At 36.9% G+C, this 106,961-nt stretch overlaps 2 long non-coding RNA genes across 2 annotated transcripts; both read right to left on the reverse strand.

The window, feature by feature from the left end:
- Positions 1-35,897: 35,897 nt before the first annotated feature.
- LOC110474666 (uncharacterized) lies at positions 35,898-47,426 on the reverse strand. The gene is made up of 4 exons (XR_002466133.2): positions 47,195-47,426; positions 42,762-42,885; positions 41,821-41,960; positions 35,898-36,323 (listed from the first exon to the last, which is right to left on the reverse strand). It is a non-coding gene; the product is annotated as an uncharacterized LOC110474666 (long non-coding RNA).
- Positions 47,427-48,570: 1,144 nt separating this feature from the next.
- On the reverse strand, positions 48,571-100,943 carry LOC116183296 (uncharacterized). The gene is made up of 10 exons (XR_013339446.1): positions 100,852-100,943; positions 93,814-93,992; positions 78,333-78,420; positions 76,701-76,813; positions 75,543-75,623; positions 74,649-74,740; positions 63,111-63,280; positions 62,336-62,491; positions 51,444-51,602; positions 48,571-48,790 (listed from the first exon to the last, which is right to left on the reverse strand). It is a non-coding gene; the product is annotated as an uncharacterized LOC116183296 (long non-coding RNA).
- Between the last annotated feature and the right edge of the window lie 6,018 nt (positions 100,944-106,961).

The following is a 106,961-nucleotide window of genomic DNA, read 5'->3' on the forward strand; positions in this document are numbered from 1 at the left end:
TAGCCAGTGATTTCCAAACGAGAGGTGCTGGGGAAATAGAGCAGGACATGCACAGGTAAAAATTCAAATATTAAGGACCATCCATACCAAACATATTCAATGGCACAGTTTCTTTTATAGCAGGTGAAGGTGAAAACCCAACACCATATAGAGTTGGTACCTGTTTACTTTTATGCCTTAGTTTATCTGCTCCAAAAAAATCTAAGTATTTGCATCTTTATAATTTTTGCATATATTGCTAATATTTTGCACCCAAATTTTACTTTTTTTTTTGTCTTGTGGCTGCCATGCTTACATAAAGCTATGTACTACAGCTCATAGTTTCTTGAAATTATTGTTTTTTTTATTTTCTCCTCCTTCTCAAAGCAAATATCTTGAACTATTTTTAACAAAAATCTTAGCATTTTAAATCCATTTTGAACACATGGCCACAGTCTAAAGTGCACTGGAAACAACTGAGCAGTTTTGCTGTTCCAAAATTAAAAATAAAAATGTATCCAAATATGAACACCCAAAATTTGTTAGGCTCCTAAATATGTACTAAGGCACTTAAGCATGAAGTCTGCTTTTCAGAGATAACAAATACCTTTGGTTCACCCTGTTGTGAGCTGATTTTGAGGAAAATATACATTTATTCATTTGAAGTTCTCCAAGGCTGAGAATTTCTTCTGCAGGCTTCATTCAGAAACCAAGAGCGGGTGTTGCAGAATATCCAGAGTGCAACATAAGAACCATCTTGAAAAAAAGGAAGGGGAGAGGTACTTCTATGATGTGGTTCAGAGATCAGCAAGTTCTTTAATAAACAGGCTAGTAAATTTGCTTTGCAAGGAGTACAGGTTGATAAATCTCCCTTGCTATGCTTTCTTTCGATTGATATGATAAGATATATTTTACTTAAAATTAGGATTGTCTGAAGCTCAGTGGATTTAATTATTTGTAATTATCCAGTTGTTGTCAGTATGTGGCCATTTTATGACAGTGGTATCTACTGTGTGGGTCAGGTTCAACTGTACATCTTTTCAAACACAGAATTAATGTACTATTGATGAAACCATTACTAGAACCAAATTAAAGTCTGGGCTGATATATTGGTCCATGGGGTGCTGTCAGACATGAAAGGAGTAATTAGTATTCATTACTTCATACTCTGCAACATTCCAATTATTAATGAACTTCAACTGCTGGACTGCACCATATCTATCACAAATACCTTTCTAGTCTTTCTTTATTAGGAAGAAAAAAATTCAAAGTACCTGACAGAACTACTAAAATAAAAAACTAACAGAAATTAATCAAGAATGAGGCAAACTCTGCTTATTTGGAAATAAATGGGGTACATGTGGGTATATATATATATTGTGATGTGTATATACATATGTATATGTATCTATAATTATACACACACAGGCACTTGTGCCCCTCAAAGGTGACTTGTGCATCTTCAGTCGGGCACAGAATGCCAGGTCATGTAAATTTGGACAGAAGAAACTATTTTTGAATAGCTTAATTTATCTGCTTTTGTGTCCACATACACAGCTTCATTGTGCTATGTGGAAGCCTTTGCTAAATCAATGCAAAGCTATATTGCTGTGGCCCTTCTCCTTTTCAATCCAACTTCTCTTTCACATCCCTTCACATCCTCCCATTCCTTAAAAGTCTGTTACCTTGTGAAAATTCTGATCTCTCTTTTAGACTAGTGTAATACTAATTTACAGTAAAGTTTCTTCACTATGGATTCTGAAAAGCAAGCTGTATGCTCTTACTCTGAAGTTCTTCAAATACAGCTATAGAAAAATGCAACAAAGGGGGATCATTTCAAGGTCTCACAGTGTAGGGCAAGAGTGCATCTTCCAGGAGCTTCATGCATGCAAGGAGATCTGAGCTGTTTTTTACTGCTTAGATTTACTGTGCAGGCACCAATGCCTGAAATATAGGATGGGAAGGAGGGAGAAAAATCTTGGGTAATCCATACAAAATAAGATAACTTCTTTATTTATAATTTTTTTTCATATTTTCACTTTCAACAACATGAAGCACTCTAACCACTTGTTGACTAACATGTGAGATCCATCCAGAAATGCCCCAGGAGTATGTCAGGCTTTATATCAGAATACACGCCACATTCTCCAATGTGAAAAATCTAGCTTGTTGATGTGTTGCTTGCAAATAAGAATAGAAGAGAGGAACACTTTCAGACTTAAAATTAAATAAACATTTGAGGAGAAGCATGGCATTTCACTTCATCAGATGAAATATTTAATGAGATTTAATAAGCTTACTCTCAAGCAACCACAAATCAACATTTTTATTTAGGCTGACATTTGCATTGAGGATTTAACAATATCTGAAGTTTTTGTGAAAAGTTATGGAAGACATTACAGACTGAAATTCTCTTGCAACTAGTACAAACTGCTTTATTTTCCCTATTATCACCCTGATAATGTGTATCTAAAAGGTATCTAAATAAGATCTTAAGAAATATTTTTAATGGTATTTTTTAAGTTTGACAATTTTTCAAAACATAGAGGAGAAAGGGAGCGTAGAAATGAAAAATGAGATTCACAGATATCACCCCAAAAAGGTCAGAACATAGGGTTACGTTCCCTTGTACCACCTACCACTCCTGCTGCTGCTGTGTCAGAAGGGAGGAAACTCATTAACTCAGCCTTGGGGCACCCAGTTTGAGTCTCCTACTGGAATGCCAAACTGCAGACCTTTCCTGGGGAGAACAGGCTCTGAATTTGAGTATTGAAAAATGGGGTGTGTGAGTTTTGGTGCCAGCAGACCAGGTTTAGGGGGAAAACTTGGCAGGCATGAACACCTCTGTGACATCTGCCCCGATGCATTCGTGACCAGCATCAGCTGCACTGCTTTGATGCATGGGAGGCTGGCAGCAATAACAACATAAACAGTCCCCACCTCTGGCTTACTTCTTTCTGCCCTGTGTCCTACCATATCTGTTTTTCCTCATTTGTCTTACTTTCCAGGTTTTTGTTTGTTTGTTTTTGCAGTTTTTTTCCTTTTTAAACTGCTTCATTATTTCCTGAGGTAGTTGAAAAACCAATTATGGCATAGTGAAGGCACAGTTTTCTTAAACTGATAGTGCAGCTGGAAAACCAAATCTATTGTTAAATCCAGATCTAGCCTGTCATTTTTAACACCTTCCCCCTTGTTTTCCATGGAAAGGAAATACTTTCTTTTGAGCTGAATTATATGCTACTCCTTGTTTTACTCCCTTTATTTTTTTAAGTAATAAAATAAAGAATTCCACTCAAGTTTGAGAAACACACATCTATATAGTATTTTGAGTCCAGTTTGGAAACTAAGAATGTAATTTTGCTATCTAATCAGATACAGATACTAACATTTTAATATCCACTCATCTACAGATTTTAGCCATTGCATTTTAAAAAGAAATAATTTGTTACATGAAGAATTGAAGCACCAAGCAAAATGCAGTAATCAAAGCAATATAGATCCAGTTGTCATGGAAAAATTCTGATTACTCAAGCATGTGCACCTTCCCTTTTTAACTGTATGTCTTCCAAGCATGGGATCAATAGAGTCACATATGTTTTCAATGATTACAGTCTCATCAAAAGCAATCATATTTTCAATGGTCTTAAGAAAACTTTACCTGCAAAACATAATTCCCCCCCATTATTAGATAAATACTGGTTATAGAAAGATTTCCTTTAAATAATATAAATAGCGAAGTTTTTCTAAAAGCACGAGGTTAAACCAGGGAAAACTGTTCTCAAAGAATTGCCCAGTGTTTAAGACTTTGATAGTTTTGAGTATGACATCTTTCTACCTATGCTCTTGCTATTCCTCATATTAAAAAAATATGTATATTACTGTGGCTTTTCTTATAAGCAAATATGAGGGTACAGCCCCACATGGAAGATACTGGAATTGACATGGAAATGTTGAGGAAGCACATAACTATATCTGTCTATATTTATGTTTGTATCTATAGCTATCTATATATATTCTTGTGTTACAGCTTTTGGTATATCCTCATTTAAATTATAAACATTTCCTTGAAGGACTTCAAGAACAATTGGAATCTGAATGACTTGGGAGAAATCTGTTTCAATGGCCATGGAAAAAGGAGTAAATAATAATGAAAAGAGAAGTAATCAGACAATGTAGCTTCACAGAGTAGGGTGAGTGTGAATGAAAAATCATGATTATTTGTGAGGGCTGGAAAAAGAATGAAAAACAAACCAGGACAGATAAGGGAAAAGAGCTGATTCAAAAGAACAGAAGCTAGATGATTAAGACATTTTAAAAATCAGGCAGTACTATGACCATTTAGTGCTTTGTGTAATTGTGTGCTATATGTGGAATTTAGTAGAGAAAATCTGAACACCCTTTGAAATGGAGCATTCTCTCCCTAAATCTAAGTAAAGATAAGAAAATATATGAAGAGATCAGTTACACGCCAGTGCTATCAGCTAACACATAATTCAGTCTTAAGTATAAGAATGAAAAATATGTTTGTTTACCAGGAAATGACCCAATATTGGCTTTTGCCTTGAATTCTGCACATGCATGTGAGGTGCACATTCTGTAGTCTGCTGACCAAACTGTAGAGTATAAGTGAGGTCTTACCATGAGGCTTTGCACCTTACCTGTTGAAAAAATGGTTTGACCCTCACAAGAAGTGTACCTCCACTTCATTTCATCCTCATCACCTGAAAACAGCAATAGAAGGGTGCCATTTCAAGCACCCTTTTAAAAGGAAAACGATGCTATGAATAAATGAGCAGAACTGTTGTAATATTTCAATTCTTTAGGTAAGTGCATTTCAACAAAACCCCTTATGAAAATTAGGGGAACTTGAAGGCACAAAAGCCAATTCTTCAGTATGCACATATCCTTTCTGTGTCAGACATATGACTTTAAGGTCAGCCCCACATTTATTCTTTACCCATTTAATTCCCTGTTGCTGGGGATCTATCATCAGAGGTCAGCACTCACGGTTTGTTAGAACAGTGTCATTTTCTGTTGACATCCTATCACCCTCGTTGCTCCATGCCACGGCATCATCCCTTAACGTGGCAATTGGATCTGGGCCTTCTGTCACAGGAAAAGGAGCCTTGGATGAAATGTAATCATCCAGCAAGGCTACCAAGTAGCAAGACATGACTCAGTGCAATGCACAAGATAACTGGGGAGATATAAATTAAAGTAAGGCAGAAAAGAAGGATCCCTGTGGAGTTTCAGATAAAGGAAAGTGATGAGAAGCAGTTTATCATATTTATAACAGATTTTTAGAAAGTGTTTTCTCTTAAGACATTTACTTCATAAAAATATTTATAGTTCAATGAAGTTAAAAATTCATCATATATTATAAAAGTCAGTGTATTCTGATAGTGCAAATTCAGTGCTTCTGTATGCTCTGAGCACCTATTTCTGGAACATCAGAAAATCAGTATTTATCCACAAAAATAAAAAAAAAATTAAAGCAGGATTCCCATGGTGTCTAATTAATATAGTTCAGCTTTAAAGCCAGAGGATGGGGCCATCTCCAGAGGCAGAGGCAGCCACGGATCTCCCTGTGGGGCAGCAGCTGCAGCAAAGCTCTCGTGTGAGTGCCCCTTCACTAAGGAGGGGCTGTCACAGAGCAGCCACCTCACAGCCACGCCTGCTGGGTGCCAACTCCTCACAGGCACTTGCAAGCAGATGAGAGAAAATATAAATGGAATGCCTGAAATCACTGCTTACCAAACAGGTATGGGTGGGAAGAGAAATACCTAATGGGCACAACAGAATAAGAGAGAGTGAATAAATAATTTGGAACAAACAAGAGGGGCTGGTGGAAGCATAATAGAAGAGCTATACCAGATGCCTGGAATTATTTTTTTGCCTTATGGAAGCAAAGGGCAACCCCCCACCAATTCCTTCATGGTGTTTTTCCAGGCTTCCGTGTTAGTGATTTTTGGATTGAATTCAAAAGCCATAAATAAAGGAAAGCACTGCATCATTGGTATCAAAGCTGAACTATCTTCTCTCCCCATTCAGGAGTATCTTAAAAAGTCTTCCATCAAAATTTTCCTTCTCCCTGGACATGTCTAGTCCTCACTGCTGGCTTTTAGACTGAAGCTTCTTTTAAAAGTGTACACTGAAACAAAAACAACCCCCATGTATATCTGACAGTTATTTGTAATGAATAAAATTACATATTTAACTTGAGCCAAATTTGCACTATTATTAGTAATAAGAGTGGCACTATATCTCTAGTGCAGCTTCCGTGGCACAGTGTCATATTTACCATAGTATTACAGAATACATACCACCTTAAATTGTCTAATGCTTGCTTCCAATCTCTGAGCCCAAAATAAACCTAACTTGTGATGGATGTGCTGAAAACCCAAGAGGCCCCAGCAGGCATACACTCCCCTCTGCAAGCATGCAATATATCTGTCTCCCATGTGTAACACATTCATCTAAATATATCAAAAGACTGAATACATGATTTGTTTCATCTCTGGACTGTAAGACAACCAATACAATAATTTCTACAAGCTGAAATACTTCCTTGTGAAAAAGAATAGCACTGGGGTATTATCAGGGTTCCTAATATTAAGATATTAATATTTCACCCAATGCACAAAAAATATCTGAGTATATAGGTACACCTAGTGTCACCATATCTGCACAAAGCTGATACTTAACGACATAGAACTACTTGCTGTTCCTTCTGTAGAGAACTATTAATAACATCTATTTTAACATAACTTTTCAAGTGTATTTGTCTCTTATTTTCCACTCTTCCTCACTTGCAGGAAAACAATCAAAAGTGAAACAAGGTATTTTGTCTCACTGCTGTTCAGTGAAAGCATCTTCAAACATTACAGTATAGTTTATTTTTATTCATAAAAATGTTCAATCCATTTCACTAGAGTCTTAAAAGAGTTAAGAATGACATTTATTTCCAGAGTCCTACTATTGAAAATATATGGGGCAATTTTTTTCTACCTAGGCTGCAAGGTAGAAGGCTTCTGAGAAAGGATTTTATCTGCAACCAAATTTTTGGTGGAGAAGGACAGGGAGAGGTTCAGGTAAAGTAAAGCTCTAGATAAATTAGGAACTATTAAACTCTAGCACAATGCAAACATCTACAAAGAGATGTTCCCATAGTTCTGAGTACTGACCTTGGAAACTTGGATTTGGATTTAACTCTATTTCCAGACGGTCCTCATAATTCAGCTAACCTGCTGTGTCATAGGTTTGTGATTGAAAATGAGGTAAGTGCTGCTCATTTTGCATATTTCTGAGAATAAATGACATTAATTATGATATAATTCATGTAAGAAATAGGAAACAAGTAGGAAGTGGTGAGGAGCATTTGCACTGAGGAAGAAAAGAATGGCCCAAAGCTTCAAAAGTAATGAGGGAGAAAACTTTGCAGAGACAACTGCAAGGATTTGAACTACTATGCATTTACTGAGTACTATCTTGGTTTCCTTCATGTGCAGAAAAATGGGGATTATCATAACTATATGCTCTTCCTGGAACTGAGAAGCTAAGCAGAATAGGTCTCTGTACAGCTCTATCAATTTTACAGCATTTGCTGTTACAAAGGTGTCACAAAGAACAGACTTTGGCATTGAGAATTGAAAAGGGAAGGGACATTCTTCTGCCACAGAACCTATCTCTTTCATTTCCCTCAAAAGATACCTGTAATCTGAGGAAAGTATGCCTGTGTGCACACACACACAATATATCTATATATATCTATATAATCTATATAATATATCTATATCTATATCTATATCTATATCTATATCTATATCATCTATATCATCTATATCTATATCTATATCTATCTATATCTATGTCTATGTCTATATCTATCTATATCTATGTAAGTCCTCATACGTATGCATACATACATATATATATATGTATGAACATATTCTGGGAGAAAAATACCTTCAATGAGGCACTTGTATATACAGATCTGTACTTCAAATTTTACTTTTTGTAACTTTAGAGAAGGGATCCAGAAATGTCCCTTTGGTTCCTGATGATATTGTTTTATGAAGGGTCCAAAGGAAGACACAAGTGCTGCTGTCAGTAAGATGTCACCACACAAAAGTTTTCTTCTGTGCTTTGAGGTTTTCAATGGACTGACTCCAACACGTTTATGGATTGCAAAGCAAGATTAGAAAATGTTATCTCCTGAGCACCTTGGAAGTGACAGAATGTTTAATCTCTGTGTTCTTAACCAAAAGCACACAAAATTACAACAGGAGAAGTACTCCATCAGCAAGAGATACACTTCCAAAGACTGCAAAGGCTGGAAACAATCCAGAATTTCTGGTGGTGACTTGAAAGCTTTGAGGCTGAAAACAATGGGATAGAACTCTTTGTCAAATATTCTCTCCACTGTTTTTTTTCAGTAATTGGTGCTTTTTTCTAGATCAGATAAAGCATGGTGGACATGCTTCAATATTGGCAGCATCTGGCGTCCTGATGCTAGGGCAGCCATTTCCAGCAACATTCAGAAAAGGCAAGGAAACAAGAATATTAGAAGACAAGAAAGAGGAAGAAAAAACTGTCTCAACCTCAAAAAATATGTTGCTTCTACTTTTTTTCTTTTTTTTTCCCAAGGTGAGGAGAAAGACAGCAGAGTAGGTATCCCTGCCCATAGCAGGGGGTTTAGAACTTAGATGGTATTTAAGGTCCTTTTAAACCCAAAATGTTCTATGATTCTGTGAAGACCTGCAGGGTTTTTTGCTCTTATTTATCTTTCTTCATTTACCCACTAACTACAGAAATCTTACTCAGCTAAAGCTGCAATGATGGAATTTTGACAGGAGAAAAGATGAGGGTGGCCAAACACACAGGCTGCCCAGAGATGTTGTGGAATTTCCATGGTACTGGACAATCTGGTCTAACCAACCCTGTTTGATCAATGAGGATGGATTAGAATACCTCAGAAGGTTCCCTCCAGCTGCAATGATTCTTTCAAAGTTTAACTCTAGAATATTTTTTAAAATATATATATATATTTCCTACAAAGAGCCCGTGTTTCCCATGTTCTTTTGCAGAATTCATTTTAACCACACTAACCCTGGGATATTTAGGGTGAATAGTCAGGAGTGGTCCGAGATCTTGATGATTTATTATAAGCAGCTATGTGAAAAGCTGTTATTTTATTACAGTTATGTGATAAAGACAGCTCACCATCTATTTGAAATTTAAGCTGGTTACTAAAGAATTTCAGATGGATACTCTCTTTTTCAGTCAGGATTTGCGACATGACATAAACCCCAAACTAGCAGTTTTGGCACATTATGCTTTGATTGTTCTGTGTGTACAGTTCCCAGCAAAGGAAGGAACCTATGCATGAATGCATGCTTAAACAATTTCAGCATGGAGAGGAAGGTAAAAATTGACCACCCATTAGAGTAATCTTCAAATGGATAAAATTCTTGATGTAAAATAAGAACTGTCATTACTTTTCTTCTTTGTTTGTACTGTTTGAAATACTGCAGATAAAATAAAGTTGTCTCATAGTCTGTTTGCATTAGGGAAACCTCAGGAAATCATTCTCCAGTGACTGAAGCAGAGAAGGGGCCAACATGAAAGAAGGAAAGCACCCCAGAAGTACTTTATAAGGACAGCCATTTGCGTTCTGCCTGTATGGACATTTGTTTTTCAGAGCAAAAGTAGTAATCAAATAATATTTTTCCAGTCCTTTACATGATGTAATCTAAGTCAATTAAAATATCTGAATGGAAAGTATCCCCTATACTTCATGTAATTTGATACTAAATGCTTGTTATTTTCTGGTGTCGTCTGCTTCAGGGCTTAAAAGAAAATTTTACATGTGCTCATTTCTGAAAGCTGTACAGATTATAGAATCAATCTCAAGTAACAGCTAATTCTCATCTAAAACACAATTTTTCTATGTGAACAAAACCAAAGTAATAAAATAATTGTTAAATTTTATATTAATGAAATATTTTCCACTTACATTCTCTACAAAAATCAGAAATGCTGAAGTGGTTAAACATTCAGTCTTGGGAAGGCAGACACAGAATTCAATGATACCATAAGTCTCAAAGCCTTTTGTTATAAAAGAGGAATATAGAAAGTCCACTAAGAATATAGAAATATCTTTAATCAAATATGCTGCTTAAAAGAGCTAGCATGTATGTATTTCACAATATAAACACAGGAATTTGGAGTGTCAAGGCCTCCTAAACCCCAGTTCCATCCATAAGAGATGCACAATGGGTGACAAGTAAAGGACTATCCCTGATAAAGGTTCTAACAGCAATCTCTGCAATATAGCAGTTTTGCTTTGAAGTATTTTAGACATCCATTTTTGCCTACAGAAGTCATTGGATTTTTCTTTAAATCATTAACTGAGGGCAACAAGACAATAAATCCATTAATTTACAAGAGGGCTTTTTGATTTATCCATTCTCTCTTCTTGTTGGCACTGATGGGTAAGTCATAAACAATAAAGAGTACCCAACTCATTCTCCAAAATAGCTTTGAAATTTGAAAATTTGCTAAACATAGAATGATTGTCTATTTAAATCTTCAGTAATTTTACCATGCCAGCCAAGCACCATAAATCACTAGTGACATTGGCTAACAAGGGTTTAAGAGTTGGAACATGCAGTGTAATAAATTTCCAGACAGTTAAAAATCACTATAATTTTATTCTAATGCATTATAGATTGCCTGTAATGTCATCCTGGCCGGGGTGACCCATTTCTAATTTTGAACAGCTGTTCAGCTCGGGAGTTAGTTAATGATTAAATATAAATTGCCTGATTTATTAGTCTGAATGGCTGAGCTTCCAGGTCAATGCTATATAGACAAAATCATCAGTCTTGATGCTTTTCAGAAGTTAACTGTCTCCTGTTCTAGTCAAAAAGAATTTATTCTCAGAGGAAAATGTTTGACATTCTCAATTAATCCTTTCCAATATTTTCCACGTTAACTTACACAATAAGATCACCAATAAAACCTCAACTTTTGGAGATAAACTTCTTTTAACTATGTGTAAATCTTCAAGACCTGGAGCCTAACCATGGGCTAAGGCCATTGACTTGCACAGACCTTCCAAAGGCTTTGGAGGGCTGCAAGGCCAGGCCAATAGGGACCATCTCAGGTGTCTTGGGACAAACAGAAGTTTTCATATGCACTTAATAGCATCAACTTCACTGTTTTTCTACCAAAGGAAAGATTATTTACATATTTCACATTTCTAGCATAGTAACTTCATAATAATATTAAAAAAAAATCTGTTTAATTGCTGTGTTTTTTGATTAGTTTTATGCTCTTACAATATTTTTTTTTCCAAACTGATTTAATAATGATTGTTAGCCTCTGCTGAGATATTTTCAGAAACAAAAGTATCCATTCTGATCTTTTAAAGCAAGATCACAGAGATTTTAGGAAAGCCAACTTAAAATATTTATTCAGATTACCTTGGGAACCCATGTCATAGTGTAAATATTCCTTGTACCTTCTATTTCCTGTCATATACATGTATTTGTCAAAAAAAGGAATTGTTAAAATTCTAGATGATGAATTGAAACAGAACAATTTCTGTAAGACTGAGGAGAGATTGCTCAGCAATGCTGTGGCTGACTCCAGTGGTTCTGTTAAATAGGCATGTGGCAGCTTTAATAATGTTTGTCTGCAAATAAAGCTAATAATCAAAGTGAAATATATATAATTTTACCATAAATACATTTCATTCTTATTTAAAAATTATTAGTTTCTGTAAAAAAAACCAAAAGCAAATAGCAAATATCTGATGGGTGCCTTCCACTTATTTGCAATCTAGAGTGCAACAAGGACAGATGCAGGGCAGCTCCATCCTGACCTAGAGGATTATTCAGTCTTTCTGCTCATTAACCAGAGGCTGCCCAGGCTGTCACAATGTGTTCACAGTTGTGTATAAATGTGGTGACTTCGTTATTGAGATTTCTCTCTAGCAATCATGCCAATATCAGTTTCTCAGCAGTACTTGATTTTTAGGAAATAAAATTCTGGTGCAGCACATTTTACTTCATACAATTTTATTGAGAGTTTAGCTGTTGTTTGGGGTTGTTTGGCTGGGTCTTTTTTTTAATTTAATGGTTTCCTAATAAAGGTCATCTTGTCACCTTTCTACCCTCCTGTACTTCCTTTACCTATTTTCCCACACAATTTTGAAAAATTAAGGCTTAGCCTCCCGTTCAACAAAAAATTTAAACTATTTAAAAACTCTCACTAAGATGAATATTCAGGCAAAATCTTCTTCCCTCAGGTCACTTAACCAACCTGTTGGCTGGCCCAGTAATTTTGTTTATTCTGTTTAATCATCTCTTTCTTCAACTGCTTTCTCAAGTGAAGATGTGAGCTTATGCAGAAAAGAGATGGTTAAATAGTGTAGCTAAGGTTTGTTGTTTGGGGGTTTTATTTGCTTTTTATAAGTATTGTTATTTTTATTTCAAATAATATATTTTAATCACAATAATTTTAGGCAGTAGATTTAACTTTGAGGGACACAAACTTCAGAGGAAATGTTTTGCTAAACTCTGGTCTTTTTCGTGCAGCTTCTGGACTATCATATTAACTAACAACAATTAAAAAAAATTCAAGACAGAATTATTTTCATTTTGCATATGAACCTGGAGACACAAAAATATTCAGTAATCTGCTCATGGGCAGAACTTCACACTGATCTGCACCTTCAACCACACTTCTCTGCATTCTGCTCAGAAGGCAGCAACATCCCTGACTTTGCTTTCAGGGGTTTCATACTGTATGTGCCTCAATTAAGTTACCTCAAACCAATTTGTTTCTCTAGAGTAACATACAGAGCTAACAACAGCGAGTTCCTCTTGAAGGCAAAATTTTCCTTTGTGGGGTTTAATGAAAGAACAGTAGCAGGAGCAAGTTGTGCTTACCTCCACAAAAGCTGTTTTTACCATTTTTGCAGGATCAGAGATTTTGCTCTCTTCTGTCAGGTTTGATGCTTGAATTGGTGGTGTGCAACCAGAAAATTTAGAAATTATTTATACATTTAAAATAAGAAATTTATTGGTAAAGGGGGAAAGATACATCTTATAGATTAATAAAATCTATTAGATTTCTTTAGGGATAATGAGGCAGCCAATACACTTTTTATGGTGATGAATCTTAAATTGAGAGAATAATGAGGACTTATACTCAAAAAGTATGAGGACTTGCCCTCAATAAGTGCATCTAACAGAGATGGGCTCTAAGTAAACTTCATCATTCTAGCATTCAAGGAATAAGAAGGAGCACAGTAACAGTTCTCTATTCTTCTTTATTTCTAGACACCTCAAGTTTGCCTGCATGATAACACAGAGCTGACTATCATTCAAGTACACTCATCCATCAAAGGCTCAGGTAGTAAAGATGAGAGAGTGACACAAACAGTAAGCAATGCCTCAATACCTGTGGGATTTTTTTTAATACCTAATAGTCTCCTTTATCACAGCAGTTCTTATCCTATGATTTCTGAATAGGAAAGTTGTCACTACAAAACACACCATTCCCTTTTGTCATCTTTTCATAGCATGCAACATAAATAAAGCCTAGCAACAGCAGAAATACATATTGAATTTTATACTTCAGCACTCTAAATCCAACATCCTATGGGATAAACCATGCACTTCAAATACATTTGTTTTCAAGGAAGCTCATGCCAGGAAACTCTGTTCCACAAATCACAGCAGAGAGCCATTACTCTCCATAGCAAGCCTGCTGGACTGTGCCCCTGTATAATCCTTGTCAGGCACAGAGTATATTTTAAGTTCTCTCATATATTAATAGCAATGATTGTAATGATAAATAATAAAAATTGCACCACTTGTGCAAAAAAAATCAGCTTGGCCCAAGTTTTTTGCCTTAGCACCACTAAACTTTACTTTTCTTTTTTTGTCTTGCATAGTATAGACATACTGATTGTGAAAAATATATGAATGTAAAAATCATAATTTTCACAAATATTTTTAGCAGATAACTAGTCCCATGAAGGATGGAAATCTGATTTATTTCCACTCAAAATACTTATAATTTTGCTTGTGAAGAGACAATGCTTATTGATATTTCCTAACTACCTTTTCATTCCATTTACTGTAATCAATTTACCATATAGCAATTGTTGGACTTGATGGGATATTAAAAATTTAACATACAAGAAAGGATTCATAGTCATCATCCTCCACAGAGTGTTTTTAATAATCTTCAGAACATTTAAAATGTTTGAATTACACAGTGTATTTCTATTATTTATACCAGCCTGTATATATTTACCATCAATAAAGATTACTGTAACAATATTTATTACAATGTTGCCTATAGACCATAAAATAATTTAAGTCAGCAATTACTTTTAAGATCATTGAGTCCAACTGTTAACCCAGCACTGCCAAGCCCACCACTAAACCATGTCACCAAATGGCACATCTACAAATCTTTGAAATACCTTCAGCGATGGTGACTCTACTGAGCAACCCTTTTGGTGAAGAAATTTTTCCTAATATGAAATCTAATCATTCTGTGACACAACCTGAGTTCATTTTCCCTTGTCCTTGTTGCCCGGGAGGGGAGCCTGTCCAGTTCACTCTGCAGAGCCTCCCTACCCTCCAGCAGATCAACACTCCTGCCCAGCTGGGTGTTGTATGCAAACTGACTGTGTGGGCAGCTGGTCCCTCATCATTTCTCATTTAAAGATGTATTCTGGAGCCCATGAAAAGTGAAAGGAGGTCAGTAACTGTGCTGCCTAAACTGAAGGTGTGTTATTGATTACTAACAGCTGCACTGGTTATCATTGCTGAGAATTGCTGACCACAAAAACTTCCATATGAAAAATATGTACAACTATCCTTGCCTCTCTCTCTTTGCCAACAGAAAGAACGTGAATTATGAGTCAGGGAGCACAGAATATCCATGAGTGCAGAAGCAGAGATCACTAGCATCTGATGCTCTGCCTTCAAGTTTATTCTTCAGAAAATTGATAGAGGAAGATGGAAAAGAGACAGGCTGACAGGGAAAAGGGCAAGAAATAAACTGAAGAATAGGGGGCAATCCTGCTGACTGGATACAGCTGACTGATAGCCCAGAGAGACAGACACAGAAAAATGTCCATATATAGAGAGTGACCTTCCTTTAACATCAGAAGAATTCATGTTTTTATGGACACAGCTCTGAGTTGTTTACTCAAACAACTCAGTTAAGCACTAAGAGCTTCCTACAGACTGATGGGCTACACAGGTTTATCAGCTGTTAAGGTAAATAAAATCTAAGTGCTTGTTGCTAAGAAGTGCCTGCATGGTACATTTTTGTTTTCCCAGAGAAAAATACAAGATTGTCTTCCCTTTATACTAATTTCACAGATTTCCTTACGCAGTGAATCTTACCTTTAAAAAGTCTGACATGAACCAGATGGAACAGGTTGCATAGGTCACAGGTCCACACTACAAAATACTGAATGAAGAATGACATCAAGCAGATCAAGAAGTACCATGGTTGGAAAATGGAACTGTTGAAACTTTGCTAGATGTTAAATTCTCTAGAAAGGACAAAGAAAACTGTCTAATATATCTGCAGCATTTTATTCTAATTATAAAGATGGATGACAATAAAATGTCAGTGTTTCATGCTGAATTTGCATCTTTTCATCAGCTAATTCTAGTTAATGCTACTGCTGTACATAACAGCATGAACTGCATACTGCACACCATGTCCTTTAGCATATGGAATAACGTAAATTTCCAGCTGAGGAAGCCGAGCTGCTTTTAAATGTAACATTTAACAGTGCAGTTCAGGATCATTGAATAGGGATGAAAATCTGCAGAGAAATTTATTCACTGTTGACCATGTTGTACATGTTTACATGGAGAAAAACGATGAGATGAGCCCAGAGAGCAAAGTGCAAAGACAGGAAGGGATCCTGCACTCACCAGTCTGCAGACTTCATTCCATCTGCTGAACTTTTCTAATGAACTCAGTCTCTCATCATCCTCTAACATTTCACAGGTAGGAAGCCATCAGAGAAAATGCATTTCTTAGCCATATAATTTCCTATAGGCAAAACTTTTTGAATTATCATTTTATAAAGTGGGTGTCACGATCCCAACTTGTTATAATTCTGGAAAAAAATTCCTAAGCTTCATAGATTGTTTGAAGTTCTGGTACATGATAACTTGCAATTTTTCTTTTTTCCTTTTAGTTGCCAGTCCTCGGAAAGCTATCAATGTCATTTATATGTGTCTTAATGTTATGCACTACTTACAGACATTGTGATAACTTCCAGTCTGCCACACAGCTATTAGATAAAATTAGACATGTAATTAAAATTAGGTTACTTCAATCACTTTCAAATATTTTCTTTAAATAGCATTTTAACATTTCCTCTCCATCAACAAGAAATTATATGGTTTGAGTACAATAGGTAGAGAAATCATTGCTAGTGCCAAGTGTATGGAAGCTGTTGGGCTATAGCATATATACAGTTAAGCAGTTTGTAGAATTCAGTAACTTCAATCACCTCACAAATGGAAAAAAAGAGGATGCATTAGATGAGAATCCCATTCCTATCTGGAATTTGCAAGACATTAGAACGCACAATATTTTGCACTGGCCTGTGCAAAGGATTGCATTGTAACTGAAGCTTGTGATTGGAGGCTGAATAGTAGAGCACCTAAAAACAGTGACTGGACATTCTTCTCGAGAGATGAATGCAACATGTGGACCACAAAAAGCAAATACAGAAATACCCAAGAAGAATAATTTGCCTTAAGAAAAAAAAAAAAAAGCCAATCATCCACAGTACAGAAATGGTAGGTTAAGACATTAATTATCTAAGGGTACATTTTTTAAGGTTTTTCATAAAACTGAATCTCTTCTTGGTATCTTCAAATTTATGGACTAATCACAAGTCAGTTATGAGAAACAAGTCAAAACCAAGTTTTCCTGAGTGATGTGTGCAGGAGTATTTACTTTATAACATTTACTTAAATGTTAGAAATAGATCTTAGCATGTATACTAGACACACTGCCTAGACAAGTATTTCCTATTCATTCTTCTGCTGAAGTTGTTAATGTTAAAAAATATTACTGGATGAACTAAATTTCAATTTTATTTTTGGAATCGTAAAATGATATTGTTTAGAAGGATCTTTGGGTGTCATCCACTCCTACTCTCAAATCAATACAGGAATAACTTCAAAGTTTGTCTTTGAATTCTTAATGAATTCATTGAATTCTTCTTTTCTAAGCCATGAATCAATGAACAGCAATCAAGAAGTACTCATAAAAAGTTCAAATATGTTATTTTGCATTTGTCAACAATGAATTTGTTCAACTGTAGAGTTATCTATTCAACAACCCCATGAGCTCTGGAGCTTATTATTATTATGAGTAATATCTACTAGAGAATTAAAAATTAAAGCCATAATTCCTTAGAAAAGTTCATTGGGTGCATCAGCAAGGGTATGATTTAGTTAGAAAAATAATAGCTTTAATGGGATCCTCCCACCATGTAAAGGGAATCCTCGTTGAATATGCAGTATGAATCTTAAAAAGTGGTTAGTAAAAATATTCATAGTAAATGTCAGTATCACAGTTGTTGACCTAACACAGGAAATAGAGAAATACAAAGGAATTTCAACTTCACCTGTAATGCAGAATTCTTCCTCTTAGGATCTAAGCACAACTGAGAGAAATACTGCTGCTGACAACCCTCAGAAAATGCATGAGGTAAGAAAAGGGAAAGTAAATAAATGTAAAAAAAGGTAAACAAATTTTTAAAAAATGGGAAGTAAGCAAATGCAAAAAAATTATTTGGATTTGGAGGCTGATTGAGTTTGAGGTCACCTAAACCAGGAAAAGGTTATTTGAGATACTGTCAGAGATGTATTTGTGTTTTTTTCAGAGGAACACATTAAAACAATAAAAGGTTCCATGAGTTTCAGGGTGAGTGATGTGTATTAAAAAGAAGAAAAATATAAAATATCCCCAAAACAACACCAGAAGGCTATTTTTGTCCAAAAGTGTTTGTACTTATAAGACATATATCAATATAGATGTGTGAAATAAAAAACATGGTGCTTCCATAAAGCTGTCTTCTAGTGCAGATACAAGCTTCATAAGAGTAGATTTTGATCTAAATGGGCAACTCCAAGGTCATAAGGCTAAGGCTGTTTCACATGGAAGAAAAATACTTTCTGTAACAGCTGATGGGATTTTTGGGGTGGGGGTCAGAGAGATCAGAAGATAAAATCAGATGGTACAATCTATATTTGTTTAGCCATTAAACAGTATCTCCTTCAGAACAAGATAAAAAAAAGGTTACTAAAATAGCAGGAAGAAAACCAGGAAATTCCCGAAATAAAGAATTAAATTCTAAAATACCATAAGTCACAGGCTTGCCAGAGTTTCCATAAAAGTGAATTTTTGTCATTCTTTTAAAATGCTAATTCAAGAGAAAGCAATGAGAATAAACGCCACATTAGAGATTTACTCAGCCTTTGTTTATTGCTTGATATCTTAAATTGTGAGGTTACAGATCTAAATATTACCAGCAAAAAGGTCTGAGGAAAAGTCAAAGTCTTTTAAAACTAATTAATATCACAGCTTGCAAAGAAAGCATTTGAAGATTTCTTTGCTTAGTAAGGTTGATTAGCTTGCAGCAAAAACTCCTTCCACCCACCATCTCCCAAGATACCATAAGATGTCTTTGTATCAAGAGTGCTTTGTGCCATTAAATGCATACTTACACAGCAAATAAACCCTCTCAAAAGTTCAATAGATACTCGATGACAAGTGTGGTCTTCAATTACATCATTAACTCACACGACACTTGTCAGCAAAAGACTAACCAAAGTTTCCTCTTCTGTGTGCACGTGAGCACACACATGTACCCGTGTTTGTGGATCTTTCAAAGAATCAGAGGAGATTTGATGCTGTTTTTATCATATGTTTAATGAGAAAAGTTAACACAAATGAGCGTGAGCTTCTATAGCCCTTTCTGGGCGTTATTGCTATACTGCAGCAGGTCATTACTGGTATAAAAACTTGGCACATATTCCCTGTAAAACTCACAGTCAGTTACTTCTGTCAACCACCATTCCAATTATTAGTCCAATTAACCATTCAAATTATTAGTCTATTGGTTGTGATGTGCCTAGATGGCTTCGAGGAAATTCAGTCATTTTGTGTTAACAGCTTCATGTGCTGCCACCCAAAATGCAGATTGTTCTTCAGTACATTTGTGGGGAAAATAGTGATAAGCCCTAATGTGAGCATGCCTTTAATAGTTGAACTAGGTAGTAATAAAATCAATAAAAATTAAACACGTGTCTTTTTCAAGGTGTTAGAGAATGAAGTTTAATCAAGACATACTTACAAGAAGATTTTTCCTGATGACTTCTAGTTTTCCTGTAGCTGCTGATAATTCAGTGTTAGCCTGAGCCAGTGCGTAATATTTTGGTTCTCTCTCACAATACACCTTGAAAAAGACATGACACATTGGTACATTAGAGAAGAAATTGGTCTCACTTCATTACAAAAGTACAAACTACTTCTGATGAAAGACTTTAAGATATTCCCAGTAGTCTTTCATTACATACCTTTGCTTTAGACCCATTTTTCTCCATAACAGGGAGTCAGGCAAAGATTTCTTTCCTTACTGACTACAACAGATTTTATGATAATCTATAGAAGGACATTTTAAGCAGAACTGAATGCAACCTCAGTGGGTCTACTCTCCAAGAAGAATTAATTTATAAGTATCACTTTCATGATTTTAGAATACAGGTGGTAATCAGACAGGCATTACATTTGAGTAAATTTCATCTACAATTGATAAGTTTTTTACTGCTCAGTAATTAAATGAGCATGCTATAATGCTAGGATGAATGGAGAAATCCTGCTGCCAGGTGCTCCAGGGAATCACAAATGATAAACTCTGTCTCATATGCCAGCCAGACCCAGGATGGATGTTTCAAGTGAAACATGTACATCTGGAGAATATTTCCCAACTGTTGCATTGTAATGACGGTTGAAAAGTCCTGGACAGCTACATCTTTTTTACCACTTCCTACTAAAAGAAAATACACACACACATACTGCCAAGTACTGAACACTTCCCACTTGATCTCTGGTGGTTGTTACATGCTCCCCAGAACACTAAGCTGAAATAAATTATTAAAATAATAAAAAATTCATTAACCAAAATTCTCCCATCAGGGCTAGTTCAAGAGCTGATATATACATATCTTACTGAATTTTGCTATATTGATGACCCAGGCACAGGGACCAGCTGCTGCAAAGGATTTTGTATGAACATATTTGAGTTGAAATCTGGATCCTTCAAGTAATGTTCCTTGGCAACCTTCAGATAATGCTGAAAAATATGCTCCTTATCATCGTTGATTAAATCTTGCAAAGAGTCATCAACCTGTGAGAAGTTCCAGTGCATATAACATTCAATTATTTTAAAGCAGAAGCTTTAAAATAATCTTTCATCTCAAAGGTAGAATCCTAGAATCCTGCACTAGCTAATTGATTTAGAAATGGTGTTCAGTACAAGGCAAAAATATTTCCCCCAAAACACAAAAGTATTCACTGTCACAAATACAGTCTGTGATTTATGTCTTGCTTGAGAAATTAGGGGGAAATAATATAAATATAATGAAATGTTCTCCCTTTCATTTTCTCCTGGTTTTGCATTCAATAAATCCCAATGGTTCTCAAGATGGCTTGAGTTTGTCACCAAAGGTACACAGAAAAGAGCAATGCAGGGTCATATCTTCTCCCCCTAAATTCAAGCTGCAAGAAAATGAAGGTGTGATTTATTTTCTTTTTCTCTGACTCTCTTTTTGAACTATTATTTACTTTCATATCTGATGTCCATTTGATATTTAACTTTCCTATAAAGAGTTTTGTGTCCTTAGGCCCTTTCCCTTAATGTGACAGGATGCTGGTTTTGGCTGGGGTAGAGTTAATTTTCTTCAGAGTGGCTGGTTTGGAGCTGTGTTTTGGATGTGTGCTGAACACAGGGTTGATAATACAGAGATGTTTTATTGCTGCTGAGCAGAGCTTACACAGAGCCAAGTTTTTTTCTGCTTTCTGTACTGCCATGCTGGTGTGGGGACTGGGGATGCATGAGAGGCTGGGAGGAGACACAGGAGAGTTTCATATCTTAATCAATGACACAGACAGTGGGATCAAGTTCACCTTCAGCAAATTTGCAATGATACCAGAGTGGTGTGACTGCCATGCCTGAGGGATGGGGCGTTACCTAGGAATGCAGGGCAGGAAATCAGGTAAGGTATCTGTACAAAAAAGCTGGGGCATATTAGGGCACAGTAATATTAGGCATATTACTGTGTTCAGTAATCCTGAGGAGTTACTGAACACAGGGGGGAACTCAGTAGCCTGTGCCATTGCAGTAGTAAGTTGCAAACCTTTAATGATCTAGGTTCAAATGCAAAAGCTGGAGCTAAACAAGAGAGTGAAGACTTCTTGCTAAGATTTCGAGACCCATGAACTTTTTCCCCTCACTGCCCCTTCTTCCCCTTCAAAGGGTTTTCTTATAGATAATTAGAGGAAATACCAAGAAGGCAATGACAGGTTCAATGCTTCACTGGAGCTTTCCCTAAATAGCAAAATATTCACTCCAGTCTTGAGGTATAGGAAAACATGTAAAATTTGTCAAAGCAGCCTCCATCTTTAGCCAGATTTGCCTTCTTTTTATTCCTCATGTCTGAAACAATAGGTCACAACAAGGGAGAAACATTGTACTTAATTTCAGGTTTGGAAATGGAATAATCATCAGGTGAAGCAGCATTGTCAAGACACTTATTTTGGCTTAATAGTGGCTTAGATCAGTGACTTTACATCAGTTAGCATCAGTCTTACATGAAATCTGAGTGCTTCCACAACTTTCTGCAACAATTTAATTATCTGTTTAAAAACGGATTATGATTTCATTGGTGCAAATTTATGTGGGAGAGTAAACCTGGGGGCATTCTGTATCATCAGCAATTGTGTATTTGGAAGATTACCATACACGCTTTTAAAGATACATTGCCTGAGGCTGAAGTCAGTTATACTTGGTTCATTCTTATTCTTGTACCTCATGCTCATCTCACATACTCATTTCCTGTCAGGTCTTGCTTAAACCTAGTTTAATTACAGATAAAGAAGATATTACGGTGATCAAGATGTTAATACTTGGCTCAAGCACTCTGCATTGACAGTAACAAGTCTCTGTAAGAATTTAATACCCTTATAAAACCTGTTTCTACAATTGCTGGGGACATTTTCCATGTACACATTTATTAGATAGGACACACACAGCCACTATTTGTGGAAATAACAAATATTAAAAATCAATGTGGATTACATTATAAATGACAAGTTACTAATCAAGTTAATTATGTCCCTCATCTCCTGTGATGCAGCTTTTATGATTTGTTCCTAATCCTCAGCTTCTGTCACTGTCACACATATACCGACACCATGATCTGTACATTTTCTGTCTTTAAAGGGGAAGGTCCTGTTGTAAAAGGCAATGGCATATGCACCTTCACGTGTAAGCTGCTCGGGCTGACAACATCCAGAGCACAATAATGGCCAGCAAAATGACAGCAGTGTTACTGCCTACTATTTATAAACCTTTCCAGTGTCATGTTCATGGTAAAACCCTTGTTTATTACTATACAGGTGTGCAGCCCTGCCACAGTTCCGTAGAATGCAGACTGAACTCACTTTTCCTAATAAGTCAGATCTAAAGTGATTTCCATTCTTCACCTATTCTTTCTTAAGTAATACTTCACTCCAAGTCAATACCTCCAAGGTATTTACTTGCTTGAGGTTGTAAACCTCAAAAAGCTCTTCTAAACTCCAATCTAAAATCTATAGACCAGGAAAGCAAAAATAATTCTTTATAGGGTGACATATTTTAATCAATTAAGAAGAGTCTTCACAAATTACTTAGCTGAAGATGTATTCTCATTTGCTGGGCTTTTTTTGGTGACAAAAAATGAGAGAAGATTAGTGTTTAGAAACTATTGTTAGCCTTATGAAACAGTTTTAGATTAATGTAGCACAAAATGACACTTTCATTTCCAATGAAAACATTTCAGAAGTGCAATAAAGCAATGAACAGTGGAGTACAGTAATCATTAGTGTCAGGCGCTGAACTTCATCCCTGAAACAAAGTGGCCCAAAGATGTGATTATCTCACAATAATCACTCTATGTGTTTCACCTAGCTGCTTAATGAAGTAATTAAAATTGTGTTAAGGGTGTATTTTGAACATCCAAATTTATCAGAAGCATATGGAACCAATAAAGGAAAAGCATCACATGAAAAGTGTTTGGTAGGATGTTGAGCTGTTGAATCCCATTTGTACAAGTTTAATTAATTGCATGATGTGGACTTGAAACTTCATGGCCATTTTAAAGTCCTATGTGAGATAAGGATCAAAAAAAGGCTGAAGTCTGAAGTTAACATAATACAGAGAAATATAAAGGTACTGATCTTCATTTATCTCTATATCAAAAATTATTTTTCTCTCAGTAAAATTAGGATTAGACACAAGGTTTTTGGTATTAAATATCATCTGGTGGTAAGTATTTAAGAAACAAAATAGAAGAAAATGAGAGGACATTTTGAATGTTTAGACAGGACAGTTTCCCTGATGTTCAGTATCTGGAAACTACAAAATCCTTGGAAAATTGAAGTCTCCATATCACAAAATCAGTCATTAACAACTATTACAAGTCAATCAAGAACTCCTTTCTGCACTATTGGTCAATGACACAGCATACATGAGAGTTTGTAGCAAAATGCCAGACTTGAATGAGCCTTCCAGACTCTAAAGGCAGAGCGACTTCACTTTACAGCACTCCATACTGCTGGTGCTTTATTTCAAAAGCCATGCTTGCAACTGTAGATGGAAATTTTAGACTCCTGCTGAAATTACGTGCGCCTGTCTCTCCTTGTCCCCGGGCTGGAGGCTCCCTGGCTGTCCCGCTCGGCCCAGCGCAGACCCCGAGCGGCCGCCCCGAGGCTGAGCCCAGCCCGGAGCGGGGCGCGGATCGCTGCCGTGGGGAGCGCAGCGGGCACAGAGCACGGGAAACTGAGGCACAGCAACGGGGAAGGACACTTGGCTGAGTCTCCCAGGATTTAATCCCCAGGGGGCCACGGCAAGTGACAAATCTGAACCTGAGGAGGATACTTTTAAAGAGTAGAGGGAACACGGGGAGGACACAGCCTGTGACCAACAGGAGGCATCAGGGGAGGGGTGCAGGGTAAGGGCTCCCCAAGAGAAACCAACACGGGGAGGGAGCAAACCTCACAACCCAATTCTGCTCCGAGGAAGGGATGAGAGACAGGAACACTCCAGAACCAAAGCAGTGTGCTACCTTTGACAGACGGGGTGAGACAAGGGAACGAGGGAAGTATACAGGTGGATTGACATGTGGATTGACATTTTGGCAGGGAAAACTGTGGTAAACAGCTCAGGACTGAACCATTAGGGAAGCCAAATAAGGTACATAGACTGAACCATTACAAACTTTTAACAAGGAATATTAAAACCTACTACAGAAGAGCAAATTGTAAAATAACAGACTACCACAATTATGCATTTCTATTCATTCTGTGTTGAACAGTAAAACATGTTTCCATGCTTCCTCTGTGTTTCCAATATGTTCAGCTAACAGGCTGAACTGAGACCAAAAAGCAGAGTCAACACTGAAGACATATATTGTCAGAAATTCTACTGTAATCTTAAGATTCAAGGTTTATACCTTGTAAAATGGTGGAATGAACTGTATCAATTGAGTTGTTCAATTTACCTGGAGCCTCAAAGCCTTTAGAAGTCTGAAGTGTTAAGATACGACCCTCTGACCTTTACTGTATTACAAATAGGTCTGATTCTCGAGATCCACATCCATTAAATGCTTGAATGAGTTCAGTATTTATTGTTCTTTCATCTCATTAGAACAGCTAAAAGGTTAGGAAAAGGCATAATGTAAAGAAAGGTCAAGTGGTAATCATGGTGTGAAATGCTGTTACATGTGTAAGTATAATAATTCTTTAGACTTTATGCTCCCTGGAGAGGAAGTTGTTCAAAACTGTTCACCTAAAAAGGTTTATTTTGTGCTAAATATAGCTCAACATCAGTAAATAGGAGAATTAGACTGACCTTTAGCTCCTCTGCATCTGCAACAGCCTTTTCTTGGCTCAGTTTCCCAGTCTGAAACCCTATCTTAGCAATCAAAGCTTCAGTATCGTGATTTTTCAGTTGCAGTTCTGTCTCTTGAGTAGCAAGTTTGGATTTTAGATCTTCTACCTACAGGGCAAAAGGTAATGCATTATTCAGAGCATTCTGCATGGTTCTGAGATCCAAAAGCTGAACTGAAAACAAAATTCATGTTTTGTGGGTCTCTAACAAGCAGCACTGTCTTCAATTTTTTAATCTTGTTTTTCCTGCTTGTACCTGACAGAGTTTTGTGGACATAAACAATTTAATAATGGCAGCCTAAGGCATCCATCACAGATCCCAGAGCTCACCTGAGATGCTCAGATGTCTGTCCTGCTGCTGAGGCTGGGGCTGCAGTCAGGGGTCTCAGTGGTGCAAAAGAGGTGCAGCTGCAGCACGTGGCAAAGGTGCTCATGTAAAGGCAGAAGGATGCCATGAAAAATGCTTGGTATTCACTCTGAGCAGATAATTCCAGCAGAGCTTTGCTGAAAGGTTGAGGCACACTCAGAGACTGCTGAACAAAAACTATCTGGTTTTGTGCTGAAATAAAAACTCATTGCTTGCCAGTTGAGAAACTCATAAAAAAATATCCAGTAGCAATATATTTTCACATATAAAGAAGTTTTTTTCAAATGACTGTGAGTTTGACATGGTTTGGGTTTTTTTTTTTGTTTTTCTGCTAAGCTACCAATAATTTTGTCTGAGAGCTAGTCAAGATATATTTCAACCAGAGAGTTCTTGGTAATCTGATCTGGATAGGGCTGATAAGACAAAGTGGAAGACAAATATTAAATGTTTTAAACTTTAATCACATGGGAGGTCTTGACAGCTCTCCCGATTTGGTGGGGTCCTGAAATGTTACAAAATGGACCGAACTTACCTTTTCAAAATTTGACCATTTGATTTGACAAAGTTGTAACATTGAGTTTTAACAGATGACTGTAGAGATCCCAAATCTCTCCACTCATTTTATTTTTCAATTTTTTTGAGCTGACTTTATGTCTTTTTCTTTAAGCAAAATACTAAACAGTGCTTTATTTGATATTCTTCTGTAAAGCTCCAGAGTGCAGGGCAAAAATGGCTTAATGTTCAAGTGCCTGGCTAGATAGTGCCTGGAGCTGTGGGTCTGTCAGCCAGCACAGCATGCAGCATATGAAATTGTCCAATCACCATTTGGTCCTCATCAAATTAGAAATCAGAGAAACAAGAGCATTTTAATAATTTACTAGCAGAGGCTACTTTATTAAAAACAGAGTTTAAAAACTCGGCCACGCTTTTCTGTTGACCATTTTTTGGAAGGTCTTCAGCTGACAAAATGGGAATAAGCCAGCCAGCTCCCATTATTAACCTCATGCAGCAGCATCATGATGCAATGTTATGCAAAGCCTGCAGCTGAGCATTTCATTTGCATAAAAGCACACAGAATTTTAGTTTTTAATAAAGGAATCACTGGATTATGATTTGTCTTCAGAATTTGCAAAGGGGATTAGGGAACATGTGTGTGGGTGGGATGGGGTAAAAGTTTCCAAGCAATTTCCCCTTCTTTCTGTCTTTGTGGGCTGGTCAGCCACCAATGAACTGTAAGCAGAAGCACTGAGTGGGGCTAAGTGGCACTAGCCTCACAAGCAGGTGACAACAGCTCATCTAAAGGCTTCACACATGTTCCTCCTGCTCTCATTACCCCTCAGCTGGTCACTGGTCACTCACAAAATCCACAAGTATGGAGCTGCCTCTTCTCTCTCCCTGAGTCCAGCTTTTACTTTGGCACTTGCTTCCCTCCCACCATTTCACAGTAGCCCCACTACATTCCTCCTGCCTCCAGACTTTGTCCTTGCTTAAATGGATTGTCCCCTCTTTCCAGAGGTGGCTATAGAGCTCAAAGAGCTTCTATTAAAAAATAAATATATATATACTACAGTTTAAAAAATCAAGTGGTGCCAATGAAACAAAAATGCCACTCCACAACTAATCAGTCTAATGAAGAGGTGATTATGATTTGCAAGATTTGCAATAAAACAAAGATTATTTATAAAGAATGGAAAAAAAGGTTGCGGCTTTCACAGTTTACCTGGAAAACTGCTGCCTTCCTTCTTTCTGAAAAAAGCTTCTGCGTGCCATTTACCAAGTGTTGTGACAGCCTTTTTTTTTTTTTTTTTTTTTTTTTTTTTTTTTTTTTTGTCTAGGAGGAAATTATAAAGCATTATTTGCTCCAGGAAACTATTTGGAGTGGTGTAATTGTACTGCCTCTTGTTATGATTGTACTTGGCACTCAGGACACTCACACTGGTGTGGGCAGAAGCCATAAAATCCCCATAAACCATGGAGTTCTGGATGAGTGGCTGTACATACTAAAGGAAAAAGAACAAATGGAAACAGGAACAAAGAAATACTTCCAAAATTTAGTATAGCTATATAAGTTAAGTGTGTCCATGTATGTTTCTAAGGATGGTTCATTCACAAAACTCTTCTTCAATCTACACTAAATATAATGCTGTCAGCATGTAAAAAAGCAAAATGAGCCTTCCCCAACTGTTTTGCATATCAATTAATTAATTTTGCACTGGCATTCATCAAGTCTTCATCACCACAGAAGCTCAGTATTTCAACATACTTTATTATTTTTTAATAAACATTCCTAAAAACTAGGAACAGAAATTAAACCAGTTCACCATACTGCTACATGCAGAGTTCATATATTATGGATTTTCTACTTCACCTCTGGAACTCCTGTTGAAGAGAAATCCTCTGTAGGTTAAAGAAATACAGTAGAGTGGTTAATCACAGTGGTGCTCACACACTTCATATATCATCAAATTCCTGTTTGGAGTGAAGTGCATTTTTTCCATCAACTTCAGTTTGAACAGAACTGGACACCAAAATTTATATTTCCAAAGTTGTACCACCCCTGCTTATCTGTGCTTCCGAAAGATAGACTAACAAATTATAATAAGGGCAGGATTCAGACCACTGTGGAGTTCTCTCCCTAAAGCTGAGCCGCTAGATACCATAAGATGTCAGAAAATCAGCAATATTTCTGTGCTAAAATTACCTTTTATCAGCTTGAAGGGGTATTAAGCAGAAAAGTAGCATGACTTTATGGAATTCACATTCACTCCCAGTTGTGACAGTGGAGGCTCTTCCCTATGTACCAGCCAAGCATCCAACCACCAGCTATAACTCCAGCTGCAGGCAAATCTCAGCACACTGCAGAAGGGACCCCAGAGCACTATTGTGGCCCTGTGGTGAGTCCCACACAGCACCACGTGGGGTTTCTCTCTGATCACTGAGACCAAAATCCAGCTGGAGGCCGGAAATTTCTCTTCACATACTACATAAAAATCAAAACAGGCCAGGCACATTTAAAACAGCTCCAGATGGTCATTAAGTCATGTGTTTCTGAGGAAAATGAAGAGATAAAATGCCTGTCTTTATTCATCTCTGACAGCAAGAAGAGGGGCTCAGGGTCAAAGTTCAAAGGTCCATTTTCTAAATTTGTTGAAAACTGAACTAGCAAATGCAAGATATCACTCCAGTTCTTTGAATTAGAGTATACTTTCCCAGAATAAAAAAGAAATAGGAAATCTCCAGAATTAATTTTTGTTTCAAGCTACCCTATCCACATATACTAACAGAATAAATTCATATACATGTCTAAGCAAGAGTACTGTATACAAAATTAAAAGGGAAATACTAAGAAAACCCATTTAACTCCATCACTGTAACTAACTTTCATTTTGTCCTCTATGACTTCTAGCACGCTTAAACTTTATCATTTGTGGAGTCACATCTCCCTCATTTTAATGATTATTTATTGCATTCTCTACCAGATGAACCCAGTTCAATTAATCAAGGGAAGCCTAAAAATCAATTAATATGTATTAAATGAGCTACACCAACTCTTAGGAAAGTCACACATAATTTACCAAAGCATTGTCAATAATGCTTAGGGAACTTAGGGAAAATTGCTCATGAGTGGCTGTTGATGCAGTCAAATTTTTAAGCCTACATCATTAATATTACAATCAGGTTGATGCAGAAAGGCTTGCTATTTTTCTCAGTAAGAAAACTCATTATTTTCTTGTGCTTTTGCAGAGCTAGTTTAGAAGAATACTTATTTAACCTATAAGCAGAAAAACAGAAATTAAAGCAAGAACTAAATAAAGAATGATTTGCATTTAGGGAAAGCAGAGGCAAATTGCTTTACAAAAAGGAAAAATCAGAACATCATTAGCGGAAGCAAAGTAGCACAAATTCATCTTTTAAAAAATCATTTGTAAAAGCAAGGCTAGTCAGCAGGAATAGACATTTTGTGCAGATTTGAGCAGCATTTAGCTTTCAACTGAAAAGTGTTTTCACCCTTTTCTCCTTTTTTCATTGTTTGCGACACATACGCACCGTGCAGTAGAGCTCTTCCCAGTGAAAGACAACCTCCTTACACATGATCCTTATGAGAGGTCTCTACTCAGCAGCCCTGAAAAACCCTCTAACAACAGTTTCATTTGTAAATCAGCGAGGGACGGAGCGGGTTCCGGTAGAGCTGGAAGTGGCCCGAGACAACTTGTCTCAATGGGGCAAAATAACTATTGTTATCGAGCTTAACAAAATGGCACAGCATGGGAGACACGCCGAGCCAGAGAGCAGCTGGTTGTAATTCACACTGGTTTTCAGAAAACACTAATCGTTCCCGAACAGACCTCTTTGAGGATTGGTCTTCCCTGCATTTTCAATTTGTCACTTTCTCTTATGATAAGGTCAGCGGTGACAGCACTTCCTGACATTAACAGCTGTGGCTTTTAAAAGGGTCATTGTGGAACTACTAATTGCAGTAATTTCATTAGCATAAATTATTTATTCTGCCATTCATTTATCTCCAGGATTTTTTTTTTTTTTAATACTACATTGTACTTTTCAATATATGCTCATTCAGGGTTGTAGGCAAAGGAAATTATTACTGCTAATTTAGCCTTCTTTATGGGGGAAAAAAAAGCAAACAAAAAAGAGTTGATACAGTAACAAAATCTGATTTAACATCAGTTCACTAGAAAACTTAAAGTAGCTTGAAGCCAAAAATGAAGACTAGGCTGGTACAAATCAAAATCATTCATCAGTGCTGAAGACCAAGCATTAAACCTATATACATTTTAAAAGAAAATACAAGGGTGAAGTAGATTCATTCTTATAGAATCTCTCTACTCTAGGCCTTGGCTGATTGACTTTAAACATAAAAAAAGGACCCCAAGGCAAGTTACAAGTAGTTTTTACAGGAACTTTGCCTACATCCTCCCTCTACATTTTCTCAGGATATAAAATAGTCATTACTATCAAATATATAAATCTTAACTCTTTGCGGTTACGTTGAGCTAGCTGAAACATGCCAAGTAAAGAACAAAAAAGGCCAATATCACTGAAAATTAACACATGTTGCAGGCAGTTATCAAAACTGAGAAGAAAAAAGCCAAGTCAATGTTTGCTAGAAGGAAAAGGTAACTGGGAAGTGTGATTAGGTGGACAGGGGGAGTTTTACAGGCAAGGAGGGAAAGCAAAATATTAATCCAGGTGGCTTCTTTGCCACACTGAACATTGTAAAGTACTTTAGAAAATGATGAACTAAGAGCATAATGAATTTATCCTTGGCATGCTTAACAATGAGTGCTGTTTGGTGCTAAGCAGCATAAAAGACAGCAACAATAAAATACTCAAAGATCATATAGATGTACACAGTTGTTATTTTCAAAGATGTGAATTAAAGAATCCTGATCCTTTTATTCTGTACTGAGTGATATATGACACCAGATGAAAGCAAGAAAGGCGAGGTGTCTGTCATGCTGAATTTGGGCACAGATTATTATCCTTGAAATACTGTATATTGTGTCTTATATCAATTGAGGTATAAAAGCACCTTTGTAAGTTCATGAAGCTCAGTACATGGATTTCAGAACTGCTACATCCTGTTCTTTTCTTGTGCTCTTTTAAAATGAAACTCAGCAATTTCAGTATTGAAACAGAAGAGGGCTCTTTTCCTCTCCTCTCCTCTCCTCTCCCACAAGAAATCAAAGACATTGCAATTGATTAAATTTCTGGTACTTTCCATTTCCCTTCAATTATCTCTGAACTCACTGTTTCTTGTCCTTAACACACACATTGGCCCATGTCCTTCCAGGTGAGAAGGGTCTTGCAATGCCTGCTTTCAACAGGCACCACGATTAGGAGGGATCACTGTTCTCTCTGTTCAGACACTTCCACACAGGGTAAAAAGCATGTTCACAGCAGCATGCTCAAGCATGTTCTTCATAGATCATACTGACCGTGCAACTCACCATCTCCCCGCTGAGCTCAATCTAAACCACTTCTTTCCCTGTATCTTCCAGAAGAGTAATTGTTTTTTGAAAACAAAGAGATAAAGGTTAAAAAAATGCCAAACTAAATCTCCTGAAACTTCCTTCTAAGTCTCCATAATCACTGGGAGCTTTTTATGGTTTTCCTTCACCATTTAAACTCAGAAATTGTCAATTTTTTATTAAAGCAATATAAATATGATGCCATATTTGTATTGAACTTTTAAGAGAAAAAAAATCCATCAGCTTAACTTCAAGATACCATAACTAAAATTACTCTGCAATATTGTTATACAGCATTAAACAAAAAAATTGTTTATCAACTACTATTGCACATTTTTTTTGAAAGTGTGAAAAAGACAAGTAGGAGCTAAGTGTCAATTATGCCAAAATAATCACTCAGTAGCAGACCTCACATTCCTGACCAATGATAAAGAACAACACGAGCCAGACACAGGTGAGCACTAGCTAGCAAGATTTCTGTGCTAAGAACAAAGGACTTTCCTGAAGTATCTAAAATGGAGCAAGCAAAATGACACATTAGCACACCAGCACTAGAGAGAAGGAAGGGACATCACCCCCTATAAATTTTCAATGCAGATGGAATGGCAGACTCTGAGATTCCCTCTTCTTCAGGGTGGTCTTTTTCCACTCAGCCCCTCTCATTCTTTTGATATCCTAATACATCTTTACAATTGTTCTATTGCCCCTCCCTTTACTAACTTGGTTGTTCTCCCTTGACTTTCCTTTTGCTCCTCCTCAGACCCTTTGTTTTGCACCTCTCCTACCGTACTGACTCAGTTTTGCTTTTTCTTCCTGTCTCCCCTTCTTTCCCCACCCATAACACTGACATAGCTCCTCTGTTATCTCAATGCCTCTGTTCTCAGTACCCTTTCCTCATCACTTAAAAACCTTTGTTTTAAATAGCCTCATCCTATTTTTTTTTTTTTTATTTTTTTTTTTTTTGCATTCTGCTCTTTGTTTTCTGGTCTTTCTATCGGCTGCACATGACTCATGCACCCAGTACTGCTTTATGTACATTGATGACACAAACCCCTTAATTCCCTGTCAATAAAGTGTCATGTTATTCTGTTAGTTCACATTTATTTCTCTTGCTGGGAAGCAAACAGGAGAGATACTTACCAGGAGCAGTTAACACCAATGTGAAATAAGAAACTCATTAACAGTTGCTAACAACAGAGAAATTTTTATTAATTATCTAACAAGAAAAGAATCATTGAGGAACATAAGGCTTAAATTTAAAAATAATCTCTTTTCTGTATGCAATCAAATCTGTTTCTTTCAAAGAAGGAGTTAGCATCACATTAAAATTAATGCAATTGGATATCCCTCCCCAGCTCACCAGACAACAAATAACTATCCTGATGATACTAGAAGTCCGTTAAGATAAAGCAGGAGCAGCTGACGGCACATACAAATGCCAGGTTTATTTGCAAGCATCTCTGCTCCCCCGCAGTCCTACAGGAGGCATCCGTGCGCCGCCGGAGCGCCGCCGGCGCGGCAGCCGGGAGCCCGGAGCGGGGGTCCCGCAGCCCCGCTCCCCGCACGGGCCCGGGCACGGCGAGCGCCCGCCGGCTCCCTGGGAGCAGCACCACACATCCCTTGCCCTCCCCTTCACCTTCATGTCACGACTACTGCTGTGTTTTGTACGCGTCTGAATGGAGGGCAAACACCGCAAATGCAGAGTTGCCTGGAGCAGCGCTCAACTAAAACCTGACGGCACTTCCTTGGGAATTCCTGAACTCCTCAGTCTTACCTGATTAAAACCCCCCAATGCAAATAAATGGTCTCAAATATAACAGCACTCCCAGAATGAAAGTTCTACAATGGCAATCTCTGAAGGAGAGTAAGCATTTTCCAGGTCTACGTGAATAACTCCAGCAGTCTCATTGCCAGCATGGAAGTTGCTGTATGTTGCCCCGTGCTGGGAAGGATATCAGAGGCAGCTTGCTAAAACTCTTAGAAGAATCTGAATATTTTCCTTTCCCCTGAAGAGAAACTCACCAATGCATGTGGTTTGTTTCGCCTTTTTTTTTTTTTTTAAATAAACATGTCACAATCTGCATCAATAGAACAGAATAATTGCCCAGATATTAAAATGCTAAATTCATTTGCCATGTGATGCCGTGGATTGTCTTTCCAGAGGAAACTTCTACCTGTCTAATTTCTGAATAGATGAAGAAGTCTTTAGTCCACTGGACTGGGCACAGCAATATTTCAGCCTTACTTGCTACAGCTGTAGTGGATATATTTAACTGCGTTGGAAATGGTTAAACAAACTCTGTATCCATAAGATCCTAAAAAGTCTTGAATGGAAGGATTCTGCAAAGGCAGTGTTATGAATTATGTGCTTCTCTTCCCCTCACTTCTCTGCCTGTGCTAGACAGCTCCTTGAAGTCCCCTGAAGGAATCAGGCAGTGACATACCATTAAAATTCAACTTTTACCAGGGGTGAACTTGAACAACACCAAAAGCACTAAGTATGCAGCAAGAAGTAAAAAGAGCATTGTTTTTTCCCAGCTTATTCAGTTATTGATCTTTTAGTGATCTCCATTGCTTTCTCAGGAAACTGATGAGCTTGAAACAGTACCTCAACCCCCTCAGCTTCCTCAATGAACCTCCTGCTGCTGAAGGGAAGGGCTTCCCATGGCCACTCAGGAAGGCAGTCAATAGCAGGGCAGTTAACTATGGCTGGGAAGTTCCCAGCTCATGCTCACAGCATGGCACTGACGGCACAGGAACACAGGACAATCTGCAGAGAGGAGGGAGGGAACGAGGAGAGAAAAGAATCACAGGGCAAGTTGGGGCCATCAAAGAGAGGTGTGCAATGAACCATGGTCCAGCACCAGCCAGTACACAGCTGAGACTCCAAGCCAAAATTGGCAGCCAATAAACTCTGTCAGCAACCTTGGACAAATAGGTTTTGCTTCTTTTCTCTTGTACAAACATGACATTTTTGCAGCTTCTTTCTGCTCTCTCCATATTGATATTAGTTTCTCAGTTTGACAGCTATAAAGATAAGGCAGGCACAGGGGCTGGCTGGCATGCAGAGAGCCAGAAGGTGCACCTTCAGCTGGTCATGGTGACAGAAACCCTGTAATTGAGTAATTGAGTTTCTAAATCTATTCAAGCCTCTTTATGTGCAAGGCGAGCCCTATAAAAGAGCAGGAAGAAAAGGAGATTTGGATCTTAGCTTGCATGGGAGTTTTAAGGGATCATTCTTAATAAAAGTAGAAAGAGATGTACAAAAGGGTAGGCCAAAATATTCAAGGGAAAATAAAAGTGTGACTGGATCTTAATATCACCAGGTCTACACAAAGCAGCTCACATTTGAGAAGGAAGGGTTTTTCTAGTCCTCAGATGATTCTGTGAACCTACTTACTGCAGTTAGCACATGCTTTGGCCACTGTATATGCTTTAAAGAGCACTTTTTATTGTACAGGGCCTCTCAAACCATATGTCACTGATGTTGTTAATTCCAACAGAAAACATCCAAAAGGTTTCAGAAGGGTTTATAACTTGCCCAACAGCCACAAGGGCCAGGAGAGCCCAGTCAGGCATTCCAGGGAAGTGACACGTTTATTCTTCCTTTAAGCTAATTGGGAATTGACATTCCTAGAAGAGAAAACCGGATAAGGAAGAAGAGCAGAAAATTGAAAGAAAATAAGTAAAAAAAAGAAGCAATGAAAGGAAGAGGCTGACCTAGCTCAGTACTTCACTGAGTTTTAAAGCAGTCAGAAGAGATAAAATGATGAGGAGATAGTAACAATAAGAAATGGTTCAATGGTATCTGGAAAGAAGATAAAATGGAAGATGGAAAAGAATAGCCACTATCTCATAGTTTCTAAAAATACAAATACATATCTGCACTAGAAAACACAAGACAGGAATTTATGCAAATAACCTAGATAGTAGAACCAAGTCAAACAAAGAATACCCAGGCTGCCCAGGAATGTTGGGCTTAAGGTACAGAAGAAATCATCTACTTTGACTGTTTGAAGAGGCAAATGGCAGAAATGCTCATGTAGAATTCCAGCCAAGTGGTGAAAATTTTACTGAAACTGTACAAAGACACAGAAAGATCTTGGAATTTACTGCTGATGATAAAGATCAGCACACACAGAAGAAACAATCAAAAAGATACAAGAATAAATGGTCTCTACCACAAAACTCTGAATCAGAGAAGAAGAGAAAATGTAGGGGAAGAATCCGCTAGGTCGTTTCACGACTCTTGAACATTGAGTTTTCTGACATTGGTTCTTGGTTACATTATGTATCCTTCGGTTAGATGTTTCTCTCCCATGTCACCTCATTTTCTGAAAAAATTCTACACTCAGTTGTAATACCAAGACTCACGGTGAGCAGCGTTGAAACTCAGGGAATCGAATTTTCTCTTCTTTATTCCTCTGGTGGCCACCTTCTCAGACCTGCACACCATCCCTGCTATGGCGGCAGCAGCAATGGAGAGGCTGGAGAGATCTGTCCCTGCTTTGATGTGCTGCTCCAAGTGCTCTTGCTGTAGCAGTAGTGCCAAACTGGATCTATCACACCTCCAAAGCTGCAAATCATACACAGACTTGCTTGAAGTTTCATCTGCTACACCCTCCTATGCTCCTCACACTGCTCATATTTGGACTTAACTCTCTAAGTACTGGACTGCAAGAAGAGTTCAGATCAAAGTCTTGGGCTGTCTGCAAAAAAAAAAAAAAAAAAAAAAAAAAAAATCAGAATTTAGTGTTTTCTTTAGTCTTATATCCTAAGTAATATTTTAATCTCCTTAAATATTGAAAAATTGTTTGTACTGAATGATTACTGTTTCTATCAATATTACACTGAACTTTAGGGGAAAGGATGCTTTCCCTCTCCCATGTAATTTGTTAGGAGTGATTTAGAATTACTTATATATATAAGGAGCTGCATTAGTTTATATGAACTGCAGACCCCTGAGAAGACAATAGTGGGCTTTTAAGATTGTTTACTTTAAACCTTACTCTAGCATCTAAATTCTAGATTTACTAAGTGATACCCAGAACTCCTCTGTTCTCTCCTGACCCTTGGCAGATTCAAATGGGTAAATACAATTTTACAAGTAAAGGTTTACAAAGTAGTAGGTAACAATTGAATTAAACTCTTACAAAGGCTAAGGAGAGAGAAAGTAGATGAATTCTGCAAAACTGGATTCTAGAAACCTTACAGAGAATAAAGAGAAATTATCAAATCCAATAAAAATGAATTAACAGGTAAAATTAATTACTTACACAAAAACTTAATAGTTTATTGTGACAGGATGAAGTGTAGAAGAACAATTTCTTAATCATTTACTAAATTACGTCTTGGAATATCTGGCCCTAGAGCTCAAACTGTGACATACTATTCAAAATTTCCATTATTTTTTCTTAAAACACATAGCTAAGAGATTTTTACTGTGCTGTATTGTTAGGCAGGAAATTCCAGCACAGCCCTGGATATAATATAATACCCTGATTAGATAACTATCTATTTGTTAATGACATTTTGTGAACAAAAATATAGGATACAGCATATACTTGAAAAGGTAATCACAAAAAGAAAGTAACCAGATCCTGACCACAGCATGAACCTTTCTCCTTTAGCTTTAGTGAAGTTTGGTGAATTAACACCAGGCACAGATTTGATATGGCATGTTTTCAGTGTTCATTTGCATTCTCCCCAGTGAATTCCCTATACTACAAAGGACCTTGTGCACTGCTTGCTTTGCACACAGAATAATGAAGATGCCATGTGATCTGCCAGCAAGAGAGCTGTGAAGAAAATTGAGTAATTATTGCTGACTACATTTTGCACAATCTTTGCATAAGCAAGAAGTTCTTATTTTGAAAACATTTATCTTTTGTCTAAGCCATACATCACAGTTTAATTTGACAGAAGGAAAAAACCCAAAGAATAAGAAACTCTCCATGTAAAAAATTGAGAATGTCTTGCAAGACAACCAGGATATCAATATCTCAATGAAGGCATTTCATCTAGAAAAATGTAGTAAGTTCTTGAAGATAGACACATCCCTTTCTTTGAGGATTTTTGAGATTTAAACACATAATGGAGTAATGAAGACTATCATTGTGGAAAAAAGCACCATTATCTTGTGAAATCAGTGTCAACTTCTGTGTAGCATTCACCACTCCCAAGAACACAACCCCGCTGTTTTCTCAGGTGCCCATCTGAGCCTCACACATGTCACTCACTACAGATGTGCATCTTGCACTGTATTTTTTGGCTCAGCCTCCTCCTGCTCATCTCAAATATGCAGGCCCTCTAGGTTCACTAAGTGCTTTGAACAGAGCAAGACAGAAAAGTAAACAGCACCTTGGCACATACTTGGCCACTGGTCTGATGGGGCCCATCCTATCTAACTGTTAGTGCACTCTCATGGTTTTCCCATATGAAACTAAGCAGTGCTGTGGCAGCAATCAAGAGCTGCACAGACCAGGAATTAGTTCTGACCAGCTCTATGCCACCACCACCATTTTGTGAGCAGAGCATGGGAAAAGCTAAGCCATATGGATACTAGCCTTTTCATACTACTAGTCCTCAGGACCACAAAATGCCCTTCATAATTTTATTAATACAGATGTATCCTTAAAAGTCAGCTCTCTGAGTGCTCAAGAAGAGATGGCTGACATCCAAATCAGAAAAGCCTGGAGCTATTCATACAGAAACAGGAACTATGTAAGAGCCTGCCAACAGAAGAAACAGATGTTTTCTGTGCTACAGAACTTAGAAATCCTCAAGAGCTACTCCCCACTGAATCAAACAAAACAAACAACAAAAAAATAAACCCAAAACAAAATCCAAAGCAAATCTGGGGTCAGTATTAGTTTAACATAGAACCATAAACCCTAAAAACATAGTTCTTGTTGGCTGGGATTTAAGCACTCAAGCGGATAGATGTGTATTTATGCCCTCAAAGGAGAAACTATGTCAGCTGGCCAAAACTGAGCTCTGATGGGGCTTCACAAGTTCCTCTCAGATTCACAGATAAAAATAGATGTTCTGTCAGTAGCAAGACAAACCACAAGGAAAAGGCTAATGTTTCTTAATGAAATAGGATTTGGAAATGAAAGACAATAATTTAAAATTAATCATAAAAATATATACAAGATTGCCTGTGGCAATGCAGGACACCTACTCTGCCTATGTTTGACTTCAATTCTGGTTGAAGCATGAACTTACTGTACTCCTAAATTCCATAGAAAATGGGAGCCAGCTAAGTCCTGATAGGACTATAGAAGAGGAGACCATTCTAAGGATGTGATGACCGAAGTAGTCATGCCAAGTTTGAAGAAAATTGAAGAAATGGCATTCCTCTAAAACTAGAAAATTTAGTTCTTAATGCTGGGACTTCATAAAAACCACTGAGGGACAGTAAACTTTACATGAGGAAAACACACTGTGAAGAAACTTGCTCAAGGATGGAAGAGCAAGTATTTGAAATACCCATCAGCAGCTCATGAAGAAAACTGGCTGCACATGGACTGAATAACAGAGATTCAGTTCAAAAGAAAAATCATTTAACATGTCTGACTTTATATAGCAATGTTTACCAGCACTGAGGAGACCTGGAAAACATTCAAAGATGAAATGCTGCAGAGTATACTTACTGCAAATAGTCCATTTGAAGGTATGCTTGTGCAGGGCATGAGGGCTGCAAGGCATTTAGGCATGGTGTTCACATCTTTGGGGAAAAGCTGAAGGGTTACCATGACCAATAAAATAAAGTAGAGTAAAGTAAGGTAGAGCAAATGGAGCTCCAGAGACAGCAAGACTGACTGATGTCATCATATTTATGCTTTTGAAAAATAATAGCTTCTTTTGGCCTTTACTTTTCCAAGAAATTTTGGTGATGTGCAGAGTATTTAAGAGTGATTACTGCACAGAGATTTGGGATATTGAAAAAATTCTGGAACTCAAGTAAATCACTGAGCTTCAGAAATGCCTCATCTTTTGTGTGACTTAGACCCATCAGCACATTAACATCTACAGTGTTCATCAGCTTTGTTTGCTTGAGCATCATTCTTCCCCTATAATTTATTTCATAATTTGCTATTAAAGTTTTTGAAATTCTCAGGTGCCTGTCACAACCCTTCAGTTGTGGATCCATATTTTATAATGGTGCAACCCATTGTCTTCACCTGGCATACTTTCAACTCAAATTTGCACCTACATGGTGTGTTCTCAGTACATTGACAGCAGAATTGATTACAATGTCCAGATTGAAAACAAGCAAAACAAAACCAACACAAAACCAAAGAGATTCAAAGAATAGCACTGTGTAGTTTTGGTTCCTGAGCTACTGATTCCTCAGCATAAACAGAACTGAAGGATGTAAGATTATAAGGGAGCTCAAGGGAAAATGTGGCTTAATGTAGGATGTTGATTTTTTTGAAATGAAATGGAAAAATGAGACTGTATCACTTCATTGAACTTTAACATTATTAAACTGTCTGAATTTACCCTTTTGTTCTCTTTCACATTATATTAGTCTTTTATTCTTCAAATCTAGGGAAATGAAGAGGTGATAGGTCACCCTGCACTAACTAAAATTTTATATAGATATCTAGCAGTGTGTTAACTCATGAAATTTATGTCTCCTTCAGTATTATAATGTCACTACTTTGCTTCCCTGCAACATGAATAGGTATCTCCCGTTCTTGCCTCCAGAAGTGCTAATTTGCACAGTAGGGGACTGATAAATTGTTGCAAAGTAAAAGGAGTTTCAAAGCTGGCTTTCAGAAAGCCCTTAAAAAAAAAAAAAAAGAAGAAGAAAAAAAAGGAAAAGTAAGAAAAGAAAAGAAGAAATTACTTTGCGAATAAGGAAAACATAAAGAGTAAAAATGTGAAAAGAGAAAATGAAGAGAGATATTAGAAATAATTTTTCTCCATTCTTTCTTAAAAAATATACAAATGCAATAATAATGAAACAGAGACAAATAGCACAGTCGGAAAGAAAAATGCAGAAGGTAAGCACCACTATTGACCATGGCACTGAAGTCTGTAAACCACAAAATTATACAGAATATGTCACACTAGATTGTATAAAAGTCTCAATTGGCTTTTAAACTGCAAAATTAATTTTTGGAATGAAGAAGTAATGGCAAAAAACTTAGGAGGGAACTTCAGCAAAACTAAAACAGGGTTGGAAAAAGAGAGAAGAGAGGGGGGAAAAAGAGAAAGTGGTATGTTATAAAATATAAGAACTTGCTAAAAACTCATAGTCAAATCTGAATGCTCTTTAGAACAGTGGTGGTTAAAAGCCTCAGAAAATTGAGAAACAAAGCCTGCAGAGGAGATCACCATAGAATAATCTGCTATAGGAAGGCTCTTCCAATCCCCAATCAAGCAGATTATTTTAATACAGTAAATATGAGGCATATATCCTTTTCAAAGCATTCTCATTCTTAAGGGTTAATGGTTTTCAGGCTTCTCATTTTCTTATCAGCTACTTAGATGTTTCAGATGATGAGTGAATCAAAGCCTACCTAACTTGAAAGTTCCTAAAGATGCCACTGCAAAACCAGTTTTCCCAGCTACTGATTTCCAGTTCTCAGGAGAGAACTACAGTTTCCCTCCAAAGCAGTGTCTCTAAAACAGAGTTTTGGACAGATACTTGTTGCAATTATGGTATCGTGTTCTGTGTATTGCTAAACAGTTTTAAATCTGAAAACACCTACATGTATACTTTATTTTTCTAATTTTATATGGCATAGGAAAAGTAGAAAGAATTAACATTTTCTGTGAAATCATTTGTGCAAAATTTAAGAGTTGGGTACACATATGGAATTACTACGTGTATAAGCAGGAAGAGTATTTACAATTGCATTAACAGCAGCCCAGGCTCCTCATGAGCACCTTCTCTCTGAAGTGCCTCATTATGTCCAGGACATGAAGCTAAGGCACAGAGCAGCTGTGTGACTTTCCCGTGGAGAGACAGGAAGTCAACAGCCAGATCTAGGAGCAGAACTTGGTGTACACCAACCTCCACACAGGCAGGTTATTACAGGGGCAACGCAGGAGAGGCAAATGCGGTGCCACACGTCAGCAAGTAAGCTTTCAAGAAAAGTATGCCAACATATGCTGGGTTATGAGATAACTGAAATATGTTGCTATTTTGATCAGCTCATCACTGTTTCTTGCCCCTGAAATATGCCTTACATTCTACTGCAGCCACAGCCTCAGGAATCACCTCCAGGAGCGTTCACTGATGTCCATCAAGCCCAGGGCTCAGACTTCTTTTCTAAACCCTGAAGTTATGACCTTCATGTCTTCATCACTGAACAGATCTGGAACCTCTCCTGTGAAAAGACAAAGGGGGAGGTAGCACTTGACAAATAATCTTCTACATGGTATTTAGGCCAATGAGGTTTAAGCACATAACCAGAGCTACAGTATGATGCTACATATATCTAGTAACAAAACAGTCTCATCCTTCTCCCTGTGTCTTTTAGCTTAGAAGGATTATTCTTTTTTTCTTTTTTATTTTTTATGGGTAGGAAACAACTTTATTTTGAATTTTCCCTGATAGGATGTTCACTTCTAAATTATGTTCTCCTCAGAATGGTAGCTCTTTTTTTCACAGGCTGTTCAAACTTTTTACTAGTCTGGTTGCAAAAGTAAATATAACTTTACAAAAAATCATTCAAGATGTACTCCAACTGTCCAGAGGTGCATTTTTTTCTTCCATCTTATCCTCCTTCTTATCTTATCCACCCCCACATTCAGAGTTCAGATTTTCTAATCTTCAAAACATGGGTGAATCTTCATTGCTACATGCTACACTTGTGCAGTCATGGTGACATTGCTTGAAATTAGTGAAATCACACCAAAGCAAAAAGAACATTTATTCAGAGGGACATTCTTATTTCCCCCAAATCAATGCACTTTTGCATTATAAGCCTTAGCAATTTGTCTCCTAAACAGACCATGCTTTCTTAACCAAGTTTGACTCAATGCTCAGGTTGAATGGCTTGACACGGCCTCTCTAAAATCTCTTCCTACAAATACCCAAAAGAGAAATAATCACTTTAAAGTTCAATGAAAACACAGATCATTTGTCATTGGAAAAGATCTTTCAAGAAATTTGTTGGTTTAATCACCTGATGCCAACAAGTCATTAATCAGCACAAGAAAGCATTCATCTGGAACTTGGGCATCTGTCAGCAAAAACACTGTGGGCATGTTCTTGGCACCCGTCTTGATGTAGAAACTGGCAAGATCTACCTGTAAGGAAAGGAGGCAATCACTCATATTCTGTTAAAATGTTGATACAGAAAAAGTGTGGCAACACATTGCTGTTTTTGTGGTGGCAACACATTGCTGACTTCTCCGTACTTTTTTTCAGTTTATTTACATATCATTAATTTGCTGTATAACATCCAAAGTGAAATGCAGTTTGCCATTTTTTCCCTTCTATGAGACACTGAAGTTTTGACATCATCTAGTGGTAAAGATTGAAGAAATCTCCCCATGAATGTACTAAAAAGGGATATTGCAGCCATGAAAGCTCCCATCAAGAACAGCCATTGCCATACCAAAAAATGTGTGGGAAGAATCAGATTGAAGAATCAGATCCATTTTAAATTCTAGTTTTTTTGAAAGACCTTTTTTTTTTGCTAGTGAATTTATTTAGAAAAGCTTTCTTATCTGCAAAAAACCCCAACAAAAGTGAGGTGTGCAGTTTCCCTGAGGGAGACATTGTGTGGGACCATGTGGTATAAACATGGAATGTTTTTTGGCTTGGGTTTCCAGAAAGAAAGCAACTCACATCAGTTGCATTTGAGTGTGACCAAATTTGAAATACAGAATAAGGTCAATGCTGGCTGTTATGACCAAGCTGTCACAAAACCTAACAAAGCAAATCTTCAGGCTTGTTAACAGAGGCTTAGAAAATTTCCTGCTTGGAAAACAGCTGGGAGGAAATGACAACTTAAGTCCACATCTTACACTGCACCGCATTTGACCAGGGAAGGAGGGCACAAGAAGTTAGACACCATGAACACACTAAAGAGCACACTGCCATTTTCAAAGCAGAACAGCATCTACCTTCCCCTGAAAACCAGAGACTGAGAAAGTCTTGAGCTACACACGCCATGGTAGCTTGGCTCTGGACCAAGGTAACAGAAGGGCTTTTTGGGGACTGGCATCCACCAAATTTGGCCACAATCAGATCCTTATTCAGCCACATTTGAGATTCAGAAATATTGGTTGTACACACAGAGTGAAACTGTAAATGTTCCCTCCTTTGCTGTTTACTCACACAGGGCTCAGTCTTGCAAGGTCTGTACACCTGAAAAGAGCATTTCACTCAATTACATTCCTAATCTTTGTATATGGACAGTTTAGGCGACTAAAGGACTCACATACAACAAGAACAAAATTTTTTCCAATGACACATGTCACACACGTTCAATGACACACAAAAATTTATACTAAATCACTAACTATAAGCACCAGAACTCCAACCACATCCCTGTAACATGTGAAACAGCTGCCTTGGAAAAAGTGGAGAAACGACTAAAATTCTGTGAAGTATATAAGGGGACAGACATTAAAATATATTTTTACCACCCAGTTTTAAAAAAATACAGAAAAGAGGTACAGCCAGAAACCACAGGAACCATAGGAGTTTTTAGTGTAAATTCCACTGTTTTGCCTGTGATTTTATCAAGCTTGTGCAACAACAAAACACATTCTTGAAGCTGTGAACTCAACAGACTAAAATAATATCTATTAGTTTACCCTGAGGCCCTGGTTTCTTCTGTGTAATTTGGAAAACCTCCAGGGAGCAGATGTATCCTGCCAGCCGAGACAAGCTCTTTACTACCTACTCCAATCAGAAGTTCATAACCCCTAGAAGCTTATAGGAAAGGACTGATTCAGCACCTGATGACAAAACATCAATAAAGTAACAGTAACGTAATTTCAACAACCTTCTCAGTGAAGTTCCTCAATTCCTTTTAATTGCACCAAACCTTCTACCCCTCCCCTCTTTTCTTTTTTCTTTTTTGTCTGTTTTTGAGATAATGTTCTCCTGACACCTAAAGGTACATTATCTTCACCTCAGCATTTGCTACTGCTTGCAATATTCCAGCAAGTGGAAAGAAACGTTCTTTTCCTTTATCAAATATTGAAGGTCTGCAAAAGTTGTCTGGTTACACATTCTTTACACTGAGTTGCTCCAAAGCATCTCACCAGGAATCTGATGGGCTCTGAGTGAACTCAGAACAGAGACCCAGTGAACTTGAAGGGAGGTTCACTGGGCCGTAGGAGCACATGAGAATTTCGTATCTGGCAGTTTGCATCAGAAAGGCCAAAGGACAATGAATCACTGAATGACAAATCTGCATCAAACTTTAACTAACTCTTGGAATATCTGTCCCAGACTAATTAAAGCATGCTGTTATTTGCTGATCATAGAGCACCATAGGAGGAATGAGGACAGATGAGGACTTGCCCCAAAATTAGATGACAGCTAATTGCTAAAATTTTGAAATGTGTGTATTGAGGTAATTCCTCCCACAGAAAACTGTTTCAGCCATTGAAAGAAATCACTTGTAGTTTATATTCTAATAATTTATATAAGCATTTAAAATTATTTTCAAAATTTCATTTTTTTAAAATTAGATGCAGATTCTAAGGGCTGAAAGAACAGAGATTGGAGACAACAGGTTGGACCTTTTGCTTAATTTTTCCTACATGTATTAATGAGATGTCCCTTCATTCTCTTTATGTCTCATACCACTGAAAAAATTATTGAAAAGAGCCTTGAAAAAAAATTATGAGAACCTTCTTAAATAAAGGTATAATGTGTCTAATCTGGCTGCATCTAATAAAGAGCTAAAAACCTGTACAACCAAAACATTACCGGAAGCTAATACTCTTTGACTTCACTGTAGAACTTTGTCAGCCTTATTCATGATTTCACAATGGATCCATAAAAAAAAAAAAAAAACCAACATAAGAGATGCAGAAAAAACTTACAGGATTTAATTTCACAACCACTTTTCCAGGACTGCCAAACTGTAAGCCTAAGACACCCTACCACTTTGTTTGCCAAACTGAGATACCATTCAGTCACTAGACTTTGGAGAGAAAATAATAGCTTACCAACATTTTCAAGCAAAACTAGTGATACCTGAGAAGGCATCTGTCTGCAGGTCTGATGATTATCACATCAACCTTTAAATCAGCCTAAAAAAAGAAAAAAAATCTATGGTCCCTATGAAAGGTGCCCATGATTATCTTTGAAATTTAAGCATATCTTTAATCCTCTTGGAGTGAAACTCCTACAATAGATTGCTTTGTCAAGGGTGCCTTCGCTTATATAGCACTTGTCTGATTATGGGCAAAGTGAAAACCATTGACACTGAAATCCTAGTAGAACTCGCTGAGAATAGAAGTTTGTGTGTTAAACCATTTGACACTGCAAATAATACAAACTGCTTCAACAAAGCTAATCTCTGCCAGCAGGGGCCTCTGTCTCTTTCTGGAAATCACTGATATTACACATGACCAGAGTGATGGCACCTGTTGAAGAAAGATTACAAATAATGACAAGGAACAACAATGAAGTCTGTGCCTCCCTTAGTCAGCAAAATCTTCATCTTCAAAAAACTGGCTGGTTTTCTTCTGGGCAGGAAAGAATAGCAAATGTAGTAAATCAGGTTTTAGAAACAGAAGCTGAGATTTGGAACCATGATTGCCTTACACAAAAAAAACAAATTACATTAAACTGATGTAAGGTAAGCATACATATGAAAAAAAAAGGTATGGGTAAATAAAATAAATCTATGATGATGCTTAGAAGTGTTGGCTTGTTTAGATTTAAAATGTACAAGGCTGGGCAGCAAAGCAATTCTAGGTCTGCCCTGCAGTGACATTATTTACTGTATGCTTAAGGTATTGTCTTTGCTTCAAACTAAACTAATTTTAAAAGCACTTTCCTTTCTTGGGAATGAAAGACAAATATTGTTTTTCTTATAAAGGCCTGCTACATCATTAACTAATTAAAAGATAAGGCAAAATATCTACAGCATTATAGATTATCTCTCCAGCCTCAGAAAATAAGTGGTGTTAATTCCTGTGGAGTAGAAAAAAACCCTGGTGAATCTCTGTTCAAAGAAACAAAGTGGAGGTTACTTTTAACACTGAGCCACAATCTGCTCTTCCATAAGGGCACCAGTGAAATCCATTTATCAGCTCTGGTGGTCCATGGTGCCCTGTATAAACCTTTCATTAAGAGTGTTACAAGTTTGCACTGCAACAAGCCCTGAACAGCAAAAAGCAATGACTTCATGCAAGAAAAGCATCATGATGGATTATATGTTCCCTTCAGAGATATTCCAGTTACACCCACTGCAAGGCACCCTCAGACAAGGCTGGGATCACAGAAGGCCTGCCATTGTAGCTCCCTAGAAACTCCTCAAGTAGCTCCCCACTGCTACATAAGAGTTCCAATAAATAAGACCTGTCACCACTCAGTTTTTAACTTGCTGGCACAAGGTAGAACACTTTCCAGTTACCAACGTACCTCAAAATACTTGTCTGTAGTGTCCATCATCATTTTATAACAGACATTAGAGTCTGCTTTCCACTAGTTTATCCCCGTAGGCATGTGCTGACTCATGACCAAAGATAATAAATATAATTTGGTTGCTGTAAGCACTTGGGTGTAGCAAACAAAATGCCCTAAAGAAAAAAAAAATTGTAATGATGTCATCTGGCATCAAAATAGGATGTCTTAAGGAGGACTAACTGATATATTCTGCAAAGACATTAGTTATCCTTAGTAGATATCCAGCAGACATTGTGCTTGAATCTATATATTCTTGAACATGAACCAGGATGTCTCTAGAATTAGCAAGTTCTCCAGCCAGTTGAATATGCAAAATATAGTTAAAACAAATGTCTGCTCTCCACTCACTGGCACATTTAGGTGGGCCATTATGGCTTGAGGCTCCAGGGCAGTACAGGACACACAGAAACATCAGCACTGCCAGGACCTTCTGTGGTCACTAGCCCTGTTTTCAATATTGCTCAAGAAAACAGGACAGAAGTCATCACGACAAAATTTCCTCAAACCTCCTTCTTTCATAACTTCCATGCCAGGAGAGATGCAAACATGCATGATGGGTCTGTACAATCCCACCAAAACAAGTTGTGTGGTGTACAAGAGGACCTGACAAGTCCTTGCCTCCTTCCCTTCACAGTGGTCTATGGGGTAAGCAGACAAAAAAATATTTTGTGAAAGAACAGATCTGCACTCTAAGGAACAGGAAAACAGATAAAAACAAACCAGGATCAGACTCACATGTTTTTACAAGTGAGGGAAGGATTTGCTGACCCTGTTAAATCCTTCCCTCTGTCTTGAATCTTGGCTCTGGTGTTCAGCTACCCTTTGAAAACTACCCCATGGAAAGGGTTGTCCAGCCCTGTAGCAGGATACCCAGGGATGTGGTTGAGTCAACATCCCTGGAGGTATTTAAAAGATGTGTGGACGTGGCACTTAGTTACGTGGTTTAAGGGTGGACATGGCAGTGCTAGACTAATAGCTGGTGTCATTCATCTTAGAGGTCTTTTGCAACCTAAATGACTTTGTGATTTTATTATTATTTTTTCAGAGCTCCTTCAACCTCTGAAACCAACCAAAAAATTAAGCACAGCAAACTTTGCAAACCATTGCTCTATCTCCACTAAATATATTTTCTGTCTCAGGTTTCTACCCATCTGATCTACCTGACCATGGTCACTTTAGGGCAGGGACTATCTTCTACTTTGTACAAAAAACTCCTGTTCTGCACCACTCCACCATCCAATGTCCATCGTTAGATTGTAAAGATCAGCAATAACAAGAGTGTTGTCAGGTACGTGAGCCCATGATACAGACCTGAAAGCCATTGGAGAGGTCTCTCATATTATGGATGCAGTGGAACCTCATATCAGTTGCTGCAAAGTTTTGAATCCTTGCCTGGTAAAGATATATTTCTGCTTGTACTATGGCTCAAATATTTTTGATTATTGGTGGAACAAAAGCTTGTTGCTGGAACTGGAAACAAACTATCTTTCTGTAGATGGTAATCAGGGAATCTGAAGAAAGGAACTTGGAGGCAAATACTGCAGAATGTCCCTGAAAATAAGAAGGGAAAAGGAGATGAAGATTCTCTAGCATCAGACAGCAGATAAAAGTCAACCAAGTGTTAAATGACTAGACAGCCTGGTGACCATACAGCTACTTGTGTGTCACAGAAAATACTTCATTTCTAGCCTCATCCTTGATGCATTCCACAGCAGTTGCATGTCTGGTTATGAGCCCCAAGGGCACAGCTGACAGGTGGATGACCACATGAGTCTTCAATTCAGGGAATTCTCAATGTCATAATAAATTTAGTGTGTCTCTTCCCATTTAGCTATAAGAACAGCAAGATTTTCAACCTGTACTAAATATCAAACACTATATTTTCTCCTATTCCCTTTCATCTGCTAGCTATTGTAGTGGAAAGCTAAATAGTAATTATTTAATATATTAAATACAGGATCACTATAACAGGACACTTCAAACCCTAGCTGGCGCTTAGGTTTGATAATGAAGCTGCCAGCTTACTGCCAGCATAAAGGAAACATAGTGAAAATTATGAATTTCTTTAATAGTTAGCTTCTGCCTATTGTAACTGAGAAAGAAAATGTAACTTGATTAATATTAGTGACAAAACTGAAGCACTGTACATTTCTGAGGCTTAACCTCAGTTGAAGATTCAACAGTTCTGTTCTACAGGAAATCTGGAATACAAATATCCATGGAAGTATCGAATTGGGATTGACATTTTAAAATTAAGAATAATCACGCATTTTCTAGCACATAATAATTTTGTTCAAAATTTCTGTTGCAATTAAGGTACCACATTTTTACAAAGCTTCTGATGATAAAGGGTTTCTTTGTAATAAAACTGGCTGCAAACACACTCGGAAAGTAAAGCATGGTCAAAAGAAGTACAAATCAGTTTCAGAATGCACACAATCATCATTCATCACAGATTAGAGCAAAATTAGCTGATCTCAATAAGAAAAAAACCAGCAAAGATCAACATGGAGTATGAGGGGGCATGCTCCTCTCTTTGCTGCATTATCCAATACTTGTTCTGGTTCTTCAGATGACACAGCTCCTGGTGAATTAAAAGGAGGCCACCTAAAAAGTGGATAGAGATTAAAATGAAATAAAATAAAATAAATTCTAACAGGGCTCTGAGTTGCTAAAAATTTGTATTCTTTTTGTCCAAATGGGAAGAAAATCTTATTTCTTTAGATGTTAGTGCACACATCCACTATGACAAGCAGGTCTTTAAAAGAAATTCTGAAGAAGGAAAATTCATGAATTATGTAGTTATTCCCTGCTCAATTCAACAAATCCTTCCTTCTCAGAACTTCATAAAATAATGCATTCTCTTTCTTTGTACATGTTTGCAATGAGTTTTACTCCATTTTAGAATTCTTAAGTAGTTATATTAAATTCCTGAATTTCATGGTCAGCATTTTTCCTGATTTGATCTGTTTTGTAGATCTCTTTTAAATATTTTAAATTTTTGACTAGGTTTTGGTTTAAAAGAATTCAAAACCATTCAAAAGAAAGAAACCCTCTTAAGCGCTAGGGATTTTGAGATCCTAACTCTGAAATCTTTGTGAAAGAATAAAAGGCTACTTGTCTCAAAAAGAATATAGTTTTGGGAAGAAAACAGGAGAGTACTGTGATGTTATCTTTTCATGTCACCAAGTTAGAACTGACTGATTTCTCCAAGCCAGAGATATTTCAGGTTTGAGTATTCACTTCCTTTTTTTCCCTCTTTACATCTTGTTCCTTAACAAGATATTAAGCTGATACTTGGTGTCACTCCTTCATGGGATGAAGTATGACCAAGTGAAAAAATTCATACAATTCACCTGCATTAAAAGATGCAAGAACACTGCAGATCATTGAAAATGGTTTCTTTGTAAGTCATGTATTTTCTTCATGTCATATAAGATGACATGAATACATGACATCTGAACAAGAATCTGATACGTATTTATGATAACAGTGAAGTATTTACACAAAATACTGGTCTTCCTGTAACAAAATGAACTAAAACACTAATCAGTTGATTTTGGACTGGAAACTTTATATTTACACGGGTTCTGGTGAAGGAATACAATATATTTTAATTGCCAAAAAAATTAAATTATCATTTGGAAAGTAAGAAGGTTGTCACCTACTCTAGGTGGCACTGCCTTGATGTCTTGGACTAGATGATCTCCAGAGGTTCCTTCTAGACCCAACAGTTCTGAGATTCTCTGATTCAGATGAATTTCCCAAAGCAACTGAATTACTTTCAGTATTCATCTTCTATGCTTTTATTCTCATGGCAGAAAAAGACTGTTCACCTGTCTTTACAAGTGAAGAAATTGTTGTCCTTACAGGTGAAGAAAACATAGAGGGTTAGAGGCTAAACACCTGCTATTTAGGGAATCAGTTTCCATATCTCAGCCATCCCTGCTCTCTGTAGTCAATCAGTGGGGCCAATATCCAGCAACTCCATCAAAAGCAGCTGAAGGACACTTTCCTTCCAAGACTCCAAAGCCCCTTCACTTTCTGCTTTTCTTTTCTAAAACAGTTTATAACCTCTCAGAAACATATGCTTTTCTCTTTAATCAACTAATTTTGAAGATTTCTGTTTTCTCTGTGGTTTATGGTTGCCATCATGGACCACAGCACAAAAGTTATACCATAACATTAAGAAGCAAATGCTCACCAGTGTCCATAATCAATATGCTGTCAAATCATGAGACTTAACAATTTCATATCTATCCACTTCAGGCATATTCAAATCACTAATAAAATAGAAAAGTTTATCATTCTTTTACTAGAACATATGTATGACCATGTTCTTCAGTTTTTTTTCCAAACATCCCTGAAATATAAACAAAGGCATAAAAATTATTACCATATGAAACAAAACTGAAATTAAACAAAATCAAGAATTCAAAATCATGCTGGCTGAAATTTATGGAACATTTCACCATGTACAAGATTGTTTTTTTTTTTTTAAGTATTGAAGTCCGTAGCAATCATTGAAACTCACAGATAATCTTTGAGAACATATCACCCTGTGATTCTGAATTTCAGAAAAGTCTTGCTGATTTAGTTGATTGACTACTTCACAGCTTTTGAAAGTTTCACAGCATATCCATCTACATCCTTTGAAACTGAAATGCTTTGAATGTGAAATCCCCATGTATCTTGACACTCACAAAATTAATCAGTGAGTTGATTATTTTCTCCTTCTCCTGGGAAGGACTAAATAAGGTCTTTACCAAAATACGTAAAGTGTAAAAATATGAAGGATAGATATCATTTAATCAGGACATTATTCAGGAATTGAATGCAATAACATCTCCCAGACAAAGGAATATTAAGGTAATTGTACTAAATTTCAGCTTATTCCCGAAAATGAGGTGCTTACACGATGGTCAATGCAGACCATCAGGTTACAAATTTACTACAGCTGTGAAAAAACTAACTCAAAGACCCTTGTGTATTCATCAAAACTGCAAAATATTGAGACATAAAATTTGAGTTTATACAATTTTTAGCCAACTGCACTGCTTCCCTTAGATGTGTAAGAGGAAAAAATAGCTACAGAAAATTGCTAAGCCTGTTGAAAGCATATAAAATAAAAACAACTTTTATTAAGCATTATTAGAATGCAGAACTCTGGAATGATGTGATCCCCAATTTTGCCACTTTGTGAAGTATTCCACAGATACATATGACAGGATTCATCATCCACATTAGTTTGATTTCTAATTGCACTCTTTTAATTTTGTGCATGGAAAAAAAAACCTGCAGAAATCACCAGGAATTTATCAAAGCAGGACTGGAAAACTAACAATATTCCTTCCCAGGTCACATATTTTTGTTGTTCAAATCATCACAGAAAGTATTCTGCAAAAAATAAACCACAGTAATAGGTGGACTTCAAGGAAGACTTCAGTATTGTCACAGTGACTGAGGCTCTGATCTTCAACACGCAGCCTAAATTCTCTGTCTCAGAGCTGAGATTTGAACCAAAGAGGGTTATGGAACATTTAGGAAATACAGTGGTTAAAATCCTTACAGCACAGCAGAGCATTAAATGAGAACTCAATACTGTTTGGCAAGAGGAAAAAGATTTCTCAAAAGTTTTGTACATCTAACCCAGATTTTTTTTGTCCAGTCAATAATGTAATGAATTTGGGATACAACTGATATTGGTTTTGAGATGACGAAAGCCAGAATTTAATAATACTTTAATATTTGTCAATAAGAAATGCCTATATGTATTAAAAAATGGAAAAAAAATTATCAGTTCCATGTATAATAAGCAGAAGAGAAAATGTGTCGACTACAGATTTAAATTTTTTTTCTATTGCACAGTGTGTTCAAATACTTTGGGTTGGGCAAAATAAGAGTGAAACGTTAAGTATAAGGTTTTGAACTTGTCTTGCTTATTTAAAAAAGGAAACATGTTCATGAGAGGTTGTAGGAAATGGAAACTGGACTTGTACAGGGACAACTGAAGGCTGGACATCCCAGCACTGCCACTCTCCTGACTGGCAGCAGACGACTTAGTGCCTTGGGCAAAGCAGAATAAGCAAATACATCACTGTAAGCAGTTTCCAGTAGGACTATGGCAGTATTGTCACAGATTTTTCAGTGAAATGAACCATCTGCAAACCTCAACAATTTTTTTGATTGGTGAACTCAATGAAGGTAATAAAAGCATCCAAGGCCATTTCTGTCTAGTCACAGTCAGCTAAAAGTATGGTTATTGACTGGAGAAGTAAAACAAAAATTTAAAGAGTGAAGGTGTGCTGGAAGACAGGACAGAAATGGAGAACCTCAACATATTTGCAATTGGATGATCATAAATTCTGAGAGCAAAAGCTGTGGCTGCACTTATCCTTCTTTCCTACCCTAGAAGGGAAAAAACTTCTTGCAGAAATGATGTGCATATAAAAGGCTTTAAGTATCTTAAATATATAAAAGACAATTTTGTTCTTTTAGCTCAATGTGTACGCATAATTTTAAACCTCAAACTAGGAATCATCTCTCTTGATCTAAATTTTAAATAATGTCCACATTTATAAACACTTGCACATTTTTGTTCTCTCTGGCAGTGTTTCAGACTTGAGTATTATTGAGGACCCCAGAATTAATGTACCAATGTTAGTTTGCATCAGAACATGCCTCCATCAAGCAACATTTTCAAATTTGCTGCTGTTCTAGAGGCAGAGCGGGTGAGTCATATGCCTTGGGGAATGCTAAATAAAACCCTACACTACATGCTAATCTCACCCACTCTAGCAGATACCTCAAAAAATGTTATGTGGCTACAGATAAGATGAGAACTGACAGAAAATGCTGCAGATTAAAAGTGATATGATCTGTAAGAAAAATCTTTTAACCTCTGAACTATGGAAAGAACATAGGAATGAACAGTAGTGAATCACTGTACTTCAACATGTTCATCTCTTAAGCTCCTTTTTATGAACTAACACTTAATTTATAGTGCTCATTTGTACAATTTGCTTTCCATTATGGAAACCATTCACAATTTGACTGTTCCAAATAATTGCTTGGAGTGATGGCTTAAGACACATGAAGGCACTTCAGTGTATCACTTGAATGCATTTACCAGGAAGAAATATTGGTACACACAAACAAAAAAATAATGTAAGAGGCCGTCATTTTGATCTACACGTGACAGTACAAAATCATTCCATCAGAGCTCACTGAGACAATGCTGTAAATGCAATGGAAAGGGAACACAATTTACTTGTTTCTGGATTGTCGTGCAGTTCACCTGCTGTGCTTAGTCAAGGGACTTGGTAGAAGAGCATTTAACAAGAGGAACTTGGCTCAAGAGCAGTGGACAGAAGGAAGAGCTGCAGACAATGAGATGAGTTCACCACCTTGAACACGGCTTAATTTTTCTTAGAAGAAGCAGTGGATGATTTAGAACACGGACTTAAAATATGAAGGAATACTCTAAAATTTCACAGCAAACCCTTCATAAACGCTCAAATTTTATGCCACGAGACTGTTGGTGGGCGTAACACACTTGGAGAACAAGCCCCTGTGATGCTGACTTCACATCTTTGGTTTATTTAAGAAGTTTCCTGCAAGAAGAATACTCAGCCTTTGATGCCCAGGAGTTCCTTTTGTCAACTCCTCTTTGGAATGGAAAGTGTTATGCTTTTGCACTCTAGAGCCATGGCCATGGTTGCTGCTGGAATGGCAGTCATTAGCTGAAAAATCCCTCCCTGATCAGAGCAATTTCTGAAAGCCTTTTAAGGCTGATTCCCCATTAAAGGAACTATGACAGTTTACAACAACTCATGATCTCACTCTGACGCACAGCAAATTTCTTTTCTCCTAATCTTTCCATTCATTTTGATGGGCAAAAAGGTGATTAAGTTCTGTTAATGCAGGATTCTATGTTAACATGAATTTGGAAACACTTCAAAGAATGAACTCATGTATAAAGAAGACAAAATGGTCTTTGCTTATCTGAAGTGAATACAGAAGAAACTAACACAAGACATGAAAGAGAAAACAGGGTAAAAGCTTATTCAATTAAGATTTGTGGATTTATACACACTTTTTTTAAACCTGGTGAAAATGTAATCCATTAGCAGCAATGCAGATTGGCTGGAAAATTATGCAACTGATTGCAAAAGCAGTTAAATTACACACCAAACACATTTAAATGCTTCTAAAGATTTTATCTGAACCCTTCTAAAATCATAGAAAGGTTTTAAAACTGAAAAATCTTTTTTCGTATCTTCTCCCAGACATTTAAAAGGACAAGCCAGTTTATTAACTTACTTCACTAGTGCTTTTCATGGCATAAAAAGTTGTACAGCAAAGAGGGCACATAGTTTTTTCTGTATAGTTTTTTCCTGTTCAAGTTACAGGAAGGATAAAAAAAAAAGGGATGGCAAAGAGGGCATATCCACTAACAGCTGGGCTCTCCCTTGATCGTGCTCTTCACAAAGACCAAAACAGACAGCTTTTATGATCCTATTTTGCTTTGACTGTCAGACTCCTCTTGTTCCAAAATCTACCACCAGTAGAACAGTTTTGGCCAACATACAGCCCTCTCATTTGTGTGTTATATTAACATTTCATTTGATCTGCATCCATCTCATCTACAGATTCTGAACTCCACCAGACAGGGATTGACCCTCCTTGGATGTTTTATAGTACCTGGCAAAGTACACTCAACTTCTGATTGTCCATTTTGGTACACCTACAGGCACTGTGCTGAGATACCCAGGCTAGGCCAAAGCTGGCTCAAGGCTTCTTGTGAACTGAGGTAAAGCCAAATTTCTCATCTGCAATCAGACAGCAACTTGTGGGAGCACAGTGTCAGTTCCAGTTTGCACCAAGCAGTTTCATCCTTCTCCTTTCCCCTTGCCTGCCACAACTTTTAAAGTTTTCCAGTTTGCAAAGCAATGAACTTTGCCAAGGCCCTGACAAGAGCAGTAGCCAATAGTTGTGATAACACTGTAATAACTGAAATATATTTTACCACTGCTGTTGAGGGAAGATAAGTTTCTCACATCTGTATGGAATGTACTCTGGAGCACGGCTGATGTTGCGTGGTATTTCAATGAATTGTTGGTCTGGAGTTGTCTTCAGTGACAGTGCCAAACCCATTACCGATAAACACTGCTTTTCCTACTCCAGCACTTCCAACAAGTAAGAATGCTTTGCCTTTTATTACAAGTAAATCAATGAAGTACTAGAGATGTACAGTGTAAAATGTGTACAACAAAGATTGACTAAAATTGAAAAGGAAAAAAAAGCTCATCAAACACTTGCACATCACTGTTTACTTTTAAAAGCAAACTGTAATTTCTGTCTCTCTCTCTAGGCTAGGACTAAATTCTAAAAAGTGATGAAGTAGGATACATCATTCTTTTATTCTCAAAGAATTGATAAAATAAATTGCTTTACCTTTTACACAGCATTTCTACTTGAAAATTTTTATTAACTTCTTCTAATAGGAAGCTTTTGAAATCTTGTTGTAGCTGAAGTGCATTTGTTCCACCTCAGGTTTTACAGAACACCAGACTCCCTATAATCATTAGAGAAGCAAAGACTGGTGAAAGATGTAGGTGTACATCTTTCTGGTGAAAGATGGAGGATTAATTTCTCAATTATTTCAATTTAATTTTTGGCCTGGCTTTCAACTTACCTAAAACCATTTGGACAAAGAGTTGGCAATAAACAGCTTTACTTACTGTGAGCACCTAAAAGCTTGCTTGTCTGATAAATCTTTTTCAAGCTCTTCAATTGCCTGATAAATATTTCTTTTCCAAGCTCTGTATTTTCCTATCAAATATTAACCCTCAAAGACAACAGCAGAGTTGATAATGGACTAGAACATCAGATCCATGTTTCTACATCCATAGACTTCTAATCTCCCCAGGAAAATTCCTACTCACCTAAGCATTAAAAAGTTGTACAATACAAGTTAATGCAATCAAAACACCATTAATCACTTGAGAATATCCTATGCAGAATATACTGAAAAAAAGTGCAAAAATAACCATACCTTCTAACTGAGGTGATTACAATTAACAGCTCAAGCTTTCTATCCTCCACTGACAAGTATATATCATACTATCACACCTTCTACAATTTGTCTTCCACAAATGCAACTCTAACTTTATAAATTGTTCAATAGCCTCGTAGAAGGGTGATGAAGTGGTTTGCTTCCTCTAGATCTCATTTCACACATTGTGTGAAACTAATTTAGCTGGCAAAAAAATTATCTGTGCATAAGTGTGGCCATAGGAAAATATTAAGTCTTCAATTTATGGTGCATAGCTGCTGTGAGCATTATTTTCAATGATTTAAATTAACTTGGAGCCTGAATTTCTCTTACTATGGATAAAAGGCACCCCACACAGAAGTTAGTAGATGCTCCAGAAAGGTTAGATTCCTATGCTGGAAGCCTGTGCTAGGGCAGGTTTCTGGGAGGGCCTGTGAACCTGAATAGAGAGGAGCCCATGCTGGAGCAGTTTATGAAGAACTACAGTCCGAGGGAAGGACTCAGGCTGGAGAAGTTCATGGAGGCCTGTCTGCCATGGGAGGGACCCTGTGATGGAGCAGGGGAAGAGTGTGAGGAGTACTTCCCCTGAGAGGGAAGGAGGAGCAGAGAAAGCATGAGCTGACTGCAGCCCCATTTCCCATCCCTCTGTGCTAAAGGGGTGAAGAGGGAGAGAAAATTGTGAGTGAAGTTGAATTGGGAAGGAGGGAGGAGTAGAAGGAAGGTATTTTTAAGATTTTTGGGGTTTTTTACACTACCCTAATCTGATTTGATTGGCAATAAATAAAACTAATTTCCCCAAGTTGAGTCTGTTATGCCTATGACAGTGTGCTGAGTATTTGATTCACCTGTCTTTATCTTGACCCAAGAGTCTTTTCATCATATTTTTCTCTCCACTGTCCAGCTGATGAGGGGGAGTAGCAGTGGCTTGGTGGGCACCTGACATTCAACCAGGGTCAGCCCTCCACACTACTGCTCTGATTAAGCAATACACATAAGAGAAGAAAAACTCAACTCATGACAAAATTCTCTGAAATTCTGTTTGAGGATATATGTGGCCACCAAATAAATAATAAATTAACAGAATAAAAATTAAAAGGAAGACTTAGTATAAATAATGAAGTTTGTTCCAATTAATTTTCAAACTGGATGTTAAAAATGCCAACTAATATAATCAGATACTTACAGGTTCTACTCCAGGTCCTGGGGTTTTGGGTGATGAATATTACCTCTGGATATTGTAGCTGGGGCAGCAGCTCTTAAAGGTGTACCTCAAATAGCAGCCACATTTACAAGCAAAGAATATGTGCCTAAGACTCTGTCAGGGTCACAACCTAGGAATCATCAGTAAACTTCTCAGCAAAAGAAAGTCAAGATATGCTGTTTAACAGGAACGTGATCAAGGCAATCTTGTTTATTACAGCCCTACAGAGGATTATCTGCAACACAATGCATACGCTATTCCTTAAACAAAATAAACAAACTCTGTTTGAACATGCTTTAGAGATTTTTTACCAGAATCACTGAGGGAGACAAATTCAAAAGGTTTTACTTGATCTAGTATGAATTTGTTAGAGTTTAACTAATGTAAAAGATAGCTAGCGTGCTTTGCTGATGTGAGTTCTCCTGAAAGCAGACAAAAGCAGAGGAGGGGAAAATCTCTCTCAAGGTCAATGGAAATAATCAGAAGATAATTCAGAGCAGGAGTCTAAATTTAGGTGCTCCAAAATGTTTCTTGAAAAAGCCACTTCCTGTTTCTCAGATAAAGTTAGATTATATGGCTCACCCCACCAGGCACCTTGCTGAGTAACCAGAGGATTACTGCAGTTGAAGTTTCTAAGACAGGAAAGCATAAAACTCCAATCACTTTCTAATGATTACATTCAGATCTTAGATTTGGATTACATTACATTACAGTATGTCAGAGAGCCACAAAATTTGCTTAGCTGTATAATTAATAAGAAGGAAAGAAGTCCTACTCTGCTTAGACTGACTGATTTAGATTTCATACACTAACCTTCCATCAATGCCTTGTGAAGGCTGACCTAGAACAGAGGCTAGACAGAGTCAAAGAATAAAGTAGGTATTTATTAAAAGGCCTCAATGGACACACCTTGGGTAGTTCAAGAGCCCAGACAGGGCTACACCCAAGATGGACCCAAAATGGTCACAAAATGGTGACTAGTTACAAAGTGTCACGCTTCTATAAATTCTGGTCCATTAGCATATTGAAATTCACTGTCCAGTTATAACTTTAGGTTATGAAGTCCCACCCTTCTTGCTTTTATCTCTTCATTCCACTGTTGTTTATGCTCTTGGGCCCAAAATTGATTGTCCTTGGTCCCAAGCTAGGAATTGAATTATTTTGTCTAGCTACTCTATGAAGAGAGCTTACCATCCCTTAATGTGAAACTCAGAACCACAGACAAAAGCAGAGCAGAATCTGAAAAATATAACTAAATATAACTAACTTATAGCTAAAACTTAAGGCATCACTAAAGTACAGTGATGCAAGGACTTCAGTAATGGAATTTTAAGTCTATTTTACTGAGAGACTTTCCAAATACCAGTTCCAATAATCTCATCATTGATACCTCAAGTTACATCAGCTCACATCTAGGAGGCACAATCAGCATTCCAGTATTCATAGGCTAATTTAAGGCTCTTTTCTGTGCCAAATAGGCAAGACAAAGTGTTAATTAGGTTTTAAATATTACTTAGCAATAGTGAAAACCAAAGAAATTATAAGAATAAAAGAAAAAGGAATGCAACTCTGCAAAGCTGTCTCCAGAAAAATAGAGGAAGAAGAAAATGGGAGAACAGCTAAAGGGAAAGCCATTGTAACCGTGTCTCTATGGCTCACCTTGTTAGCATCCATAACAGTGTTAGGGACTCAGTCTACATAGGATCTATATCCCTATTTAAAACAAACCTTTTTGGCCCCTCATGAGTAACATTGGCTTGTCTTCTTAGAGGAGACCACGGGAGATCTGCAAATCATATTTCAATATAATCTTATCACTTAAATGCTTAAACAACAACATTGTACTGCAATTAAAACTTCAGAAGATGACACATCACTGAAACAAGAAGCTTTTGTAACATCAAACCCATGTTTTCCTCCTTTGCATGTTTATTAGGTGGTTATTTAAATAACAAAAAATTCAGTGAACATTCAATACAGCAAAATGACTGCATTTTATGCAACAATTACTTATTTCTGTTTTGATTACAGGAGAGTTGGCCATTAGTCTGCATGATATAGGAGATATAAGGGAGGTACTGTGGGTCTGGGAAGAAAATAACAGGCTCTTCAAGACAACAGGATCAGAATTGTGCAGGCTAATACTTTCTGTCTACCAGCATCCTGCCCTGCCCTCCAGCCTTTCCAGAACCTCCAGTGCTGTGCACCCATGTCTCATTGCATCAAAACCTCAGAAAAAAAGGAATAATTCTATCTCTTACATCTTCTCTGAATTCTGGTATAGTCTATTTTGGATGGAGAATGACATCCTAGCAAAAACACGTGTTTCTTGCCATCTTTCCGCTCTCAGATTTCTGGTGTATAAAACCACACAGTTCATCGCCTGTCAGAACTTCTGCATTAAGTTAATTAATGGGCATTTCTTTTGTGTTCACATACATGTGATGGAGAACTTTCAGAACCTGAAGGGAAGGAGTAGGGTGAATGTTAGTGACACCATTTTCATATAGTAGGAATTTTTGACTTCTTTCTGAACTGGATCTCTGACCGAATCCCTGCACTCAGCCAAGAGTTTACATTAATTTACTCTTCTCTCTGTGCTAGTTTAGTCCCAAATTTTAATTAAGCCTAAGGATAGGAAAGGAGATTCCCAGTCTGAAATAGCCATATTCTGCACTCAGTTATAATAGAAAATGTTAAATGGAGAAGAACATCTATGTGGCTGCCAACATTTAGTAGCATAAATAGGCAAGCATTATGTATCAGAATTATTTGTCTAGTGTGTTGTCAGGAAATTTCATTATGTCTGTCTAGAAGTCTAATTAAAACATCCTGCTTCTCCTTCCAGAACAAAGTTTTACTTAGTCTATCTGTCAAATTGAATGTTCATTACTCCATGTCATGATTAACTGTCCTTTGGGACATGGAAAAAACACATAAAATGTAGAATTTGCTTGCAACATTTGAGCTTTATATTGCTCATCATGTGGCTGACCGAGTGGCCTCAGCAGTGCGTTATTACCCTGCAGCCTCAGGCAAAGGCAGCATGAAGAACTTTTCATGCAAGAGCTGTGGCAGTTTCTTTACAAGGTGAGATGGAAAACATGCTGCATTGCAAGGAAGATACCTTACCCTCTCCATTCCCTGCAATTCCACCAACAAACACAGAGTGACACACTGCTGGCTGGTCCTCCAGCTGAGCATCCTACCACACAGACATGACACACAGTGAGCACCTCTCCTCTCCTGTTGTAGTTCTTATCACAGAGACACAATTATTTACAAGATTTTTTCTCCCTCCTCATTTTTATTCCTTTTAATAAGAAAAAATAAGCTTGGAATTTCTTGGCAGATTTGCCTCAGCAAAGCTAATGTTGCATCAAACAGCACGGTCTCTCAGAAAATGTTAAGAGAGTTAGTGCAAACGAATTAAAGCAGTTACCTCAGCAAGTGAGAACAAATCCTGCTCTGCCAGACGACCACACAGTCCAGCAGGATTGTGAAAATCCAAGGATACAGAACAGTTATCACAATTTTGCCACTGCATTAGTAGAGTGGATTCTACAATCAGTTGTACAGTTGTAATTCAGAAAAATACAGTCAGTCTCCTAAAGTAATACATTTCTTCCAAAGAAATAGTTGTATGAGTCAGAGAATAGAAATAGCTTGGCTGCTTGTAGATTTCTGTGTTAGTGAAGAGTATTCACTTTGATTATCTTAAGCCTAACAGGAAAAAGTTAATGATCCTCAGTGCTTGTCTTCTGATTTACCCAGTTAGCAGGAAAAAAAATACTCTGTAGAAGGCTGATTGTAAAGTTCATAATACCCTGAGACATACCTTAATTTTTGTCACCCTTCTGTCAGAATAATGGAACAAGAGAGAAGAGCACAAAATTCTTTATAAATCTTCTGGTCAGTCACATTCAACCAACTTGGTTATTTCCAATATATCCCAATAAGGATGTGCTGCCACATATAGCAGATGTGTATGTTCCTTGAAGAAAGGTGGGAATAAATGCACTTTTTATTTGGTCTGTATACTAACCAGTTTCTCTATATTTTACATTTTCACCCTGTCTGTAATTAAAATAAATTAGTGTTTAAATTTAGCTTATGGGCAACTAATTCTTGTGAATATACATGCATGCATACATGAACCTGCATGCATTTAATGTGTATAGCACAATGTGCACTATACCACACACAAAAGCCAGAGCACACAAAAGTCACACGTAGCTATACACATTCCAAATCCACACCTTATTATTATTATCTTCTTATTTATTATTTTTGTTACCTTATTCTTCTTTCCTCACTATAAATATCTGACCAACAATGAATTTGCTACCAAATACAAATTCTTCTTACTGTGCACAAACAAACATTTTTGTCACTCTAGATTGTTACTGTACACAGCTTTTCCAAACAGGACACACATTTCTCTATGAACATATTTATCATACTGAAGAACATTACTGCTGAGATGAAATGCCTTTGAAATACTGAGTCATTGAGAGACACTTTATCAATGCTTTAACATACTCAAAAATAATCTTTGTGTCTAATACAACCAACCCATTGATCAAAATACATACACTGATCAAAATAAATACCTTGATCAAAAATCTTAAGTAATTAAAGACAATGAATTCATTTATTTTGAGAATAAAGTTCTCTTCTGGCTGCAAGTACAGCTCCAGGGTAGATTGTTTAACCATCTGCTCAAAGTGTAGGTTCCTCATCCTCAGAACATCCAGAGATGGAAACAGGTCACTGATCACGCCTGTGAAAATTGGGATATCATCTGTCACTATTTTATGCAAATTGAAGTCTCTTAAGACTCAAAAAAACACATGGAAAAGGAGGGTAAACAATGTATCACAAGAACATTAAATAATTTTTTTTAGGAGTCTGTTTTTATTCAAAGGCAAAACACCAGAAATATATTTTACCCAATCCTCAGGTCTGTTCTTGTCTCCTTGTTTCAGGGACACAGCAATTACTAAAACTGACTTCAGTTCCCTGTCATAACAGCCCTACAAAAACAGTTTTACTAGTCATGCTAGCACATGAAATAAAACTAAGAGGCAATGTTTATGAAGAAAATAATAATTTTACACACAGAGTAAAACAAGACATTTTTATTCACTTGTAGACTTTCAGTGGCTTTTGGTCAGTATTAAAGGTTGACTAAAATAAATAAAAGGCTAAATTAGATATCTGTATATCTAATTATTTTTCAGTATTCCAGCATTTAGTTCCCTATTCTTAACTGCCTATCAGCTGGGCAAAGTTTGAAAATATATTCTGCAGCCACACCTAGGAATCCAATATAAATAAAGCCTATTAGTATTATCAATTCCCCCAACACAAAAAAAGGGAAAAAATAAACAACCCTTCCCCCCTACACAACTTAAAAATATACCAGTTTAAGTTGACAGATGCCATGCCTCTCTCCCCTTCCATGACAGTGGTAACTCTGTAAGTGTGAATTAAATGCACTAAATACAGCACAAGGAATAATTAAAAAAAAAAAGTAATTTCCAAATTCAGGACAGTTCATGATCAGTAAGAAAAAAAATTATGAGGTAATAAAGATTCTTAATATCTATACTGCACTGAAAAGGAGTTTGCACATTTTAAAAATGGTACATCTGGGCAAAGAAGTTAAACAGAGTTGATAATGAAACCAGGGAATTTAGGAATATACTGAGCTTAATAAGATTTTGGTTAGATTTAGGCAAGGTTTTTTTTGTGTGTGTGTTTTGTTTTCTGGGTTTTTTCTTTCTTGTGTTTGTTTTTTTTTTCCTTTTTTTTTTTTTTTTTTTGTTGTTAGCTGTCTGAAAGTGTGTGAAAGAGTGAAAGCTGTTGAAAGGGTGTTAAGATATGCATCTTAAAAGCAGCCTGGTGTGTGGCTTGTCCAGTGTACAAGGACTTCCTTTGCCATGGTATGACACATCCAGAAGTCCCTTCATAACATCTGCCCTGACTGATAACCCTGCTCTGCAGCAGGCTGAGGATCCTTTCCATAGGCTAGGATCCTAGTGCCCCAAAGGTACATTTAAAGTTATAAAATTCCCAACACTGGAGCAACACTCTCAGAACTCTTTGAACAGCTATATATTTTATGCAGAAGCCCAAAATTTTTTCTCAGAGGTATTTGATTTATCCCATTTCCATTAAAAGTAAACCAAATGAGAGTTAAGAAGTAAAAAAAGAAGAACATTCTAGATTTTACTTCAAACATTATTGTTAATATTATTATTGCAACTATGATTAATACTGAAGTGGCAAACAATGGCATAAATAACTTCTTTCAATTCAGAACATGCCTCCAGGACAAAGTAATCATTAGACTCAAGGATTCCTAGTTCTAGTGAAGCAAACAATATTAATTATCTTTAGATATGCACACTTTAATTTCATTATCTCTAGAAAACTGCAAGAATGTGTCAGGAAAACTTCAGGATATTTAGACATAATTTCAAAATTATGCAGGCATGGAAATAAAAGTTTTTTATTTCATAAAGGCCCTGCCTGCTATGCGAGTTTATGGCTTAAAACTGAAGGGTTCTTTGAGTTCTAATTCCATTGATAAAAATTAATATTAGGAACATCTTACAAAAATTATACAGCTGGAGATTATTAAAACAGGATACATACAGGGAAGAGATCATACAGTTCCTAGGGTTTGCATTTTTAAGATAATATTTCTGAATATGGGTTCTTTCTAGTATAATAATTAAATTATTTAGAAATGCTTTTCCTCCCCATTTTTTTCAAAAGTTGTCGCTGCTTTTACTGTGGAAAGTTTAAAGACATGTTTATTCAATTACAATATGCTATGTATTTTTCAAAATAATTTATATTTTGTTATTCTTTTCTCCAAAAGATAGTTATTTACATGGGTGCCACACAATAGCACAATGTAATCAGTCATCCCTGGTATGAAGTGGTGATACACAATTATTTAATGCAAATATAACATGTTACAAACATCCAAAGGTAAGAAGAAAAGATACTTTTTTCCAAATTAATGTCTGACAATTTATTGAGGATGGACATGTGATTTAGAGTGTCTTTAAAATACAAGATAAGACAATATGCATAAATCCCTCCTATTATGCAATATTCATCTGTACTGGTATGGAATGCTAATGGATATGTATTAAATCCAGAAACTCAAAGAACCCTTGGCTGTTCAGGGAGCAGCTCCCTGCAGAGAGGCTGGAAGATGATGAACTTCCTGGCAAACAGAGAGGCATCAATAAACCCTTCAGCAGCCAACATTATTACAGAGACCAGTTCAATGTCAGGGACAGCCATGGCACAGGTTCTAGGGAAGGAAAAAACCCCATAATCCAAATGCACAGATTAGTATCTAAACATGGTAAGAATAAGTCAGCTAAATCAAATGTCTGATGTGTGCAAACATTTTTAAAAACAGACCTCAAGAGAGTCACAATTAAGAGTGTCAATCAAAGCTGACAAGGACTCTAGCTCAAAGCAAAATGAGCTAATTAGGCACTGGTGATTGTTAATATTCCATAACACTGCTGCACAAAAGAGGCATCTGAGAAACACAGACAGGTACTGCCCAAACTCAGAGCAGGCACAGGCTGCAGCAGTGTCACTTGCCACTGACCACTGGGGGCACAGCCAGCAGCTGTACAGGGTCTGGAAGCCAAGTGAAACACAACCATTACTAAAAATGTCATCGTTTTTTAAAGCTCTTTGATTTTTTTGGAGAGCTTTAGTGCTTTATATGAAGGCTTGGTTACCTTTAGAGGTTTTCTTTTCTAAATATAACTGCTCAAACTTTCAAAACAAAAAACCAGAAAATTTAATGACATAAATGAAAAAAATGTAATTAAATCTCATTTTTAAAGGAACACAAAGTAATAATGATATTTCTAAACAATTTCACAATTTCCTCATTAAAAATTGTTAGTTAAATTACACACTAGCAAAAACGAGATCTTGAATTTTGGGTTGAAGCCAGCTACAAACCAGCAAATTTGTCCCTCAGAGCTCTTTTTTACTACCAAAAAACCCCAAATATTTCTTCTTCTTCCCCATCCAGAAATATACTGCTGAACTAAATGACCAGTTTTAATTTTGTCATATTTAAGTATTAATGGGGAAGCTGAGGTTCTCGTGTAGTTCTGTCTGACCAGCACATCCAGGGATCATAGTAATAAATATTCCAACTCTGGATTTCAGTGTTATGTTTTCAACAAATACAATACAAATCTGTTAAAAGAAAGATGACACAAAGAAATGTTAAAAGAAAGACATTACTTACAAAAAAACCCAAAACTTACTAGACCTCAGCAAGCAGAGGTATTTCACTGGTAAGCATCAGCTTTTAGTAAGCTGTCTGGCATTGAATTCAGAAGGAAAACACTGGACTACTAGAGCCACAGAGAGTGCATGTGGCTGAAGCATGTCTATAGGAAGAATCATATTTTGAAACACAGAATAAAGGAGACTAGTAGAGATGCAGAGGGTTTGAAAAGGCCAGGAGACAAGTAAAAAAAGCCCAAAACACCAAAATGGAGAAGGGTGAACATAGAACAGTGGAAAAACAAGGCATGTCTCAAAAGCACTGGAAAGTCCTGGAACTACTGAGACTTCTTGCAAAGTTGAATCCCTCCAAACTTCTCACCCATAGGATACCTTGATCCACATGGTAGCACTTGAACTGGTTTCAATAGCAAAACTTCAATTATAATCTGATAGGACCAAGATTTATTCACATCTACTCCTGCAGTTTGAAGAGATATTTATTTTTGTGTAGTACATTACACAGATGATTTTGTGTTACCATTTCGTCTTTAATTTACAAATAGTTTCAGAGGAACTTTGGAGGAAGATATTACTGGTTCAGTATTTATAGCCAGCAAAGCACAAAGAATCACTCCTAGCGCATTCATTTATTTTTCTTCCTAATTTTATCATGGATAGGCTTTATTTGTAATGCCACGACTGACTAGACTTCTACCAAGAGATGACTGAATTCTCCAAAGCAACCTCAAAGATCCTGTCTGTACCAAACCTTTATAGATGTTCCCTACAGACTAAAATTAAAAAACTTAACATCTTTTTCTTGAAAGCATCAGTTTCCAATATAATTCACATGAAAAAGAAGTTAAACAACAATCTCCATACTGCTTAACAGAACATCTCACCCCATCATCCATGTGTTCTGAATAGTTGAAAATTTTCACTATCATACCAAGAGCACAGCCTAAATCTTCCATGGTCTCTGTTCCAGCTGGTCCTGCAGAAGCACCACTTACTGCTAGGTGGAGAGCCTTTGTTGGACAGTAACAGAACACCTTAACATATGAAAAGGGATTTTTTTGCATTGCAATGAACTTCTACAATATCAGGAGCTTTTTTATAACTCTTATGTTTCATGGATGATTTATTCCAAGTCCACATTCTCATTATAATTTAATGTCCTAAACCACAAATGTATCTCTTCCATATTCATGTAAAATCATGGTGTGGTACTACTTGGAAGGTGCTTATTTTATAAAAGAAAACTAACTACATCAATATTTTTTATCAAGAAGGAGGATCCTGTCAGTGCTCACATAGGACAGGAAACAGGAGGCTGTAGTTGCTGCTTTGCTTATTTCAAAGACTTGAACCCCAGAATTTGGCCTCCTAGCTGAGGGTTGTAAGCATTAAGCTAGCCAAGATGCCTGAGTGTATCTTTTTTGATCACTTATTTTAACAAGAAATTCCATATTGGAGCAAAAACATGCCCAGAAGAAAAAGTTTAACTGTATGTAGTATGAATAAAAAAAATAGTGGTTTGGACTTTCACAAATGAAAAAAAAAAAACTTTTCTGAAAACTCCTGATTAACCTTGGCAAAGATCTGGTCATATCCCTTTTCAGACTAGACAATGATTAGCTAGCTTAACTCATGCAAAAATTATTTCAGTTTTTATAAATGTAGCGGCCATTAAAATCATACCATTTCTTAAGCATGTGCACCTACATACACATAGATTCTGAAATATATTGTGTCTTGATAACCTCATAAATATACCTATGAGGTAGGAAAGAACTCTGAACTTCTAAGAAACTTTTAACTTTTCATTCCTGAAACAGATATAGCAGGCACTGTTATTTATAGCAGTCATTACCTGTCAGTCAAAGCTGCAATAACTTGCCAAAGGGTATTTCCCAAGTATTCATTAAAGTACTGAAACTGAGCATCATAAACGTTGGCAGAACTGTTTCTGGACATCATCCCATCTATGGCATATCTGTGACAGCAAGCAAAAGCTCTGGAACTGGAGACCTAAGAGGGACCAAAGAGTCATGATGCCAAGTAGGAGCTATTCAAGTGGCACAAATCCACCCATCACAAAGCTGCAGCTGTCATCAGCAGGTCTCACCCCATTCCTAGCAACTTATGACTAATAACTACTAAAATCTATTATAAAGGATTAGATGTACCTCGAGGCATTTGTGCTTTTATACAGATGAAAGTGTAATAGAAGATAATTTTAATAGAGCTATTGCAGCAGAACTTGAGGCCTCTCCATACAAACAAGGCAGTCTTTGCAAGGGAGCTGACATTACTTTGACCACAATGAGTTTCATTTTGCTACTTAAGCCTTGTTTCCTCTTATCTAAATGCCACCTTAAAAGCCTATTTTATTTCTGAGGCTCAGGGGGAAAATAAGAAGTTTATCCTATTTTAATTCCAATCCAGTGAAACATTTTGTTCATTCAAACCAACAGCATTAATTTTACCTGAACTAAAGTTATACATAGAGTGAACACTTGGGTTTAAATTAACATTCAAAATTTCAGTTGTCTGCACCTATAAAAAGCCACCACAGGAAGAGGAGATGCTCTGGAGATGCACATGCATCTGAAAGGAGAGAAAACACACTGTGAATTACTGAAGGCAGAACAAACTGTGAATGCAAAATATAGCTGATTCAAACATGCACCCTCTGGGCTTGAAGGCTGGCTGATACCTCTCTGCCATGAACATCTTTGGTACAAATGGTCAGGATTTTTTCATGATCACCCGAGGAAAGTTCTCCAAGCAGCATGGCAATAAAGAGCATTTAGCTCAGTGACCTGAAAAGATTTAGGTAACCCTCTAAAATCAGATGGCTTCCAGTACCATCTACCATTATTATTACTAGAAATTAATTCTGCTTACATCATGAACTAATTCACCATAAAAACTGGCTTGTACGTACAAATTTCCTGATAGTCAACATGAGATGCCAGAAGAAATCCTGGTATAAACAGAAATTTGATCCTTCTCCAAACCAACAACAATCCAGGTGAGAATAAATGCTGCAGATGGTCAGCTAGGCAGGGTAGGAGGGATGGATAGATAAGAAGTTGTACATAAAATGGAATTGAAAATTCTGTGGTTATAATCTCCATAGAGATTATACCAGACTTTATGAAACTGTACTAATTGTACAAGAACATTTATTGGCAAACTAAAAATAGTCCTTAGAAAAGATCAGAGACATTTTAAAAATAGATAAAGCAATAAGGGGATGATTACAAAATATGGTATAAATGACTACACAGAGTTATGTAACACAAAGTGACTACGGAATTATTCAGATTTGATATTAACAGGGGGAAAAACCCCAGTGTCAACTACTGCATGTAATTTTAAGGAGGCAAATATAAAAATACATGGAAATATCTATAGAAAGATATAATGCATTTTTTACTACAGGGAAAATTTAGGCAGTTCTGTCAGATATTCATGACCTCTCTAAAGTCTCTTTCCTATTTTGTAATTCCCTTCAGCAGATATTCTATGTTGGAAAAAAAAAACAAAAGTACTGAAAGTTTTCACAAAGAGAAAGAGTACTCACACCAGGAGAAAAACATTCAGAAGTTTGAGGTAAGAAAGGGTAAAGCCAAAAATCAAATGGCACAAGGTATCCCTCTGAAATGGGACTAAAACTAAACATAGACGTAAACTGCTTGGTTTGACATAAACAAACCCAATAGTTTTGGCTTCCTTCTAGCCAATGGATATATATGTATTGAATTGTATGTATAAATACTGAATGTGTACTTTGTTCTTAGCACACCATTGTAGTAATATGTTCACTTTTAGCTTTTGTCTCAGTTCAGAATAGTCCTACAAAACCCTGGTAATTAAGATGTGATAAAAATGCCTATGAGGTAGCAGAAATTGAAGAAAAATCCATGTTGCTTTTCTCAATAGGTGCTGTGTTGTTTAATATGTTATAGCAATATGCTAATATGTTTAACATTTAATATGTAAACTATACTAATATGACTATTTTCACACTGTATTTACTTTCTGTGAATTAAACAAAAAGGCGATGTCCAAAACTGCTTCTTGTGGCAATCCTTCAGGGCTGTTGCCAAGCTCTCTTTCAGCCTACCAGATGCCATTTCTACATCCAAAACCCATCAGGGTTATGAGGCACAAAGTTCAGCCTGGGCTGGGATGGTCAAAAACTCAGTTATCTCTGCCTCTCTTCATAGGCCAATGTGCTCTCCATGGAGCAGAGATGTACTGTATTGTATACTGTTTCCTCAAGGTGTAGCAACTTTTGCTACAGCTTTTGAAGCAAAAATACCCCAAGCATGCATAAATTTATGCATGCAACATAAATGGTATATTTTGTACTAAAAATTAAGGAAGTTCATCTCAAACTTTACAAAGGATTTTCCTTACATCACTACTTTTTACAAACTTGAAATGAGAGTGGATTTTCCCTCCATTTTCTCTGTCACTGTATATTCAGTAAGATTTAGATGAGACACCAGATACTGGGGTTTTTTTACATATCCATTTGATTTGAACACAGACATACCATCTTAAAGTTCCAAATAAGAAAGTCTGGAGTTTTTGTGTCCACAGCCCCAGAGTAGGCACAGATAATACAGTGTTTTCTGTCTCCTTGTGCTCAAACACAGCTGTATCTTGGAGAAACTATCTCCAAGAAGCAAGCTGCATATACTTGTCCATTTAGTCTGGGGCCTCCCTGCTGTGACAATCAATCATTAGAACTACAGGCAACATTGATTTTATGCAACATGAATGCTTATGCATTCAGCACTGTTCTGAGAACAATAAGTTATTGTCTCAGAAGTTGCTGATCTGCTCTCCCTGACCTTCCACTACCCAGTTAGCACACATGCTGGCTGGCCACTTGGCAAATATGAGGCTCAGAACCAGCTGAAAGGTTCAGCTGATAGGAGATGTGTGAGTGCTGAAAGAAAATTTATTAAATTATAGATAGAAAAGATAGAAAATTTATTAAATTATAGTAAATTACACAGTATTGGGTTACAAAATGTTCTGAGTTTATTATTATTTATTAATTCTTCCAAATTTATATAACTAAAAGTAATATTTGATGCAATTGAAAGTGGAAAGTGTCTATTTAATCTACATCCCAAAGAGGGCAAAATTAATAAAGGAGATTTCACATAACTCAACATATTTGATCCTTAGATCTACATTTGTCATGCTCCTTTTCTGTGCTATTATTTCCCAAGGGCAACATTTATATATTCCTCTGTATTCTCTTGAAATTTAAGTTCAGCAACATTTTCAGAAAGTTTGGTAAGATGATGGGCTATTTGCATCCAAAACTATAAGATGTATAAGGAAGCCATTTACATCATATTTTTGTCAATCACACTAATGAATGCCTCTGTTAAAGTGGATGATTCTCTGACTGTTACATGATTACTATACACAAAGTTTTTATAGGGAAAAGCTGGGCCAAAAAGATAAATCAATGAATAGAGTTAATTACAATTCTGTCAGTTGTCAGAAGAGTCTGAAGGACAATGCTCAATATAAAACTGAGAAATCTTGAAATTGTTATTATTTTTGGCTAATGATTATTCTACAAATTGCCTTATTAAGGTCTAAATTACTTTTGTAGCTACACATCTCTCCAAAGACCATGGAATTTGAAAATCACTGTCTACACACCAATACACTCTATGCCTGACACCTAAAATGGAAGACTTGTTTGCTTGCCTTATGTGTGGGTGAAACAAATCACTGAGATTTAGTTATGCAAAGAATCTATGAGGGCCTACCATCATGTTTGAAAAGGCTCCATGTTCAAGCCTACATCACCTCTGGAAGTATCAGTTCTTCTGAGTTACAACTCAGAGCCCTTCAAAAAAAAGGTTTTGCCTGAGGCACACAAAAAACTAGCACTCAGAAAATTGATGGCTGTGGCTGGAGGGTAACTGAGGCCAGGAGTATCATCTGGCATGTAGATAACATAGTATGAAGCTTCTGAAATACATCAAAGTGACTGTGCTTTTATATAGATTGGTGTCACAAAACCTAGAAGATCATTGTTCAAGGCAGGAACACAGAAGAATAGCTACAAAACATTCCTCGTGCAAGGGGCAGCAGCTCAGTCAGTAACAGCCTACCTAACACCATCCATCTTCCAGTCTTACTTATCATCACTATGCATGGCTTGCCTGAAATTTGATCAACCCATGCTAGAAGAATAGATTTGATGATCTCATTGACCTTTTTCCATCTCTAATTCCTGCAAACCTACAACCCAAAAATCCAAATAAATGCAAATATGCAACTTCCATGTGGCTAAATTTCCAGCAAAGACAGATCAGGATTTGTAATTTGTCTCTCATCTCTTCTTGCTGAACACCTTATCTTAGCTGGGAGAAAAAAAAAGTTTACTACCTTCCTTAGGCAAAATGTTCCTATTTTCAAAATAAATTAGAAATTTGCTCAGAAAAAAAAGGTGCAGTTCAATGATATTATCAGCTCACAAGGTTAGCTGGAAAATTTGCCTTTCTGTAGAAAAAATGAAGTACATTCATACACAAAGAGGCTCAGCTGTTTTGTCTGTGTTCCTCTTTAAAGGATGTCTAGCAAGTCTGCTGAAAAACCAAAATAGAAGAAAAGAAAAAGTATGTGCTTGCTTTCTAAGTATACAGCCAAAGCTTTTTCACTAAAAGAGAGTCTGAAAGAGACAGAGCTTTTAACAATCATCCTAAAGCCAGGAATTCCGTCCCAGTTAAGGTAAAAATCAGACCAAACATTAGAACAGAACAATGTAATCCACTGTTTTAAAATAATAATTATGAACACAGCTGTAAGGCACAGAGAAGGTGGCAAGCCTTTCATGTTTCCTTTCCAGGAAATGAAAGGGAACGTAATTTCATTCAGACCAAAGAAACCAGAGGAATGGAATTGTGCCAGAAAAGTCTCCCCAAAAAGTAAGTCTGGGCAGGGGAAACTCCTCAACCTCCCAAAGAGTCCAGCCTTAGCAAGTAAACAATGAGAAAAAAAAAAATTCTAACTCAACAGAGGGCAGTTATGAGCAGATAAATTTAAAAAGAAAACCACCAAAGCAACAAATGAAAAAGTAGGTAAGAATCACTTGAGTGGTGGAGCAAAGAAACCACTTTTTAAAAGATACACATATTATTTTTGATGTAAAAAGAGTTAAAAGCATGAAAACACATTTGTATTGACACAAAAAGTACTAAGAATCAAAATATTCAATTATATGCTTATCTGGAAAGAAAAAGAAGGCATATTTATTTCTGTCTGACTGATGCGTTCCAGATATTAGCTTGGTATCTCTCAGAACAAAAAAAGTAACATCTTATGAAACAGGTTTGTGTTGGGTTTTTTTTTAACTTCCTCTGGCAACATTTTCCTGCAAGAAGAAACAGACTGTGCCTCAAAACATGGCTGCCTCTAAAGCCAGGAAGAGTGAATGCAGGTGGGAAGTTCAAGGCATTCCTTCAAGTGCATGGAAGGAGGACTTTGGCTGCATGAATCCACCACATCCTGTTGTGAAAGGACTCCCAGAGTATGGACAGGGAGAAAGTGAATTTGACCCAAACAGAACACACTTTTAAGACCTTTGACAATTTTGACATCATGCCATCCCTAAATAACGAGTCTATGCGTCAAGTTGAACTGGCCATGTAAAAAGCAGTAGACATCTAGTATGCCAAATAGGAACAAATGACAAAAAAATTCATCAGAACATCTCACACCTGCACAGAAAGGAAACAATCTGACAGCACTCATTTCCTGCTTGTTGCAGAGCTACACTTCAGAACAGCTTGTGGTCATACTGGAAATTTTACCTCTGCTGCCGAGCTTCAAAACTTTCGTACACCTTTGGCTTTCTTGTAGCTTCCATCACATTTTCTTTATCTGTTATGTCAGTCACCAACTGCTGTACAGAAAGAAAGGGAGTTATTTCAACTCTCAAATTTATTTTTTCTACTTCATATGTTTTACTAAACTGAGACAAGAAAAAAAGGAAAAAAGAGCTGGAAGAATACACCTAATAGACTTGTTTTAATTTCTGTTTCTTAGATGGAAAAGAAAAATAATTAAAGCCACAAACACCTATTTTGATAGTGTTTAGACTGAATATGAAGGAGAAGTAAAATGAACAGAGCGAATTGCAAATATCACTGATGATACCATTAAAACTCTTCCACTAGATAAAAATTTTAGCAGAATTATTAACTTAGAGTATTTCTGCTCATGCAAGCTCAATGCCTTTTTCCGTATGCACCATGAAAAACTTCAGTATCTTCAGAAACTTCATTTAAACACCACCAATCATTTCATTGCTCTTAACAGGATTCTCAACTTGTACGAAAAATATACTATTTTAGCATATAGTGAAACATGCTACTGTCAATGTTTCTAAATTGCAGATTAAAACAATTAGAAATATATTTGAAATTTCAAGCACAGAATCTCCCTACAGAACATTATCCTTTACTAGATTTTCAGAAATGCACATGATGAGGACTTTCCCTAGCATCTGTGGATTGAATTACAGGTATATTGGCAACATAAAATTATCATCTTTACTATGCAAGGGGTCAGTGACTCTTTTTTGTCAGAATGAACAATTAAGGCATATTGCTTTGTATCAGTTCAAGTGCTTATGTGATTGTTGTAGTTACCTTTAGCCATTAAAAAATAACAGAACTTAAACTTGTGTTTCAAGCATCAATTACCTAAATGACATGGAGTTTGTAGAAAAGATGTCTGCACCTCAGCAGTATTGTATCTCTATGTGCCTCCAGGAGGATAAAAAGCTAACAAAGAGTAAGTAAAAGAAGATATTAATGACAGATCTTTGTCTCAAATTGTGACACCAGCAGCTGCCAGTCAGTGTAAAAGGAAAACAAGGCAGATAATTACTTTGATGAAGATACCACATGCATTGAAATTCCATCCAAATGGAAATGACAGAATCTGCATGTTAAATTTACTTTGCCAGCCTTTCACATGTTCAATGAAATATACCACATATTTAGTTTTCAGAATCAATTGCATATGAAACTAGAAAAACAAACAAAACAAAAAAGCCACTAAAGAAACAAAAAACAGCACTAATAAAAAATTATTTTTCAGAGGAACTAAAGCTAACAAGAGCTTAACAAATTTCCTTTAATTGTTATCATTGGATATCACAAGAGAAAACATCTTTAAACACTGAAAATGGACAGCATTAATAAAGAATCTTTTAAAAATTGAAGGAGTGACAAGCTCACAAAGTTATTTTTTTTTAACTACTACATGGAGACAGGAATGTTTTTAGAATATGTATAGTTACATAGCATAAATGTAAATTCCCAGCACTAAAATCTGGAGAAAATATAAATCTGCAATAAAGATTCAGGAAGAAAACTTTTTAACTTGCCAAGTATATCAAGGGAGTGAATATTATTGATACAATAATAATATTTCTAATAATTAATTTTTTATTTGATTGTTACTTAAACTTTCAAGCAGCTGTTCATTGGACTTTAATAAAGGAATTTCTCTTCTTTTATGCTCTTGGTAAGAAAATTCCATGGCAGTCCATGTTTGGCTGATTTCTTCCAAAGTTTGGGAACAATAAGAGCAAAAATAACAACATCTGTCTATATATATCACATTTCATATTTGGAATTGAGGAATTTAATAAATTATATGTAATTCACAGTGATGGTAAACTACACCAAAGACAAAAGGTTCATTTTGCTAGGCTGTGAATTTTGATACCTAGGTAAGTCACATGAAAAGATTCAATTTTACCATTAATTTCTTGAAACAAGACCTAAACAAACAAATAGTTTGCTACATACTCTTCTGCAAAAACAGAAGGAAAAAAAAGGTACCTCTCTCACCTTTTCACTACTCAACTCTTGCACAGCATTGGCAAGTATGCTTTAGACTTCATTTTCTACCTTTATGAAACTGGACTCCTAGAAGGTCTGAGAAGGTCTTCTGCAACTAAAAGCTGCCTGTAAAGAAAAGAGACAGCAGGGAGCAAATTAAGTCAATGAAAAAGTCTGACACAAGCATATAACAAAGTGTTCAAATGGAATCTAACTAAAAAACACAATTAAATAAGTTAAACGCACTCTAGATACCAGATACACTTTCAGGTTTGCCACCAAAGTGTGGACTTAATCAGCCTAGTAGAAATATTTCTTGATGCTGTTACAGGCTTTTTTTCTTTTTGCTTTGTTTTGTCTTGTACCCTGGTGTTCTGTACTTCATAACACTAAAGGTAATTTATGTGCACAGCTGCCATTGAAGCTGATGTAAGATACAGACTCAGTATCTGCAGAATAGAAACATTGGGGAGTGATGCAGATATTTGCAGTATTTTGTTGCTACCTGGTAGGACTAATAAAATTCAATTTAAAAAACCTTAAATTTTTTATAAATTATTTGAAAAGGTGACAGTCAATTATTTTTTCATTTTCTTTTTGTGAAAAAATACCACAATTTTGTGCTAATACTGCTAGGAGCTTTCTGCATTGAAAAGAAGTTTAAACGTGCTTTTATTAAAACTGTATGTGATTAATCATTGTTATATTAAAGAAAAAGAGAAAAATTCCGTTGCACTCTCTGCTACACTTTCAGATTCAAAGTTTTTTAATTTTAAAAATAAAAAAAAATTGGAAATTGGTCTTCAATATTTTTTTCAAAAAGGTGTAAAAGAAATGTATTAAAATTTTGAAAACCAACAACTATGAACCAAAACCACAGGGATATTTTTTTGATGTTTCAGAACCCAGTTTCAGAACTGGGTAGGTGGAGTTCACAATTTTGAAGAAATTTAGGAGAAAACATCTATGATGAAATCTGATTTTTCTCTTAGAAGACTAATAAATGGGCATGCAATAAAGATAATTTGTTTCTGAATTAAACAAATACAAAAAAAGAAGCAGCTTTATATATGTTAGATTCAAGACTTTGTATTCAACCACTGTGCTGTCTGTGAGGCACAACTGCATTGTCCTGCACTACAGGACACTAGTAGGGAGAGTGTTTGTTGTTACTTTTACTTCATACTTCTCTTGTCCCCTTGGAATTTTCTTCTGTCAACAAAACATTGAAATACTTCAGGCAAAAGAAGTGACCTCCCTTTAAAAATGAGTACCTTCCCTGCAGCTCCCAGCCCTCTGGAGCTATGTCCATGAGCAGAGCAGACGAACCTCTGCAAATTCCACCTGTAAAAGTGATTGTTGTCTGGAGGGGTCTGCCATAAATCCCCACCCTCTTTTTCTATTTCCCATATTGCCTCAACTCAGAGAAGTGACAGCATGATTTTACTTATAACTCCACAGGGGCTGCAAACTCATTCAGAAAAATAAAGTTTTAAAAGAAAGCCTTCAAAACAAAGCTTGTTCCAGAACATCCAGCTTGGACATGAGTAAAAAGCCCACCAAAACATCCAAGTGGGTGGGAAGAGTGAGGGAGGGGTGGCACTGAGACAGATAAATTGCAGAAATAGATGGCTGTGGAACCTGCCTTGGCAAACCTTCTGAGCTGCTCATCCATCTGTTCCACATTAATCTCTCACCACTGGGTTTTAGTCCAATCATCAATGCTGCTCTGAAACAGAAAGTACAGATAAAAGCATCAACTACATTTGGTGTAAGACAAGCTTCTGCTACAAAACAGAGAAATGGATGCAGAGGAAAGCCCACCCTACAGCAAGAGTTCACAGGCCTAAACTTTTTCCTACACCACCATTACTTAGCAGGCACACATGAAATCCATCTTCTCTAAATTCAACTCAAAGATCAAGCACTTTAACAGTCTCATGTTGCAGTGTCTGATAAAAACATACCTGCACAACTTTCTTGTGCCATTAGACACTCACCTGTACCCACAGGTAACACACAAGTGCACCTGGGAGATTTTGGAAAGATGCCCTGCAACTCCTCCTGGGGGTGTACCAGCAAAATTACAGAAAGAAGATCTAGTACATGTATTTTTAACCTTGCCTATGAAAGACAGCATCTTGAGGGAAACAGAATTTTGCAAGACTGACTCCCCATACAGATCTGTACCCTGACTTTTCTGGACTCCTGCTTCTGGATATGTAGAGCTTTCTAATGTAGAGTTGTGAGTTCTAAATTTGATTTTATGGATTTCTGAATTTTTATTCAGTTACTTAAATAATCAAGCAAGTTCTGGGCATTAAGAAAGCTCTAAAGGAAACTACAAAGTTTGTTTTACTCTGGGATTATCTTGAAATTGGTTGACTTGGGAACCGAGATATTTTTACTCTGGGTATCCTAAAACATAGCAACTATTATTTTAAAAACAAAAGAGACAGTAAAATCTTCAGTATTTAATTTTTTAATCAAAACTATGGCATTTCTAGGATTAAATTAAAAATATAACACTCAAATATAGTCTAAATTTGTAAGTCATTTATAAGAAATGTTAAGAAAAATCTTACATTAATATAAACATAAATATCCCACAATTTATTGAGCAACTGCAGTTCTTTTCAACATTGTTTCATGTGCCTGTAGCCTGAAATAGATATTTCAAATAGTTCTGTAGATAGAGCCCTGCATTAGAAACATTTCTTTTTCCAGCATCTCAAGCTCTTGATTTTCTGGAAGAGGGAAGAAACACTCAAAGTACAGTTGTAGGGTATATTGAACTCACTTAACCTGTCAATGAAATCTATAGATCCTGCATATATAAATCAAGATAAGAAAAGATGAGAGAATTATGGCAAAGAGGCTACAAAGCAGCATTTGCATTGCCTCTGAAAGCACCCAAAAGCATACAAATGTCTCTGTATTGAAACCACAAAAGAAAAGCTGCATAGAAAGAAGTTAATTTATATTCTTGCATTCTTTAACTTATTAAACCACTTCTTCTTAAAGTTATAGAAATGTTAACAAAGTCCCCTCATGATATTTTAAAAAAGAGCCACTTAGTTTACTTCAAGCTATTCTACTCAAGAGTACATTATGCTGTGTAAAGGAACATGAGAAAGTATTCTGAATTGTAATTTTATTTTGGTAAGCATATGCAACACTGGAAGAGAAACAAGAAACCTGAATTATACCAAGAAACAAGAAACTAGAATTATACCAGAATCTTGAAAAAAAAGTATCTCCAAACCAACAAACAAAACTCCCCAAAACACCAGTTAAACAAAAAACCTTCCAAAACAATCCCTCAAAAAAAAACCTCAAACAAACAAAAACCAGCAGAAAACCAAAAATTCCAACTCACACATATTTTAATGTGTACATTGAAATATTAACTTTTGTACTGAAATATTACAAGCAAATATGTTTTTCTAAGAATCCTCATCATGTTATTGAGATGAACATATGGATTTTCTACATCAAACCAAAGGGAGCTTCCATTTTAAATCTTTCTCTGAATCCCATCTGCTTATCCATGAAGAACAGGTAGTGACATTATTAAGAAAAACAGAGACAGAAAGGGCTGATCCCAGAATTCAACATATGTCAGGTAAAGTGCATTTTCTTCTGATTAACTGCAATGTCAGATGCCTGAAGAGGAATTACTTTGTGCTATACTGACAGAGGTCTATTCTTTGACGCAATTCCTATTCACCAGAGTAACATTTTCTTTAAACAAAAAAAAAAAAAAGCACACATGGTAGAAATACACCAGTAAGATCTGTATATTAAGAGTGACAATATTCCTGCATCTACTCATAAAAAACAAATTACAGTGGAGGAATAATTTAACTAAAACTGTACTCTATGTCATAGTTTTACTAGAATGTTTTAGAATTCATTTTATGGATCACTGGCAATTATAAACTATTTGAACTTAATAAACTCAGTTATTTTATGTATCATTATATAAAACTTCATTTTAATTATGTTGGGACTCTTCCACACAGTAAAATGGAGAGTTCTACTCCTGCTGCTATACACACTTTTAAATATGTACAGATGACCAGACTGTAGTTTCTCATTCCACAAATGATCATTTTTGACCATGACATCAAAGACAAACATCAGTTATATATTTAGTTATAATTCTAAGTACACACCTTAGGATCAAAATCCACCATCAGGAACCGGTTTTGAGAACGCCTAATTAGTCTGATTTAAAATAAACTGACAAATTTAATCCACCTGAATATTCCACTTACTTTAGGTCTGATCTTCATAACAGTCAAGAGATTTCAACTTCCCCACATATTTCTGAGATATAAAGCTATTTTCTGAACTTTCTAAGAATCTGCAAGGCAAAACCCCACATCTAATCAGGTTTTGTTTTTTTTTTCTTTTACTACTAGCATCTCATGAACAAATTCCGGTGGAAAGTTTTAGTTTCTCCCTCCTTTAGTGCTATTAGCTATGTCAGTTTTCAACACTGGACTTGGTAGTACACAATAATTTAAATCCTGTGCGTCTAAAACTCTCACAGGAGCTTCCATCCTCTGTGCATGAAAGCATGCTTGCTTAGGATCAGAACAAGAGTAAGGAACAGAGCAAAATCTTCAAATAACTTGGATGTCTAGGTCCCCCATAAGTATCTTTGAAGATCTTGTCCCCACAGAACAATAAAACTATTTATGGACTCCTATGAAAAGTAGGACCAAAATGTCTGTACTTGTTCCTTCAGTTCTTTAGAACATTTAAGCTTTCCCAAAGTAACCAGCATATTTTTGCTAATGATTTAATTATAACCTCCTCCTCATACCCCCGCTTATTAGAATATAAATTAAGGTATTATGAACCAGCAGAAAAATTCACTTTTATTTTCACATTGTTCAATACCTTTTTAATGTGTTCATCATGTTCGTTTGCAGTTATCTATTTCATCACTAAACAATTGCAATTAAATATTGCAATTTGGGCTAATTATCTCCACGGACAGGATTTTTTTTTAGAAAGTTTCCAAGATGGTGGAAAGCTTGAAAATAAAATAAAAAGAGAAAAAACCCAAGCAACAGAGAAAGCAGCAGAGATCTCTTCCTGTAATACTCTCAACATGAAATCTCATCCAAAATATTTCTGAAGTGCAGAGATTGGCACTGTACCAAACTATACTGTTGGTATGTGTCATGTGCTTACCAACAAACCAGATATTTCTAAATATGATCTTAAATTGTCCCCGACAGATGAATTGTAGAATGCTAAAGAATTACAGATTAGCTCAGATCCTGAAATGTATGGAACTAGCCTTTCCAGTTCTAGACATATACCCCACACTCTTGATACTTTCTAAATTGCAGAATATTCTCAGTTGGAAGGTACACAAGGAACAAGTCCAGCCCCTAAGTGAAATTCTATCCTGCATTTTTCTCACTTGTTTATTTTCTCCCCTTTTTTCCCCTCAGATATATTCTCTCTTATAAGTCACTAGGCTTTTCCTCCTGAGTCTCATAAAAATTCCAAGTCTTACTTGTAAGCTAATGTTTTCTAGAGAAAAAAAATCATCTACTCCTGTAAAAGCTTACCAAACAAGTAGCAAGCATCAATATTTTCTTCAAATTGCCTTCCATTCTCATTGGTATATGTAAAGTTAAGACAAATTATCAGCCTTTTGAAAGAGTAGATGTAATAATGTGTGTATTATCTAAAATCAGTGAGAAAACAAGTTTGGAAAGAAAGAGGGTGGACATTAAATGCAAGACACTCATTCAATCGTTAACAATGCCAAAAGTGTCTACCTAAGGAAAATTCTTTTATTCAAAATTAGTAGCTACATATTCATTATTACTGCTTTATACCCACAAATTATTTGCAATACTCTGCCATAGATATAGTGTAATACAGTGTCATAGAAATGTACATTTAAAAGTGACTTTGAGAATAATTATTCCATGTTCCTGCTCCAAGAAGGGGTTTGCTATAGCTATGCAATTTGCAGAAGAGGTTTTTCTAGCTCTCCCTGGAAGATTTTTCAGTAATGAAGTGCCTGTCACTCCTCTAGCAATCTGTTCTAGCAATTCATTATGCTTGGCATAATGTGGTTTTCTCAGTCATCAGACTTGAACCTTATACACTTTAAATTAAGTTCATTATGTTCAAGGTGTAGAGAATAGACTATTTCCTTCCTTCCTATACAGAAATCTCTATTGTATTTGAAGATTTATGCCTCTCTTCTTCAGCCTCAATGACTATCAACAGATCCTTTTTCCTGAAGTGTAGTGCCTGAGCACAATACTCCACTAGAGGCTTCATCAAGGCTGACATGAGGTTTCACATCCTTACGCCTTTCAGGACAGCCACTCATTTGAACAGTTGCATACTTACCTCTTTCTTAATAACATGACTTCATTTACTCATGTTTGACATATGACAATGCCTAAATCGTATTTTAAAGAACTGTTTCTAATCAGTTCTTTCCTATCTTAAGTTTTCGTTATTCCTGTGTAAGAATGATACATGCTCCAGCAGAAAATACCCAGATTAACCATGTACTACACTAGATGGAGGGCCTGGACATGCCTGCCATCCATAGATTCTCTGGGCCTAATGCAGACAAATACAAAATACAACATGCTAGTGAGCTGAAAATCTCCCCGTTTCTTTGAACTGTATTTTATATCTGGCTTTAGCTATGGGTTAATTTCTGGAAGGAACCTGTTGTCAGAACATCACTAAAACAAGAACAGAATCATAGGACACAGTTTGATTCCCAGCTGCAATACATATGCCAGTATTTCAAGGCATTCAAATCACAAATAGCTTAATTAAAATTGTAATTTAAGCAATGCACAAAACTATCTTCCTAATAATAAATAAACAATTTCATGTATATGGGTACTGGCTTTGAACACAGATTCTAAGCTAGAAGAGTCATAAAATCCCACACAAAACTGAGGCAACACATCTGTCAAGATCCAGTATTTGGGCTTTAAAGTCAGGATAATCATTGTCAAACTCCTGTAATGTTAAAAAAAAGAAAAAATAAAAAATGCATATTTTTTCAATGGCAGAAAAATCTGATGGATAGAATATGGTAATGGTAAACACATAGCTCACCTCTGTCACTGAACACACTTTGAGATTTTTCAGTGCTGTTTTAACCAACAAGCAATGATTGATACTATTAAGAGTGATAGTTTGTTTTAACAGAAACTGAGTTGGCAATCAAATCATTTTCTGAGAAATAAGATTGATTTTGAATAACAGTTTAAGATATAATGCAAGTGTACCACTGCACCTAGGTGTACCAGGGACACCTTTGTTTAAGAAGCATAGTAAGAGGAATAGCCTTACTATAGCCATCTATATTGTCCCTTACTATAGCCATCTATATTGTCCCTTACTTTCTACTCTTTTGTCCTGTTAACCCTCCTGTTAAATAAAAATCTTCTCAATAGGTTTTTACAAATTATGCCTATATATTATCATTAAGAAGGTTATCATGAACATCAGACTTCAGCTACTCAAATACTTGGCACCAACTCACTAAGTAAACAGTATCTTTTGACTGAATTATTGTTATATTTAGTCAGGTTATATTAATCCATGGCTACCACATGTATCAGGCAACAGAACAGTCATTTTCTACAGCACAGATGTACTCTATTAATACTCAAGGTAATTAACCATGTTCACAGATGAGGACTTTTGGAAAAATAATAGCAGAGCAGAAAATAGAGGTGCATATTAATACAAGCTCATATTGGCTCTAAAGGGAGAGCTCCAACACCTTCTCCTTTTTTTTTTTTTTTCATTAGCAACATAAATAGCAACATGCAACATATACATTTAAAGGTACACTTGTTACTTTACTAAATATGTTAAACATTAATCACCTCTGAGAACTTCATTTTCTATGCAGCTTGTCTGCATCTCTTCTGTTGCAAGCCACTTGAAAAATAAATGAACAAACAAATAAAACTATCAGTAGCCAAGGTGGACATTTAAATAAAAACCAGCATATTTTAATAGGCATATCAAATTAACTTGTTTATTTAAGTATCTTCTTCCTTTCTAACTCCATCCATCCCTCAACTAACATGAATTTTGTTTGAGTTTTTTTAAATACACAGTACAAGCCCACTTATATATACAAAAAACCCATGACAGGATGAACTACTGCACTTCTCTAAGACAAATAAAGGAATTTAGATAAAGTTCTGTGGCTAAATTAGGATATATTCTCTTTTAAGGGTACACACATTTAACTCACCAAGAATCCATTTGAGACAGTAAGTCTGAGAAGACCACATTTGTGCCCTGAAACCTAAGCATTCTTTGATCCTCTTTGAGATCAGACCTCCCCCAGTCACATCACAACCAGATCATTGCTCTGTTCAGGTTTTCAGGCAATTCCATTCACTTTTTAGTCAATTATATTCCTGCCTTTCCAGAAATATGTAAGACTTGTTCCTGGGAAATATGTGGACACTATTCATATATCATACACTTAACAGCATGAACCTTGAAGCTTCTGACAAATAAATTAACTGTAAGATGACAGCTATTGTCTGATAAAGATCCTGATTAAGATTGTAAAACCCAAAGGCAAATAGTTTCTGATGAACCTGGAAAATAAATATTTTAGTCGTGCCAGTAAAACCAGTGCAGTAATTGGTGCTTGGTATTTCACCTGTACCTCTTCTGTCAACACTAAGACTGCATGCATGAGGAAGAGTGGCTCAGACTTGAAAACCAATACTCACTGACTGTGCTCCACCTGGCAGTAAGGTGGAAAGTCAGCAAATTTACAATGCAGAATGCTCATTCAGAACTGTGCTAAAAGGCTGCTTTTGTCCTGAGTAAGTTAAGTCACTAAGGGAGCACTCATCACCTCAAAAAATGATCAATTCAAACCCTCTTACAGTCTACATCTGACCAAATTGCTGTACTCTACCTAGCACTTTAAAACTGTTTTTCAAGCATATCACCAAATTTATGTTTATATATTGAGCATGAAGGGAATCCTCAGAGGTAAAGGCAAGACTGGGTAAGCTACACACAGACCTCAGAAGGGGTGTCTTCAATCCACATCTGCCACAGACAAGGCTGGTTCAAAGCTTCCTGGTGTTTCAGAAGGGAATAAAAAAGGCAGCAGTAGGTCACTGCTGCCATTCACTTCTCCTTTCTGAGGCAGCTGTGTGCAAGGATCAGCAGGAATTTACTGTGAATCATAAGGGATTTTATCAGGAGCAATGAAATTCAGAAGTACATAGAGTGAGTCCTGACCCTGAGACATGGAAAGCTTTGCCATGAAGTTGAAAGAAATATCAGGAATTTAATCCAAAGGCATTAACAACTTTACAACATTTCTGCATGAACTTAGCAGGCACCATTCATTTAGTTTAGATCTGATTTATAACCATTCCTCTGGGTTTTTAATTACCTAGATTAAGATAAAAAATCAGATTAAAATCAGTCTGTATGCACACAGAAAATATACTTCCTACCCCATCTAATGGAAAAGTAAATCTCTATATTCTGCTAATCCTTTCCTTATAAGTATCATTATTATATATTTTATCAAATTATTGTTGTTATTTACAATTTTAACAACTTTAATATGTGTGTCTGTTTTCAAGAATTTGCCTGTTTAAATAATACCTTACAAAAAAACCCATTCCTCACACATGCAGCAATCTTTCTACTTAGCACATTGCCAAAATTGCCATACAGCAGATCCAAGCTCCTGGAGACCAGCAAGCTCACAGCCCACCATCTAATGGTCTGCATCTGGGCAAACCCAGCAGCCTTGTGGGCACACAGGTGCCAGGAGCACAGGGAAATGGCAGGGACATAGCTAGGAGAATCCCTTTCTGGATTGGGAGAGTGAAGAAGAGAATCATCCCAGGGCACCCATTACATCTGCACCTGGAGCTGGACATACCTGGGCTTCACTATCCCCCTCTCCTCAAGTGGAATTTAATCAATATCTCCCTGTTCCACAAAGCTGCAGGGTAAAAATGGAGACAGAATTTGGCTGCCCTCCTGCCAGCTAAGTGGTCTAGCTGCTTACTAGCAGGCAGTAAAGCCAACTACATAATATGATAGAGTACTTCTTTATTTGGATTCATGTTAGAAGGGGATTAAATCCTTCCAAAAACATATTTTCAGAAGTTCACAGATATTTATAGCAATGAATTAACACCAAAATTTTGAAAATTACAAGGAAAAATCTTAAAAAGTACAGTAATATATAAATATATAAAAATATATAAAATTTCTGTTTTATTTTATAGACATACCATGATTTCTGGTGAGCATAATGTTAGGAATTATTTTAGTTTTAATTGCAAGATGCTTCTATAAACCAATATTTAAAAAACAATCTCTATCTTTTTGAGTAGAATCAGCTGATTTTGTATCTGCACCAGAACTGCATGTAAATTGCATCCTAACACTCAGGTAAAAGAGCTTACAAAACTGACAGTTCTGTATATTATATGTGAAAAACTAACCTTTTTTTCTTATTTTTTTCTCTTTTTTTTTTTTTAATTTTGGGCAATGTTGCTGGGGTATTTTGTTTCACTTTTCCAAATTTATTTTATTCATTTAAATTTAGTTTATCTAGTAAAAATCATTGGCAAAAGCCATCTGAAGGTGTCTACATATGAGACTTATAAATAATTTACCTGATCAGGAAAATGCATCCAGAAATCTAACCTTAAGAAACTGAATTTCTATTTTAAAGAAGCTAGACTCTGTACCCATCTGTGTTGGAAGCCTATCTCATGCCTCTCTAATTCAATTCAGCACTACAACATTCCCAGAGTCACAACTCCAAGTTTACAGATACTTTTGAATAATGTTACATTATAACATTACTACAATGTTAACTGTAATCTAAAGGATTGTGTATTCTCTTTATGACGAGCTTTCCAGAAACCATTAATTCAGCTCCCTTTAACTATGCCCCTTGGGTCCACCAAAAAACAGTTTTTTCAGCTTTTGAAATTGCAACATAATACTGGAAATTTCCTCGATCAAATTAATAAAAATTAATTAACCTCTACAAAAAAGTCAGTAACATACCTATATTTGATATGGTTTTTCCATTTGATCTTTTCCCTTCTGGTTTGGCAGAATGAGCAGTTAAGCCTGTGCTATCTTAAATAATCACAATGAAAGAAAAGGTGGAGGGGCAACAGATATTTCCAGCAAGGCTTCATCCTGGTCGATTCACTGCCAGGGTTAAAACATAAATGGAAATGAATTGTCCCATAGAGCATACACATTTAACTCCAATTTCAGCAGACTGTGTTAAAAAAGACCTAGATGAAAAAGAGCAAGCACTCCTAAACACATACTTTCATGTATAAACACATGATTTATTACAATAAGAGAAAATGTTGCTATGAAAAATAAAATCTTTCCCAGAAGAATAACTTTGAACACACTTTAACCTCTTTTGTTACACGTGCCAAATTAATTTCTATGGTCTCTGATTTCACTCAAATGAAGTAATTGTTTTATGCCCCAAAGGGATGAAAATATTTTTTTCCTTGTATTCAGCTATTTTCCCTAGTAGCAAACCAGTCATGAGTTCCCCAAGCCTCCCACGTCACTGCAGACCCCTCGTCTCACCACTGTCACCTGCAGACTTCCCTCACCCCTGGCACAGGGCAGGGCAGACTGCCAGCGAGAGCCTCTTCACATGCAGTGGCTGTGCACGACGTCTCTGACGGGCACAAGCTGCCACGTTTGTAAAACTGCTGGCACGGGGTGCTCTTCCCAAGTATCTACAACTCCCCCCCACCAATAACACCTCAACCTGTCTTTCTGATGACAGACAGCCAATATCCAACACCTTCACCCCTAATCCCTGTCAGAGATCGCGCTGGTGAGCACTGTCCGACGCTGCGAGATTGGATTTCTTGTTCTCAGATAGTATTTTAAGGGGTTGGGATGGAGCAGCACAGTCTCAATAGTTGCAGAGCTAAAGTACATAATTTTCCAGCTCAGATCCCTAAAGTGAGCCTCACATTTCCTGGAAAGGTGTGGGTCCAGAGAAGGGCCACAAAGATGCTTAGAGGGATGGAGCACCTCTCCTCAGATAAGAGGCTGTGAGAATTGGGATTGTTCAGGCTGGAGAAGAGAAGGCTCTGAGGACACATTATCACAGCCTTCCAGTACTTAATGGGGACTTATAAGAAAGATGGGGACAAACCTTTTAGCAGGGTTTGTTGCCACAGGACAAGGGATAATAGTTTTACACTAAAAGAGGGTAGATTTGAACTGAGTACTAGGAGAAAATTTTTTTTTAGTATGAGGGTGGTGAGACACCAGAATAGATTGCCCAAAGAAGTTTGGGATGCCCCATCCCTGAAAACATTCAAGGGCAGGTTGCATGGGGCTCTGAGCAACCTGATCTAGTTGAAGATGTCCCTGCTCATCACAGGAGAATTGGACTAGCTAATCTTCAAAGTTCCCTTCAAACTCAAACTATTCTACAATTCTGTAATTCTAATCAGCTGCCAGTCCTGTCTCCTACTACAACTGCTTCCAGTTTCTGTAAAGAACAATGAAAAGGCCCCAGGAACCAAAAGTTATGGCTGCTCCCATCCTACACAGCTGACTAACTACAATATTAGACAAATATACTGTATTTCTTTCCTGACCTCAGATTTTTCATTTTCTCTTGCTTAAAGGCAGAGATTTAAAAAGGAAGATGAAGGGTGCTCTGTCTCATCCAGGACTAGCCTAAAACACTACATTTTTTATAGCCATAAATAGATGGGTCCTTAGTTCTTAGAGGCAGATGCCATGCTCAGGCGAAAGTTCAAGCCATGGGCTGCATGTGGAGGCCAGCACTTTACTAAAACAACTTCCAAAACCCTAAGAAATGAACATTAAATGTGATTTAGGAATCACATTTGCAATTCCTCATAATGTTATTACTAGTCTGCTCTTTGCACAGCATGTGACATTCTCATCCTGTTCAACACTCTTAACTCTCCTCTATGCACTGTGATTTTGTGTTATGGATATTAGAAACCTGAGCCTTGCTGTCTGCATGACTGAGAATAGCCCATATTTCTCAGATACACATTTATCCAACAGCATTTATCCAACAGTAGAGATAATAAGCAATACCTCAATCTTCAGTGAGCTTTTAGGGAACATATTAAATCTGGAAAACAACATCTCAGATGTGAAATCCCATGGTTTAACTTCCTTAGCACAGGCGAAGTAACTCTCCAATATGTTTCTGTGATTAAAGAACAAATTCTCAAAGCTTTTTAAGGTAGTTCTAGCTGTTTTCACATGCTCTAATGCTTCTTCAGTTTCTTCTTTGAAAAGATTTTTGGTGAAATATACAATCTAGACTAGAATGTAAATAAATGAACCACAGAAAAAAATGTAAATTTACTTTTCAAAATGTAGTCATGACATCAGTCATAAAGTTATTTTTTAATTTATATATAAACACAAACCTTAACATGTATTATATTTTAAATTTTTCATCTCTAATGATTCTAGTTTTACAATTACCTCATAATTCAAGTCACAGCTTTGAGGTGCTCCCAGAGCATCCTCAACATGCCCAACTAGACTGACTCTTACGTATCACCTTCTGTACAGTGAACATTCAGAAAATAACACAGTAAAGGTAGTTTCTTTCTCTCAGTAAAAGTGATATTGGAAATTCATTCACCTGTTTGACATAATACTGCCATAGCTTTTGGGTACTAATTCTCCTGTGGCATATATTGTGCCAAGAAATACAGAAATGGCAATACCAGTTCTCTTAGATTTTATAATTTAGTAAACTTGCAGAAGAGGGCTTCCCCAACCCCAGAATCAAACCTAGCACACATGCATATGTAATGTGTAATTCTCCTACTTCCTGACCAACAAAATACTCTGAACAATGAACCTTACAAAACATCTTTGCTTGCCAGCATTTAAAAGTGCTCACACCTCCAGCAGTCCACTTGGTTTCAGTGGGAGCATGGGGAAAGCTTATTGAGCACAAAAACACCTCAAGGCAGGTCATTCAGAGCTTGTTTGCAAAGCCCATATTTTCTTGGCTTCTCCAGCTCTTACCAGCATTTTGAAATTCACAGATTTATACCAACAAAGGAGAGTAAGGAGCAGCTACCCACCCTGGAAAGGTTATATGGCTTCTAGAGAATTTGTTTCTAGACAAGAAGCATATTTTGTTCTTAAGTACATAGCACCTATATGTCTGATGGCTATCTGACAACTATTTATTCATCTCATCTTCAACTTTAATACTCTAAAACTGGTTGAAAGTATCTGTAATGTAATTTTGGTGTTTATTAGGCAGTTAAAAGACAGATTAAGTCCATGTCTTTTTTATTAGTGTTCTGTGTATCAAGTAACATTTATTTATTAGGTACTTATGTGGTTTAGAACTCTTATTTGAAGGTATCTGAACAATAAGTAGGTTGTGGCTACAACTCATGCAGGCATGCTGTAAACTGAGAGTGGCTCCATATCAGGCAGATATGTGTAAAATAAAGGTGGGATTAAATAGCAAATCTCTGGGAATTTCATCTTCTGAAAGAGCTGAATGTATTTTTCCAATGGTGTCAGATAAATATCAATATCTTGGGCTTTTACTAATGCTGTAAAAATATAAAAGGGAAAAAGCACTTCATCTTAAGAGAGTATAATTTCCAAGCTAACCAAGACTCAATGAGGAGTGCAAAGTAATTATTTACTTAAAATAGAAAGACATGCAGGTTTTAGTGGCATGTTGCAGTTAAAGATTGCTCATGAAATTGCACGAAGGCTCATCAAGTGGCTACGATGGTTTCCATTCCATCTCTGGTAGCCAAGACTGCTCACACCTTTCTAGAATGTCTGTAGTTCCTCTCAATGATGCCAACCAGACCAAGGAGAAGCAGGAATCCTCACAGATTCCTAGGTCATGGAAATGTGAAAATCCTACCTTGAATGAAAGGAAAAATAAGTCTGAAGTCTGCAGCCATTTTAAACAGGGTGTAGGACAGGCCAGGTCTGGTCAGCAGATGTCTAATCACATATCAGTTAATCCCCCTGGCACCTGGTGCATCCTGACATTTTGAACAAGAGCTGTGTTCCAACCTCTGGTGTTATGTTCAATGGCTTGGGCTTTTTCATCAAAGGGGAAAAGGACTCCACATTTTCTTCAAGCTGGAAGTTTAACAAACTGGCAAGTTTTTCTCACAGACTGTAGAAGTTTCTGTTGTTTAGCCCTTCAACAAAAGGCATGACACACCTGCTCTGGACTCCTATTGGCATAGGAGGACCTGGGAAAATTCAGACTCACACAAGCAGTTTGTTTTGATCTCTGTTCAACATTGCCCTGTTCTTTTCCTGCTCAAAAATGTATTAAAATGAGAGATGTAGAGCAATGCCAGCCTGTACAGGTGGCAAGGTTCTGGTGAGCAATGCTTTCTTTCCATCACCTTGTAGGAGTTTCACATATCTCTGGCTTCAAAACTTTAGAAGAGACATGAAATTTTTGCATTCTGTCACTGTAGACTATTAGCTAATTAAAGACACCTGATGAAATATAGCAGTTTCAGTCCTCTCTTCTAGTCTTATGTCAACACAAGAACAGTTTCACTATATTTTGATTCACCGATACAAAATTATGACCTCCATCAACAATCCAAAATATTAACACAGGCATTAAAAAAATAAATACATTTGTAAACATGTGACTATTTCAGGTTTTATTACAAACCTTTATCAGTGATTTTTAACCAGGAGTAAAATAGGTACAAAAATATTTGTAAGTGCAAGGTTTTTGCAGAACTAGTGTCTCATAAACTGAGTAACATTATAGAAAAAGCTGATATTTCATTATATTTCTTTAAATTTTAACTTTATATACCAAGTATTATATTAGCTAATTGTTTCTTTATTGATGACTGCCTTAAATTTTTAGCAGTAGGATTTATCGATCCACAGATTTGCTGCATCTAAAGTATCAAAAACATGCTAAAAAAGGTGCACGTACTAATTGATTTTGCTACTTCTATCTCTCTCACCAATTTTTATGACAGGGAAAGTATCTACATAAAGTTTAAAACAAACAAACAAACAAACAAATAAACAATGAGCCACCTCAGCACACAAAAACTCCAGCATCTCTTATGTAACTTAGCACCATAACTTACAGCCTCACGTTAAGACAAATTATGGATTACTTTGTTATACTTACATACATAAACACAAAGTATACATCTCACTCACTCTACCCTTATCTTTTCATTGAAAACATCCTGAAAAGCTGGGTAACAGCTGCTTTCTTTGGTTTTTAAGATCTTAACAAATTTTTTTTTTTTTTTTTTTTTTTAATCCAGAAAACACTGAAGCTATAATTTTACAGAAGAGAAAGAAAACAGTTGAACATCATGGTTGTCTGTCAATATAGAACTTACAAGCACACTTGGAGAATTAATGAATAAATATGTCTCAAGCCTACTAGCAAATAAAGCATTTATCAGTATAAATGCTGGCTGAAATCCTTGGAATGGTCAAAAAGGTGGAGAAGGAACTGAATTCTTCACAATTCTTACTCACCTAGCATCATGGTATCACAACAGTGTAAATAAAAAGCATGGAAAAAGAAGATTAAACACAACTCCCAAAAATTTGGAAAGTAAGTAACCTTGCCTATATTTTTCAATTAAAATGAGCTATTTTGCTTGTAACAAGCTATGATTGTTATCATTAATCAACATTGTCTAATTCATGGCCAAATTTGGCAATAATTTCCTGAATATAAACTTAATTCTCAAACTCATTTTCTCCAGAGTGTGAGAAATGTCATGGGAAGAAATTTAGAAGAGATGGACAAGAACAGAATCTCTTACAGATATTTAACCCCTTAACATTAACTTCCTCTTATATTTAACACAGGTTTTCTTCTGTAATTTATGCAAACCCTGATTACTTTGGGAAACATTTATAAACTATTTACAAAAACAAAACAACCTAAAGTTGTTTTGGTTCCTCACTTTTCAAAGTGCATAGAGAAATGCAATTCAAAAGAAAGCTCTCTTTTATGTTTGCAAAAATATCTGAAATCTCTTACTTGTTTATTTTTAAATAAAATGTCTTTTCTTGCTTTCCAGAAATTCAGCCCAGTTTGGAGGCCCATCTGAAGACCACACAGAAGAAGAACAGCAGAATCCCATCTCACAGTGTCAGGAATCTGCTGTGACCACCATTGATTCAATTGCATGCAGCAGTGTCCTGAAATTAGAACTTTGTCTGAAAAATACAAAAACAGCCCCTGAATTTCAAAGTAAATACTACCTCATGATCATACAGAGCTCTTTACCCCCCATTCCTATATGCACTTTTAGAATGAACAACACTGAAATTCAGAATTTAGTTCTGATTAGAATAAGATTTAAAAATAAAGAAAAAATCCTGAAGACAGAGCTAAAAGACTATTCATAAAGACACAGATCATATTTCAGCTGTATTTATTAATCAACACCATGCCCAAACACACTCTCAAAAATTTTTGGCTGCAAGTCCTTTGAATGGTTCCTTGCAGTTATTCCAGAATTTTACTATTTACTTTTTACTATTTAATTTCCTAATATTACATGATAATTTGTTTTTCTGAAGAAACATGAGAGTTAACATAAATATAAAATATTTAAATAGACCATATTTCATACATTTTACCAGTGTTTACAAATAGAGAAACTAATAATAACAGCAAAGCATTTTAATACAATATTTATGGAGCATTAAAGCTCACATTCTCTTCCACACTTTATTTTTTTTTTTTTTCCTTTTACATAAGCCAGTTCATCAGTTCTGCCTCAGTTTTAGCTGAGTTTTAGTACTGACCCTGCTCTGCCTGGCACACTTGCTTCACTGCTATGACACAGAGCAAGGAGCTGATCCTGGCCAAAGCCTTCAGATGATTTGTTATTGACAGGATTATAAATCTTCATTTATCCAACAACTGATTATCAATCATCTCTGTACACAGTCAGTCCCAAACTGAAATCAAGACTTAGGCTTGCTTAAGCTGTGAGCTCTCTGGAGCACAGCTCATATTATTTCTGTTTCTACAGGTAAGAGAGGTGCAGCTGAATAATTAGTGATGCTCTCCTTTTTGATGCCATCCTTTGATATTAGTGTTAGTCTCATCAAAAACAATAAGATGCCTTTTTTGCTATGAGTTTAGTTCACATTAAATGCTCAAGGCAACAGAGAAATGCAATCTATTGAAAACACATTTAAAAGGTAATTCAAGAGAATAACCCTATTTTGTACTCTGGAAGCATAGCTTCAACTGATTCCAATTTTTGATGACTCTACAGACTGCTTAAATCTTACTTTTGAAATTAATAAACCCAAAATATAAATTCTTGAAAATTCATATTTCGATATGACAAAACAATTACACTTTGTACAAAAAAATGCTTGAAAACATTTTGCAGTGCCAAACATCAAAATTGATAAGTAACCTTTGAGTTACAGAATTCAGGGCAATGAACCCTTGCTAAGAACTCAGTTTTAGGGCCCTGTGCAGGTAAAGATGTGCTGCTACATCACATGTGCCAGTGACTTACAAAGAAAAAACTGGAAAATAATACAAAAGGAAGCAAAAAGGAAAATAGAAGTGCAAGTCTGGTTTTGTATAAGTAGTTACAAACTCATGGTGCAGTTTATCTTGTTTTGGTAGTGAAGACATGAACAGCATAAGAGCAACCTCAGCATAAGTGAGTAAAAATGGCAAAGCAACAGGTAAGCAAGTAGGCAAAAAAACCTGGAGAAGCTAGGATGAAAACCACAGCACTTCCATTTATCTGTTTTAACCATCATCCTTCAACACATAATTGAATTTATTAGGGCCTGATAGAGTAACATACAGCTTCTCCAGCACCTTGAAGCTCAGGCTCCATCCAAGCCTGCCTCTGAGCACCAGCAGCTGCTCCAGGGCAGAAGAAGTCTGACCTCCCAGAGCCCATCCTCCCCTCCTAAAAGCCTCCTGACATCTGTCATGCTGGTCAGCTCCCATCTCATCCATGAGTAGGGCATGCCTCACCCTGCCTGTGTGCTCCCTGGAGACTCATAAGGCAGACATTAATTTAACGAGTTCATTTGTGGCTTTATGAAGTAATTTATGCTTCCTTAACATAATAAACTCCTTAACCTTCACGGCCTTAATAAATATGATAGGGTTTGGATTTACTCCAGTATGGAAAAAAGGAGAAAATATGTAATTGGGAAGGATTATTTTGCTGTTTTTGAACACTAAAGCCATGTTATGAGATGTAACCACTAGATTTAAATACCAAATTTATAAATTAAACTCCTTTTGTATATACTGAATGAGCAGTAAATTTATGTAAACCAGTTATTTCTCTTTCAGTACCTCCTTTGCAAAATGTTGTAAAATATTAAAAATAAATTTTTAAGCACTTTGCAATGACGAATATTTTGTGGTTTTAGTTTGGTTTTTTAAATAACACAAACACATGGAAATTGAAGATACAAGATACAAACTTTATCAGGTCATCTGGAAAATTCTGTCTTCCTTTTGCAGAATATGCTAGTTAAGTAAACAGCCACAATAGTGCTACAGATACCACTTGTGAAAGCCAGGTCTTATATATTCATCTCCCTAACATCAAACCAAGGAAAAAAATAATCCCATTCTCATTTGAAGCAGAAACACCTAAGCCAGCTGAATCCCTGTATCAGTTTTCATTAAAATTATCTTCCTTAATAAACAGAGATTTAGCAATGAACTGTGAACTTATTTGCCAACTTCCTCTTCTCTTTATGCTTGTCATGATTTGCTCTGGGTCTTTTTCTTTCCCTACTAATCTGAAAAAAACCTTGACCTTTCCAAGCTGCTCAACAGTGGATTTCAGATGCATTCAGGTTGCTGTGCTTGGAATCTTTCTGCTTTGATGTTGATGGGAGTTTTGTCATGGGCTTCAATCGGGAGGAGATTTCCGTCTCGGTAGGGGAGTTGCGGTTCCATCCCTGCCCCTATTCATAACCGCTGCCTCTCAAGATCAAACTGAAAAGATAATGACCAGCCTGAAATCTGAACACTGCTAACAAAGTACTAGCAGACAAAAAGAATACTTTTCATCTTCCTGCCATTGCCATTGGTATTTATACAAAATATCTGTAATACTGCAGCATAAATGGCACACATTATTCCCTCTTTGAAACTTTATTTTCTTTCATAAAAAGGCAGGAGTAATAATTAAAAAACTGTTCTGTGATAACTGCTTTGCTTTTCTCATCTTAAATTTGGGTTTCCCCAAGTCTGAGCTATGGACATGAATCACTACATTCTTCTCCCTCCAGCCAAAATTTGGACCTGCATCTGTACATCAGAAAATTTCCCACAGGACTGGAGTATTTACATTTAAAACCATGTTATTTTGCTTAGTCTAAACTTCTCAAAATTTTGGAAAAGAGACACAAAAGTCAAGATCAGGACCAGAGGCATGACTTGGGAGCTGGAAAGGACAGTACAAAACCTTTAATCCATGATGTTGTCTTTTTGTACCAAGTGTACATCTGCTGTTGCTATAAGGCAGTTTCCAAAGCAATTTCAAGTGACATTTTATTGCAAAGGTAAGGCAGGAGTCTGGCCTGGTTTGCAGTCTCTCTCTCTCCTTTTTCTTCAAAGTGTTCATATAGATTCAGTTGACAAGTTGAAAACTAAATACTTCATGTTAGTTCCAGAACATTCACAGCACAAAAAATACCCTGAACATTTTGTACCTAGTCCTAATTCTAAATGTCTTCTACATATTGTTAATAAAGCAAGAGATTTCTAAAGAGCTTTATGACATATACACTATATGCATTTTCTTTAAGAAAATCTTATACAAGTAATTGTTTTTATAGTTTAATCCTAATAACTCTTACATGACACATTGTGAAATCTTGTATACAAACCTCTTACAATTTACATTTCAGAAGCAGCACAATTTTAGGAAGACTCGTGCAAAACTAAATATTCCTTCTCCTATTACCTTCTTATGAGCTTTCCTCCTTTATGAGCTGTAAAAGTCTTTCATCTTGCAACTTAATAAACTGCTGTTACACCGTGTTGTCATCACAGAGCTGACTGGAGGTGAGGATTCCCTGTGTGCCCAGCTCTGCACGCAGGAGGGGCAGCTAGTCACCACTGCCCACGAGGGAAGTGACTCCTGCCTCGTCTCTCACGATGATGTGCGCTGGACAAGAAGTACATCACCTTGCACTGTACTGGGGATGGCTCTGGAGACTTGAGCACAAGGAGGAATATATCTTTCATGCAGTAAACAATTCAGATGACAGCAGTCACATCCATTATACAGAAGGCAACAGAAAGAAAGGAAGAGTGACATGCTACACAGAACTAAGCCTCCAGCAACAAGTCACTTCTGATTATTATATTAGAAGTGGGATAGCTACTTTTTTAAAAGAGGCCCTTTCATAAGAGCTATTTTGTATCAGTTGTCTCTGGTGCCTGTTAAAATATCACTCTCTTTATTTTTTTTCCCCACTTTATCACAAGAATTCAGATATAAAAGCCACTTCTATGAAGGCCACTGTGTGCTGGAGAAGTCTTTGAGCCAGCTCCCCAGACTGAAGGTCTTTTCTGCTGTTCTCCATCCCAAGGCACTCTGTGGTGCTCTTCGTAACACAGACAGCTTTGTGCCCCACCTCATGCGGCACCCAAATCAAGTGAGACGCAGGTTATTGGTTTGACAATGCCACTGCTGCATTTCTCTTTAGACAGACAAAAGTTGAGGAGAGATTCAGCTGCCCATCAGAGGTCTCCAACAACTAATGCATAATAGAAGCCAGAACCTCAGCATGTTTATTTTTTGAACATAGTGAAGAAAACCTGATATGTAAATAGGAAAGTTTCAAATCCAGAAAATGTTATCTAGAACACCTATACTACACAAACATACATATTTCTTATTCTTCCTTCTAAACTTGAGCTTCCCTATGGATATTCACTGACCTTTCCCTAGCCTCTGGGCTTGGATATATGATCATACACATCACCTTTTGAAAACTGTTACCCTGATTTTTAAAATTTTTATCGTTTTTTTGAAATTTTTAAAGTTCTCATGAAACTTCTTTAGCCTTCTGATAATGTTTACATATTTAAGAAGCAGAGTTCCCATGCAATTTCATGTATAAATAAAATATTTACATATTTCTCTGTAAGTAGAGAAAAATGATTGATTGATCTTTGGACCAGTGTGGTTAGAGAGGTAGTAATTCCATCATCCAATCCACGGTCACTCTTAAAATTCTATAAATACCAAATGTTTTAATAAAACTAAGTCTTTTTCTCTTTTAAACTTACCAAGCTTCTGTGTACTCATTTTGTGTCCAATAGTGACAGAAAACCATCCCTGGCTATACCATAACACCTTTCATCAGTGCTGTATTTTAATATACATAATTGCATTTAGTAATCTCTGCACTGCCAAAAATCCATAGTTTTGTCTTCCAGAGAGCCTGATTGGTAGGTAACAGATACAGAATCAGGGTCATCTTCCAGATACCAGCAAGTTGCATGTAGAAGATGAGAAAAGACTGTCACAGACCTAACTCTGTTCAACTCTATATGCTTGATTCCTTAAGTTAATGGGAACTAGAAAAATATTTCTGACAGCATAATTTCATCATAAATTGTGTCTTCATGTCCAAAAATAAACTAACTATTCAGAATCTTCTTTGCCAGGGCTCTGTATTTCATGGTTTGGCAGCTCTGCAAGTTACTGTGAACTTCTCTGCTTGTTCAGAAATACAGAACTGAAATTTTCATAGATGCAAAATGCTTTTAGCTTACCTGAAAGAGTTAACAGCCATTACTGAGTGCAGGCTAAAGTGAGTGCTGTCTGGGACGATGCCAACAAGAAATTGGTTGATTTTGTGATACCAATAAGCATATACAGCATTAAGTGACTCCTAAAATGAGATGGTAGACCACTAAATGGTATAGGACAGAGGGCTGAGAGGGACAGAGAGAGCTCCCCAGCAAAGGGGTAATCCCGTCAGAGAAGGTCAGCCTGCTTGTGGCACAGGTCAGCAACTGGAGGTAAGAAGTAGCAGGAATCCCTGCCATAGCATAAGCATTGGGAAAAGGACTGGAGGGAGAAGGGGATCTGTGCTTTGAACAACTGAAGCGTTCACAGATTTTTCTGTTGGACACTACGGTCACGGAAACAACTCACTTGCTACAAGGATTTTAACTGGGACCAAGTTTTATACAGTTTTTATACTTCTAGTTCTCAATACAGATGTCACAGAGCCATTACAGCAGAAAAATCAATAACCTTTGTTAAAGTAAATGGCACAGAAGATCTTCAAAACCATACACAGTCAAGGGAGGAAAGGTCAGGAAGAAGACTGACGCTGTGAAGCACCAGTATTTCTACCTCTTGGGCTTTATCAGACTTAAACTATTCTTAAAATGCATCCAGCTTACTGGATGAGAGATATAAGTGGAGCCTCACGGCAATGCAAAGAAAAGATGCACCAAGAATTAATTTTTGAACCTGCTCTGCTGGTCAAACCAAGGCTGTGGAATCAGTTTGAAGCTTTGTCCAACCCCTCTTCCCTCAAAAAAACAACCAAACTAATTTTTTTTGTTTCAGACTGACACTAAATTCCATCGAGAGACGACACTCTCACTGCCTTAGTTGCTGGTCGCTCTTCAGGTTTTCAAAATAACAAACCCTTCAGAACTGAAAATACGAACGAACTCGCTGCATTCCCTCACTACCCACCCAAGGAGAGGGGGGAAGAACACCCTCTGAAATTTTCTGCGGAAAGCCCCCGACGGGCCGGCAGGAGGCACCCGCGGCGCCGGGGAAAGGGGCTCGGCCGGGGAAAGGGGCTCGGCCGGGAAAGGGGCTCGGCCGGGAAAGGGGCTCGGCCGGGAAAGGGGCTCGGCCAGGGAAAGGGGCTCGGCCGGGGAAAGGGGCTCGGGGCCGGCCCCGCTCACCTGCCGCTGCCGCCTCGGTAGCCGCGCTGGGGCACGGGATGCAGCTGCGCTGCCGCCGGCTCAGACATTTATTGCCCCACGCACACAGTCCTCGCCGCCCCGTCCCGTCCCCCCGCTCACCGCGTTCCCGTGTCCCCGGGGATGGCTTCCCCGCCGCAGCCGGGGCACGGCGCTGCTCCTCCGCTGCTCCCTCCGGAGCGGAGGCGGCCCGGTCTCTCCGCCGGGACGGCCCCGGGGCGGCGGCGGAGCCCAGGCGGGAGGGGCGGCGGGCGGAGGGCTCGGCAGCGCGGCGGGGCTTGAGGGAATCCGTGACCGCTCACAGCGCCGAGTCCCTGTGGAGCAGCCCTGGCGCATCCTCCTCCGCGCCTCCCGGAACGTGTGAAATACGAATCCCCGTCTCAGCATCTCTCTCCGCAAATGTGTACAGAAGTGCCATAAATTAACTGTTTGTTGCCTGCCCGTACCTGCTCCCCGCTCGCCCTGGGGATACCAGAACAGCGCGTCCGGTGGGAGCTGTTAGACACAAACCAGACCACAAACGTCCGACTCCCACTCGGAGCTCCAGAATAACCACTGGGACGGGCCCCACCGGGTCCCGCTGCCGCTGCCGCGGGGACGCAAGGGCAAGGGGCTCCGGAAGAGCAATGGGGTTTTATTTGGGCAACTCTTAGTTAAACTTCAGGCCATGAGAGTAGCAACCGCCTCTTCCACGGCGGAGGGAGGACAGCTGCTTTCTGAAGTTACACTCACTGCGCAACAAACATTTCCTACAGGGATTTAAAACTGTTCCTCGGCTTGCTTTTTGCTAGAAAAAAAAACCCAGGTGACTAGTGTTTGCCTTCACAGCTGCTAAAGCTGCCTAACTGTATCTGACTAAGCACAAACAAAACACAGATATTTTCATAATACATGTTTTCAATCCAGTGAAAGCAAAATATCTGCAGATGTTTGAGAAAAACACCCATTATGTCAGCTGCAAGAAAAGCCAGCTTCACTTGGTTTGTGACAGGTTTCCTTCTGAGGTTTCTTCAGTTTGGCACTTTCAGGCTGCTCATGTCTCTACCAGCTTATGGTGGTCTGCCGAGCTGTAGAGCATCTCTGTAACAGCCACTCATCCTGGAAAAAGTTGATTTCTGTCATGTGACTAATGCAAAAAAACCCTTATAAGAATATGTGCCTGCTCTTGGCATGGGCATCTGGAGACCTCTGTGATCATGGCATTGTTTTCAAGAAAACATGTAAGATGGAACTATGAGTTGAGTCTACTATGAATGTACCTTAGAGACGGGTACCTGTGAGTGCACAGAGCCTGTGCTGCTGCATGCACAGCTCTCTCAGGAGCTGAGCACAAATAGTGAGGCAGTGCCCAGCAACCTACCTTGTACCAGGCTGCTGCCCCACAGACCTTTGGAGCTGGCTTGCTTCCTTTGTGCAAAAAACTGTAGTGCTGCTTGATGAATTTTACTCTCCTTATTTTGCAGCACACGGGACATTACATTTCTTCCCCTGGTTTCTTTTCTGTAAGCACCTTTGTTCTTATGTTCTAAGAGAAGGCGATTACTTCCCCCTCTGCAGGGGTCAGCCAGAATTCAGCAGTGTTGCTAGGGCTTGGAGCTTGGCTCTCTCACCAGTGCCATCCGTTTGCTTTTCATGCTTCACTTGGTCAACATTTAACCAACTTTTAGAGCACTTTTTCACTTTCTCAAGGAAACTGATTTTTTTTTTTTTTTTTTTTGACTGGTCTTGCTCTTTGGAGATACCGATTTGTGTGTAATATAGCTTCTCACAGCCAAGCTTGTGCTACATCTCTTTTCTGGAATCACAGAGTGGCAGAGAAAACACCTCTCTTGGTGTAAGTGCAGGGGTTTTTTCAGGCTTCCCCAGATGAACCTTCCTCTTGGGTCACAGACAGAGGAGTCTACAAACTTAAATGGGCACAATGAAAAAATTTTATCTATCTATCTATCTATCTATCTATCTATCTATCTATCTATCTATCTATCTAAGTATTGAAGGCAAGTAATTTCCCCATTTCCTGTGGTGAAATAAAATAAAACATGCTTTAAAGAAAACTTAAAAGATCTATAATTAAACAAGGATGAAAAGTCCTAAAAGTTGACCCAAAGTCTCTTCTTGACTTCTGCAACCTCAGTGACTGTCCTCAAGATTCACTTGCCTTATTCTTTTCTGATAATCCTTTTGCTTCTTTAAATCTTATCTCAAATATTCAGCAGAAAATCTAGGAGTGCACTTCAACAAGAGTATGTGTAAAAGCTTTTTGCAAATTTTCTAGTTAGCAACTGCAGTTGTAGCACAATGAACACATGTATTCAACACAATATAGAGTGGATATTTGAATTTCTTAGTTGGACCGTCAGATGGACAATTAACAGATTGTTAACAGACAAATTCAACAGTAATTTGAGATCATAATAATACATTTTGAGGCATATATGGTGACAGTTGACTAGACATATGTGAAAAATATATTTTCTCTAAGATCTCAGCAAAGTAGTATAATAGACGCTTTTGTTCTCTGAAATGAAAAAGGCTGGCACCTTCAAAACTTAATTTTCTGATCCCTATTAAAAACTGCTTGTAGAATTTTCATGGAAAGCTTTGTTCAGTTAGTTCAGCTGAGGGATCACATGATACATTCTGTCAAGTCATTGAAATGAAGGGATTCATACAGATTATTGTGGTACATGTATTTTTATTTCTTCAATATGACAGAAAGGTAATCTCCAAATTCTTTTTCTGAACCTGTGATACATTTGAAATCTGTTATCATCTTCCACAATAACTTTCACTTTTGATTTCCCTCCATGTATTGTTGCTGTCCAACTGGTAGGGGTTTGATGCAATAAATATTTGTCTCAGTCAGCTTCTTTTCACTGCATGTGTTCCTGTGTGTTTGCTAGGTATCTCTTCAAGCCCACAGATGATAATTTTTTTTTTTTTCCTGCAGGGCACAAGCAGAACTTGAAAAAATGGAGAGATCAAATAGAGACAGGATTAAATTTAGCATTTTTGCAGGTAATGCCTCTTTACGTATTGGCTTGTTACATACTTCATTGTTCTCTAGCTCTCTACTCTTCACATGCATATTACCATGTCAGCTACCACCAATTAATTAGATAAGAATCTAGACTAGAGTTCTTAAAAGAGTGAGAAATTTTATTCCAACACTGTGGTAATATACTACTGTGCTAAAACAAGCAGAACATAGAGGCTATTGAACGGTCACAACTAAAGGAGGAACAAAGGTGCAATCACTAATTATTACTGGCTAAATAGCAATAATAAGTAGCAATCATAGCAGCTTCAAGGTGATCCTCAATGCCAAACTAATTTTGAAATCTGCAAGTGTAAAAAGAGAAGACTACCTAAAGTTTTCAATCTTAGTTTCAGAAAAGGCTTCAGGCATTTATTTCAACGAAACTGAAACTGAGAGATGCCAGTGTAGAAGTTTAATGCAAAAGTCATATTTGCTACAATACATCTGAATTACACCACTTGGATGTTTTCGATAAATTGACATTGGATGCTACTGAAATCAGTTCTACTCATATTTAAGACCAGGACCTTAAATGTATGATTATTTCACATCTTAAGCTCTTACCATTTAAACCAGAGTATTTTTATTCTACCAAGGCTACCAACTTTATTTCTGTGTAGTTTCATGCTGCTATAAAAGAGAAAGAGAAAAAAAGCTGAGGGAAATTGAATTTTTTCTTTGTAAGTAGAAAAATCTCTCTGGTTTATGACAATCTGTAAAAATTGATTGCTTCTCTTAACGTAAACAGATGGTAACATCCAGGATGATTGACATTTACTATGTCCATGCACAGCTCCCAGGGGAATCTACTTTTAACGATATTCTACTCTGTCTGGAAGTCCAGCAGTTAGAAAAAGAAATGCTATCAAGAATTTCCACTTTCAAAGGCCTTTCAATAGTGAGTCCGAGTACTCTCTGACTTCTGCTTAAGATACAAAGAAGCTGCCAACACCATATGTAAGACCAGTGTTGTGTCAAAAGCATAAAAATATGTGTATTTGCAAAGGGAAAATTCTACCTATTCTCCACCTCCTTCTAGCTCAACACGGTAATTACTAATGGTAACTACTGCTTTTCCTATTCGTGTAGTATAATTTTAGGCTCCATTCAGGTTTCTTTTAGTTCTTCACTCTCCTATTTTGTAATGTATTGGTTTTTTCCTAATTAAGTATTTTATTACCGTTCTCATCCCACTCTCAGGTAATTCTTGTCCGCTTCAATTATCTTGACTTCTTTTCCTTTTATGAGCAGCAGTAAACTTTAGTGACTGCTGTCAATAAAAACGGAAGACTTCAGGGTGAAAAGGTACACCAACCAGAATCCTGTTTATGCTCTAGCTACCTTTTTTCTCCTTTAAATAAAAACTTCTTCCACATCTAGTTATGGAAGTTTCCTGTTAGGAATTGACATAAAATGATGACAAATTTGGCATGCCTAAGCAAAAATTGCTACAGTACAAAATTAAAATGTGTGACTGGAAAAAAATTACTTCATTTGGCTTTCACTTTCTTGGCTTTTTTCCATTCACCTGTTTAATTTTGCATATTAATCCCTTAGATTTTTAAAATTGTAAGCAGAGGATCTATATTTGCAAGTCTGAAGTAGAACTGACAAAAAGGAGTCAGCAAGAGGATAGTGTTTTATATACTTGGTGATGTACAAACTCAAGAACCTTTAAGTCCTGAAAGATGTAAATATGCCCACTTAGCAGACACACATATTAGCATCAATTTAAGTTAGGAAATTCAGCTGTGAAAGTAAATCAATACCTCATTAATTCACCTACTTTTGAAAAAATTCTGAATGTGTCTAGGTCTATGCAGAGAATGCTTCTCTTGCTACTTGTTTTCAGTAGTTTTAAGAATCTTACATAACTCTGACAAATGTGTCAACACCAAAAGGTCAGCCAGCTTTGGGATTGGGCTCTTCCTCGAATTTGGTCCAAGACTTTCCTTTAAAATACATACAAGTGACACAAAGCTATGCATTCAATGAAAAACAACATAAAAATAAATGCTTAACAGAATTTTAGATCAGCAGTACAAACATTTTTTGATAAACACACCCTGCCCTGCAAACTTTTATTTTAAACTGTAGCTTGGATTAAGCTTCCATAATACGTGGGGATGGAATAGAGATCTCATTCAACTGAAATACTTTCCAAAGGAGTTTTCCAATATAAATATTTAAGAGAGAGCACTTTTTTTGTCTGGTCTACGTGTTTCTGCAATGTGTTTAGCGAGAAGCAAAAGGTTATTCAAATAAAAAGCTATAGCCTTTGAAAATGCAATGAGAGAGGTCTTAATGGCAACCTAGGCTAGCATACAGCACAGATGCATGAGGGAACAGATGCAAGAGAGAAAGTGAAAAATTCCAGAAATGCCGTAAAATGTATATCTGGTAAAGAAATCTCTGAATATTTATTGTCTCCAATACACTTCAGTTAAGCTTCCTAGGACAAACAATAAAGGTTAAAACATTTTTTTATTTTTTAAAAGGTTGTGCTAAAATATTTTTTTAAGAAATTATTAAATGCCCAAGGCTAGGCATTTTCTGTACACAGAAGTAGAGATGATAGATATAGCTTTGAATTTGTATATTATAAATCTTACACTGCACACTGCTGCTCATGTAAGTCAAAGAAATGCCTATGTTCCTTGACCTGACAACTTAGAAGTAGGTAAATTTTGGTACTTGCTATGAAAATCATCCAATCAACCATAATAAACTGATCAGAAAAACACCCATCACTATATCAACAGTAGTTGGGCAACGCAGCAGTCCATCTGCTTGTGATAAGCTCTGCTCATTTTAGTGAGGCTCTTCTAGAAAAGGTATCTCGCTGTCCTCTCTCCATGGAAGGTATTCTAGCAAGCAACGACAGCACATGCCAGCTCTAGGTCCCCCACAGCACCTCCTATTTTTTATTGTCAAATCTCAGGATATCAGGAAATGATGCAAGTAGCTTTGAGGAAAGGAAAAGGAATGGGAAGAAGGGACATGGTAGTTCAATGGAAGTTCAGTTAGGAAATTAAATGTGAATTAATCCTGATATTTGCTACCTAGCCAGACAGAAAATAAAGCTAATGGAATAAATATAAAATGTAACTTGAGATAATTTTAGCAATGCAAGTGAATTTACAATTGCAGACAGAAATACTCGATTTGGTGT

This window comes from Lonchura striata, chromosome 1 (genome assembly GCF_046129695.1).
Source record: "Lonchura striata isolate bLonStr1 chromosome 1, bLonStr1.mat, whole genome shotgun sequence".
NCBI lineage: Eukaryota > Metazoa > Chordata > Aves > Passeriformes > Estrildidae > Lonchura > Lonchura striata.